The 141710-nt window shown below is 36.9% G+C and overlaps 12 protein-coding genes and 1 long non-coding RNA gene across 31 annotated transcripts; 8 read left to right on the plus strand and 5 right to left on the minus strand.

Moving 5' to 3' along the window:
* The first annotated feature begins 8204 nt into the window (after positions 1 to 8204).
* LOC137726176 (type IV inositol polyphosphate 5-phosphatase 3) lies at positions 8205 to 31250 on the plus strand. 10 transcript variants are annotated; one of them, XR_015963141.1, is made up of 13 exons: positions 8249 to 8485; positions 24017 to 24046; positions 24275 to 24389; positions 24610 to 24684; positions 25105 to 25177; positions 25289 to 25393; positions 25725 to 26589; positions 27672 to 27856; positions 28271 to 28379; positions 28908 to 29050; positions 29918 to 30152; positions 30639 to 30842; positions 30919 to 31250. XR_015963141.1 is itself a non-coding variant. In XM_088694971.1 (12 exons), the coding sequence occupies exons 1-12, from the start codon at positions 8474 to 8476 to the stop codon at positions 30660 to 30662; spliced, it is 1971 nt and encodes a 656-aa protein (XP_088551097.1). In that variant the 5' UTR covers positions 8205 to 8473; the 3' UTR covers positions 30663 to 31250. The 10 variants fall into 10 exon arrangements, 6 of the variants coding, with proteins under 6 accessions (XP_088551097.1, XP_068321159.2, XP_068321158.2 ...); XM_088694971.1 differs by having other exon boundaries at positions 8205 to 8485; positions 30639 to 31250; XR_015963142.1 differs by lacking the exon at positions 8249 to 8485 and having other exon boundaries at positions 23758 to 24046.
* A 698-nt stretch (positions 31251 to 31948) lies between these two features.
* LOC137726178 (putative choline kinase 1) lies at positions 31949 to 36531 on the minus strand. Of its 2 annotated transcripts, XM_088694973.1 has the most exons (9): positions 35431 to 36013; positions 34775 to 35162; positions 34519 to 34558; positions 33764 to 33885; positions 33490 to 33685; positions 32784 to 32901; positions 32581 to 32628; positions 32403 to 32503; positions 31949 to 32285 (listed from the first exon to the last, which is right to left on the minus strand). In XM_088694973.1, the coding sequence occupies exons 2-9, from the start codon at positions 34873 to 34875 to the stop codon at positions 32190 to 32192; spliced, it is 822 nt and encodes a 273-aa protein (XP_088551099.1). In that variant the 5' UTR covers positions 34876 to 35162; positions 35431 to 36013; the 3' UTR covers positions 31949 to 32189. The 2 variants fall into 2 exon arrangements, with proteins under 2 accessions (XP_088551099.1, XP_068321161.2); XM_068465060.2 differs by lacking the exon at positions 34519 to 34558 and having other exon boundaries at positions 35431 to 36531.
* A 141-nt stretch (positions 36532 to 36672) lies between these two features.
* On the minus strand, positions 36673 to 39060 carry LOC137726177 (putative mannitol dehydrogenase). The gene is made up of 5 exons (XM_068465059.2): positions 38888 to 39060; positions 38275 to 38388; positions 37522 to 38035; positions 37274 to 37427; positions 36673 to 37058 (listed from the first exon to the last, which is right to left on the minus strand). The coding sequence occupies exons 1-5, from the start codon at positions 38983 to 38985 to the stop codon at positions 36859 to 36861; spliced, it is 1080 nt and encodes a 359-aa protein (XP_068321160.1). The 5' UTR covers positions 38986 to 39060; the 3' UTR covers positions 36673 to 36858.
* Positions 39061 to 40397: 1337 nt separating this feature from the next.
* Positions 40398 to 42092, minus strand: LOC137725422 (ornithine decarboxylase-like). Its single transcript, XM_068464092.2, has one exon. It carries the CDS (start codon positions 41848 to 41850, stop codon positions 40573 to 40575), a length of 1278 nt encoding a protein of 425 aa, XP_068320193.1. The 5' UTR covers positions 41851 to 42092; the 3' UTR covers positions 40398 to 40572.
* Positions 42093 to 49043: 6951 nt separating this feature from the next.
* Positions 49044 to 50309, plus strand: LOC137725071 (uncharacterized). Its single transcript, XM_068463677.2, has 2 exons — positions 49044 to 49415; positions 49890 to 50309. The coding sequence occupies exons 1-2, from the start codon at positions 49044 to 49046 to the stop codon at positions 50307 to 50309; spliced, it is 792 nt and encodes a 263-aa protein (XP_068319778.2).
* Positions 50310 to 60115: 9806 nt separating this feature from the next.
* Positions 60116 to 66294, plus strand: LOC137725951 (putative S-adenosylmethionine carrier 2, chloroplastic). 3 transcript variants are annotated; one of them, XM_088694974.1, is made up of 12 exons: positions 60116 to 60373; positions 60776 to 60874; positions 61339 to 61421; positions 62083 to 62159; positions 63101 to 63191; positions 63303 to 63356; positions 63437 to 63532; positions 63788 to 63877; positions 64309 to 64360; positions 64929 to 64990; positions 65079 to 65159; positions 65309 to 65641. In XM_088694974.1, the coding sequence occupies exons 1-12, from the start codon at positions 60340 to 60342 to the stop codon at positions 65387 to 65389; spliced, it is 900 nt and encodes a 299-aa protein (XP_088551100.1). In that variant the 5' UTR covers positions 60116 to 60339; the 3' UTR covers positions 65390 to 65641. The 3 variants fall into 3 exon arrangements, with proteins under 3 accessions (XP_088551100.1, XP_068320898.1, XP_068320899.1); XM_068464797.2 differs by lacking the exon at positions 65309 to 65641 and adding an exon at positions 65780 to 66294 and having other exon boundaries at positions 60202 to 60373; XM_068464798.2 differs by lacking the exons at positions 60116 to 60373; positions 65309 to 65641 and adding an exon at positions 65780 to 66294 and having other exon boundaries at positions 61310 to 61421.
* A 1218-nt stretch (positions 66295 to 67512) lies between these two features.
* Positions 67513 to 70739, plus strand: LOC137726357 (tryptophan aminotransferase-related protein 4). Its single transcript, XM_068465275.2, has 5 exons — positions 67513 to 67887; positions 68069 to 68363; positions 68807 to 69096; positions 69786 to 70066; positions 70315 to 70739. Exons 1-5 carry the CDS (start codon positions 67598 to 67600, stop codon positions 70587 to 70589), a joined length of 1431 nt encoding a protein of 476 aa, XP_068321376.2. The 5' UTR covers positions 67513 to 67597; the 3' UTR covers positions 70590 to 70739.
* A 4060-nt stretch (positions 70740 to 74799) lies between these two features.
* Positions 74800 to 83164, minus strand: SOL1 (carboxypeptidase D). Of its 3 annotated transcripts, none has more exons than XM_068465950.2 (15): positions 82910 to 83164; positions 82517 to 82583; positions 82319 to 82414; positions 82074 to 82104; positions 81899 to 81955; positions 80680 to 80775; positions 79718 to 79840; positions 79179 to 79283; positions 78509 to 78555; positions 78026 to 78151; positions 77842 to 77944; positions 76662 to 76724; positions 76388 to 76471; positions 75910 to 75973; positions 74800 to 75366 (listed from the first exon to the last, which is right to left on the minus strand). In XM_068465950.2, exons 1-15 carry the CDS (start codon positions 83007 to 83009, stop codon positions 75074 to 75076), a joined length of 1455 nt encoding a protein of 484 aa, XP_068322051.1. In that variant the 5' UTR covers positions 83010 to 83164; the 3' UTR covers positions 74800 to 75073. The 3 variants fall into 3 exon arrangements, with proteins under 3 accessions (XP_068322051.1, XP_068322052.1, XP_088551101.1); XM_088694975.1 differs by lacking the exon at positions 74800 to 75366 and adding an exon at positions 75464 to 75546 and having other exon boundaries at positions 82910 to 83145; XM_068465951.2 differs by lacking the exon at positions 82517 to 82583 and having other exon boundaries at positions 82910 to 83049.
* A 4095-nt stretch (positions 83165 to 87259) lies between these two features.
* Positions 87260 to 88869, plus strand: LOC148697159 (uncharacterized). Its single transcript, XR_015962100.1, has 2 exons — positions 87260 to 87458; positions 87560 to 88869. It is a non-coding gene; the product is annotated as an uncharacterized LOC148697159 (long non-coding RNA).
* A 6915-nt stretch (positions 88870 to 95784) lies between these two features.
* LOC137725828 (protein GIGANTEA) lies at positions 95785 to 107717 on the plus strand. Its single transcript, XM_068464625.2, has 16 exons — positions 95785 to 96181; positions 96561 to 96655; positions 96786 to 96977; positions 99159 to 99230; positions 99311 to 99365; positions 99477 to 99619; positions 99777 to 100048; positions 101137 to 101192; positions 101466 to 101706; positions 101822 to 101972; positions 103600 to 103809; positions 103975 to 105516; positions 105725 to 105793; positions 106117 to 106335; positions 107047 to 107139; positions 107262 to 107717. Exons 3-16 carry the CDS (start codon positions 96891 to 96893, stop codon positions 107559 to 107561), a joined length of 3510 nt encoding a protein of 1169 aa, XP_068320726.2. The 5' UTR covers positions 95785 to 96181; positions 96561 to 96655; positions 96786 to 96890; the 3' UTR covers positions 107562 to 107717.
* Positions 107718 to 108078: 361 nt separating this feature from the next.
* LOC137725829 (UDP-rhamnose/UDP-galactose transporter 6) lies at positions 108079 to 111992 on the minus strand. Of its 4 annotated transcripts, none has more exons than XM_068464626.2 (6): positions 111814 to 111992; positions 110772 to 111018; positions 109592 to 109776; positions 109303 to 109503; positions 109045 to 109206; positions 108079 to 108648 (listed from the first exon to the last, which is right to left on the minus strand). In XM_068464626.2, exons 2-6 carry the CDS (start codon positions 110896 to 110898, stop codon positions 108319 to 108321), a joined length of 1005 nt encoding a protein of 334 aa, XP_068320727.1. In that variant the 5' UTR covers positions 110899 to 111018; positions 111814 to 111992; the 3' UTR covers positions 108079 to 108318. The 4 variants fall into 4 exon arrangements, with proteins under 4 accessions (XP_068320727.1, XP_068320730.1, XP_068320731.1 ...); XM_068464629.2 differs by having other exon boundaries at positions 110772 to 110997; positions 111814 to 111980; XM_068464630.2 differs by lacking the exon at positions 111814 to 111992 and adding an exon at positions 111559 to 111739 and having other exon boundaries at positions 110772 to 110997.
* An 11891-nt stretch (positions 111993 to 123883) lies between these two features.
* Positions 123884 to 127633, plus strand: LOC137725601 (uncharacterized). Its single transcript, XM_068464342.2, has 3 exons — positions 123884 to 124345; positions 125477 to 125557; positions 126856 to 127633. Exons 1-3 carry the CDS (start codon positions 124187 to 124189, stop codon positions 127261 to 127263), a joined length of 648 nt encoding a protein of 215 aa, XP_068320443.1. The 5' UTR covers positions 123884 to 124186; the 3' UTR covers positions 127264 to 127633.
* Positions 127634 to 134529: 6896 nt separating this feature from the next.
* LOC137726859 (uncharacterized) lies at positions 134530 to 140094 on the plus strand. 2 transcript variants are annotated; one of them, XM_088694976.1, is made up of 4 exons: positions 134540 to 134718; positions 134778 to 134838; positions 136217 to 136860; positions 139694 to 140094. In XM_088694976.1, the coding sequence occupies exons 3-4, from the start codon at positions 136310 to 136312 to the stop codon at positions 139761 to 139763; spliced, it is 621 nt and encodes a 206-aa protein (XP_088551102.1). In that variant the 5' UTR covers positions 134540 to 134718; positions 134778 to 134838; positions 136217 to 136309; the 3' UTR covers positions 139764 to 140094. The 2 variants fall into 2 exon arrangements, with proteins under 2 accessions (XP_068321915.2, XP_088551102.1); XM_068465814.2 differs by lacking the exon at positions 134778 to 134838 and having other exon boundaries at positions 134530 to 134718.
* The last annotated feature ends 1616 nt before the right edge of the window (positions 140095 to 141710 follow it).

Here is a 141710-nt window from a genome sequence, read left to right on the forward strand (position 1 = left end):
AAATCACTTTATGTAGGGTACAAGATGTGAATCTCTACTTGACTATCAAGTTACTGAGAAACCATTGAAGCCAACAATGGCATGGAAGAGCTGAATAAGCCCCCGACATGCTCTTCATTTGAAAACTTATACCCGAAGCATTACAAACGGAAGTACCTCCCTAACAAGGATTCCATAGCTCTTTGGCTCACTCCTACAGACCGTCTGATCATGCGAGACATTGCCTAAAGCACACCATGAATATGTTCATGAATGAGTACAATTCTGAAGTTTATAAATCCGATCGAATTTTGACTGCAAAATACTTTTCTTATCCTTCCAAGTAGTAGTGTAGAGAGCGGAAGTTTACCAAATTCTCATATCTGATTACTACTATAAATGTGAGAAAAAGGTATAGACCTAGCCTCGGCTGGAGTCTACCGAATGGTATAGATCGAACTTCGGCTGGAATCTACCTAATGGCTCGACCCAGTTCGGTCAAGGCCTACCAAATGGTGATTCCCAGTTTCAGTTGGGGCCTACCGAATGGTATTGCTCAGCTTTGGCAATAGCCTACCGAACAAACCCATCTAGCTTCGGCTGGTGTCTACTAAACCCAAGTCTAGGTCTGTCTCTCTCACAATCCAATTTTGAGTTTGTTTTTTACAACATATGGTATAATCAAGGCTTAACAAGGTGTGGCATCACGCCCGAAGCATGATCCTTGGCACCTAAGACCTAAAACTTCAAGAATAAGGGTTATTATTCCCGAACCTCAACCCTGCAAAATCTACTTCCATCTCGATGGAATAGATCATTGGTTATGCACCTGTTCATGCCTCTACCAATGTCGTTGAGGAGTACCATTCTCGTAGTTAATATGTGAAACTAATTTTGCTCCACCGAAGGTCGTTGGAATAGCAGAATTTTGACATGGACGACCTTGTTGGCCGAATCCCCTTAGTAAACCATTTACTTTGTGAACATTTTTCCATGTTCTTGGATTCAAGTTTGGTGTTTATTTTTCGTTATAGATAATCTTATTGATATTGTCCTCGAATATGAGTTAATTGAATTATGTTTCTTGTATACATGTGACCGAATTCAATTAGACATGTGATTAGGTACCAATGTGGGAAAGTTAGTTGTCTCGATGAATGCGATACTACACACACTAAATTTATGCCTAAATCACATTCCTAGCAATGACTTCAGGTCTATCCAACCTGATCAAGAGCATTGGTACGCTCCTCGTTGTATAAATGGTACTAAATTACCATGTCAGAGACCTTATATTCTTCCCATTCCGGAAGAACGTTGTTGAGTCTTAAGGATATTCGAGAGAACAATGATCATGACTGAAACCATTGAAGAAAATAAAGTGAAATATCTTTGCACGACCTCCAAAAATGAGCCTGAAGCTTTACTTTGGGCCCAATAAGCTGTCTCCCAACTAGGAACACACAACATGTGGCCGACCTAGAGCCAGGTGATTCGAGCAATTTACGTGCTTTGGCATAACCTTTTGGGACACTTAGGTTGAACAATGATGCCACGATGCATCTCCTTACCCGAAGTAAGGACTTTGTGCCTATAATCACACGTTACCAAGCTTCCTTATTGGGGAAATTGATTTTCTAAATCATCCCTCGCAAAAGATATGAAATCACCTTTTTTTCACAGTGGACTCAAAGGAATATATGTGGACTAATCCAACCAAAATACGGACCATATAAATACTTATGGTTGTGGTTGATGAATCGACAAACTAGTTACATGTTTGTCTACACACATTGCTGCTAAACCTCTTGGTAGATTTTAAGGGTTCACCACCCTACTTATCCCATAAAGTCTGGAAGATTAGATAATGCTTGAGCGTTTATATTGACAATTTTCTATACGTATTGCATGTCTTTTGGGTTTATAATTGAACATCGAATCCTCATGTTCACCCCAAATAGCCTCACAGAGTGATCATAAAGTGCAATTTCAATGATCAACCAAACCTTGGTAAATGCACCAAGCTTTCGGTTTCTGCCTAGGGCTATGCAATCTTGTATGTAGTTATGTTGGTCTGCCTTGAGGCCTATTGCCACCCAACCATTTCGATGTTACAATTGGTTATTGAGTACGAACCTGATGTTTCGTATTTACGCATTTGGGTAACCATTTCATGTGCCAAGTTACGCCGCTGCAATGTACCAATATAGGCACTCAAAAGAATTACAATGACTGGTTCAAATAGTTCCAAACCACATAACACCCTCTCAACTCGTTTGAGAAGTTCATTTACGGAATGAAGCAATCCAGTGGATGTGGTATACCCATCTAAGTGATTATTTGATTAGTCAAGGATATAAAGTATGCCTTTGAGTGTTAAATTATGAAGTCTTATTTCGAATTACTAAAGTTACAGTTTATGTCGTTGACATGAATCTCACTAAAACTCTAGAAGAGCTTGAGAAAACTGCTTCACACCTGAAGATGAAATTTGAGATTAAGGATCTTGGAAAAACTCGTTTATGCCTTGACCTGAAGTTCAAGTGTTGTTATGATGGTACTTTGGTCTACCAGTCGAATTACACCCCTAAGGTGTTACCTTTGAGTATACATGTGATCTTCCAACATTATATGCAAATGAGACACTTGAAGAGGTTATGGAATCCAAAATTCTATATCTAAGTTCAACTTTATGCTTTGTTGTACTTAGCTCATTACGTTAGATAGGACATCTCCTTTGCTGTTGATTTATTGGTAAAGATGAAGCACAACGCCTACACGTAACCACTGAATTGGTATTAAAGACGTTTTCCACCACCCTAAAGGTACTACGGATTTGGGCAAATCCTAACGCATACAGAGCGGATCTAACCCCCTTGATCCTCAGAATGATGCTTGCCTTGTTTGTTATGTTAACGCTAGTTACTTATCAGACCCGCACAAGGCACATCCCTAAATGGTTATGTCTTTACCGTTAAGGGATATCGCAATATCTTGGAGGTCTATGATATAACCTTAGTTGCGAAACCTTCCAATCATTCCAAGACTCACCTCACTTCATTACACCACACGTGAGACATGGTTAGGAGTTCTTGTTGAGCATATTCAAAGTACTTGTTGTTTTTCATCCATCGTTGAGTCCCAATGACGATCCATAAAGACTATGTCGCATGTATCAACCCGACAAGACATGATACATCAACAAAGTCAATGCTAAGACATATTGCATCTACATCATATCAGCAAAGCATCATGAGATTGAAGTCATGCAAGCCGATCGCAGATGACTTTGTCGACCTCTGCACTACATCACCGCCGAAGTCAACCTCCAGAAGCTTGTCCGAGAAATTGGTATGCCAAACTATTCATATGCAATGATTGTAGTTCTCATTTGGAAATTTTGTCAAACTCAGAGGGAGTATCCAGAAGTATACTTACTTGATCTGAATGTACTATTTTTCCTTACGATTATGAGCTTTTTTCCTACTGGTTTTTGCTACCTAACTAGGTTTTGACGAGGCACCCATCTTGGGTTGATCATACCCTTGTAAGCTCTTCTACTTGCGTCAAGAAGACGTATAGTTTTGACTTAATGCAACTTCTCACTTTTCTCCTTAGCCTATGGGTTTTCTCCCACCTTGGGTTTTACCATAGTGAGGTTTTGTGAGTTTTACCTTTTATGCATTCGTTCATTGATATGAGACTCGCATTCGCTCATTATGCCGTTGACTTCATGAACTGTGCTTCATCGCTGAAGACATGATGCGCCATTTGTTTGAGTATTTACACACTCGAGGGGGAGTGTTGTAGTCCTATTAGATTAGGAATGTGATTGTGTAAATCCTAGTGTATGTAGGGATATCTTGGAATATTCTCTAGGGTTAGATATTATCCTATTAGAGTTGTAATCTTATTAGGGTAAGGATTTAACCTTCCCTACTACTATAAATAAAGACACAATGGGGTGAAATAGAACACACCTCACAAATACACATCTTTCTCTTCTCTCTCTATGTGCCGCACCCCCTCTCTTTCTGGCCTCCCTAATTGTTCAATAAATTATGCCTACAACAGTAATGTATATTTGGGTTGGGTTCATGCTTAAGTACAAAAGAAATTTAGATCAAAATATTCAGTAAAATAAATTAAAATAGAGTTATACAAAAAATTTCAGTCTAATGCAAATTTGAGTCCATTTTCATATAAGAATAGTGAAAAAAGGGGCTATATTTTAGGTTTTTAGCACTTAGCATTTGAGATGGTCTAACAAGACTAACATTGACAAAATATCCGTTGTGTATAAAGCTTCTTGATAACTTGGTAGTACTTAATATATACTGAAAAGTTTTGTGTGTACTAAAAATACCTCTCTAGTGTTACCATTCTATGTATTATAATAAAGGTAGACAACATAATTAATGCCTTACTTTTCGACTATATTAATGAAACCAACTACATGTACTATAATTTGATTAGAATACTCATAATTTGGGCTGGTTTTATAGAATTCGAGCCAAAAATGCCATTTACATTTCTCCACCAATGTTTATTTTATAAGAAAAACTAACTTCTTGCATTACTAATAAAACAAATGCACCGAAACCGAAACTGTAGGGATGGGGTGTCCTGTTTGCTGTAAAAAGAACAATGAGATTTGACAACAAAAAAAAGAACAATGAGATTTAGTAGTTAGTTAGGAAATGTGCTAGTAATAGTGGTGACGCTGACGGTAGATGGTGGTGGAGACAACGATATCTGGTGATGGTAGAGGTGTCGGTGATGATGTTGTGTGTTAGTTGTAGCAACGGTGTTGATGGTGGTGGGTGGCGGTGGTGGTGGTGATGGTAGGTGGTGTTGGTGGTGGTGGTGATGGTAGGTGGTGTAGGCAGCCCTGCTGATGGTGATGTGGTGGTGGAGACTACGGTAGTGATGGTGGGTGGTGGTGATGATGATGGTAGGCGGCGGCAGTGGTGGTGGCCACTCATGGTTGAGGTTTTTTTTTTTTTTTTTTTTTTTTTTACATTTAAACGCTCACTCATGAAAACTTGGAAACAACTATTCACATGAAATTTAAACTTGAAAATTAGAGGTCCCCAAATTCCTTTTTTTTTTTTTTTTTTACCTGAAAGTCCTAAATTTCTATGTTTATGAATCCAAACAAGGAAATTGATTGACACACCTTGACCGAAATCAAGGCATGCTGGCTGTCACGTGACAGTGACGTAACCATGTGCACAGTGCAGAAGCGATAAAGATAAAGAGAAATATGAGTAGATAAAAACCAACTACCAAAGTACTAGCGAGAAAATAAGTGTGGAATGCACAATCAGAGCATAAGTAGCCAAATTTCAATCCAGCTAGATAAGTACTAATTAAATAACACTCAAAGATAATCCTACATTGGTAGTCTGTTAGAACTGCCTTGAAGCCCTCACAAGCCAACAACAAGAATTCCTATCTAGAACCTGGAAAGGCGCAAAACAGAAAGTGTGAGTGGGCAAAAACAAAGCTTTTCAAAATCATTTCATTTCTCAAAAGTTCTAAACCCTCGCTGTAAAACCTGTAACCTTTTCCCAGAAAATAGAATACATAAACATATATCAAATCAGGCTCGAAAGCAGAATGCATCAGTATTATGCCATGCCAAATGTCTCAGTATAGAACATGTAATCCAGGTGCTAAATCACAATGAAAATGCTAAGTCAACCGGAGTCATCTAATGTGACCTATACGGCGGAATCTAAAGATCAACAATATATATATATATATATATATATATATATATATCTCATCAACAATATGCTTGCACACAAGTCGAAACCACCTAAAGTGGTCTGTACAACAAGCTGGGTGTAAATAAATACGCTCTAGTGCTACAATCACGTGAAAGCTGTGTGAAAGTATCGCAAGTCACCTACAAGTCGGAACCACCTAAAGTGATATGTACGACAGGCTGGCACCTGCCTTGGATCTAAGGTGAGCGTGTGTGGTGCGAGAGGTGAACGATCACGTGAAGGCTAAGCCCTCAACTCTGGCGGAGCACTAACACCGGGGTGCAGGTTAATGAGCTCTCTAAACATCTCACATAATCTTCAATTTACATACACATTCGATAACTCACCTGGTACTTACCTGAGCGTCCACAATGTCAACCATAAATATATGCAACTACTAATGCATGTATAAAATATATGAATACTTGGCATGGTACTTCAAAACATACTTTCATTTAAAATGATTTTATGGGAAAAATCAAGTATATAGATATATACTTAAAACCAAAAGCCCACTCACTGATATTTCGAAGGATTGTAGCCCCCGAGCCTTGATTGACTACGCTCATCCTCATGATAGGTCTCACCTATATGCGAAACAACTATATAAACATCAATTTAATGCACATAAACAAAACTAGGTAATAATTTCTCATACAATGCTCAAATGGGGTGTTTGAATATACCACCATGATCTACACAACCTCAGGAACATCCCCATATTTTTAGAAAAATTTTCCAATCACCCACGTGCCTGGCATGCCTAACGAAAAAGTTAATGCCGTAAGGAATATTCCGTTAAAACTAACCTGACACCGTTAGCTGCTATTAGGAATATTTCGTCAATTTTGATAGAATATTCTCATTTCTTCTCCGGTGAACCATCGGCCGCCGTCGCCAGAAATTGGGAAAAACTTCTAAACATTATAAATCGTTCGTTTCTTCACTAAAATTCATGAAATCTAAACTAAAATGAAGCTTATGATGCAAGGAACAAAACCTTACCACTTTCAGGACCTAAATCTCACTAAAACTCGCCGGACAAACTTCGAAACTCCGGCCACCTCTGCAACTCTTCGAACCAGGACTTCCTGACATCCAAAACACTTCGTTTTTCTTCTCCGAGCTTCGTGAAGATGTTCCAAAGCTCCCTAGAAGCTTAAAAATTTCTAAAAACTTCACGATCACGATTGCATGAACAATACCCAAATAGGAGTTCGTGACAAACTAGGGTTTTCGAGGGTTTCATGCCCAACCAAGGGTATGAATCGACTCCTGAGCTTGCAAGGAGTCCAAAAACACCAACAATGATCTCGATCTGCAACTGGAAGGGTTGGTTTGAGGTTTGTCTGTACGGTTGTACAGAAATGGAAGAAAATTCGAGAAAGAGAGTCAACGGGAAAGGTTTGTATGTGTGTGATGTCCAACTGAGTCACCAACCAAAAACAAATAAAATCTTAGTTCCAATTGGGTCCAAACCAAAGAACAAACTAAACAACACCCCCACAACGCCAACTAACGTCCAAGGGCAATTTAGTCTTTTCACATCCTCGATAAAAATAATTCAGGACGGGTTGTCACATTGATGCATGTTAATTTAAAAATTCTAATTTTTGTCCAAATTCCAAGTTTATTTCCCTCACACAAGCATAGTGTTAGTTAATACATACCATTATAGAAAATAGAACTACAATTTTCAGCAAATCCAGAAGGAATAAACTTGCATTCCCCCACCCGGGGAATGTATGTATTCCACCATTTGTGAATAACATATCTTCGTTGTATAATTTTAAAATTGCAACCATTTCCTGATTTTCATTCGAAGACTATCCCCAAAATATATATATATATATATATATATATATATATATATATCATTCAAATCGGATGGTTTAATTATCCAAATGTATCAAATAAATGGACAGTTCATTATAAATAAGTTACTTGGTAGTCACATTATAAATATATTACTTGGTAATAACTTTGTGCTTTGTTTCATCGTTTGGATGCACAAATAATCTCCAATTCAAATGATTTTCAAATGAAAATTAATAAATTAAACGATTTCACTTATAAAATTTATATGGCAATGAAACATGTTATCCAGAAATTATGGAATATGTGCTTTCCTCTCGCTAGGGATGCAAGTTTATTCATTTTGAATTACCCTTATTCATATTTATTGAAAGCTAAATGGCAGTGGATGAGTTTGCTTATATAGGTCATAAGTACAATTACTCTTGTTTCTAGTTTAATAATTTTCCAAATCTACTATTGCCTAGGTTAAAGTTTGATCTGTATTGTTTTAAAGATCGGTCGAGAACCTCCTGTAATGTTATTTTATTCTAGAAAAAATAATAATATATATATATATATATATATATCTATATATAATGTTTTAATCAGAGACATGGTTGGTTGAAAAAGAGGTGTGCTGTTTCTTCCAACATTATAATAGCCAATAGTTATAAGGCTCAACTCTCTCTCTCTCTCTCACTCAAAGAAACACAATTACGCCGAGAAAAAGCCAATGTATCCATCTGCAGAGAAAGAAAGACCTTCCTTTTAGACAAAAGAAGAGCTTTAGCTATCTCTCATAAACACCTACACTCATACTACCAACAGAACAACAGCTGAATTGCCTTCTTTTCTGTGGATATTGGGGAGAAGAGTCTTCTCATCATCTGAAGAGCTGAAGCAGTTGAAAAAGAGTATATATTATGAAACCAAAGGTATGTCTGTATTTTTTATCTCGATCTCTGTGTCTCTATCTTCCTTTCTGTTTCAGATGCATGCATGTTACTTGTTTCAGTACATATACATAGCCATATGTATAGCAGTTCAATCATGTTAATGTAAGTAGAAACATGTATACATTCTGTTTGTGGATTGTGGATTTCTCAACTAGTTCGTGTGTTTTATGGGATTTTTGTAAGTTCAAAGAGCTTTTAGAGCATTTTTTTTTCTTTTGGAAACGGAAGACTTTAATAATTCTGTCGGGAACAAGAAAGGGAAACTTAAAACAAATCAAGCAAAAGAATTTCCTCATCAAGCAAGAAAGGGAAACTTAAATATTCATCTATGTTATGTATATAAATATATATTATGTATTATCTCTTTTTTCTTAGCCAAGGGCTTTTGTTTTCTATCTCACTCACCGCAATTGGTTGATGAATCCAGATCAACCAATGACTTATATATTATTTCCGACTTTATCTTCATTTATACACTCCTTCTTAATTTTTTTTTTTTTTTTTAACTTTGATAATTGAGTAAACAAAGCATAATCAAAGCACAGACCAAATGAATGAGTGCAACCAGTCAAAATGCAGTGGAAAATTTCTTGGACTTTGAAAATCTGCTATTTTTATGGAAAAAAAAAAAGAGAAAAAATTGAAGTGAATCACATAAAAGTTTGTTTTATTATCAGCGGGGGAAGAAAATTTCTAGTTTGTTCCTTTTTTTAGTACAATAATATTTTTACTCTAAGACTTGGTTTCTTTTAATTTGTTTAATTTAGACAACAAGTCTGTTTATAATAGTTTACTAGACCAGATCTCCCAAATTTTGTGAGAATTAGTGAATGTGTGACAACTTAAAATAGTGATTTTTCTTTGAACAAAGACGTAAATAGTTATATATAGATATCGCTTCATTTTCATCACCAAATTTTGATGTATATTTAAGTTTTGAACCAATATTTTACTATTATCCCAACTAAATTTAAGTCCAATGCGCATGATTTCATCACCTAAATTAAAATGCAAGAACTGTAATCTGTCCTCACCATATTATAAAAAGATTAAAGGATCCTAACTCTCCCTCACCCCACACCCACCTTGATAAGCATCAATATAAACCAGTTGAGTTGCATCAATAACCACGGTGCCTTCTTTGACAAAGAAATTATGATTTACTTGTTGCTCTGCTCACTCATGACACATCATGATCATGGACCACTCTCTGAATACAATATGTTTAATTAGTGGATTTTATTTGTCGTCATTTATAATCACCAAACTGTGAATAGTGATCAACTAGATATATATAGCAAAAAGCTATGGTCAATTGGTAGTTAAGAGTATTAGAGGGAGAACAATTTTTTAGACTTGTCAAAAGGGTCATCTTTATCGTGTTCACGTCGATATCACACTTGTTATCTTAACGGATCATGTCGTATTAAACTCATTATTTTAACGAGTTTTTAACAGATGACTCGATAATGATCCGACTCATTAATATGTCATGTCGTTTCGTGTCAGGTTAATAGGTCATGCAAGAAATTGTCATGCCTAATGTGTAGACATGACGAATTGGTCATTTTGTGCCGTTTATGTGTCATACCCATTATCTTAACAGGTGACCTGATTTGTTAACGGGGAATCCAATAACGATCCGACTCGTCAACAAGTTCACCCAAATCCTTCTTTTTTTTTCTATTTTTTTTCTCATGTTAACTTAACAGGTCATGCAAGAAATAGGCCTAACAATTTTGTGAAAAATAAAAAAGAAAGCTTATACATTAGTATGCGATGTTGGTAGGAGAAAAAAAGGGCATAGAAGGTGAAAATTTATAGAATGAGGATCCTCTCCAGATTCTCTTTGTGAGGATCCCGAGAATCCTCCAATCACATCCGTTTATCGTATATTATGCGGTCAAAAATCATTATAAATCTTTTTATTTAAAATTAAATATAAATAATATCTGACGAAAACTGGCCGCACGATGTATGATGAACGAATGTGATTGGAGGATCCTGGGGATCCTCACAAAGAGGATCCGGAGCGGATCCTCTTCCTCACAAAGAGGATCCGGAGCGGATCCTCATTCAAAATTATATTGGGTAAGTGTAGTGGTAAATACTCCACTAAAGCTTAGCATTTTCAATGAGTGTATCTTTTTATTTGGTTCAATGTGCGTCTGTAGGGTAGGTGTTGTATTATTTTTATATTACATTTGTAGGTATGAACTATATTCTTGATCGATGATGTTTCTCATTCTATTTTATTAATGAAATATTTTTTACCTTAAAAAGATGAGCTTCCTAAAGAAAAAATTCTTGTAGTAAAATAAAATTAAAAAAAAATCTAAACTATTATAATTTTTGTATAAAACACTTCGATCTTCTTTTTGTTTTGGGGGTATTTTGATTTAGACCCGAAACAACTTTTGTGCTTTTTATAATTCGGGGTGTCCGAGTCTGAGGAACAGGAAAGAAAAAAAAAAACCACAAAACCAGGGTAGGTCCATGTTGGTTGTTTTAAATTCTGGTTTAGCATGAAACTGTGTTGCCCTTTCCCACGGGAGGATTCATTGATTTTTGATTTCGGACCAGAACTTAGTCTTTACTCCTTGTTCTTATAGTAGGTATTATTAATTATTTTCTTTTATAAAACATTAACTCCAATAAATAAACTGACGAGTAAAAATTACCATGCGATGAACAAAGCTATATATTAACACTGCTTTCCACGGTGATTTAACTGAGTGTGATGTATATATATAAAAATTAGGCACCGTAAATTTGATTTATATTATACTATTGTCACAATAGTGTAAATTTGATAAGACTAAGTTTTATATATTAAATATTTGACATGTCTACTTTTTCTTTTTCTCTAGTCAATATAGATTAGACTACACAATGGGCTAGTCATAAAAAATGAGCATGGAAAGCACCATTGTAATAATTTAGTTGTGAATTTGTCATATACATAAACAAACTTTAAAACCTCCTACTTAGAAGTGAAAAAATATATATATAATTAAACTGTACTACTAATTGAATGCCCTATCAATTCGATACACAACTTAAAACTATACAAACTATGCAATGACGAATTTGATACCAACTATGTTCCCATTTCTTTTGTTCCAGTAACTTACAACATTTGACAAGCTAACGTAATCTTTCTTTTTTCCCTTCATCTCTAGGGTAGCTGGGTAGGTATGGACCTCATGATGGGGTCCCTTCTAATTTTGGCAAAGTGACAAACGACTTTTACCGACTTGTACTTTGTGCTTCACTCATTGGGAACTTTGTGTGTGTCCGGAAATGTAGTTGTGTGGCTCCGCTTGTACATCTGTTTGTTAGGGCAACTAGGTTAAGTTGTCCTTCACCCAAAAGAAAATTCCTTTAATAGTTCACAAAACGGAAGGCGGGTTCAAGGCGGTTGTCAGGGTAGCTGCCCTTTCGACAATTGCAAAGGCAGCTGCACCTTCAACAATTGCAAGGGCTTGCACCCTACTTGAAGCCTAGCAGACAAGGGGCCCCTCAATTGAAGTCCAAATTTGTCCAACCCGTAAGCTATTCAGAGCACTTCTAGTCTAGCCCAACAAATATCCCTAGGGGATAGTTCATTTAATCCCCTCCCTACTCCCCACAAATAAACTAAAAAATAAAAAATAAAAAAAAATAAATAAATAAAAAACCACTCCAGTTCGTCCAATTCACCAACCTCCCCCCACCCCCCCCCCCCCTCCTCCAAAAAAACCAAAAAACCACTCCAGCTCGTCCAATTCACTGGGCTCTACCCCTTCCCCAACCAAAAAACCACTCCAGCCCGTCCAATTCACTGAGCCCAGTTGTTCACCCAATGGATAATTGACTGGTCCAGCCCCCAGGGGCAGTGATGCAAGGCTAACGTCATGGTAACATCCGCCACTATTAAACAATTATAAAAAATAATAAATATTACAAAAGATTAATTAAAATACAAAAACTATAAAAAAAAATTAAAAATATAATAAAAAATTATAATTCTTTTCTATAAATACCTAACTGTGTTCATCCACCTCATACCACATTTCAATAATTTCAAATACTTTCAATGTAACATCCCACATCGCCCAGGGGAGTGATCCTTAAATATATATTCTCATTTCTACCTAGCATGAGGCCTTTTGGGAGCTCACTAGCTTCGGGTTCCGTAGGAACTCCGAAGTTAAGTGAGAAGGGGGCTAGAGCAATCCCATGATGGGTGACCCACTGGGAAGTTGCTCGTGAGTTCCCAAAAACAAAACCGTGAGGGCGTGGTCGGGGCCCAAAGCGGACAATATCGTGCTACGGTGGTGGAGCGGGCCCGGGAAGTGGTCCGCCCCGGGCCGGGATGTGACAAATCGGTATCAGAGCCTAACCCTAGTCGTGGTGTGCCGACGAGGACGTCGGGCCCCTAAGGGGGGTGGATTGTAACATCCCACATCGCCCAGGGGAGTGATCCTTAAATATATATTCCCATTTCTACCTAGCATGAGGCCTTTTGGGAGCTCACTGGCTTCGGGTTCCGTAGGAACTCCGAAGTTAAGTGAGAAGGGGGCTAGAGCAATCCCATGATGGGTGACCTACTGGGAAGTTGCTCGTGAGTTCCCAAAAACAAAACCGTGAGGGCGTGGTCGGGGCCCAAAGCGGACAATATCGTGCTACGGTGGTGGAGCGGGCCCGGGAAGTGGTCCGCCCCGGGCCGGGATGTGACATTCAACCAATCTTTTATTTTTATCCAAAATTAAAAATAAAATTATTTGTTATTATTTTATAAAAATAATATTTTAATACAAATTGCTTGGACCATTTAGTTTAGAAGTAGATATACACTTGGACAATTATTGTTCATTAAAGGCAATTACTATTCACTTGAGGAATTGAATTGCCTATTGCCCAATGGGCTTTTAGGGATGGAAGTGCTCTCACCAAGTCTCCCAGTTCACCACTCACGTGGCTATTTATGAGCCTTTGATTTCAACAAAAAAAATTGAAAATTTAACGACTAGTATTAATCCAACTCTAAAAAGTTAAAAGATTCATAAAACTATCAAAAAGTTAAAAAAAACTTACAAAGTTCACACTTTAAAAATCTTACAAAGTTGAACACACTTGCAAATTAAACGTTTAAAATTACCCAAAAATCTACGTCGATAATGATATGTAGGAATAAGATGAAGAAAAAAAATTAAAAAATTAAAAAAAAAATATGTTTGTGAATAGTAATCGCATTTGCTCTTTCCCTTCCTCCTTCCAAACTGGTGGGCTTGCACAAATGCAATTACTATGTAGAGTGAAAAATAAATTGCCCTTGCCCTTCAATTGACATTGCCTCCACCAACTGGTGGAGATACTCTTAAGGCAATACTTGCTCAAGTGATTGGGCAATAGGCAATTATTACCTTAGAGCAAGTCCACCCCATTCAAATCCCCTAGGGGATAGGCCACAAAATCCCCTTGACCCCCCTCCCACTAAAAAAAAAAAAAAAAAAAGCCTTCAGCCCACACCATTCCACTGCATTCCAGAGGAGCCCAATTTTTGTGATAGGCCCAATGCCTAAGGGCAGTGACACAAGGCTGAAGTAACGATGATATCATCTATTATTAAAAAAAATTATAAAAATTAATTAAATTTTAAAAAATACAAAAAAATATAATAAAAAAAAATTATAATTTTTTTCTTATAAATACATAACATATTATTCCACCTTACACCACATTCCAATATTTTCAAATACTTTCAACCAATTTTTATTATAATCCAAAATTAAAAATAAAATTATTTTTATTATTTTGTAAAAAAATAATATCTTAATACGAATATCTGGGCTATTCAGTTCAAGGGTGGAGTTGCATTTAGGTAGTTACTATTCACTAAAGGCAATTATTGTTCATAAGGGGATTGAGTTGCTAATTGCCCAGGGAAGCTTTTAAGGGTGGAAATGGTCTTAATGAATAGTAATTGCCTAAGCACATCACCACCCCGTAAAAAAGAATTATCTTGATAATTTTTATTAAAACATTATAACTTTTTATTTAGTAAAAGATAATATTAAGTAATTATATTATTTTCTACAACCTTCTTCCTTTCACTCGAAAGAGTCATCTCCCTTTTTTCTCATCCTTCTTCTTCATGCTCTCTTTGAGCTTTATACTAGCTTGGCTTCTTCTTCCTCATCTTCCTCCAAATATTCCGAGCTCTTGGCCCCCACCCTTTCCTATCTTCCTCTTCCTCCCCTTCCGCTCATTTCGCCGCCTTCATTGTTGAAATCAACGAAACCCCTAATTCTGATTCCGATTCCGAGCTCTTGGCCACCACTTTCTCTTGGAATTATACTCCAACTGTTTTCAACTTCTTAGTAGCTTGGATAGCATTGTCGGAATTGCTTTTCTGGTTTTTCTTTTGCTTTGTCACGGCCTCTGCCTTCTCTTTTGTGGTCTCGCTCGTCGGCTTCGATGGATGATGCCATGCTGACATCACCATGACATCAAACCACTTTGGTAAAAGCTCAGGCTAAAATTGCCTAATGGACCAGTCGAGCGGGCTGGGCCCACTTAGTTGCCCGACTAATTGGACTGGGCTAAAGCACTTTCTTCTAGTTTTGGGCAAGAATCACCCATTTGTCCAACTAATCTGTTTGGGGTGGGGTTACGCTTAGAGCAGTTCTACCCCTCAAGGCAATTGTCAGGTAATTGTGCAATAGACAATTATCTCCTTAGAACTACGTCAAATGAACCCAGGCTATTATTATAAAATAATAATTATCTATTACTAATTTTTCTTTTTTACAAATCAGGAACCATCTTTTGTCTCCCCTATCTTTATCTCCCTCATTTCTGTCTTATTCCTCTCATTTCCAACTGTTCTCCGTCGCACTCACCCTCTCGAAACCCAAATCCCCTTCTCCCTTTTGTCCCACTACAATTCTCCAAACTCGATTCTCACTTTAAAACTATCTTTCTCTCATCAACAATGGCAGACTGTCCTCAGCCACACCAAATCCAAGTCATCCCCGTGCAATAGCATTACGGCGAGCACAATTACGGTGAACATGACGGCTTTGCTGGTGGAAAGATGCAAGAACACAGTGGTGGCCCCTCAAACGACCAAGTTCTATTATTAATCGCTTGCGTGGGCTTTTGATGGTGGTTAACATCATGCTGATGTCAACATGGCGCCAAATGGCACAGGCACAGATTGGGCAAGGATAGCCTAGTTGGGCAGTCCGACAGTGTAGGGTCCAGTGGTTGCCCGATTGTCTGTCTTGGGCTGTAACTGGGTTTTCTATCTTTTGGGCAATAATTGCCCCATTTTTCCCAACCAAAGGGAAAGGGTTGGACTTGATTTTATTTAGGACTCTTGTGGAAGATCTTTTCTTATGCTTTTTAAAAATAAATTTTGTGTATATACTATATATCATCATATTAAAAAATTTGTTGGGAAGATTACATTTTTGTACCAAATTGATACATTATCTCATGTGATAAATGATATATGCCTATTATCGTCAATTAATGAATATATTCGATTGGATGTTGATTGTATAACATTACTTGCCACATGAGACAATACAACTAACCATCAAAGACGAGCAAAAAAACACCCACTCACAACTTCTCGCACATCTGACTTCCTCACACATACACTCCTTTCTGGCCTCCCCAACCCAATGCACTTCTTCAACCTCCCTCACCTTTTTCGACAGAGGTGCCAACGCCAAAATTGTAGTGCCTAAGAGATGGAACCTTGGTTCTTAGACTGGTCAGTGGGGATAAAGGTGCGTGTTCTCAAAGTTTCTAATTTTTTAATTGTTTGACACATATCCATTTTCAATTGGGTTTTCAGGGAGGACTTCCTCCTTGTTTCAAGATCCAAGTATCCAAACATTTTCAGTTCAATTTTTTTATCCCAACCGACCAGTTCAGTTTCAAATTTGGTATAGAAAATGTGAATTTTTTGTCCAATTTGAACCGATAATTTTTTATTTAATATTATTTAAATATAATGTAAGATAATTACCTCAAAAATCAGGCTTGAGAAACTTAAATCAATGATCTCCCTTTGAAGATCAAAGGTCTTAACCATCGAGCCAACTTTCAACTTGTGATATTGAAATGTAACTAATATATTTAGAGTGCGTTTGTTGTACCGGACTATTTTGGATTGGACTAGCTTTAGGGACTAAACGAGATTGGCTTGGCATGAACTAAGTAGTATAAGTATAATGGAACGTTTGGTGCAATACCGGACTACCACAAATTAAATTATTTTTAAAATCTAGATATTTTTCACACTTTTTAATTCTCTCTCTCTCTCCATATTTCCTTTCTTCGCAGTTCGCACCAGACATATCTCTCCCCTATCTCCACCTTCCTTTCTTTCTTCGCACCAGACAAAGATAATTTTCAAACTATGACTGTTAGACAGGCTGGACCACCATTTAGCATGAACTGAAAGTGCGGAGGCCACGACCGACAAAGAAAATCAAGGGGACAACGAGTAATGCAGCGCAGCGCAAAGAAAATAAGAATCACAAGAGGGAATCGAGATTCAAAGACTTGGTTTCTGTGGGTATTTGACAACGATTTCACAGAGTTGTCGCTACTCTGCCGGAGACGATGAGATTTTCAGTTTTTTTGTTAAATGGTCCGTTGCTGCTGACACTCTCTCTGTTATGGCTTCCTTCATTGGATTTGAGATTTAGGCAAGGGGCTAGGTATGGGCATAGGTGGGGATCGGAGTTGCAGACGGAAAGCCTTATTTTAAGATTTAGGTGGTGGGTGGGGTTGGGTATAGGTATGGGTATGGGGGGATAGTTGCAAGCGAAGACGCATGCGTGCAGAAGTTGGAGACGGGATTAACAATCACATAGTTTTTTTTTTTTGGGGGGGGGGGGGTGTGGTTTCACTAAAACCACTTAGGTCATCTCTAATCGATTCGGCCAAAGGGCCATAGGGTTAAAAATAGTCTGAAATGACACGAAAACTGTCTCCAACTGAGGGCTAAGACAAAGGACTCGTGGGCCCCACTGGCCAAAATTGTGTAATCAGGCCAACCTACTGGTCTAAACCAGACAGCCAGCCCTAGGCCGGCCCAATGGTTCCAATCCAATGGTAATCTGGCGTCAACATGACACCAGCTAGCAACAGTTAGCTCACGTTATGCTGCCGCTAGGTTACCATTGGATTTGAATTTTTGTTTTTGTTTTTTGGGACAAAATTAAAAAATAAAATATTATAATTTTTTTTCCCATAACTACCTAAGCCATTAAACAACATTAAATAACATTAAACTTAAACGACATTAAAGAACACAATCTCCACCCTAGAACTACTTGGGGAAGATATTCAAACTTAAATAATGTGAAACTTAAACAACATTAAAAAAAAAAACATTTAAAAACATAAAACTTAAACACCTACTCCATGCTTCTTTTGGCCCAAAGATATGTAACAAGATCCTGTTGTAGGTACTTGTTTGTGGCACATGAACGTATTATCCTATGCAGGGCCGGCCCTGAGAATTTGGGGGCCCTAGGCGAGTCTTCAAAATGGGGCCCTAAAGTTCTTGGATCTCCGACTCTTTGTATATTGGTATGTAGTAAAAAGAATTCGCTAATTACATAAAAAATCTATTTCTTCATCGAATATCATTAAAAATTAATATCAAAAGAAAAAAAGATATACTAACATTACTTAATATTACATGTCACATGTCTTTATACGCAAATGTACTAAGTGTTTGCAGTCAAGAGTCTAAATACTGGTTTGGTACTGATGTGCTTTTATAAAAAGTGGGTATAAAAAAAAAAAAGCTAAGCTCAAAAATGTGTTTGGTAAACACTTAAAAACAGCTTATTTTTCACAGTTTTTGGTGAAAATAAGCTGCAAACGTGAAGCAGCAAAAATGAGCTTATTCTCACAGCACAGCAGAATCAATTTTTTTTCAAAGCACAACAATACCAAACCAATGAAGAGCAATAAACTTGATGATCAAGAAAGTAAAAAACAATCAAACTTGATTGACGAATATAATAATTCAACAACACCAAGTGGTTCTATTGTGTTCTTTCTGAAATCAACACACACTAGTGAATCAAATTTTAGAATAACCTATTTAACAATAAATTATTGAAAAAGAAAATTTAAATTCAAAGTTATGGCCACCTCAAATTACAATCTTCAGGACCAAGTGATAGTTTCTTAAACATTAAATAGAAATAAAAAGACTAGGAGGTTGAAAGAAAAATGATTACAAAGTTATGATTATTCTGGTTTTTGTTTTTTTTTAAGGCTATTTTCAAAAGCAAAAGGAAAAAAATGCATTTGGAAAGATTGAGGCCATTAATTTCACTAGCCTCTTGTCACACATGTAGGCGTGTGACAATTGGCCTTTGTACGTTTTTTATTTAAGAAAACTCAAGTTTTTTCTTTTTATAAAATTTTTATTTAAAATATTTTTGAAAATAAATAGGAATTTAAACTTAAACCACCCACTAACATGAGGTTTTGTTATTTTTTTTCTAAAGTTGAAAATTTTAAATTCATTCAAAATTAATATTTGTTGAATTATTTTAACTCCTTTTAATTCTTGTAATTTTAAAATTTTTAAAGAGCAATTTATCTTTAATTTCATAGATTTGAAAAAAGCAAAAACTAATGCCTACAAGGTGTTTCAAACTGCCCACCCCAATGAAAACGGAGTGGATCCATTTCCACTGCACCAACGAGATAATTGTGATGTTTCTATTTTCTTTGTTTATATTTTAAAAATAGGATGTATACAAAAATTTGGGCCCCTCCTCAAATTGGGGGCCTTAGGCGACTGCCTACCTCGGCTACCCTCAGGGCCGGCCCTGATCCTATGGTGCCTCATGTACTCATTTAAAGAGATATTACCAATTCTTGGATCCAAAGGCAAATTAGGCTCATCATATATTTTTGCATGAGCCCTAATTGACCTGTTTGGATCATCTTGGTCGTCATCAGACTCTTCATCAATATAGCCATCTAGCTCATCCTCCACAATCATGTTGTGTAATATGATGCACGACATCATGGTGGAGTTCAATTTATCTTGACTCCACCCTCTTACCGATTCCTTAATTATCTTCCACCGTGCTTGTAGAATACCAAAAGCTCTCTCAACATCTTTCTGGTATGCCTGTTGGTTTAAGGTAAACCACATTTAGGCGTCATCCACAGGGTTTGCAATTACTTAGACAAGGGTCGCCCACTTTGGGTAGATGACTTGTGCCAAGTAATACCTCATATTGTACTGACGCACGTTGATGTAGTAGTCAAGCTAAGATGATTTACCCTCTATCAGGTTATTGAAGAGGGGTGAACGTCCAAGTACTGTAATGTCATTTTGGGATCCTGGGACTCTAAAGAAAGCATGCCAAATCCATGTGTCAAACAAGGCAACTGCCTCTAACACAATAGTTGGCTTTCTCGATCTTCCGCTAAAGCCTCATTGTTATCCAGTGGGACAATTCTTCCACTGCCAATGCATGCAATCTAATGAACCTATCACGCCCGGAAAGCTACGGTATTCAACTTTGCGAATGAGTCGATCTAGATCTGCTTGATTTGGTTCACGAAGGTACTACTCTTTGTAAATTTGAACAACTGTGTGACAGAATTCAGTAAGATTGTCAAGGCATGTAGACTCAAACATATCATATGTATCATCCATCACATCAGCTGGGGAGGCATAAGCCAGCATTCGGAGTGCAATAGTAACCTTTTGATGAGGTGAGAAACCAGGGTGGCCTGCTCTGTCCAGCTTCTGTCGAAAGTATAGATTGACATGTTGGACATCATGAAGTAAACGCTCGAAAACATGACACCTCATTCGGAAGCGACATCTGAAATCCTCTTTTGTGTACACCAAGTTAGGGTTGAAGTAGTTGTTCATCAGAGTCTCATGCACCATCACTCTATTTCGTGGTTTGTAAGAGCAACCAGTACTAGAGCGACCCCATTGAGGTTGTTCTTCAGTTGGCTCACACGCCATGACCCCAACCATTTCTACCATATACGTTGTGTTGCGCCATGCTTTATCTTCTTCATTGGACTCCTCTTCTTCTTGTCTCATCTACGCTCACTTATCTTCCAATTCAGAATTGGATGAGGGCCCCTAGTTGGAATGCGAAGAGGATCCAAAGTTGAAATTCATTACAAACTTGAATTGAAAGATATATTGGAGAGGCAAAAATGAATGTGTGTGAATTATAGCTTAATATCCATCCTATTTATGGACATTGGAAGCTGAAGATAAGAAGTGCCACGAAGATAAAAATCCTATCTTAAATTCGCACAACCAATTACATCTCGACATGTGGCACTTGAAATCCTATCCGAAAAATTATTAAGATTACATATCGACAAGAAATTTTGAGAGTTACTCACTTTAGTGACATGTGTCACTCGAAATCCTATCCGAAAAATTATTGAGATTACATCTCGAAAAATTATTGAGGTAATTTAATTTAAGTAACCATATTAATTCAATTAAAATAATAAATTATGTTTGGCCTATGGCCCTTTAACCCCCTCAGTTGGAGATCGTTTTTTGTCACAAGGCTATGTTTGGCCTATGGCCATTTGGCCCCCTCAGTTGGAGATGGTAAGAAATATGGCTTGACACTATTCATTAAAATATTAATTTCTTGGAGGGCTATAGGGCTAAAGGGAGCCATCTAGCCCTCATTCGGTTGGAGATGGCCTTAGTGAGGCCTTTAGTCCACACGAGTCCAACTTAGTCCTATTAAACTTAGTCCATGCTCGCACCAAACATGGACTAGTAATCCTGGCTAAGCTAGTCCAGTCAGTGAGGCTAAACAAACACGTCCTAATATGTTATTTAATAACTATTAATTATTCAACTTAGCATACCCTTTAAAACCCTAGCCGACATTCACTTCGTTCCATTCATTTCAACCGTCAATCAAGTCTCTTCTCCATCTCTCTCCATCTCCGCCATCCATCTCCATCTTCGCCATCCACCAAGCCACCACACAGCCCACGAGCCCCATGTCCACCATCTCTCTTTCTCTCTCTCTTTCTCTCGTACGACGACCTACAAGCCACCACAATTGCAGATCGAGTCTCTTTTCATCTGTCTTCATCTCTACCCTTTATCTTCATCTCCACCATCCAGCAAACCACCACCACGATCTCACGACCTATATCTTCGCCCTCCATCTCCATCTCTATGTCGCACCACGAGCCACCACAGCACCACGATCTGCTCAATCTCTCATCATCATTTTAATATAAACAATCTAAATTATGCAGATCCTATCTTTCTCTCTTTCTCTCTCTCTCCCCCTTTCTTTCTCAGTTCAGCAAATTCCTCCTTCTATCCCTCCTCTCGCCACCACAACTACAAAGCAATCATTGCCACCACCAAATTTCAGTCATCGCCACCACAACTACAAATCAATCACTATCGTCATCAAATTTCAGTCATCGCCACCAACGCACTTTACCGAACCGACTAGAAACCAAAATAAGTTTCAGTATTTTTCAGGATCTCAAAATTTTCAGTTCGAAATTGGGCCAAAAAAATCTATGACTATTTCAAAAATCCATTTTCACGACGAGTTTCGAATCAAAACCACCCCTAAATAAAGTCAAGAGGTTTCTCAAACCATATCTCGTTGGCAAAGTGTACAACCCAAAAGTAGACAATCGGTTGCTACCTCATCCTCTTTACGGCAAAACATAGGAGAAATTTGAACAATGAAGATTTTGTGCAAGCGCTTTTTGAATCAACACACGAATCATCGAATCATCCTAAGTTTTAAATAAATTTAATGTGTAGAAAAAACGGCACAAGAAAAACTTTATTGGTAATCATTAATAAGAAAATATTTCTTTGCCTTCTTCATCGTTTCATTGTGGAATTCGGGTTAAAGATTGACGGTTGACCTGGCCACCAGAATAGTCTACCATACATGGTACATTGCATAACATAACAAAGTATCGAATAGAAAATTGCGATCTGTTTTCTCGACGACTCCTCAAATTTATAGACAAATAATGACTTTTGCAAAGTGATTTGGCAGAATATTTTATATTTCTTCTACATTGCTGGATATACTTGAACATCCATCAACAGAAATCTAATCATTTCATTAATTTGGTTATGTAAGCCACAAGGACTAGGTCGGCCGGCGGCATGTGCTATTGTGCTGCCAATGCCATCATTTGGTTTGGTGGCACCGCACTACTTAATTGGTCAACACAAGACAATTATTAATAGATTGATAAATTAGAAAAAATATAAAAGAACAAAATTAAATAAAGATATGCACCCAAAAAAAAAAAAAAAAGGAAGCGTGCAAAAATCATTTTCTTGTCTATATTATTATCTTTCAATTTGTGTAGATGGGTAGGGTCTCTTGTCTTTTTTTATTTTTTTGGGAAACATAGGGTCTCTTCTCTTAGTCTAGAAGCTCAAATGTTATTAGTCAATTCAACTAAAAGGGACCAAAATGAAACCAATGGACAGGAACAAACGGAGAAAATTATTATCTTTCAATTTGTGTAGATGCGTAGGGTCTCTTCTCTTTTCCTTTTTTTTTTTTTTTTTTCTTTTTTGGAAACATAGGCTCTCTTCTCTTAGTCTAGAAGCTCAAATGTTAATAGTCAATTCAACTAAAAGGGACCAAAATGAAACCAATGGACAGGAACAAATGGAGAGGCCACAATGAAACCAATGGATTGGATTGGATTGGATTTTGGATTTTGGATTTTGGATTTTGGATTTTGGTTGGAAACAAATGTGATGGGTGGATTTTGGATTTTGGATTTTGGTTGGAAACAAATGTGATGGGTCTTTTATACCATTTGCTCTCTCTCTCTCTCTCTCTCTCTCTCTCAATCCTACTTTGTCCTGTGTTCTTGTTAGAGTCTAGCTAGTGTTGTTTTAGTTTCACTCCACAAAATAACATCACGAGTTATTGAGATTAGTGACATGAAATGAGGTGGCTAAGAACACAATTAGTAGCTAAATAGGTTAATTAGAGATATCGAATCTGATACATCTCGTTTACAACTTAAAAAATATATCACTAAACTACAATATTAAGTTGTAATTATTTTGAACGCATGTAATTATATTGGTTTGGTTACACTTACAAGTTACAAGATAGAGCCACGAGACTTGTTGTACATTTTAATCCCATTAACATTAATGCATGCTTTAAAAAAAGATGGTTGGCGCATGCAGGGCCAGGCAATAGTGCTTGGTAGTTCTGTCTTTCAAATATAAAAACTTGAAAGTCAAATCAGGAAATTTACGAGTCCAACCTCCGAACTGTATATTTTTCCGACTGTTGTGGCGCTGCTTTAGTCTTTGTTCTTCATTTACGATCATCTCTTCTGTTTTCACAATTTTAAGCAATTTTTTTGTTCCTCCAAGCCTGAATACTTCATTCTTCTTCTTCCTCTTGTTAATTGTTATGTTCTCCGACCATGCATTCACATTCTCAGATGAAGCCTAGCTCCAAGAACCCACGGCAGGTACTCTCTCTCTCTCTCTCTCTCTCTGTAGACACACACACATACACATATATTATATAATATATATATATATATATATATATATATATTTATATGGATAGGGTAGGAGGGGACATGTGTTTTTCATTTCGTTTAAGTTGGGTGTTAATTATGGGAAAAAATGAGAGAAATGTGCAGAGGAGTTGGGCTGAAATCATGTGTTGTTTGGATTATTGGTCCTGCATACAGCTCTTCTGGCCAAGAGTCGTCATGCGCAAGTGGCTCAACATCCCCGCCAAAGATTCCGACTACAGCGCCGACACGGAGGACGAAGACGACTGTGACGCCGACTCCGACACCCAAGGTGGCTGTCCTTTCTTCTTCTTCTCTTTCAACCCAGTACAATCAATTTTTATGTTTTCTGATGATGCGTTTGTGTTTAAATTGGAATCTGGAAAATGGATTATTTTTTTGTTTGAATATTATGGGAATTTTACTGTATCTCTTGTGGAATTTGAGCTCAATTTTGTGTTTTTAGAATACCCTTTTGGGGTTTTAGGCTGACTGTAAAAAGGGTTTTGCAGAGTTTTATCAACGGGGAAGAGATTCGAGGTTTAAAGATATCAAAGAAGATGAGACTGAGAGTGATGATGCCATTGGTAATATTATGCTTTAACCAGATTTTATTCTTCATGCTTCTTAAATATCAATTTTTTTACCGTCCTCGAGTTTTTATGCTTTCTTTTTTACTTTTGATGATTACTGATGACTGAAAACACGGTTCTCTGCATCTGTTTGAGTTAAAAAGGATTTCACTATTTTGTACTGAGCTTAAAAGGTTTGCAATGAAGAGGGTAGTGAATAATTTGATTCCGATGTTTTATCAATGTCCGTTAGATCTTTTGTAGCATTGTTTAGTCTCAAAGGTCATATGCATTTCCAGTGTTCTAACTTCTGATTTGAGTCTCCTGTGCCTTATATTATTTTACTTTGTGCTACGGGATATCCCAGTTCCAGTTACTGCTTTTCGCTAATTATTTTCATGATTGTATTTTGCTTCTTGTTTTTTGGTTATGCAGACGATCTTCCAAGGGCACGAAGACGAATGTCAGAGACTTTTAGGACACAGTATATAAACACAAAGGAATTCAGGTTGATTCCCATTGTTTTTTGTGACGTTAAAGTATAATTCACTACAATCACTGCGTGGTTTATGAGGCCTTCCCTTTAACTTCTGATCTTTCTTACTTTTGGTGTTTCCAGAGTATTTGCTACAACATGGAATGTTGGAGGACAAATTCCACCCGATGACCTGGACATTGATTGTTGGTTAGATGTCAATGAGCCAGCTGATTTCTATGTGATTGGGTAAGCGTTTCTCCTTCCATTTTTTCCTTGATTCACTGATTTTTCATTTAGGGGTCTTTGCTGTTTCTGTCACAATCTGTTTATCATGTGAATGATACTGCTACTGAAAATACGATAGTTATAGATAAACAAGTGCTATCAAAATAGAGTTGCATCACTTGTACTGGATTCCGTATCTGTCATTTTTGTGTCTGCTATTAGTTTTTGGTGTAAGATCAAAATTCTGTCCTTTTTAATACCCTCTACCACTTTGATCTGTATTATCTGAATCTATTGTTCATGGTCAAGAGTAAATCTTAGAAGTGTGAACTTTTTTGTTTTTTGTTTTCAGTCTTCAGGAGATTGTACCATTAAATGCTGGGAATATCTTTGGCGCCGAAGATAGCCGCCCAATTACTAAGTGGGAAAACATTATTCGTGAAACACTGGATAGAGTTCGACCTGCGATGAGCAAGGTTAAATCCTTCAGTGATCCTCCATCTCCATCAAAGTTTAAGCCAGCTGATGACATCCCTGATATAGAAGAGGAGATCCTACTTGAAAGTGATAGTGATATTGGTGAAGAAGTCCATCCATTGGATGACGAAACCATAAATTCTGGTGACAGCAAGGGTATATCAGTCACAAATGAAATAGTGAATATTGGTTCTCAAGTTCAAGAATTTACTGATAATAGCAAACCAGGCATGCCAACCGGACAGGATTTACTGAGGCAAAGTTATCCTGCAAAGAGATTGGATAGGTTATATAGCCTTCGGACAGATGATTGTTCATTAGATGATGAAGCAACTTCTGGTGTCCAATTTAATGGCAAGTTAACCAGAATGCTTAGTGGATCTGAAAGGATTGGTTTGAGCTGGCCGGAGCCTCCATTAAACTTGCTATCTCAGCACTTACTAGAAAGACGGAATTCCTTTCGAACAATGAAGTCTTTCAAATCCCCAAAATCTTTGAAAACGTACAATTCTTTCAAGTCAACTGTTAATGATGTGCCATCAGAAATAGCATTGCTTGCACAGGTTGATCTTGAATCTCTCATGAAACGAAAAAGAAGATCATCCTATGTAAGGATTGTAAGCAAGCAGATGGTTGGGGTTTTCCTAACTGTATGGGTTCGTAGGAGGTTGCGTAAACATATTCAGAACGTTAAGGTGTCTACTGTTGGTGTTGGTGTTATGGGATACATTGGTAACAAGGTTTGTTTCTTTTCTACAAATTCCTATCTCCATTTTTCTAAATTCTTTTTTCATCACTATGAGCGTTGTAACTGGTGACAAACGTTAACATGTGCTTCTTGTCTTTGTCAATATCTATTTGATAGTCTCACAGTTTTTTTTCTTTATTTCTGCTAACATAATTCTGTGAACGGATCTTATGACGTATTCATTCACATAGCTGATAACTTGTACAAACCATCGGTAGAAATTAGAGCACTTTTGTTGTTTCCTCACTTTGCTTCCACCTGTAATATCTAATATGCTATTGATGTCTGTCTATATTGTTCAATTATGGATAAGCAATTGAGTGGATCCATTTATCTAATTTGGAAATCAAATGTACATTTTCTGTTGATTAATCATTACTAGGTCTACTTCTAAGGTTTAAGAAATTTTTTTATGTTTCCATATTATGGTGTCACTGCAACACTTTTTTTGCCACTTCACTGGACAATCCTGTCATGTTCCTACACGTTGAAATTTCCAACCCATCTAATGTTGAGGGTCCATTTCTGTAGGTTCTTAATGATATCTTTATTCCATATGATCCATCTCTATTATATCTTCCTTCCTTTAAAATTTTCTTCGTTCATTGAAGCATTACAGTTTGTTAACAGACCTGTTCATATTACATGTGATCAAAACCGTCTCAAGCAATACACTTATTAACAGACTTGTTCATATTACATGTGATCAAAACTATCTTGAACAACTCTCTCCCCGTAGTTTCTACTGTTGCAACCTTTGTCTTAGAATTTATCCCTTAATTATTTATCCTCTCCTCATATTCCTTCTAGTCGAATGCTCCCATTATCTCGACCACCCTTGTTCTATGGCTATGGCATAAACGTTTTTCATCACACACCTGCTTGTTGATTTTGCTCAAATACGGATAAAGTAGTACATATTCTGGAAATAATCCACTGCTAGGTCTTGTTTCTTCATGTTTCATGCCTTCGTATTCTACATTAGAAAGTGCCCTTATGAAGTAATGTTAACAATTGTCGGATTAGTTTTCTTGGCATTTATTTGATTCTTAGACAGTTATTCAATTTTTTCAGGGATCTATATCTGTCAGCATGTCTGTGTATCAGACGCTTTTTTGTTTTGTGTGCACTCACCTGACAGCAGGTGAGAAAGAGGCAGATGAAATAAAAAGAAATGCTGATGTGCAAGAAATACATCGGAGAACTCACTTTCGTACGTTTTCTGGTATTGGGCTTCCCAAAACTATCTATGACCATGAGTAAGTACATTGCAGCTAAACTACAATATGCTTTCTTTGGAGATAATATATGCTCATATTTTTTTCTTTATTTGTCTTCTAAATTGAAATCTTTTCTGGATGAAATTATTGTTCATTAATCATCAAATTATCTTGGAAAAATTATTCAGTTATAACAGTAACATTATTTGAAGTAATAGTCTACAAGAGGTTTTCCTATATCCTACCATCTCATGCCAGAAAAATTATATAACTACGTAAGTTATAAATTAATCTGGTGTAGGAAGTTGCAAATCTTGGCTTCACATCTACTTTAACCGATGTGAAAAATTAGTTTAACTTTCAACTATACTATTACTTCAATTTAATAGTGTTTTAAGGATATATTTACCCCTATTGAAGAAATAACAATAAAAATATTTCCTTTTCCTGCAGAAGAATAATTTGGTTGGGTGATCTAAATTACCGTCTTAATTTGTCATATGAGAAAACACGAGATCTTATCTCCCAAAAGGCATGGTCCACGTTGGTTGAGAAGGACCAGGTATGTTTTTGTAATTTTCTTAAGACAGTTTGCTGTTTTGATTTATTTTTATTTTTATAATGTGTCCCTGAATATCTTGAACTTTCATTTGATTTACTAAGAATTTTTACTGATGTTGTGTAGCCTGCTTTTGTTGCTCGCTAATTCATGCTTACTGATTCTAGGCAGTTGGGTCTTTTAGATAATGTATTTGGATTGTAGATTTTTTTAAGATGCAAGATGTAACAAGATAGAAACACGGAACAAATTCATAAATGTAAAATCGAAATTCTGAAGCCAATAATTTGAGCATCTTAAAACATATAACCCTAATGTGTATGATTGATGGTTTATCCATTCCGTTAAAAGAGTCGTGTGTTGAACTGTACAGCATCTCTGCTTTTAAAAAGTCTATTGACTTGACTGGAACATTTTTGTGAGATTCCTCCAGTGAAATTTTTTTCTTAATTGATCAAACTTTAGCCTTTCAGTGAAGTTAAGTGCGATTCCAAACTTAGCTACTAGTCACATTTATGTTTATCTTGACAGCTTGCAAAACAGCTTAAAAAAGGCCGTGCATTTGATGGATGGTCAGAGGGTGTTTTAAATTTTCCACCAACGTACAAGTATGAGATCAATTCAGAGAAGTACTGTGGGGAGGATGCAAAGACCGGGAGGCGAACTCCAGCATGGTAGGCCTCTGTTCATCTCCATTTCTGGTTTTTTATTTGTTGACTTACTTTTTTGCTTGTTTTGTTTCAATGAGTGCTTTGCACAATACATGTCGACCACTCTTTTGTAAAGGCTGATTTGATTTTTATTTTTTATTTTGGTATGATTATCCAGTTATTGTAATATAGGTGTTAGAATTTATACAATATTTAAGGAACCCTCTTTGTCAACCAAAGAGAGTGAAATGACATTCGACATTTGTGTCCTATTTATATTAAAAAAGTTTCATAATATCTTTAATAATATCTCTAAAGAAGTTTAATGACATTCGACATTCATAAGCTTTGATGACAGTGCCAAAAGACAGTAATCTATTACAACTACAGAAGAACATTGAATACCCTTGAATTATGTATGGAGATTGAGAAATGGATTATGCATCTTTTATATTTGTAGGTTTTCCAATAACCAGCGCGTAACACTTTCATATTTTGTGGATTTCCCCTGTAAATGGTGCTTGATATTATACTAATTAGTTTTATTGCTATGGTAATAGCTAAAAGATCTTCAACTGGTTTGTTCTAAAGATTTTTACCTATGGGTGGTAAGTTTCGTGTTGAATAACTTGTTTCTTCAAATCTAAACAAATATGAGTATTTGTGAGGCCTCACACGGATTCTTATAGTTCTGGAGCTTATTTAAATATGTGAAATTATTACGTAGTTTATTGCCCATGAACATTGGGGGTGAAGTTTCATATCCTCTTTATGAATTTATGTCTTAACAAGCGTCTGAATTATTTTCATGTTCGTTGCAATATAAGGTGTTTCTTCTATTTTTATCGGTTCCTTGAACAGAATTGACCATAGTGTGACTGTATTTCTCAGGTGTGACCGCATTCTTTCATATGGACGAGCAATGAGGTTACTGAGTTACAGAAGGGCTGAACTTAAACTTTCTGATCATCGGCCAGTGACTGCCACATATGCAGTTGAGGTTGAGGTGTTTTCTCCTAGGAGGCTACAACGGGCCCTCACATTCACTGATGCCGAGATTGAAAATGAGGACATCGTAATGGATATGGGAATTGATGTTGGAGCGAACTGCTTAAAATTGGAACAGGTGAGTACTTTCCTAGGCATTTGATTTGATTAATATCTTGTTGGATTTTCTAACTCTACTGTCAACCCCTCACCCTACCTGGCTCCGAACCAACGGCCTTTTTTCCATTATTTGTGTTGATAGATGTGTTTTCTCAATTGAAATTGATCCAAGTTACATTCTTGAAGTTTTTTGTTTAATGCCTTGCATATACTTTGGTACCTCTACTTCTAAGAACTATCAATCCTCATTGTCACTTTTGTTTGTGCACTAGATTGAGCGACAACTATCATTTTGTTTAATGTCGCTAACTCCCAAGTTATGGTACGTCATGTGTACTTACTACATTGTAAAAATACCTCCTTTTTTCGGCCCCGAAGTTTACTCAAATGGTCAATTGTCCGTGCGGCTTGCCCATAAGTCGTCTTGTAATACGGTTTTGTGTAGTGAATAGCTTAAATGATTTGTAATTCCATTCCTACTTCCTAAACATGCTTCCTGATGCAGGATATTTCTGATTGGGAGCGTTAATGGATGCGAAAATTCGGTGCGAGTTGGTAAAACTTGTGAAATTTCTTACGTTTACATATACAGGGAACATTCATTCTTTGGCGAGATTAATTTGTCAGCACTCAACAGTGATGCACGTTGCAGTTAGATGTAAATATTGAAGGGGATTTTGCGCATTCGTCTGAGAGCATATTTAGTCGAGTTGAGTCGGGTCGAGTTGAGTTGAGTTGAGTTGAGTTGAGTTGAGTTGAGTTGAGTTGAGTTGAGTCGGGTCGAGTTGAGTCGTAGAGAGTATATGTTGTACAGTAAAGTTGGATATTTAGGAAAAGGATTCATCCCTGGGATCCGGAGGATCTTGTAATCATGTTCATTTATCGTACATCGTACGGTCAGTTTTCATTAAGTACTATTTATATTTAATTTTAATTTTAAATGATTTCTGACTGCACGATGTACGATGAACGGACATGATTACAAGATCTCTCGGATCGCCAGGTCCTTTTCCGGATATTTATACATGTGTATCTTCAATGACTGGTTTGTATTCAAATTACAAATTCCTCATTAATTAATAAACGGATCCGTATTCGGGTCAACCGTTTAAGGGTACTACTGATCTACGGGACACTTGGCAATAATAATCGGATAGTGTTAATTTTTAGTACATTGATATTTTTACACTAAGAGAATGTAAAGTTCGGTTAAGCCATACAATGGGTAGCCTAATTTGGTATCGAATTCGTCATCCACGAGATTCGAACACAAAACCTCTCACTTCTAAGTGAAGAAGAATACTATCATACCATAGTACCAAGTGACAATCAAATAATATTATTTACACACCTATTTTTATCTTGTTTGATCTTCTTCAAATCATTTGATCCGACGGTCGATAATTGAAAGGGATGTGTGAAAAGTAGAAATTAGCGTGTGGATAACACTACCCTAATAATTAAAGCATTCCAATGTATTAGATCAAATTTATCGGGTGTACGGATAATATAAACACATGATGTGTAAGCCACTCCATTGCAAATGGATTTTGAGCTGGAACCTCAACTTCTTTATACCATCGGAGTTGATTGGCTCGCATATAAAGTTTAACTAGAACGCATACTACATGAGAGTCCATCTTCGCATGTTTAGTTTCCTCTCAGTTCGAAAAGGGTTGAGAAGAGACGACGGAATGAATTGGGCGTAAAACACCCCCTAACTATGCACAATAAAGTTCACAAGGGTACCCAACAACTCTTAGCTAATAAGCACTTGTGCAAGACATTAACAAAACAAAGAAGAAACTAAACATATTTGCGAGCATCATCCCTTTGAGTATTATTATCAGCCGTCAATGCCATTGACAACTACATTTCATATTTATATCTCACACATATCTTTTTCTTTTCTTTTTTTTTTTTTTTTTTTTGGTACAAATCTCTCACACGTCTTTATTTGTACAACTATTTCACATTTCCGATGAAATTTATGAAGCAACATCACTAAGTACGAACGAGTATAAAGTCCTTGTTCGTGTTATTACAGGGACTCGCCTCAAGAACCCAACAACGCAGGCTTTCTCAACCAATACTGCTGAAACCTCTGCCTTGCATACTCAACGTAGTCAAAATCAATTTTGTTCACATAACCCTGCAAACCAGCAGCGAACGTATCTTACGTTATACACACGAAGAAGCGGTCACTCGAACACATATACACACGCAAGCTATTGCGAATAAAAGTGTAATAAAACGTAGAAATTATTACCGAAATGATTCCCCATAAGCCCCAAAAGAGATGGTTAGCCAAAGTGTACTTCTCTGTTATTTCAACTAGCTGCTCCACCTCAGCATCACTGGATTCGTAATCTATATGGAATATTGGAGATGAAGTTTGTTGAGAATCACCAAAGCTTTCAAATCATTCGCAAAATCATTAGACTAACCTGCAGAGCTCAGATATGCACGGACAAATTTCTGGCGCTCCTCCAGACCTGATGCAACGCAGTGGAGAAAACCAAATTATTTATTTTGTAACGAAATAAAACTACAAAATGATTAATTCCATGTTTGCAGCTTGATTGAATGCTCAAGGTTATAGTCGGAGAAAATGCAATGAAGAACGAATCACTAACAGATTAACAGTTACCTGGATAGTTCCTGTAGTCCAAAACGTGAGGTGTGTCAGAGTGGTAGTTCGCAACCATTTCACAGAAATGATTTGCAAGGTCGTAAGCGACAGGATTGTAACTGGCATATTCATAATCCTGAAAACATAACAAAATCTTATTAGAACTTGTATTGCAATTTGCAAAACAGGTTTATAAACGTTGGTTTACACATCCGTTCTTTAGCAAGAACATAACGGAAATCCAACTACAGATAACTCGAATCATGCTTGGTGAATACAATTTGAATATGAGGCTAGACAATTTTCATTAACGTTTACATGCAAGCAAGACATGCCAAGAAAATTACTCTCAGCGATTGCTTCACGGGTTACATTTGGCAAAAGTACTACCTAGAACTGTCGATCAATAAGTATACACATCGACATCATGATTCAAATCGAAAAATGATGGATGTATTGTTATAAAAAGATTCGACAATGTTTTCTACTACTCAAGAAGTTGACACTATTTTAAGTTACTAAAAAAACCCTATGTTAGTGTCCATGTGAAAACGAGAATTCAGGTTGTACGAACTAAGGTGTTCGATTTCAGTAACAATCATAGGTTACAAGTGGAATCACGTGGAAGGAAAGAAAAGTGGTAAAGAAAGTGCAATACTTTTAAAATCACAGAAACAGTTAACGATAATGAAACAGTTTCATTGAAATCGAGTAAGGAACTCACAATTATAGTGATTAATCTGGTCTCTTCGTCCATCATTATGTTACCGTATTGCAGGTCATTGTGACAGAACCCAATTTCTTGATAGTCCTGTGACAGTTCCTTCTCTAACATACTAATTTCCTCTTCCAAAGTGTCCAAGCCAAATTTCTGTATGTCTTTTATCGAACACAAATTTTTCGCCTCATTGAGCCAGTTCCTGGGGAAAATAGGTAAATTGCATAAAAAATCATGAATCCTCGAAAGGGAAACTTTAGCTTTCAAAATATAAAATTACCTCATTCTATCCCAAAGGACTACATTTCTCGGACCAGGCATATCCAAATTGTGGAACTCTCTCAGCTTAGCTGCTATAATTGCAGATATTTCGGGATCACGGAGGTCAGCAGCTGATAGCGTCTGGAAATTCAAAAGACAAATAGCTTATGGAGATGCTAAAAATATCTTCTGCAACAGGCTATTTGAAGAGATTTCACTGAACCTCAAACGTCCCTTTGTTTGTTTTTGGTATGATGTGGATCAAATTCCAAAACAAAAAAGACAGTCCCTTTTGACGACTTATATTTTATGTTGAGAAAATATAAGATCACTGAAATCAATTCAAATTAGATGATGCATAAGCTGTCCAGCTGACACAGTAATTGGAAGGTGAAAATGGAGAGGATCTATTACATATTCATCATCTATCTCGATAGCTAAAAGATCGATTGCCTCTTCTTTTAATTTTTGGATTAACTATAAGATTCTGCAAATCACAGTTCAGTTGTATCCAAAATGCGTTTCAGTAAGTATAATTCTGTAAACTAGGCCTACAAGTAAGGGTTTCAACAGTCTATATTTCCTGGCGTAACGAGTTTAAGCTTTTCTAGTCTTATCACAGTCTTATCAAAAATCGACTCATCAAAAGTGATTTATTAAGTGACTAACGGCTTCTTCCTTTCACAACAATTAAGAAATCAGATACCCTTATCATACAAAAAAAAAAGCTGAAGTACCACTTAAAAGGAATGATCAAGATTACAGTGACCGTACCGCCTGTCCCTGTTTGCTGTCTGCATCATTCAATTTAGTCCTAAGGTGCAAATTGAACCGTTAAACTAAGATGAGTGTGGTGGGGTGGGGAGGGAAAGAGAGGGGCAGAGAGAGAGAGGAATAAAGAAAAGTAGTGACAATTATAGTGGATTAGTGAAAGTAATCGGAAGACATCATTAGCTGAAGACTTGGTTAAACTAACTCGTACTAAAAAATAGAAGATAATATGAAATGGTAAACATAGCAGTTCACATACTCTAGCATGAATGAACTCCTCAACCCGTCCCTCTGCAAATCGTCCAAGGAGGCGCGGCCCCTGGCCGTGCTTGGACATGCACTCAAACGTCTGAACTTCATCCTCCCGGTTAAAAAACACTTCAACTCCTTCGCCGTAAACCCGGACCAGAACTTTTCTGAAAAGGTCAACACCGTTTTTCATAGGCCAACTTATTTGATAGACCTCATTAGTCATGGCCCCCTTCAATGGGATAACCTGCAAGCCATTCATATCATCCACTACATCCCCCCATTCAGAAGCTACAGACAAAAGTACCTTCTTTAACTCCTCCGGAAGACGACCTTTAATAAGACCAATTGTCTTTATGGCCATTTTGTATCAAATTCTCAATTCAAACAGGCTTCACCTGCATATCGATACCACAACCGATGGAATTAGAAAAAAACTGTTGAGCAAGAAGAAATAAACATACCCAAGAATCAAACAGTAAAATTCAAAGCAGAAAAAAGCTCAAAGATGCAATATTTAATTGTAATATCTGACTGAAATGCTCTACTAAGTTCAGCAGTTAGAAGATCATACCAGCAAATGAATTAAAAGAACAAAAGGTATATGAAAATTACAGAACCCAGATGAAAGAAAAGCACAATAAATTGAGAAACAGAGCAACTCACCTAAAGAATTAGAGGACCAAGAAAGCTGCAGGTTGCTTTGATATGCCAAACTGCACTGCTTTTATATATCAATGTCGGAAACAATCTTTCGAAGTTCAAAAGAATAATAATAACCTTTGAAATAAAGAACAGAATCTCCCTTTTGGTCCAAAAGAGAGACAAATTAATATGAGAAGAGAACCCAGAACACTTTTAAGCCAGTTATATGCAGGAGGGGTGGGGTTGTGGAAATCACAAAAAAAGTCCAAAAACTGACTTTTCCCTTTGTTTCTCTGGCAAAAGCAAAAGCAGAGGACCAAAATCTGCAAAGGGTCTTCTCACTTCTGGGTATGTAAAATTAGGATGGAACCTTGTTGTTGCAGATTCTGAGTCGGAATTGACCAAATTCTACGGTGAATGTTAAAAGTCAACAAAGTCTCAGACTTTGGGTCGTAGTATGCAATATGCATGGATTACGCAGAGCACACCTAGAAAATGCGGTGCCTGCGGGACCCAGTTATACGAAAGGAAGGTCGGCAGATGAAAACTTCTCTTCCGCTAGAGACTTGAGCTTTTAGATTTTCTCCTCTGCTCTGCTTTCCTCTTATGAACAAAACGCGTGGAATGCCTTGGTGTGGTGGTGGGAAGTTGGGAACATATTTCGTCGGCAATGGCATCCATGTAATTTAGTACAATTTGATTTTAATTATTTTTTTTATTTTTAACAAACCATCCTATCTACATTATTGGCAACAAAAAAAATACTATTTACATTTTGAATATTTTTATATATTAAAAATAGAATACAATATTAACTGGAGTAATGATAAGATTCTTCCAATTCATACCAATCACCTAGAAAAACTGCGTGTCTAATTAAATGAATTGTTGGAGAATAGATTCGGAAGAAAATTTTCATAAAATTAATTGATAATATTAAAGTAACTCAATTTTTTATAAGTATAATCACAGCAAATGACTCAATGGTAAGGATATGAACTACGGCCCTCAATAAACAAAAAATGTAAGAAATTTTAAGTTCAATACTTCGCGCTGATGAGTTTACTTGATTGTGGTTGCGGACAGAATAAAATTTTTCATAATCTGTTTGATTCCATAAAAAATAAATAATTATAACTTATCACCATCTCATTTTTTAAAATATACAAAACTCTCTAGGCCTTTGATCTTGGATTTGGGTCTGGCCTGTAAAACATTATGGTCCACGACAAGGTGTGAGTGATATTAATATAAAACCATTCCTAATTCAAAAGCCTGCCAGCTTTATATATAAGAATTTATTTATTCAGAATTGGGCTTGTCACATTTTGCTGGTTTCAAGGCACAGTTTTCATAAAACCTAGGTATAGTAGACAATAAAAATGTGCGAAATGATTGATCGGTTTTATTTTTCGAGTGCTTGAACAATTTGGATGCAAAACGTAAGACCTAGACGTGCAATGTGTTCCTAATGTCAATAACGAAACGGTATTTAACGTCTGCTTTGACAAGACGCTTCATAGCGGTGTTTACATAATCAATTGATATAATTTCGATGTTTGCTGTTATGTTGTGCTTAGCTGCGAAATCAATCATCTCTTGGGTCTCCTTCATTCCCCCAATGATACTACCAGCTATTATCTTTCTCCCTAAAAGTACAAAAAAAATCGAATATTAATACTAATTATTTCGTTGATGCAAATGCACATCAGTTAACCATAAAAGGAACTGATTTCAACACACATTCTTTCTCCAGATGCACGTAGTTACACAAGGCATTTAGTTTTTTTTTTAAAAAAAATCATAATTTTCTTTTATCTAAACCCAATTAAGGTTAGAAGTTGGTGTGAATTCATCTGCTTACCCATGAGCAAGGGAAAAACTGGTAGCTCAAGAGGCTTATCTGGTACACCAAGCAAAACAAGCTTTCCATTAGACTTCAGTAGTCCAACCAAAGGCAAGAGAGGGTGTACTGCAGAAACAGTGTCAATGATCCCATCCATTGTGCCCACGGCACCCTACACAATCAAAATAAACACATCTGTATGTCACAGTGCTCACAAATATGATTAAAGTCATAAATTTATTGGATCTTATTATTCATATTATCACCTGCATTTGGCCTTCGTCGTGGCTGACCAAAAAGGAATCGGCACCAAGGTTTTCAATAGCTTCCTCTTTCTTCTTCGGGGAGGTACTGATCATTGTAACCTTGAGCCCCATAGCCTTTGCAAACTTCAAGGCAACGTGACCTAGGCCACCGACGCCAACCACACCCACATGCATACCGGGTTTATCAAGTCCGAAATACCTCAAGGGGCTATAAGCTGTAACCCCAGCACATAGGAGAGGAGCAGCACCATCGAGAGGTAGGCTGTCTGGAATACGGACTACGAAGTGCTCATTGGCCACCATGATATCAGAGTAACCTCCATATGTCGGGGTTCCATCATGGTACTTGTCACCACTAGTCGCTATCATTTTGGGGCAGTAATTCGCAGCATTGGTGGAACAACTATCACAAGATTGGCAAGATCCTGCCATATATCCAACACCGACGTGGTCTCCAACTTTGAATTTCTCTACTTTGGTGCCCACCTCAGTCACTACACCAACAATCTCGTGCCTGCATGCATTGCCCGATTAAATTAATCAAGTTCACATTGACAAGCTAGTTAAATGGTTAGCACATTAATCCAATGCATCATATACGTTCGGCAGTGTTCGCATGTAATAGACAACTCATTGTAGTACGTACAGTAACTAGATCTGTTTATATTACAGATTAATTAATGGAGAGTTAATTTAACTAAAGTCGTTAACTTGTCATAACAAAGTTTCGTGTAGAGTGGTATGTATACGTACCCCGGAATTAGAGGATAGGTAGAATTTCCCCATTCATTCTTAATCATGTGAAGATCTGTATGGCATATTCCACAGTATAGTACTTTGAACCTGACGTCGTTCTTTCCTGTTTGCCTGCAACCAAAATCATAGTAATTTTTGATAAATTGAGTAGGTTGCATTCTGATCTGTTTATATATGCAGAAGAAGAAACAACTTCAGTTGCACCCACTACTAAGACATGAACAACTGAACTCAAATGACTTTTGATTTAAATTCATTAAGTAAATAACTTTTTGTTAGGAAATTAGATAGTTGGGTTAGATTTAGTTTTCATTTTAGTCTTAGGTATATTAATTCGAAAATATATAAGTACACGATTTTAGGTGCACTAATTAGTTCATATTCCGAAGTATGTACAATTTGGAAATGTAAGTATTCAAAACAATTTATCTAATTGCAGGGCTATTTGCAAAGTTCAAGTTGTCAAATACAGTTTCTTCCCTCTTGGATTTTCATTGTTTTTCCTAGGAACTACGTGCAGCACGCAAATTGTAGATGGATGAAAGAAAAACAAAAAGATTAATGAAACACCAATTGGATGGAGAATGTAGACGATAAAATGGAGATAAACCTTCTGGAGAATTTGAAGGGAGAGAGAACACCAGATGAGTCTCTGGCAGCCCATCCAAAGGCTTTCTTGGGGTGCTGTTGTTCTGGAGATTCCACCATTTTCTCTCTTAATTATCTGCTTTCTTCTTTTAGTTGAAAGAATATGAGAGCTTTATAGAGTGCTAGATGCGTGTGTGTGTACACACAGATAAATATTATAGCTAATTATGTGTGGTGGGAAGAAAAACTTCAGTGTGACGGGAACATGAGTCAGTACATCAAGTGTCATAATATAAGCGGTTGAAAAAAAAAATTTATCAAGTATTTAACAACTTGTATTATGACACTTGTTGTACCAAACCGTGTTCTTGGCACATTGAAAAATCTCGTGTGGTGAAAGGGTTTGATACTTGGGGGATTGATATATACCGATTTATTAGCTAAGGAAAGTATATATCAAAATAGTTTTGCTTACTAATCATGTGGAAAATCCAAGTAATTTTTGGCGCCACCCATATCTAAACTATTTATTGTCGAGTAATACTAAGTAGACTAATTTTTTTTATACTACATTTACAAATCATGTGATGTGTCACTGATAGAAAATAAACATATTAATTAACACTTAACAATTGAATCATCAACAACCATGTTATACGATTTAAATAGATAGTCACCATAGTATTATTTCTTTTTTCAACAAAAACAAAACAAAAAGACAATTTAATCTTTTATCACAAAACAAAAGCATGAACTATATATAATTTGGTGGCCTACTGCCCTCGGTTGGTGGCTCATTGGTATTTTCATAATTTGTCCGCATTGCGTGATTCGTCACACTGATGTTGCAATCAATTGATAAAGCAAAAGAAGCTAGTGTTATCTTTTCTTTCTTTTCCTTCTTCGTATTTCTGATCTCTAACCTTCGACATAGACAAGGCAAGGTCCCAAACCATCCACTCTGATTGTGGTGTGACTATTAACTACCTCATTTGTTTTTATTACTTTATTAGTGTTTTGTTTTCTCATGAACGTGACGTCCAAGTTTATTGATCAAATGAATACATGTGACATCTAATTTAACTAGAGTCTCATTAGGTGTAGTGTTTTGTCCTACACGTGATGGCTTTTTATTAGCCAATATGTGGCTCACATGCTACGGAAGATTGGAATGGAAGGGAGACCGTCAACGGCTCTTGCAAGAAATGGATGGTTTGCAATTTGTGATTTGTTTCTTTTCCAAGGAAGCAAATGTGCCACTCTTTTTTTTCCTCAGAGTTTTTATTACTTAAAGGCCACTAATGAAACTTGTAGTGATATAATTTGGATGATCTTAAATAATTTTTTTTAAGTTGTGCCATTATGACTGTATTTCTCTCCAACTTTTTTATACTTTCAACTTTCGGCTAGGATTGTTATTTGTATCTAAACTTGCTCTTTTATTCATCAACTATTAAACAAAAATAGAATCATTCAATGGTTATATGGGTAATTTTAAAAGATTCTAAGCTTTAAAAAAATTGCATACTAAATGCATAAAACCAATAAATATATTTATAACAATAGACAAGAAGGGAAAGATAGATCACATACATTGGTATTTTTTTTTTTTTTCGTTTTTCACTCCCTATTAATTATTAGCACTCAAGAAGGGAAAGATCGATCACATACATTCGTATTATTATTATTTTCGTTTTTCATTCCCTATTAATTATTAGCACTTGTAAATGTTAAGTACGTGGGAATAGCAGAAATGCAGAAGCCATTAAAGTTGGTTCCAATGGAATTTGTGTAAGCCCCCATGTTATGAAACACTAGATAATCATTTAACTTCAGTTCCGGCAGTTTCCAGTCAGCCACCACCGTGTCCAGCGAATCACAGGTTGGTCCAAACACCGTCGACGAATATATGGCTACTGAATGATGATGATGATCAGGAGTGTGAAGGAGGAGGGGTGAAACTGTCAAACAAGATTTATCAAATGCCGGAAGATTAAACGACCCATATATCCCATCAGTAATCCAATACTCTCTTTTCTCTCCTCTCGCTCTCTTCCCCATCACATTTGCAACCATTGTGAAAGCCGTTTCGGCAAAGAACCTTCCTGGCTCAGCCATCACCACCAGATCAGACTCCGATTGATGATCACCAAAGTGTTCTTTAATGGCGTCGTTTACGGTTTCGGCTATTTCATCAAATAACGGGTTTGCCTTGAACCCACCACCAATATCAAGCACATGCATTTTGGGCAGTTCGAGCTCATCTGCCACGTCGAATGCAGCCCTAGCAGCTGCTATTGCTCCACGGTATACTTGAGATTCCGAAGCTTTCGAACCCACGTGAAATGAAACTCCCACCACTCTCAACCCTAGTTTGTGCGCATGTCTAAGGAGAGGCGCGACCTCCTTGGACAATGCACCGAATTTGGTCCCAAATGAACGCCAGGAGCTCGTGTCATTTGGGACTGCAATTCGGAGCAACAAGGAACATTTGGGATGGCATCTTTTTATCTTGTTAAGTTCGTCTATGGAGTCGAAGGTTGCAAGATTGACCCCGACTCCAGCTGCATGCCTTAAATGGTTCTCACCCTTGCATGGATTGGCGTAGACTATCCTTGAGGGGCTTACACCATGAGAAAGGATGGCCTCGATCTCCACCTTGCTAGCGCAGTCAAAGCTCGCACCGAGCGTTGCCAATGCTGCAATGAATGCAGGCTCAGGGTTACACTTGACAGCAAAGAAGGGCTGAACGTTGGGAAGGCAATGGTTCCATTTTTGCATAAGGCTGACAAGAACTCCCAAATCGAGAACGTAAAAGGGTTGTGGTTCGTCTTGTTTGTTGATGATGGATCTGATGAGAGTCGTGAGTTGGTGTCTTGGTATGTCAGTTGGAACATGTTCACCCTTCACTTGGCTTGCTGCCAATTTGACTTGGAGGCTGCTAAAAGTAGTAAGGCTTGGAATACTTGGAAGGATCAATGCCATGGGGAAAAAAAATAATTAATGGGTTTATGTGAAAGCTAGCAAGAATAGTGTAGAGAAATTTCGTAACAAATTAAGTGACTGATCTCTCTACAACTTACTTTGTGGAGGGTTTGCGTAATGTACATCTTTAAATAGAGAATTTAAACGGTCCCCCATCAGAATGGGCTTCACCAACCACGTCTCTCATATTTGTAAAAACCACCCAATTATTTCTCCAATAATGATACATAGTATCTCCATGCCAAGCTATAAAATCATGTCATATGTATTGAAATTAAATATTTTCTAACGCATGCAAAAGGTAGGCATAGTCAAGTTGACTAGAACATACGTGCTCCTTTTTATGTCATTCGAGTTTGAGTACTGGTTTGGTACTGAGATGTTTTTATAAATAAAAAAATTGGGTATCAAAAAAAGCTGAGCTAAAAAAGGTGTTTGGTAAACACTTAAACACAGCTTATTTTCACAGTTTTGGGTGAAAAAAGCTGAAAACATGAAACAGCAAAAATGAGCTTAATCTCGCAACAGAACAGAAGCAATTTTTTTTTTTAAAGCATAGCAATACCAAACTAGCCATCTCTCTACAGTTTATATATATATATATATATATATATATATATATATTAATTTTTTGAGTCGAGCGATAGCTTTAGTAAGTTAGATGTTAGATTAGTCACCAACAAGGTTTGAACCACGTCGTCATGTAAGGGCACAATACCTTTCCACCATTATAGTAAAGGGCCACTTACCCCTGCAATTTATATTAGTTTAAAGTAGAACATCACTTGAACCAAAAATTGAGGAAACAAGAATTCAAACTGGATGCATAGAAGAGCACATATCCTCTAGCCAATTTATCCACATCCAAGTTTTCGAATTATCTTTAATTTAACTTTTTCAACAACATTTTTTATTCTGGTGAAATTAAAAGGAGTTAATTGGATCCACTTATTTTAATTTTATCTTCCTCGTTTCAAATAACATGAGAAAGAATGGTAGAGAAACATGCATTGAGAAAGTTAATTTTAGATTAGGAAGTTCGGAGTTCCAAGTTGTTTTTGGTTTCTTGGGAGGGTAGGTGATGATTGCAAAATGGTCATACAAGATAGATGATAGATGGAGGAGTGAGAGTGCCAAACACCAAGGGTATGTTCTTGCTTTCCCTACATAGCGGCATTTACCATCCCAAACAAAAGAACTGCACTCTTTTTCTTCACGCCAAAATTGGGTTGATTGCCTTTTTCTTCCAGAATAATTCAAGAAGCAATTCACGTCCACGTTTGGTAAGGGATCATATATTTTCTGCCTGATCAGTGACATATATTGATTGTCATGTAATTATAATTATTACTAATTTTGTGTGATTTCGTGAAATGGACTAACATCATGCTATTACCGCTTAGTATTACGATCTAGTGATATTCCTCTTCAGTTGTAAATGAGAGGTATTAGGTTCGATTCTCGCCATTGGTGAATTTGGACCACATTATTGCTAACTCATTGTGAGGCTTATCCCACCCCCAACCCTTTAGTGTAGATAATATCAATTATTCAAAAAAAATATCATGCCATTTTACATATAGGAAATGACTTATGCACTCCTTTTCTTTTTTTTTGTACTCATGTTTATTTATATCTTTATTTTATGTTGATTAATCATTCTAAAGGCCATAAATACACAGAGGTGTGTAAGGAGAAAATGATGAATACATAAATTATGAAATGTGAAGGTAAAAGAGTCTCACATCGGTGAAAGGAAAAACCGTGCAAGGGTTTATAGGAGGTTGGACAATTCCCCATATTGCCAATTAGTTTTATAGTGGAATCCCAACTTTCTCCCCATACGTGCTCCATGTCACCAAATTCGTGTTGTCTATGTGTTTGACTTAAAAATTCACCACAGGTGAGGGAACTTGTGAGTATGTGAAAATAAAAGAGTCCTACATTGGTAAGAGAAGAAACCTTGCAATGGTTCATAAGAGGTTAAGCTACTCCTCATATTGCCTATTGGCCTTACAGTGAAACCCAAACTTACTTCATGATATTAAAGCAGGTTTGTCCACTTTTTAAGTCCAACAGCCACACGTGCTCCACATCACCCAATTCATGTTGTCAACGTGTTTGGCTTGAAAATTCGTTACATGTGATGAGGCATGTGAGGATGTGAAGGTAAAAGAATCCTACATCGGTTAAAAGAGAAGTATTGCAAGAGCTTAAAAGAAGTTGAGTTACTTTCTATATCATCAATTAGTTCTATACTTTCTTTAGAATTCATTTCCCTTCAAATATTTACAGTTTATGCGAAGGTGTTAGGATTTAGGAGGGATGGTATTCGATGTCAAAGTGTTTAGGACAAAGGACCAATGTATCTCGCCTACTATGAGAGTATTTCTCTCATTTCCTGTGAGAGATTTTCTAGCTTGTTTGCTGAGCCATCTTCCGATTTCATCTCCTCTGTCGCCGGCCCTTCTTAAGGCTTGGGTCGGAGGCTCCCAGGTTTAGTTTTTCCTGTAATTTTTCTGTTGATCGTCTCCGATAATGTGTTTTAACTCAGAATCCCATGCATGGTCGGTATCTACACTATTTAAGTTGACTAATTTTTTTAGACTATATTTACAAATCATGTGATGTGTCACTGATAGAAAATAAATACGTCAATCAACCCTTAATAACCAAATCATCAACAACCACATTATATGGTTTTACAAAATACGATTTAAATAGATAGTCACCACAACATTATTTATTTTTTCAACAAAAACAAAACCAAAAAACAATTTAATCTTTTATCACAAAATAAAATCATGAACAATATATAATTTGGCAGTCTATTGCCCCCGGTTGGTGGCTCACTGGTATTTTCATAGTTTGTTCGCATTGTGTGATTCATCAGACTGATGTTGCAATCAATTGATAAAGCAAAAGAAAGCTAGTTATCTTTTCTTTCTTTTCCTTCTTCGTATTTCTGATCTCTAACCTTCGACATAGAAAAGGCAAGGTCCTAAACCATCCACTCTAATTGTGGTGTGACTATTAACTACCTCATTCGTTTTTATTACTTTATTAGTGTTTTGTTTTCTCATGAACGTGACATCTAAGTTTATTGATCGAATGAAAACGTGTGACATCTAATTTAACTAGAGTCTCATTAGTGTAGTGTTTTGTCCTACACATGACGGCTTTTTATTAGCCAATATGTGGCTCACATGCTACGGAAGATTGGAATGGAAGGGACACCGTCAACGGCTCTTGCAAGAAATGGATGGTTTGCCATTTGTGATTTGTTTCTTTTCCGAGGAAGCAAATGTGCCACTCTTTTTTTCCTCAGAGTTTTTATTACTTAAAGGCCACTAATGAAACTTGTAGTGATGTAATTTGGATGATTTTAAATTTTGTATTTGTTTACAATTGCAATGCACTATGAAAAATAATTTTCTCTAAGTTGTGCCATTATGACTGTATTCATCAATTATTAAACTAAAATAGAATCCTTCAGTGGTTATACGTGTACTTTTTTTTTTTTTTTACAAACCAAAATCTCTTGTGTGGTGAAAGGGTTTGATACTTGGGGGATTGACGTATACCGATTTATTAGCTGAGGAAAGTATATATCAAAATAGTTTTGCTTACTAATCATGTGGAAAATCCAAGTAATTTTTTGCACCACCCATATCTAAACTATTTATTATCGAATAATACTAAGTAGACTAATTTTTTTATACTACATTTACAAATCATGTGATGTGTTACTGATAGAAAATAAACATGTTAATTAACACTTAACAATCAAATCATCAACAACCACGTTATACGATTTAAATAGATAGTCACCATAGTATTATTTATTTTTTCAACAAAAATAAAACAAAAAGACAATTTCATCTTTTATCACAAAATAAAATCATGAACTATATATAATTTGGCGGCCTACTGCCCTCGGTTGGTGGCTCACTGGTATTTTCATAATTTGTCCTCATTGCGTGATTCGTCACACTGATGTTGCGATCAATTGATAAAGCAAAAGAAGCTAGTGTTAGCTTTTCTTTCTTTTCCTTTTTTGTATTTTTGATCTCTGACCTTCGACATAGACAAGGCAAGGTCCTAAACCATCCACTCTAATTGTGGTGTGACTACTAACTACCTCATTCGTTTTTATTACTTTATTAGTTTTTGTTTTCTCATGAACGTGACGTCCGAGTTTATTGATCAAATGAATACATGTGGCATCTAATTTAACTAGAGTCTCATTAGGTGTAGTGTTTTGTCCTACACGTGGTGGCTTTTTATTAGCCAATATGTGGCTCGCATGCTACGAAAGATTGGAATGGAAGGGACACCGTTAACGGCTTTTGTAAGAAATGGATGGTTTGCAATTTGTGATTTGTTTCTTTTCCGAGGAAGCAAATGTGCCACTCTTTTTTTTTTCCTCGGAGTTTCTATTACTTAAAGGCCACTAATGAAACTTGTAGTGATGTAATTTGGATGATTTTAAATTTTGTATTTGTTTACATTTGCAACGCACTATGAAAAATAATTTTCTCTAAGTTGTGCCATTATGACTGTATTCATCAATTATTAAACAAAAATAGAATCCTTTAGTGGTTATACATGTACTTTCTTTTTTTTGGTCAAAGCTCCAGGGAGCAACATTTATTACAAACCAAAAGCACAAACTTTACAAACAAAAAAAACAAACACAAGCAAAGGCCCAAAGCTAGCATATGAGCAAGCAAAAAAATGGGCCAAAGAAAAACAAACAAAACCACAGCTCAAGCAACAGTTTGAGCCAAAACAAAAAAAACAGTCCAAGAAATCAATTGCAGCCACTGCTGCAACATTCCAGCACGATCCGTCCAATTCCACTCCTCTAACCTGACGCCGGCTCGCTGATCGTAACATCCAACTCCAAGCACCACCAATTACGCATCCTCGTTCATCCTTACTCCTATCTGCAGTTATACGTGTACTTTTCAAAGATTCCAAGCTTTAAAAAATATTATACCAAACACATAAGACAACAAAAAAAAAAAATCTCTTGTATATACATACATAAAAAATCTCTTAAACATTACAATACAAAACAACTAAAGTAACATATATTTTGAAGCGCATAGCACCCCGTGAGTAAAAAAAAAATTCCTTGCATAAGAGGTTAGTATAACATCATTTAACTTTTTTGTTGTACAAATGGTGTAACATTTCATTACTTAATTTCCCTTTTCCAAAAAGATAATGCTAACGAACCAAATTTCGAAACCAAATTTTATAAACCAAATGATGTGGACATTGATGAATGAATTATTACTTTTTTTTTTTTTTTTTACAGAAACGATAGAATTTCATTACCATAACCAACCACTTGCAAGGATGCAAGATGAGTACATATGCTCCAGTGATCAAAACTCGAGACTTTTTGTACTGTCTAGTTTGTATTTAGATCATTATGTTCCATCTAGTTCTTGATCTACTGATATTTCTCTTTCGAAAAGTGGAAATCCCACTTACAAGTTAGAATGACAAAAGTGGGACGTCGAGACTTTCTGCGTCTTGAGTCGTCGACATAGAGTTGAATGCGCACCTAATTTGAGTCTTATGTTGCTTGGCCACCATGTGTGTATTTGATATAAAGGAAATGGAAAAGGAATATGAAAGTACATGTAAATGTGGAAGTTCTTTGCAAAATCCAAATGATAATGCTCACTTTAGAAATTTATCAGATTCCTATTGAGAATCTCAATATCTGTAATAATCTCGACTTTTGAAACAAAAAATTAAGTTGAGAATTTGTTCACATTCTATAGCTACTTTAGAATGTTTATTTTGTTAATTTATTGAAATTAATTAATTAATTAATCGATATGTAAAGTGAAAGATAAGTGTGTCATTGCCAACCATATGGTATTGACTACTCAAGTAGTAGTCATCAGTAGAGATTAAAGTATAGTAAGATTGATTAATAGATTTTGACACTAATTATCTTCAGATTTTACCAATTAATTAAAAAGAATTCATCTCATACACCAAAATGATAAAGTCTTCATTATATATATATATATATGAGGGATTCGTTACACCATTTTTTTTACACATTTTTTTGTGGGACACATTTCGTAATGTATTTCAACAATCCGCACCGTCTATCTTTTAGGTCTTCCCTCAAAAATCATGCATATATACCAAAAATCATCTAAATATGAAACCATATGACCGCTTGATTAAGGGTTTAGGGTTTTTTTGTAGAATATTATTTGTTTGTTTTCTTCACTACAAGTCTACAAATAAATGTCTTAATGGTTTTAGAGTTGTCTAATTTTTTGTAAGGATGATCTATGAATGTTATTCTAAAAGATAGACTGTTTGAATTGTTAAAATACATTACGGAATGAACCCCACAAAAACGTATTTCTCTCCAACCTTTTTTATATTTACAATTTTCAGCAAGGATTGTCATTTGTATCTAAACTTGCTCTTTTATTTATCAACTATTAAACAAAAATAGAATCATTCAGTGATTATACGTGTACTTTTTAAAGATTTCAAGATTTAAAAAATTGTATACCAAACACAAAAGAAAAAAAAAATCTCCTATATATACATACATAAAAAACCTCTTAAACATTACAATACAAAATAACTAAAGTAACATATCTTTTTAAACGCATAGTGCCCCGTGAATAAATAAAAAAATCAGCTCCTGAGAGATTAGTATAACACCATTTATACTTTTAAAAGAATGAACTTAGGCTAATTTTTAAAGAATGAACTTAGACTAATTTTTTTCTTAAATTAACTTCTTTTTTTTTAAATATGTAGATTATCGTAATTTAATTTTATGAACATTTCAATCTAAAAATATTTAAATTCTGATAAATATTGAAAAATCACTAAATCGACACATGAAACTCACCAAACTTTCAACTTTCGCCAATCGTTCAACTTCCATTAAACTTTCAACCTTCACCAATCTTTCAACTTTCATCAATCATCCTTTATATAAACACAAGTTGAATATCAGTTGATCACACAATCTTTCAACCTTCAATCATCCTCTATGTTCACCAATCTTTCAACTTTCAAAGTGTTTTTGTTTCCTAAAAATCCTCAATATCTCATCAATGGGTGATAGAAAAAGGCGTAGCAAGGCAATGCAAATGGCACAATACCAAGTAAGCCTTGATATTGAGGATACATAAATGATCAACGCAGAAGCTGAACTTGCAAATTCGCTTATGCAATATGAGCACCATGTCGAATCTAGGCATTGTGGTTCTGTCACGGGGCGTTCATTTGTACAGCATGATAGAGAAGAGTGTCATGACCGAATGATGAAAGATTATTTCATCGAGCGTCCGAGATTTCCTGCTCATGATTTTTGGGGACGGTTTTGGATGAGGAGAGAATTTTTTGATAGCATATTGAATGTAGTTGTCAATCATGACCACTACTTTGCAAGGAAGATAGATGTCATTGGCCGACAAAGTTTATCACCTCATCAGAAGTTCACTTCTGCATTTCGGATGCTTGCTAATGGGTGCTCTGCAGACTCAACTGCCGACTTGCGAAGAGTACTACTATTGAGAACTTGAAGCGCTTCTGTCAGGCAATTCAAGCAATATATGGAGCCACATACCTTCGCAAGCCAAATCATGAAGACTTGAAGAGGCATCTATGTAAGGTAGACAAAAGAGGCTTCCCTGGCATGATAGGAAGTCTCGATTGTATGCATTAGGAGTGGAAGAATTGTCCTACTGCTTAGGTTGGCCAATTCAAAGGTCGTCATCACAAGCCAACCATCGTGCTCAAGGGTGTGAACGTCTTTACGACACATGGATTTGGCATGCATTCTTCGACGCTCCTGGATCAAACAATGATATCAACGTTCTTTGGTCTTCACCTCTGCTTGATGATGTTGTCAATGGATGGGCACCAGAATTTTAATACAAGGTAAATGGTAATAGGTATGAGCTAGGTTACTACCTAACTGATGGTATTTATCATATTTGGTCTACCTTTGTCAAAATTTTTTCTCATCCCGATAGTGCAAAGAAGAAATTATTTTGCAGAGGCAAGAGTCTTACAGGAAGGATATGGAAAAAGAGTTCGGGATCTTACAAGCTCGATGGGCCATTGTTAGAGGGCCTGCACGACTTTGGCATATCGAAGACCTCCATTCAATCATGATGACATGCATAATTTTGCACAACATTATTGTAGAAGATGAGTACATCAAAATTAAAGAAGATTCAGACGAAGATGTGGATGATGACCAACCAACACATGCGAGAGCTATTGCAAGAGATATTGAATATCTCACTGAAACCACATATGAGACCCGACAGGATAGGATATCATTGAGTGAGTATATGAGACGTTTAAATAGAATTCAAGCTCCTCAAGATCATGACACGCTCCGCAAGGATTTGGTTGAGCATGTATGGTGCCGAGACCGTGAACATTGATGATGTTGGTTGAACATTTATGTAATAATTTTAAGTGTATTATGTTGGTATTTTCTAGTAATAAATTTAAGTGTCTTCTCGTGCAAAGTATTTTTTGTAGTACGTTGGATAAATTATTGAATGGAAGTTGAATTATTGAAGGCATCTATTCTACATCAAAATGTGGAATAATAATTTAATAATGATATCCACCATCTTAAAAAATCATTAAATCGATACATGAAATAAACTTAAAAAAATAATAATAATTAATAAACTACATAAACTTAATAATGATATCCACCATCTTGATTTGGTGATTGACTTAGTGGTGGAGTTGGGATATAGCCTTGAAATGAATTATCATCTTGAAATATACTCCTTATGGCATCCCTTTGCAAAATTTCCCTTTGCTTACCATGTAAGTACTTCTTCCTTTCTGGAGTGTATTTGTTGAGGTCCTCCATATCAAATTTATTTAAAACCTCTCTTGCTCCTTATCCCCTTCTTTCTTCATTTGCAAACGCATTCGGGCCACTTCTTCTTGGCAAGCGATATGGGTTTTGCTCAAATTTTCAATTCCGGTAGCAATGTGTCAACTCATCGGATTTTGGAACTTCCCTTTTCTCTTTGCTGCCTTTTGCTTATCTCTTCCCGAAGGCCTTGTAAAGGAAGAAGTTGGGGTCATTTGTTCGACACCTTCATTGACACCTTCATCCGCACCTTCATTGAAATCATTTGGGGCCGGGGCTTCACTATGAAATAATCTTCCCCATTATTAGTCCACATCGGTTCCCCACCTCGGACAATCCTTGAGGATGTTCCAAGCATGATGCAACTTAAAAGCTTGATTTTTGGTGTAGTTCTTGTCTTGTAAATTGCCAACAATTAGTTGAAAAATACTATTATGTCCATGAACAATAAAATATCAACAAAAAAAAAACTCACAATTTCTGAGAAGCTCATTCCACTAAGCATGTCAACTGTGGCTCTTTCCAAGCTTTCCTTCCACAAAGTGCACACTTTTTTTATTATCTTCCACCGATCATAAACACCACCAGCTTTGTAACACCCTGAAAAATTTAAAGATATGAATTAGATAATATAATTATGAATATGTGGAGAAAATCGAAAATAAATCGATTTACGGTTATGAAGATAGAATTGGGAAATTATTATAATTCACGTAATTGTATTATTGAGATTTTATATTAATTTTCAAGAAATTATATTAATTTATTTGAGATCAGTTTTAAATTAAACTGGTTACGAAGTTGAGGTTTGGAAGTTAATCATTTAAAATTCGTAGACCATTCGAGGTCACAATTTATATATTTGAATTAAGCTCGATCGCACGAACGCATGGGTGCAAACTGTTCGTGAAACAGAGTTATAACAAAGAAGTTATTTACGATTGAAGTTAGGGATAAAATGGTCATTTAATCAATTTCTGGAAGGCTCCAGATTTGCTGGAGCAAGGATCTGAGAAGCCACGTGTGTGGCTGTGATGGAAAGGGAATGAGAGAAAGGGAGAGTCACGGGCCAATCAGAATGGGGGAAAAATGAGGGAAATGAGGGAGAGAAGAGGGAAGAGGGTGCGGGTGCGGGTGTTTTCCCGACCAGACCCGACGAGAAGGACCGACGTCCTTCGTGGTGTTTCATGGCGAAATTGCCACCACCCATTACTTGGAAACACTTACCCTACTTCCCCTCTCTCAATTCTACTAAAAAACATAAAGGTTTTGGAGGTGGTTTGGGGACGAAACACCAGTGGGTGTTGTGGCCACCCTTGTCTGAATTCCACCAATTGTGAAATGTTTCCCTAATTACCACCATTACTAGACTTCCCTGGAGGCCTAGAACAAAGCCCAGACAACTGTAGGGGCGGCAGAGCACCGAAGGTGATGATTCGAGGTCACACATGTATAAGGTTTCCGGCGGGTTTGGGCCAAATTGAACTTGTCCTCAGGTATAAAGTTTGCTGTACTCTTTGAGATCTTCATTTTTGTAATTTTTGAGAATTTTTAGAAATAGTTAAATTTTCCAGTGAGCCGAGGCGGTCGACCACCACTCGCGGTAGCGGGTGTGGCGGCACACGGCGAGGGAGCCGACATTGTTTTTTTATACAAATTTCGTTATTCTAATTATACTTTTGAGACCTAACTGCTGTGGTTTGAATATTAATACGATTGGGGTATATGTTGGATTAAATGAATATATTTGATTTTGGTTTAATTTTTGGAATTGTGAACTACGAATGGCTTGATCCCTGTTTAGAGTATGTAGACAGTCTAACAAGACGTTAGATGCAGCCATACAATAAGTGAGATTCAATAAACAAGACAAAGCTTTGCTTGAGAAATTGAACTAAGGAGTTTAGAATTTTATTATAAAAGGAAATCTTATGTTTTGTATATATAAATTCTAGTTACAATTTGGAAATAAATCAAACAGGAAAATTGATTTGGTCCTATCATTGGAATTATTTCCCGAAAATAAATATTTCGGGGCCCGGGGCGTGACAAAATGGTATCAAAGCAAATGATCCTATTCTACGAGATGCATTATTCTTGAGTCTTGTTGGTGTGAATTATGACATGCATTGTGGTTGCATTAATTCATAGTTTTAGGAATAAAGTGGCATTCATGTTTTATATGTGAAATGCATATATAAATTGTATGATGTTTGTGGTGCAATTTCCTTGGTAAATATGAAGGTTTCGTTAATAGGAATTGTGATTTGCGGTTATAATGCATTATTTCTAAGTTCTTTGAGTAATGAGAAAGTTATGTGAAATATATATGTGTTGAGAATTATCATGAAGTGAAATGAATTGGATTGACATTATGTTATGTAGTATGAGATATTATTGAATTGTGGGTGTGAATTATGACTTGTATTGACATTGCATGATTTCATAAGTTCTATGAGTATGACGGAAATTACGTGAAATGCATATATTGTGAATTATGATGCTTTGAATTGAATTGAATGGGAGTAGGAAAATTTTAAAATATCATATTCATGTTATAGTTTTGAAGATGAGCATTTGATTAAAGTTTTGGATTAATCTTGAGCTGAATCAATATTAGGCTATGCATTATGAAAATGTTGAATGTTAAGGTGATTGTAAGATGGTGATAAGTAGATGGAGAATTTGTATTATACCTGGCACTTGAGAAATTGAATTGGGTAAAAAGGCCCATGGATATGAAGGTGGATATGTGAGATTGGGCGAGAAAGGCCCGTGAATGTGAAGTGGGGTGAAAAAAAAAAGGCCTGTGAATGTGAACTTGGGTGAGAAAGGCCTGTGAATGTGAAGTTGGGCGGAAAAAACCCTTAGATATGAAAAAAAAAAAAAAAAAAAAAAAAGAAGAAAAGAAAAAGGAAGTGTGATGTGTTTTGGCCAGGTATAATACAATATTTTCCAGCCTACTAGTCACTGATTGAAATAAAAGAAAAGAAAATGATGGCGAAATCATTGTTCTGTCAATGTTAAGTGTGAATAGAAATTTGAAAACCTTATGACCAACGATAATTATGATTGGAAATTTTAAATATTTATGGAAGATATGGTGATTTACTGAATGGGAATAAACTGTGGTTGTGTGTTATCTACTATAATTAGAGTGGTGGGTAGACATGAATGAAACTATGAAATGAAATTTTGAGTTTGTTTAATATAAATGATTTCTCAGTTGAGTTTTTTTTCGTTTAATGACAAGAATTGGCGAGAAAAGTTTATAATTGTAATTTCGATTGGTTTGGGTTGCCATTAATGAATTATGGCGCGTAATTTTGATATTTTGTTAGCCACGATAGTCATGACTCGGAATTTGACATTTGATTTGTCAATGTGAGAGAAAACAATTGGACCACCAGTAGTTTAAAAGAGATTCATTGATGCTTCATTTTCTGCACAATTTGTTGTCTCTTGACATACCAAAGTGTGTTAGGTGGTGTCATGACAAACTTGGGTGTGTTATGTGGTTTCATGACAAATTTGGGTGTATGGAAACCCATAAGCCTTATGTTCATTTACTTCTTTTTATTTTCTTACCAATATAAGAGAAAAGAAAGAAAAGAAAAGATAAGGTTTTTAAAATTTTGCCTTGAGTAATTGAGTAAATTGCTGAAACGAAGGAAATCAAGGAATGAGATTTTGATTTCATACCATGGTAATGAAAATTGCGGATCTTTATTTTAGTGGCAAGTAATCATGGTTGGAATTCCAAAGATTTTGGTTGGAACCTTGCTAATTGATTTGTCAATTTTAGTGGTTTGGTTTGACATTTTGATATTTACTTAGCCACTGACGATCACAGCTAGAATTGATGGGGAAGTCTGTAATTATAATCTCGAAGGGTTTTGTGATAGCCTGTCCTGAACTTTTCGTATCGTAGGGGTGAAATGACGGTTTTGCCCCTAGTATGGTTTTTTTCGTTGTGTGATTGTTTTTGAGTTTTGATTGGTGGAGTTTGGACCACACACACACCCCCACACTCACCCTCATCCTTATCCTTGTCCCGAGTCCCTCTCTCTCTCCCTTTCCTATTTTCTTGTACGGACAACACCCAAAACCCTTGAAATCTTCACAGATCGAGGAAACAAACTACATATTCGTGCTCGTGAGGTCCTTAGAAGTTCAACCATACCCATTTTAGGTAAGGATACCTTCGTTTTCACGTCGAACTCGGGATCCCCCGATTTGGTCAATGTTCATGCACACGTTAATTCTTGTGTTTTTGGGAATTTCAAGCTTGTAGGAAGCTTGGTGAGGTCCTTAGGAGGCTCGGGGTGGTTCGTTTGAAGGTTTTGGACGTCGGGATCATGAGTTGCAGGTTTGGCCGGAGTTGGTGGTGTTTTCCCAGCGAGATTCGGTTGGTTTTGGTGCTTGAAAGTGGTATGGATTTGTTCCTCTTGTTGTAAGCTTTATTTTGGTACCAATTTTGTGAAATTTGGTTGAAAAACGAGTGAGATACAAAGTTTTGAAAATTTCTCGGTTTTCCGACGCCGCCGGAGAAGACGACAGAATATTCCGTCAATTTGGACAGAATATTCCTAACGACGTTAACGGAATATTCGTGACGGCGTTAACTGACGCCGTCAGTGTGCCAGGCACGCGTCTGCGCGTGGGCGACGGGTGGGGGCGCATGCGGCGTCGAAAAATTATTCTAAAAATATGGAGATGTTCGTGAGGTTGAGTAGATCACGTTGGTGTATCCATACACCCCATTTGAGCATTGTATGAGAAGTTATTTCGTATTGTTGGTTATGTGATTTAAAATTTACGTATTTATAGTTGATTCGCATATAGGTGAGACCTATCCCGAGGACGAGCGCGATCACTCGAGGCAAGGGGCTTACGACCCTTCTACATACCAGTGAGTGGGCTTTTGGTTTTCCATATATACCTATATACTTATGTTTTTCCCAGAAAGTGAAATGAAATGTTTATACGTTTATATGCCATGCTTTATGTTTGCATATTTAATTATGCATTATTAGTTTCATATATATGTGTGTGTTGGTGTTGCGGACGCACAGGTAAGTGTCAGGTAAGTTATGGTTTATGTTTGTGTTCAGTAGTGATTTGAGATGCATAGAGACTCATAACTTGCACCTCCAATGTTAGTGCTCCCGCCCAGAGTTGGGCACAGTCCTTCACGTGATGTTCACCTCCCGCACCACACGCTCATCTTAGATCCAAGTTAGGTGCACAGTCCTGTCGTACAGACCACTTTAGGTGGTTCCGACTCGTAGGTGACCCGCAATTATTCGCCCAGCCTTCACGTGATCGTAGCACTTGAGCGTACTTATTATACACCCAGTCCTGTCGTACAGACCACTTTAGGTGGTTCCGACTCGTGTGCAGGTATAGTTAGTGAGTTGGAGATTTGAGCTCTAGATTCAGCCGTACAGGTCACATTAGGTGACTCCGGTTGACCGATTACATGGCATTGTTTGACATTACCTGAGCACTTGCATTCTATTTATAGGCATTTGACATGGCATATTTCTGAGCATGACTTATATATATATATATATATATATATATATATATGTATGTATGTATTCTATTTTCTGGGAAGTATACAGGTTTTATGGCGAGGGGTTAGAACTTTGTTTATGAAATGGTTTTTGAAAAGCTTTGTTTTTGCCCACTCATGCTTTCTGTTTTGCGCCCCTCCAGGTTCTAGTTTGGCTAGCGCTTTTGGTGGCTCCCCAGAGGATTTTCCCGGCTTATCTGACAAATTATCACCAGTGTAGGACCACCTTTGGGTGTGTTTATTTAGTGTTGTTTCTCCCAGACTGCACTAGGTCTTCCGTGCTCTGAACTTTGTTTCTCGCACTTACGCTTGCACATGTATGTTATTTACCTTGTGTAGAGCTAGGTTTTTATTTATTCGTACTTTTATTATTATTTATTAGCTTCTGCATGCACTGTGCACATGATTACGTCACTTCCACGTGACGCCCAACATGCCCTGACCTCAGTCGGGGTGTGTCAGGTTTGGTTACCACAGTTTTGAATTTTCATTGTTGAATTGGTTATTGCGAACCAATTTAATAACGAGCACTTATCCTAGTGGCTATGTGATAAATAAAGTTTAGTATGTTTGGCCAATAGAGTGTAACCTATTTAAAATTTCTCTTTTAATTGATGAAATGTGAATGGTATTTTGAAGGTGCGAGTCACTTATTTATTATATCTGTGGTTGTACTTTGAGAAAAAAAAAAACAATTGAAAGAAAGATTTAAAGGGCTTTAAATTTTTACTATGAGCAATTTAGTTAATCATAGAAATGGAAGGAACTATAGAATGAGAATTTATATTAGTGGTGTTGCAAATTTGGTTTTAATCTTCTTTCCATTAACCAGTGAGTGTGATTGGAAATTTCCAATGAATTTGGTTGAAATTTTTGATGTTTGGTTTGCCAATTATAAAGCTTTGGCTTGAAATTTTGAGATTTTACTAGGTTACTAATGGATGATTTAGAATTTTGATATTTAATTGGCCGAGAATAGTTATGGCTGTAAATTTAGAATAATTATGCTACCAATATCGAGTATTTTCTGATGTTGGTATCGTCAGTGATGGTAGCTAAAAATTTAGAAGAAGGATTGGGGTAACGGCTGTGTATAGCCAATGAAGGCCATGAAAAATTTTGGGTTAATGTGGATATTTATTTTGCCAATGGGTGTGGTTAGGATTTTTTATATGTATTTTGCCAATGAATGTGTTTGGGAATATGAGAATGTGAGTAATAATCACGATTATAATTCGATGTTTCACCTATATTTGTAACTTGAATAAAATTGGAGATGCATGTTATAAGTTTATTTCACTATAAAAGAAATGGTGGAAGTAGTGTTAGTTCCTTCTCGTAACTTGACGGTTGAAATCTCGAAGACGAGATTTATTTTAACAGGGGGTGAATGTAACACCCTGAAAATTTTAAAGATATGAATTAGATAATATAATTATGAATATGTGGAGAAAATCGAAAATAAATCGATTTACAGTTATGAAGATAGAATTGGGAAATTATTATAATTCACGTAATTGTATTATTGAGATTTTATATTAATTTTCAAGAAATTATATTAATTTATTTGAGATCAGTTTTAAATTAAACTGGTTACAAAATTGAGGTTTGGAAGTTAATTATTTAAAATTCGTAGACCATTCGAGGTCACAATTTATATTTTTGAATTGAGCTCGATCTCACGAACGCGTGGGAGCAAACCGTTCGTGAAACGGAGTTATAACAAAGAAGTTATTAACGATTAAAGTTAGGGATAAAATGGTCATTTAATCAATTTCTGGAAGGCTCCAGATTTGCTGGAGCAAGGATCTGAGAAGCCACATGTGTGGCTGTGATGGAAAGGGAAGGAGAGAAAAGGAGAGTCATGGGCCAATCAGAATGGGGGAAAAAAAGAAGGGAAAGAAGGGAGAGAATGGGGAAAGAGGGTGCGAGTGTTTTCCCTACCCGACCCAACGAGAAGAACCGACATCCTTCGTGGTGTTTCACGGCGAAATTGCCACACCCATTACTTGGAAACACACCCTACCTCCCCTCTCTCAATTCTACTAAAAAACATAAAGGTTTTGGAGGTGGTTTGGGGATGAAACACCAGTGGGTGTTGTGGCCACCCTTGTCCGAATTCCACCAATTGTGAAATGTTTCCCTCCAATTACCACCATTACTAGACTTCCTGAAGGCCTAGAACAAAGCCCAAACAACTGTAGGGGCGGCAGAGCATCGAAGGTGATGATTCGAGGTCACACATGTATAGGGTTTTCGGCGGGTTTGGGCCAAATTGGACTTGTCCTTAGGTATAAAGTTTGTTTTACTCTTTGAGATCTTCATTTATGTAATTTTTGAGAATTTTTAGAAATAGTTGAATTTTTCAGCGTGCCTGGGCGGCCGACCGCCACCCGCAGCAGCGGGTACGGCGGCGCACGGCCAGGGAGCCGACATTGTGTTTTTATGCGAATTTCGTTATTCTAATTATGCTTTTGAGACCTAACTAATGTGGTTTGAATATTAATACGATTGTGGTATATGTTGGATTAAATGAATATATTTGGTTTTGGTTTAATTTTTGGAATTGTAAACTACGAATGGCTTGATCCCTGTTTAGAGTACGTAGGCAGTCTAACAAGACGTTAGATGCAGCCATAAAATAAATGAGATTCAATAAACGAGACAAAGCTTTACTTGAGAAATCGAACTAAGTAAGGAGTTTAGAATTTTATTATAAAAGGAAATCTCATGTTTTGTATATATAAATTCTAGTTACAATTTGGAAATAAATCAAACAGAAAAATTGATTTGGGCCTATCATTGGAACTATTTCCCGAAAATAAATATTTCGGGGCCCAAGGCGTGACAAACTTCCCTTCGACCGGTGTTGGAGTTTTCATGGAACTTATCAACAATTTTACCCCACAAAACCTTTCTATTTTGATTTATGCCGACAGCACCACCTTCGTTAATAGAAATTCATGCTAAACATAAAGCAATATCTTCGTCAAAGGTTCAATTATGACCTCTAACATGCTCTTTTGCCATCTTGAAAAATTTGGAAATGAGAAGAAATGGTAGAAAAAAAATTGGAAGAATTGTAGGAGAAATGTGAGTTTTGTGTAGATGTTTAAACAAATATATAGGTATTTATAGAGTTTTTGGGTGAATTTTGAGTTAAATAATTTTTTAAAATTATTTTAGCCGTTGGATTTAAATTTGGACTATAAGATCTTTTTTTTTTTTACCGTTAGATTTGATTATATTCTATCTAAGCCGTTGAATTCAATAATTATATAAATAAATAAAAAATTGAACGTGGACTGTTGGATTAACCAACAACCCTTTTAAAATCAGCCTTTGGATCGAAAACAGTAGCCCAACGGCTACCGACATGATGTGACAGCCAGGGAACACACCCACGTGGGTGGGGTCTCGTTGGGCTGGTGTCTGGCGCGTTGGGGCGAGTTGGGTTGGTGTCTAGGCTTCACAGCCCATGGTGCACTCGCAGCGGTTGGGGTCCACTCCAATTTGTGGGCTAAACTTGGGCTGGTATTTGGGCGTGGGATGAGTTTTAGATTTGAGGTTAGTTTTAGGCCACGGGTTGGGTTTTTTTTTTTTTTTCGTGTTTTTTGAGGGATGGACAAGGATTGTCTGCCCTTTCACTTCCGGTGCCCTCCTATTTTGTGTGGTCACTGTTAAGCCACGTTAATATTTTATATTATTTTTTTATAAAGATAATAAGACAAAAATGAATAGTAATATAAAATGTTAATGTGGGCTTAACCGTGACCACACAAACAGAAGAGCATCAAAAATGGGAGGCAAACAATCCTTGTCCATAGGTTATAGCCGAGGATTGAAGTGAGTCTAGCAGTGACATAGTTTGTAAATTTAGTTTAAAAATTTGATGCTCTAAATTACCCTTTCCAAAATTTCTCTGCTCAGTCGGAATACAAACTGAAAGCCCCGCACAGTTTTGGATTTGGACCTTGCGAAAAATCTTCGAACGGCGACGATGCAAGCCAAAACTTCTCAATCACATTCACCCGGTACTTCTCTTTTGATTGTCTTCTCTCTCGATCTCAATTTCGTTCCATTTACTCTTTTTCCCAGGTCCCCTGTTTGATCGCAGGCACTGAGAATTCTGTACCAAAATATACATGGATGATCTCTTTCCTTTCCCTTTTTTCCCAACTCTATTTTCTCGGCAGCCAAACCGGGGTTAACTTAGTTTTGTAGTTCTGTTTAATTACCCAAAGCTATTGATAATCTTATTAAACATCGTAAATTAACTTTGTAATTTCACTTATGAGTGAGAAAAACTTTGTTTTGGATTTTAATTTTCTAGGGCTTCTTTTAGCTGTAATATGATTTCCATCTTTCTTCCAGTGCAATGTATGTCATATTAGTATGTATTTAATGCTTATAATTGTTCTTTACGAGTGTGGTAGCCGTCAGGATGGGTAGCTCTGAGAAGGTGCCAAATGGCTGCTTGACAACAGCCAGTGCTGGAGATGATACGCCATTCGATCTTTTACGCGATTTTTACGGTAAGCATTACAACTTATTGATTGCTCTTGTGCTAATTTAGATGCATATAGTGAATATTGTTTTTTCGAACTTTCAGTCATGTGTTGGTTATGTGTGAAATGTGGTTCCAATTATTAGTTAATGGTTCTGAGAGGCATTATATCAATCCATCGTTTTCGAAAACAAGTGCCAAGTGGAGTGAACTTTTATGAAATGCGAAAGCAGATGCCTTGCAATGTTGAACCTTGTAAAAAAAACCAACCTCCCTGAAGCTATTGATCAAGTGAAAATGGAAAAGGCGAGCATAAACTGTGGTCTCCTTCGATTTCATCTAACAGAGTTTCTTTATATATTTTTTAACTAATGCTGCACTGGAAAATGATTATTTCTTCCAATTGTGTACCATACTATTGTGAGCAATTATTTGTATGAATATTTACAAGGAGAGAAGTTAGTTTCTTTGGCTTTGTTATGAGCATTGCAGATGGTGTCATAGCTGGCGGTGCTGCTGGTGTTTTTGTAGAAGCAGCTTTATACCCTATTGACACAATAAAAACTCGATTACAGGCATGTAAGCTATACTGAATATCTTTCTTAATTATCTTCTGGGTTCTGTTTGGAATGTCTTGTAGGCGAAAGGAAATATTTATTCATATTATATATTTAGGTTGCTTGTCTTGACAAGTGGAAGAATCATCGCCTTCATTTATGTATTAATAGGGAGTCACTGTTAGGTGCTACCATGCTCATTTTGGCTAAATTGTCTGACATTTAAGTGACTAATTCCCACTACATGATGCCTTCATTTATATATTTATAGGGAGTCACTTCTAGGTGCTACTATGCTGATCTTTATTCGCTAAGTTATCTAACACGGGAGTGACTAATTCCCAACATATGTGGTTACAAAGTCTTGGTCCATGTTCAATGACCTTCACGAGTATTACTTTGTATATGTTCTTAATCAACTGGTTCAGTATTTTTTGGGTCATAGTTATACTTTGCGCAACAAACTCTATATTATTACATATGGTTTCACAAATTTCCATTTGTAGAATGAATAGTGATTTTCTAGAATTGCGTAGTTCGTTATCAAAAAGTGAACTATTGTGGCTTTTCATTAATGTAACTATCTGTGTATTTTTGGTTATGGAATGGTCTTCATTCCTACATAATACTTGCCTATTCTCTAAATCGTTATTTTTTCTTTCCTTGCATTCACTTTTAGGTTGCCCATGCTGGAGGGCAAATTATGTTGAAGGGTCTATATTCAGGATTGGCTGGAAACCTTGCTGGTGTCTTACCGTAAGTACATATTTTTCTTAAAAAGAAGAAAAAAAAACTTGGGTAGGAAGTACAGTTCAATATCAGATAGATAGGCGTTTGCTGAAAATTTACATGCTGATTGCTTACTTTGGTGTTTTTCCTGTTCCATATGCCTTTGTGATCATTTATGTCAAACCTGACTTTTGGGCCTAAGCTGTCTGAAACGTTAACCAAGATATATTACGAAACCTTACATGCATTAGTATAGTGCATCCAATTTTCCCCATTTGAGGATGCATTTGAATTTGGAGACCAGCTGTTTTCGTTTTCTTTTGATACATAATTTATCTGACTTTAAAACCTATTGAAAAGTGTTTTTTTTTTTTTTTTTTTTTTTTTTTAACAAACGATATTATCACCTATTGAAAAGTGTTAAAACCATTCTTTCCTAACTTTAGTGAACAGTTATGATATTGTTTCCCTCTTTGCAGGGTACGTACTTGTATTTTTTATTTTATTTTTGTTTATTTCTCATTTTCAAGCATTTCCCTTTGAGAACTGTCTGTGTCCGGCAAATAGGTAATAAAGGGTTAGTCTAGTTTACATGTTTATGTAGTCCTATACTATAGCATTGCGTTTGGAACACGACTTCTGTCAAGTTTTTCTCAATTGGCACTACATAGGAATAGCATTGTAATTGGAAATGATTAGACATGAGGAGTTGGTGCAACTTCTGTCAAGATACATGATATCATTCTTGTAGTTTGAACAAGATCTCGTAGTTTTATCTGCAAACAAACAAGTATATTCTCCTTATGGGGAAAAGTGCATATGATGAAAGTACAAATATGTAGTTGTCTCTTGTTCCTTTGGAGTAACATGCAGATTTGGTCAATCTGTCATACATTCATAGTTATTTCCATTTCTCAGATTTGTTGAATTGCTTCAAAATTTCTTACTAAGTGTGTGAATCTTCACAGGGCTTCTGCCATATTTGTTGGTGTTTATGAACCTACAAAGCAGAAACTTCTGAACGCATTGCCAGAAAACCTTAGTGCTTTAGCTCATTTGGTATGTTACCCAATTTTGAATGCACATTAACTAACAATCCTTAATGCTAGGAAACATAAATTACTTCACAAAGGCCATTGTTATTTAAATAGGTATTAAGACTTCAATCAGACTGCAGGTGCCATTGCAGGTGCTGCTTCTTCTGTTGTACGAGTTCCAACAGAGGTAGTTAAGTTGTTTTGTTTCTGATTTCCATCAATTAGTTATTTGTTTCTTCCCCTTGTTACCATTTTGACTATTCCTAGGTTGTCAAGCAAAGGATGCAAACCGCACAATTTTCCTCAGCCCCAGATGCTGTCCATCTTATTCTTGCTAAGGAGGGTTTCAAAGGTCTTTACGCGGTATGTCACCCGTAGTGCTCTCCACTCTAAATTTCTCTGAGCCAAGTTTGAGTCTGAGGTTTCTCTTATTTAGTTTAAACTTTAACCTATAACAAATGTCCCATCTTAGTTAACAACAAATCACTTATCTTGAAACAAAGGTCGTATGTTGTGTATACAACTTTTACAATCAACGGATTCGCTCATTATAGTATTTGCTTTTAGCTTGTGAAAAGGCTTTGGTTCTTATGCCTTGATGTCTTTGTGTGATTGCAGGGGTATGGATCATTCCTACTGCGAGATTTACCATTTGATGCTGTTCAGTTTTGCATCTATGAGCAGCTTCGAATAGGATTTAAACTAGCGGTAGGATAAGAGTATATTTATAATTGTTAATGGAGATGTTCAAGGAATTCTTGAACCGAGTTCAAATATGCTATTAGTTAAAAGCTAAACACATTTTCTATACAAAAAATAGTAAGCTTTAGCTATGTTAACTCACCACTAGAAATCATTTGATTGCTACCCATAAAGTTTTTTGCAGCTTCATTTTTTTCCCTCAAAACATTTTGGTAGCTGATCTGCATTGCAATACATGGGTTGTGTCTATGAGTGTGTGATTGAAAAACATGATTCAAGTCTAATTGCATTGTTTGGCCATGTAGTTTGGACTTGATTCCATTCTCGTCCCTAAAGTTTCAGTCTTTGCCATTTTATTTATTTCTTCTGCATTGGAATATACATGGATCTGTCACTGTGTGTCCTGGAAAAATGATTAGAATCTGGCTTCCCTGTAGGCACGAAGAGATCTGAAAGACCCTGAGGTTGCTTTAATTGGTGCTTTTGCTGGTAACATAACATCATACATTTTCTGACTTTAGATTGGGTTCTTTGGACTTTCTGCCCGCTATTCTCTACTCTTCACCATGTAATTCCTATGGGATTTATACTTCTGTGTGTATGCATGAATGTTTGTATGCATTACTTTATACACATATCTATAATGTAGGCCTCACTCACCTTATCTGTTTTCTAGGAAGTCATTTTGGGTAGCTGTAGAGTCGTCCTTCAACTTACATAAAGACTATCTCACACAAACTCCTACCCTGAATGCCATTGTAATGATATGTTCGTCCTCTTAAATTCTGATGTATCATTTAATAAATTTAGTTATATAAACAAGCTTTTGAAGATAGAAAGAACAAGAAAATTCTTAGTTAAGATGATATTTTGCATGCCAACTTGTACTCTGTATTAAGTACACCATAACCAGTCCACTCATGCTTATTGGTACTTATGTAACTTGCATGTGTTTCAACAAATAGAAAAAGTAACTTGCATGTGCTAGGTTAATCATCTCATAATAATGCAGTGTTCAATGAAAAGCCTTTCAGTTTACTCTCTCTCTAACTTGCAGGTGCAATAACTGGAGCTATAACTACTCCCCTTGACGTGATAAAAACGAGATTAATGGTTCAGGTATTAATGTGCATTTCTGTTTTTAGATTGAATTAACTCTGTTTTAACTTTCCTTTCCACCGTGCCCTTTGCTTCTTAACTTTTGCAGGGATCAGGAAACCAGTACCAAGGAATTTGTGATTGTGTTGGGACCATAATGAGAGAAGAAGGAAGTCGTGCTTTTTGGAAGGTATAACAACTGACCATTCCTTGCTACTGAAATTTAACTTGATAATTGTCTTATTTTTTACTTTATTTTAATGAAGAACATCTCCAATTGAGATGTCAAAGTCAAATGTCTAGTTTTTGTTTAAAGGCTTATGTGGCAAATTGACATAGATGCCAAATCAAGCTGGGAATCGGCGTCATTGCTGGAATGCAAGAAACATCTTTTGTGTCTGTTGGGAGTCTCCGCTGTAGAATTGGCTCCTCGGATTGAGAGGCTCTAAGAAATCTAATTTTCTAAGGGCTTTATATTGAAGACTTTTAACCAATGTCTCTCCTTTCAGTTCAGCATCCCCATAGATTTCCTATCTTTAATTCTAGGGTTATATTTGGAGTTTACTCTCCCTTCCCTCTTCTCATTATGCTTTCATTGCTTGTCGGATACATTATGTTTGTTTATTCGTTTCATAATAATTGGAAGACTAATTGATTTCGGACTTCTTGATATTTTCTATGATCTTTGCGCGTTGACAAGTAGACGGTTGGGATCATTGAACTGCGTTGATTGTTGGGCCGGCAAGCAATTCCTTTCGATGAGAAACAAAAGGAACCCGTATTAAGCTTCTCTTGTGGTATTTGATGCAGGGTGTTGGACCACGAGTTTTGTGGATAGGTATTGGGGGTTCAATATTTTTCGGTGTTCTTGAAAGGACAAAGCAAATACTTGAGGGAAGGCGCCCCAGGCATCACAAGTCTTGACTCTTCCGAGCGGAACTGACCGTAGCAGATTCCATACAGAGTAGGGACTGAGTTGATAAGTAAGTCGCAGTTTGATGCCAACATTGGTGCTTGATGAGGGTCCGCATATCAACCCTTCCACCACTATCAACCATTCAACTACCACTATCAAGCTTATCTACCCTATCAACCATTCCACCACCACCATCACAGTTTTTTAATCTTCATTACTTTTTTATTGTTGTGTTAAGCCTGTTTTTTCAGGGATAGTTTGGTATTGTTGCGCTCTTTAAAAAAATGGACAACTGTAAAATAAAGTTGTTAAATGTTTGGTTAACTTTTCTTCTTGTAAAAGTGCATTTAACCAAAAAAAACAATGTCTTGAGTGTTTGGTAAACTATTATAAAAAATCGTTGTGAATATGCTAAATGACTAAAAATAATATAGTATTAAATGTGATATAATAATTGCCAAAGAGAATAATGCAAGAGCTAAGATTTGCGTTTTGTAAAATATGCTGGGTATATATTGTTATTTGAAAATTTCATTAAATGTGCACTATTCACTATGCTTTGAAAAAAAAATACTTTTTGGAGAAGCATGGTAGACTTTGTTTTTGCTTTTTACTATTATTGGCAGCAGTTTCTTTTTTAAAATAAAAAAATTTACCAAACACATGATGTTCCAAAACTTTTTAATAGCTGTTTTTTTTTTAAGCACAATCCCATACTAGCCCTCGATGTTTACACTAAAGGCCGTTGGGCGAAAAAAAACTTTTTAATAGCTGTTTTTTTTTTTAAGCACAATCCCATAATAGCCCTCGATGTTTACACTAAAGGCCGTTGGGCGAAAAAATTGCCATCAATCTCACCATCTACGACATTTGAACTTGAAACTTTTTATTTATATGTGAAAATGAACACCACTAAATCGTAATACTAAGTGACAAAGATAGCGGGTTAGATATAGAAGAAATGTACCCAAACAAAAAAAAGATGCATAAAAAGAAAACAAAAAACTATTTTATGTTGTGCAAGTACTTTTTTCACATCTCAAGCATAAAATATATAAAAATTAAAAATTAAAAACTGAAAACAAAATAATTATAGTAAAAAGGCTCAAAAAGTCTAATCAGGGAATTGAATCCTTGACCTAAAGCTAAGAGCACGACTAGTGGTTAAGAGTTTAATATTTAAATCCTGGAAAATACCAGCTTCAGAGTTAGGTGTATGATTTGATGTGAGATTTAAGAATTGATTACAATATTTATTTGTCATTTGTCAGCCCGAGGGAAATACTTTACTCAACAAGATGATGCCATGAATGTTATTTTATTCTTGTTTTATTTTCCGTGTCGGATTTAACAACCAAATGCGAGGAATATTTTCTGAGGACTTTTCTACTCCTAACTTTCGCTTAAGAAAAGTAGTTTGCGTGTAAAACAGAGGCATCGAAATTTTCTTGGTTCTAGTCAATTACCAACTTGTATCAGACTTTCCAAAATAGTAAAAATACTCAAACCTCAAATCAGTATACATAGGGTTGGTGCTATCCACACGTCAATTTTTACTTTTTACAAACTTCTCTTAATTTTCAATCATCAGATTGAATAAATTAAAAAAAATTAATGAATAAAAACTGACAGAAGTGCGTTAAAGGTAAAATGAACAATATATAAGGCTGCTATGCATGTAATTTAGTAGAGAGCTAGGTGAGTAAGCATATATGGGTAAGGCACAATGCTCCTATGTTGTTATCCTAGCGTGTTCTTTACTTGTTAATCTATTGGTGGTTTTTAAATCACTCTATACGGATGGAGAGTGGGCGCTGAGTTGGACCAAAAGAGCAGCAGAACAAGCTGAGCAGGTGGCAGCCATCTGTTGCTCAGGCCATGGAAGAGCCTACTTGGACGGCTTGGTTCTTGATGGAAAGGAACCTGTTTGTGAGTGCAATTCCTGCTACGGAGGCCCTGACTGCTCTGAGTTTACAACTGATTGTGCAGCAAATGCTGAAAGGTTCTCTCTCTCTCTCTCTCTCTCTCTCTCTCTCTCTCTTCCCCCCCCCCCCCCCCCAACCCCCCAAAAAAATATGGAGCGTGAACTTGAGCTCTGTGATTGTTTTTGTATAAAACATATATTTTCGGGTGTGCCTTTTCTGATTTACCATTATGTTTGATATGTAATGTTGTTTTTGCAGTGGGAATCCATATTTCTTGGAGCCATTTTGGATGCAGCATGCAGCTAAAAGCGCAATTCTAGTAGCTGGGTGGCATAGAATGGGGTATTCCTATCCTGATGACTCTTACATATCAACACAGCTCGAGGCGAGCATCCGTAAATTACATGCCGTTGTTGGAAATGCGGTCACTGAAGGAAAATATTTTGTTTTCGGAGCTGGCTCAACGCAACTTCTCAACGCTGCAGTTCATGCACTCGCTCCTGAGAATTCCTCCTCACCTGCAAGTGTTGTTGCTTCAATTCCTTACTACAAGGTTCGATCTCAATTACTTCTGAATTTGATGCAAGTCTTTAAAATTTTTCATTTCTATGGTACATGGAGGAGAAATATATATAAGAGAAATGAAGAAAACCGAATAGTGGGGAGGAAACATATCCTTTTATTAACGATAAGTTGGACTCGTAGTTTGATCTCGGTTTCAATCTGGTCGCTGTAGCTTTAGTGGTTTCAATCAAACTCTCCTAGTTTCATGTTGGTTAAAAATTTTAAACTTCAGTTATGTTTAGTAACGGTGTAGTCATCTGAAAATCATATGTACAGTTTTACCGTCAAGAAAATTGAACGAACGGGTTGTAACTTTGAACTGAGTTGAAGCTAATAGTAAACTACAAGAACGAACGGGTTGTAAAAGTACAAGAGGATGAAGTTACTGCTAATTAACTTGTATTGTGACAAGTTTGAATTTGATGCATACAGCTTTACGAGACCCAAACGGAACTTTTCAGATCACTGGACTATCTGTTTGAAGGAGATGTATCATCATTGAAGAACATTTCAGATGCCGATCACGTTATTGAGTTTGTAACCTCACCAAACAATCCTGATGGGAAGCTGAATAAGGCAGTTCTTCATGGCCCCAATTTCTCTGCAATCTATGATCGTGTCTATTACTGGCCGCATTTTACAGCGATTCCAACTTCAGTAGATGATGATCTCATGATTTTTTCACTTTCCAAGCTCACTGGCCATGCTGGCTCTCGATTTGGGTACGTACCTAAATTCATATGACATCATAAAATTACTAACAATTTTGTCGACAACTAGGAAGGGGAATATAAAGCCAAATTATCTGGAGACTACTCAATGCTACCGAGTGTTTTAAAAATTGCAAAAAGTTTGGGGACAAAGTGATACATTTTAAAACACAATCATTTTATCGTTAGATTTTTTTTGGGTAAAATACAAAAAGCTACCTCAAATATTGATCTCACGACACTTTCATACCTCATCTTTTTAAAATGACAATGTCATACTTCATCTTACGAATTTGTGCCAATGTCATACCTCCATCAGTTTTTCTGTTAGTTTCTTTGTTAAGTGCTGATGTGGCTTGGTTTAAATAGTGACATGGCTTAAATAAAACCAAATTATCTGGAGACAAACTCAATGCTAGGAGTGTTTTAAAAATTGCAAAAAGTTTGGGGACAATATGACACATTTTAAAACACAATCATTTTATCGTTATATTTTTTTAGTAACACTATTTGCTCAAGGCTGAGAAATTTTCGTATTTCCTGTTTTTCGCTGATCGGAATTTTGACTGAGAAGCCAGATCCACACCAAAGAACCCGTTATTCAAATTTCAGGCTTAGTTAAAAGTTGATGAACCAATTAATTAAAGAAGCTCATTTCAGTAACGACATATTGCTTGGCATGTTTGCACTTGCGCATGCAGATGGGCAGTGATAAAGAATGAGTCTGTGTATCAAAGAATGGCGGAGTATATGAGTACAAGCAGCATGGGTGTTTCTCGGGATGCTCAGCTAAGAGCTTTGAAGCTTATCGATGTAGCTCTTGAAACTGGAGGCAGGGAAATCTTCGAATTCGGATACACCACCATGAAGGACCGCTGGGAAAAATTGACCAACACCCTATCTGTTTCCAACCGATTTTCTCTACAGAAAATTGCACCCCAATATTGCACTTATTTTCAGAAAATTAGAGGACCCTCACCAGGTAACATCTTCACTATTTATTCAGTTTTATACCGTGATTTAACAACAAAGAGTAGAAACTGTCAAGAACTAATGACGCCAGGCAGAAATCTGCAAGCACAAAAACTCCAGGCAGAAATCTGCAAGCACCATAGAATTTTTGTTAGACATATATGAGATATGTACTGTGCAAATGGTGAAAATAAGAGCGCACTAACAAATTGAAAAGGTAGGTTCAAAACTTATACGATTTTCATGTTACATTGGCAGCTTATGCGTGGGTGAAGTGCGAGAGGGAAGAAGATGAAGATTGCTGCAAAGTCCTGGAAGAAGCAAAAGTTAATGGGCGTAGCGGTAGCGAGTTTGCAGCTGAAAACCGCTATGTCCGTCTCAGCCTAATAAGGACCCAAGATGACTTTGATGTATTAATTCAGCGACTAAGCGAGTTGGTCTTGGAAGAAAGACAACAACCGAGCTATGCAAACAATGTGTTAGACCACAATAAGCCATTGGTGAACTCCATAAGGAGGGGTCTTCTCAGTTGATCACTTTTACGTTCCTTCACATTCTCTATGGATCACTTTTGTGCCTCACATTTCACTGCTAATGACACTCAGGTCATTTATTTAAGACACTGATATTATTCGAACTTAATCACATATATAGTTCAACAGGTGTCAAATTTTATCAGAAAAGACCTCAATGTCGTTAGCATTAAAACCATTCATTGAGTTATTCTTTAACGTAATGACCAAGAACAAAACTCAAATAATTTTTAGGGTTTAGGACATTTCCACTGATAGAGAAGTAGACAGATTAGTGGGCAATCTATACAAGTAAACCGATGACGACCTATCACTTCACATGCAGTGGCGGATTTAGAATTTTAACTTAGGATGGTCCCAATATAAAAGCTCCAAAAAAAAAAAATTAGACGAAACATCATTGAACAAATAAATGGCAAACTACAATTTTCATTCATAATTTTTGTGCTAAACAAGATAGAAATACTAAATTTGTCCACGACGGGATATAATACACGTGTCATGATAGTTTCATTGTCAATACAAGAAAAAAAACATCTTTATAAACAACTAAGCTATCTTTCTCAATGTAAACAAATATGTATGTACTAAAAACCCCTGACTGTAAGTAACGAATCAACAATAAATATGTATGAACACTAAAATAAATATGAAAACATCATTTGCAAGATTCACTGTTCGGCCCCTTTGTTTTTAATTAGTGTTCTTTAAAGCAAAAAAAAAAAACCTAATTCTAACAATAAATCTGTATCAACTAATACTAAAAATAAGTAAGAACTTAACACTAAATTAGAAAACTTAAATAAATGTGGGAGCAGAGACAGAAGTTGAACTATTCTATAAAAGATGGTGATTGGCGAGTGAGTCTGACTATTCTATAAAAGATGGTGATTGGTGAATCTGACTATTCTATAAAGAATAAAAGATGGTGACTGGTCAGGCTCTATTACGGGAAGGTGAGGAGTTTTTAAATTTTTTAATAACTTGGCTCAAAACGACATTGTTTTGGCCAAGTTATTTATAAAAAAAAATATATATATATATATATATATATATTTTTTTTTTTCCTTCTTTCTCCTTCTGTTTTGCACAGCGTGCAGCAGCCATTGCTGTTATTCTCCAGCACTGCCCAATTTTGGGTGGTCCTTGAAGATTCTCATAATCATTTATTCATGCCTGCGGGTGATTCTAGGACCATCCTGATTCCTTAATGGATCCGACCCTGCTCACATTCATCTTTTTCAAACTAAATCAATGTGCCGCCGGTCATCCTTAATGGATCCGACCTTGCTCACATGTATCTTTTTCAAACTAAATCAATGTGCCGCCGGTCATCATCACATCAAGGAGGAATCTTTCTTTCGTTTGGTACAAATGAAATCAATTATTGCTGTTCATTCTGTGAGGTATTACGTCAGTTTACAAAAATATTAAGGAGACTTTTTTTTTTAACCATATCAGTGTCACCTTATCGAATATAAACTTGTACAGAAGTCCCTCTTAAACTTGAGAGAGGATTTCGAGGATCCTCCAATCACAACCGTTTATCATATATTATGCGGTCAAAAATTATAGTAAATTTTTTTATTTAAAATTTATAAACAGTAGTACCTGACGAAAACTGACCACACAATGTACGTTAAATGAATATGATTAAAGGATTCTCGAATCCTCACAAAGAGGATTCTCATATTCGTTAAACTTAACAACACCTAAAACAACATCTAATCATCTCTTAGACTATGTCCAATCCTTAGTTTAAACTCACCAAAGTCATTTGCAATCATTGGGCCAAAATGACCCATGCGAAAAATAAATGGTTGGGACCGAGCTTTGCAGCTTTGTACGCCACTCATCATGAGCCAAAGACTCTTTCAGTCATCCAACAACTACAATTAATGGGCAATTGGTTCATCTAAGGTTATCCCCAACCGAAGAGTCCAGATGGCCAGAAGGTCGAAAATAGTTCGAAAATCGTCTACAACAGAGAGCTAGGTCAGAGGGCTCGTGAGCCCCATGGAATCTGAATTGGCCAAAGGGCCAACCGGCTGGCCCAATCCAACCAGCCAGTCAATCCTGGGCTGGTCCATAAATTCTAGCGTTTCTGTCGGATATAACCAACAGGAATATATTTATTAAATATATTCATGTCGGTTATATTCGACAGGAATTCTAGGCCAAATTTCAAATGCAACGGCTAGCTGATGTCAGCTAGCCATTATTTTTGAATTTTTTTTTTTTACACAATTTTTTTCCTATAACTTCTATTTTTTTTTCTATAACTTCCTATAACTTCTAATTTACAAAATTTGTTTTATATTTTTTTTCCTATAACTTCTATTTTACAAAATTTGTTTCATATATTTTTTAAATTCTATTTTTTTCCTATAACTTCCTAAGCCATTATACAACATTAAATTAAATTCAGTAACACGAAACAACATTAAACAATATGAAACAACATTAAATAACATTAACCAACATAAAAATTATACACTATAAAAAAAAAGTATTTAACAACATGAAACTTAAACAGTATTTTTAAAAATTCAAATCCAACGGCTAGCTAACATCACTTAGCCGTTGGATTTGAATTTAAGTTGTAGTTTTTAAATAATAAATTATGTTTGGCCCTTGGTTGGAGACGGTTTTTGTGACAGGAACGAGCCCTATGGCCCTTTAGCCCTCGATTGGAGATGGAGGCAAATATGGTCATGTACTGTTCATTAAAATATTAATATCTTGGAGGGCCAGAGTGCTAAGATGAGCCCTCTAGCCAGCCTTTGGTGTTGGAGATAGCCTAACTGTCCAACTTATAAAAAAAAATATTTATAATGTATTAAATCGAGCTGTTGTGATTGAATATGAGCATATTTGACGGTAAAAAAAAAAAATTGATGACCTGAATTTAAATCTAAAGGCTAGAACAATTAAAAAAATATTTAACTCAAATTTCACCCCAAAAACTCTATAGTATATATGTATTTATTTTCAAACATCCACACAAAATCTAACGGCTAAATGATCATGTTAGAGGACCTAATCGGTCAAGTGATGATGATATTGCTTTGTGCTTGGCATGAACATTCTTAGATTAAAATGTTGATAAAATTAAATTAGGATAGGTCAATTTTCTTTTGTAATCCTCATGGTTAGATCTCACTTTTAATGTGTCACACAAATCATGCAGAAGATCTCCAGTAACACAAATCAAGATAAATTACAAGAAGAAAGACAATCATGTTAATGGGATTTCAGTTATTCGATGACCGTGTCTACTGCATTGGGGCTGATGTATCCAAAGTGGTAATCGGACATAGCCACGGCGGAATCGCCATTAAAACTAGAGTTTACGGCTTGAGAAGGTTTTGAAAACCCTAGCAATAATCAGTGACTTGAAATAAGTTTATTTTTCGTGAATACCGGCCTATTCGTATCATTAGTTTGTGGTTTCTCATTCTCAATGTTGATAAATAAGCTTTGTTCACTGCAACTTCAGCTCACCGAGCTAGTCAATGTCTTGCTGATATCATCTCAATCTCACCAAAATCATATACAAAGACTAACATGGCCACAGAGCTCGGTTAGATTTGAATCAAGGGGTATGAATCTGTGATTTGAATGCACCAACAGCTGCAGTGGAAGACATTGCTTGGGAGTTGGGAGTGGCACAGAAAACTTGGTCACTTGAACTTCCGGAGTCTACAAATGTTGGTGGACAACGAAATGGTAATTGGATTACCAAAGCTGAAACAAGCACATGGAGTATGTGAAGGATGTGCGGTTGAAATCCATCACAGAAAAGCCTTCAGTAGAGAGATGATTCGGAAAGCACGCCATCCATCGGAGTTGATACACTCAAATGTGTGTGGTCCTATGCAGGTCACAACACCAAGTGGAAATAGGCACTTCTTGTCGTTATGAATGATTGTATAAGAATGTGTTGGTTGTTTTTCTTGAAGCATAAGTCAAAGGTGTTTGCTGTCTTCAAAAGATTTAAAGCAATAGTTGAGCTTCGGAGAGGGTACCAGATTTACAAGTTTAAGTAGTGACAGAGTTATAGCCGGTGACCACAACGGCACTTTCTTGAGTGGTGCTTCCCGGTGCTCACCCACCTTTGATGACAAGCACAGCCGGTGCTAACGTGCCTGAAATTTGCTTGAGCCAAGAGCTTCAACTGGACAACAAAAAACACATTGAAAGGAAAAGATGCACAAATTTGATCTGGACCTAAATGATTAAGAAGTTAACTAGTCTTTTTGCTACACGAGGAAATGGAAAATACATCCAAACAATACAAAGTTATCATCCACAGATATCAGTTGATCTGGACCTTGATGTTGCTCAAGTGCTGTACACGTATTCTTTTCCGTCTTCACTGTTGCATTGTTCGTTATCATCCCCGTTCCTTTCTACGTAGGGAATGAGGCTTAATTTTGACTCTCACAGAAAGAAAAACTCCGTATGACAAGTTAAGTCGATCCTTACGCCACAATTGGCCTTTTTGGTCCTACTAACTGCCTTTGTTTTAATCGGCTAAATGTCCTCTTGTATAAAAACAAAAGGAACCCTACAATAACAATCAAAAGCAGGTAGACTTCGAAAGGGGTTCCCCAAATGATGCCCATACTGCCCCAGCTGCAATCACAGGCACTTCGAACTTGAATTCCTCTGGTATTGACTACAGGATCGAGAACAAAATCTACATTCGTCGCACCTGCTTCTTCCAACCAGATACATGTCGTCTTTGATTTATACCCAGGTGCAGTAGCTGTGACTGCACGTAACCAGTAAATCCAACAAAATATTCAGGCATCAAAAGCCATCTAAAGATGAGAAATTGGTAGCATAATAGAATTAGAACTATGAGCATACATCCATAAAGCATTCGTTTCCAAAATTCTTCGACGGATCTATTGTCAAGGACTCAAGATACAGATTGTATCGCATGTTCCCCCTTCATAAGAAACTAAGTTCAATTACCATAAAATCCGGTAGCTGCAATTACACCAGGAATAAGAAGAGCAGAAAAAGAGAACCTTCACGTCACATCCTCTCATTTCATGTCCTCAATAAACAATCCACTACTCTCTAGATCTAGGCCAAGTTTGTTGGAAAGAGAAAGTATTTCATGTTCAATGCCATGATAGATATAACGATTTCCATATGACATACATGAAAAAGTGTACAACCATGGAAATGTGGTCTATATTCTATAAAATGATACCAGTAGTTTTAATTCTCAAATTGCATCATAATTTCTCTTTTTAATATTTAAAGCATCCAGCTCGGTATGAAAACGGATGTAATCTGTAAATACCTTCATATCTTCCAGCGGGGGAAAGCAAGCGATGGTAATCCGCAATTGCTCTGCTAGCTTGAATCTGTCGGTCAAAATAGATAAGCCATTGGTTTACATGTAGTCCCCTTCAGCTTATCAAGTAATGTACAAAAGCTAACTGACCAAAAAAGTATAACAAACTATGACGTAAACCAAAAGGCGTAGCAAAAATAAGCGACATTCCAATGCTTATCCAATTTTCTTTTATTTTGAAATGTACTGATCAAACAGATCATTTTGTTATGTATTTCTATCATTTACTCTACTAATCATACGGCTAGAAAATATCCCAACAACACTTTAGGCTACTCAACAGCTGTTTTGATCTACTACTCAATTCGATTCTAAAACTTCAGTCCAATTTCACATCTCAAATTGAAGCCATATTGTACAATCATAATATGAAAAACAAATTATCCCTCAATTTGAAGAATAAAATGAAAGTTCATCAATATACCGTGGAATTTATCCCTTTGATTGCAATAAATCCAGGCAACGGCCTCCCACCATCTGATGAAAAGATCCTTCCACGTACTCCTATCTAAAGAGTACAAGAGTGTAGTTAACGATATCACACCCATCTAAAATTAAAATTTTGAAAAATCTGAAATGGCTTCATGGGAGAATTTTCGCTCTTATTCTCAAATGTTCCACATAGAGAAAAGCACCATGGAATCAAACAACAGACCACAAGCTAAAATAATAAAAATTCTGTTCCTGTTGTAACATACCTTGACTACGGTTGCAACGAGATTAAGCATGCTCATTTTGTTGTATTCCCAAAGAGTGAGAAGCTGCATGTTTTTATGCATAAAAGACAACACATCAAATGGTTAAATGATAGTAAGTTAAAACGAACGGGAAATAATTTTCCTGGGCAAATAAAAGTCACTTGTGCCAATTAATCATTAAAAAATGAACCCAACATAGAACAGGCTGGCAACAACATCCGTGAATCTTCCTAACTAAATAGATATAAACTACCAAAATTTCGATATAACAAATCAACTAAAACATGTAAACAAGCAAGAAGGCAATAAAACCTACTGTGGACAAGCTTATGTTAATAGGAAAAAAGAAACAAACAGAATATAATGATTAACTAACATTGTGCCTCGTGTATAGGTCAGGAACAAAGAACATAACATGATATTAGAATAGTATCAAAACTTGAAGCAAGGACAAAATCAAAATAATCAGCCATGTTAGGATACTGAGTAACCCAACGTTCTTAACCAATAGAAAAAAGGGCACAACAATCAATTTGGAGATTAGCATGCTTACACTCCAGTAGAGTATTTTTCCTAGGATATTCACAAAGGAGACACTGACACAGTTGATGAAGCTTCTCTTTAAACAGACATCAAAATATATCCCCTGCCTAAAACCCTTCAATGAGGTGAAATTTAGATTGTGAATAGACACTCTCGTGTTTTGAAGGGAGTGATGTGAGGCTATTAACTCTGAAAATGTAAACCCACACTGATAAGATTGCTAGATCCCCTCCAATGATATTTTAAGTCACTTTGAAGTGTCCAGTTCATCAGATATCATGCCTAAGACAAATAAACAAAAAATAAAGGCTCCTGCTCAAGTAATCTGAGCTATGTTTGAGGAGGAGCGTTTCTGTTAATGCATGCTTAATAGATTTGCATTCTATTTTTAATGGAGCATGAACAAGGTTAAAGAATTTGTTCTTACTTATCTTCGACCTCTTGCCCCACGGAAACTTATCTTTTCAGTTCTTAACAAGAACAGCCAGTACCATGCAAAGTTCCATCCCCGCTGCCCTAAGATCCATTGGACCTATGGCTACACCAAGGGTGTAACCATATCCCCATACATGATAAACTTTGCTAAAATAGTATTTTATATCAAGGTTGCAAACACACGCCCTAACTGATGCCTAACCTCATTAGCAGTAGGCCATTTGTTATCACTAATCTCCAACGTTATTTCGAAACAGCCACCATTTATGTAGTTCCAGTCTTGCATGCCTCCATATATGGGGTACCTACAACAGGTGCAAGAAGCAATTGATGAATATCAAACAAAAAGAAAATACATAAAATTGTAATGTTTCAAGCCATCATACCAGAATGCTCCATTTGTAATCCCTCCCTCGAATTCCTTGCTCAATGACATATTGTAGTGAGAGCGACTATACACACTTGCTAAGAACCGGAATGTCTCGTCGTCCGGACATGCAAAATAATCTCTCCTGTAGTTTAATTTAGATCAAAAGACAAGGGCATGTGCAAAATAAAAAGTAAGGCGCTTTAGCATAAATTCTGGGAGAATGCTATTCTAAGTTGCACATTTGTTAGGCATCATTTGAAAATTCATAAATTATATTAGTAGTCGGCAATGTTCATAACATTATAGTAACACTTTAAGATGTTCCAAGAGAGCTAAAGGTTGACAGGTTTTCCCATTAAGAGGACAAGATTTCAAGCTTTTAAAAGACAAAAGGAAAACAAAGAACAGCAAATACACAACAGCATATTAAGAAAGCAAGACCATACTATCAAGATAACAATCAGCAAATGCAGAATTTTAATGCTAGTAAAATGATTACCTTTTATCCTGAGTGCCATCCCATGGATAATTTGCAACAAGGGCACCCTGTGAACAACAAAAGAATTGGTAATGACTAATTGCGCCACATCTGGATCAAAGAATCCATTAGCTAAGATAGAGAACCACCTGTTGGAATTAAACCCTATGAACATTATGTATTTTTTGAATTAACTGATTTGGATGAGCGAAAAAAATGAATGTGGATGAAGGATAAGGAGCTATATTAGATCTGTTAACAAATTTTGGATGGATCAATATACAAATTCCTTTCTTCCTAGAAGTCTTCCAATAACCAACTTTAAAACAAACATTTCATAGGTAGCATGCTCCAAAGTACAAGCTGACAAGCACTAATGCAGCGGCTTTGTGTTTGGTAAATACTATATGTCATATTGATTAAGCTAATGTCTTCCTTGTCTCGGAAGAGAGAAGTAGTTCAGGCATTCTCTGTATCCTTAAATATTCTCCATAAGTTTGACACCAAATGTATTTACCAGCATGCAGATCTCAATTATGGCAAAGAGTTATAACTGATTATTTTTGCAAGCTACTGACAGTAAGCAGGAAATTTTGGTTGGCTGCTCAAACAACTTCATGATAAGGGCACAGCTGTACTTATGGAATAAACTAAAAGAACGGATCATAGCAGGAAAAACACAATGTATTACCCCATGCAAGCTGGCAGATGCAGTAAATTGTATCTCTCTCAACCACTTCATTATTGCTATTGTTTCAGGTTGTCTCCAATCCTCATCATCATTGACCGGAAAGAACTGTCATTCATGTCAATGTCTCTTATTGTTGAAAATTGACCAATGACTTTACTGATCATTGTTAAGGCCATAATATAAACAAATACTAAACAAAAGATGCTTCAGACATCCCACTATATAGAGGTTGTAATTTGGAATCTACAGTGAATATCAATCTCGAGGTTTAAATCCTATTCAACTAACAGGAAGTGGAATCTCATAATAATAATGATAGTACAGCCCATTTGCAAGCATTTATTCAACAAAGATATCCATGAAATTCATATGGCATAAAATTATACCCAAATTAATTATTTCTATTGGCATTTAAGATTTTAACCTTAGGTCTCGCTAACAATATTTTACTTCCATTGCATCTTATTTCTTTCCTTGGCCACAAGTCATTGACTCTTCCTATTGATGATGGAAACTAAATCTTGTCACTCAGAAAGTACCTGGTCTGGAAAATCTCGATTTAGGTCAACATTATTTGCATTACCCCGCCTCCTTAATGAAAACCCATCGGGATTCATAGACGGCAGCAAATGAAGATGCACATTGTCCACAATCGATGTTGCCTGCAGTGACCAGTGGATGTTTGAGAGTACGTTAAATGTTGTACAACTGCAACCATGCAGAACTAATATTTGTGACACGAATAACAAATAACTACTTTAAAATAGGTTTATATGATATTATGATGCAAAAATTGAGTTAACACTGATCACTTTAGTTTTATACTCAAATGAAACTTGGAGAATCAAAAGGGTTCAATAACAAGGACTAGGAAAATATAGAAAGAAAACAAACGACATATATATGCTCCGCAGCATAAAAGATGCAACGTTAATCCAGAAGGTCAGAGGAAGAGATGGATGCACATGTCTCGCAAAAAGGATTTCTTTCTTCCACCTGATTAAGATTTACGCTAATTTGGCATGATATCAATTATTTTTTCATAAGATACTTAGTTAAATGATGGTTCTTCTAAGGGGTTCAACAGATAAAAGTTTAAAACCCCAATGTTGTAAGCTCTAAAGCACAAAAGTGAAGGCAACGTTCATCTTTCCATTTTCTACAGTCCACTAAAAAACACACATCACAATTGAAGTGTAAAAAATTCAGAAATGACCTGCGAATAGAGGAATATAGAAACTTGCAGAAGTTGTCAGAAAATATTTTTTCTTTTTTTCTGTTAGCAAGTCTGAAAATACTTTATTCACGAAGCAGATATGTCAAAACAGGAACATATAGATGAAAATAAGAGCAATGTGGGATAACACTCAACACAGGAAAAGACAAAACGAAAGAATGAAGTAATTTGCCGTAAATTACAAAGACATGTAGGGTATATAACATGAAAGAGTTACAGAACAATAATTAGACAAACACTTGCAATAAAAGGAAGGAAAAATACCAAAGGATCTTTCAAATAGTTGTCACATATCCAATTTGCAAGTAGAATTAGAAGCTCCCGGCCTACAGGTTCATCTCCGTGCACATTTCCAATGTACTGCAGCACCCAGCATATTTATCAAAAAATGTTAAAAAAGCACTTGAAATTGCATAAATGAGTAACAAGCGATTTACATTAAAGAACAAACGAAAGCTTTCAAGTAGCACACCAAATACAAAAATACTACACAGTCACTGTACGAAAACACTCAAAAAACTGAAAACCGGGTAGTGAGTAAAACTTTTTCTACAAAAATTGAATTCAAGATTTCAGTTTTCAACAGTAAACACGAAATGTGGCAGGTGGAAAATGAAAGGGTAACAACAAAAAAATATTAATAATGTATTATTAGTTGCAGTTGAATTCAGAAACATTGAACTTTAAGGAAGAGAAGAGGGAAAACAAATTATCCAATTGCATGTGATCTTTTGGCATGTACTTATAAATTATAATCTGTCCTATTACCGCTTCTCAGATTCATTATAAGTTTCTTGTGGTCGTAAGTGGCTCATAACAGCTTCCTTCATTTGTTTCCATGGAAGATCAGAGAAAAAGTAACAAAAAGTGTGACTAAAACTGCCCTCAAAACACATTCAATTGATAGTCTCTCCTTCCTCGGGGACAAGTAACATAATTCAACTAGTGGAATGAATTTATAAAGAGCTCAGATGGATACCAGAATCAACTCAATTCGGTGGTAAACAGGTACCTAAACCTTCTGGATTCAAAGGTGCAATACCAGAGAGTCAGAGACATAAATATATCGCACTATTTTAACTTCCACCGCTAAGCAATCAATTTAAACTTCCTATTACTGAAGTTTCTGACCCTTATTCAGCATTATTGTTGCAAAAAGATTTCAGGTACTGGTGTCTGCATCCTTATTACACAGCTTTATGGTTAAATTCAGTTCCAAACAGCTGCAAGGACTAATTTTTGCTAATCTTGACAGCATCACAACAAGTTCCTGTTCTTTTGAATGGTAACTTTTTCTGGGTTATGGATAAACACACTATCAACGAGCATTGTTCCAAAAAAAATTGATTGTATGTAGGAAAGAATAAAACTTCAGGATTCAAAAGTTTTTACCAAATAGCACAGCTTGGATAATTTGGATAAATTAATATTCAAAAATAAAAAATTGTTTTGTTTGAGCTTTTGAATGTAACAGAACATTCACCTTAAATGCAGGTTCAGGCTCTTCCTTCCCAGGCTTATCAGAAATTTCTATTGCCCACTACAAGCAATAATAAATCAAACATTACAAACTTCATAAGATGTGAGTCAAGATGTTATTCTAATAAATAAAACCAAAGCGATCGAAAGCAAAGAGGAAACTTCAGTGAAACGATTACCAGAGGAACCCCATTCACACTCTTCCCAATACTGATAATCCATTCGAAAAATCCCTCAACAGGAGAATAGAAAGATAAATCAGCATAATCATCGTGAGCTGCCTAAACAAAAATTCTACAATAAAATCTAGCATTTATCCAACTAAAACTACGACTAACAAATATCATTGTTTTATTCATATACCAAGAAGTGGTAAAATTTTAATCTGGTACATGTTAAAAAATGCACAAGTCCAAGTAATCACCTGTAAACCCTAGAAATGTTACTGCATCTTTGGCCGAACACCTTAATGGCCCGTTCCAGGTCAGAGTTAGTCATGTACCCTTGAGCTACGTCAACACTGTCGCAAATTTTTTTACATTTTCAATAAACACATACGTATATCAAATTAGATTACATAATTCATGTCAAGCTACTAAACTTCAACTTTAGAGATAAATACCGCTTCTGAGACTCCTTATCTTCAAACAATTGCCTTCCAGAACCACCGCGAGGATCAAATTCGATAACTATCAACATTTAACTTACAATTAGCTAAATTCTTAATGCTAAGCTAGTTTCCTTTTTAAGTAACGCCAATCCACCAAAACAGAAAGAAAAAAAATGTATAAAAGCAATAGGCATGATAATCTGTCTTACATAATTAACTACCGTTTGGTTCCTGGGAAATCAAAGGAAAATTTTCCAATTTACTTCTTGTTCTTGTAATCTCAGTTTTTCAACTTCCAAAAACAACCAAAAAATTAAATGTACACAGATGCATATACACATAGACATAAAAATGCATACAGATATATATATATATATATAACACAGATGAGGAGATGGGAGGGACCTGGGGGGTAGGAACTGTGAAGGCCGCCTCTAGCAGTGGCAGTACGAAGAAAAGAGGAGAAGCTGAGAGAGAGGAAGAGGATGGAAAGAGCAAGCTTCATTATGTGATCTTTGGGGTTGACGATGGTGGCGATGGAGCTCCAGCATCGGATTCAGGAAGCGGTTGTTGGAACTCGGAAGGAGTTGAAGAAGAAGAAAATCGTAAAGACGAAGATCGGAGATGCTGGATCTCGCGGGAAAATGGGCTACAAATTCCAATGGAAGCAAAGTAACGGGGACTTCGAGGTATGGGTTGCAAATGGATCTCGGCCCATTTGTCAAACAACTTGTCTTTGGGCCTAAATTAGCCATACAAACCTAGCCAGATCAAACCAAATTTAATAGTTTAATCTTGTTGATATAGTTTGAGTTAAAGTGTAGAGAATGTCACCAAACTATATTACAAAATGACAAAGTTGATATTGGAAATGGTTATCTATTACCTAGGGAATTTACTAGTTGTCGAATGTAATATCTAAATTTTCTCATATGTTTACTAAGACATAAGAAATCCGAAAAAGTGTTAGTTTTTTCTTAAAATTCGTTATCAAATACCTAAAAAACAGGAACCATATCAATTAGGGGGGCTAGTTGATCCGATTTTCTTTCTTTATTTTCCATATTACTATGTTCTCTCAATCCTTCATTTTTCTCATTCTTAATTGAAGTAAACATGAATTAAGAGTTATATGGATCCAATGCTGCATATCATGTTTGTGAATGAACCGTGGTAGGCATCACCAGGGACAGATGTACATTGGAACCAAGGTGGTCCTAGGATCACCCAATCCAAAACATATACATGTGAAGTACTTCCGAAAACTCTCTGAATGCTTGGAATGGATTTTTTTTTTTTTTTGTGCCTACCAAGGGTTTGATATAATGCATGTTAAGCATATCTCGACAGGTTACGTCACAGCACTTGAAAAAAATTTTCGATATCACTCATCGAATTGCTTTGACATATGACGATATCTGTTAACATATGTGCAACATGGATTGGCTGACGACAACAAGCCTATCAAATGTTTGAAGAAAAGGCTCAGTGAATAAATTGAACTTTGTTCTGCGCGTTTCATACTCTATTTTTATCTGAAAAACTTAAACATTAACACTAAACTCCCCTAAAGTTTGAATCTTGAATTCACCATTAAAAGTTACAATCTAATCTTTAACGGAATCGACATGTGGATACTTTGCGATTTGAAAATCTTTAGGTTCAATTTCAACAATTCTAAAAGTTTTGACAAATGTTAAAGTGAATCTAAAGAGTCGATGTGATAAAATATTCGAACACTGAAATATTGTAGCCTCCCCCATGACCTTACCCCAAGCAATGTGTGTATCCATCAGATTTAGTTATTCAAACAATTGGCGTTGGTGGTAAGGAATGAAGTTTATTCGTCAGCAACTGCATCATGCACCTACTTATCTTCAACCGTCCAAACTTTTTAAAATCGCCTCTGATTGGCTGAGCTTGACGTCATCAATATCATGGTCTCAACGCGGACCCCCAAGATGGCCGACCAAGAAATGTCAAAACTTTGGACACGTGTACGACTGTTGTATCAACACCTAATGCATTGCATATCAATAACCATGATCTGGATCGATCTTAATGGTTATTATTCTTTTATTGCATTGTTACAAATAATATTAAATTGTTAGTGCTATGGTGACATATTATATGTCGTAATTAATATATTCCTTACATTAATGGAGCCTCTTTCGTCTTTGTCCTATCGTTCGAAAGTGTTCCCAAGGGCTGGATCAATTCTTTAGGATACACTTGATTATCTTGAATTTAATTAATTTTATGGACTATATTAGATTAGTTTGACTTGAATTAAGCTGAATAAGAATTAAATGAAATAATTATCAAAATAGTTTTCCAATAAAATCAATAGTAATTACTTTGTTAAAAGATATTTATCTGTTATGAAAAATTATGTAAACAGTTCGTACATTGAACTATCATACTACCAATTACGACTTCCTTTTTTTGCTTTTTAGTTGAGAGAATCTCTATTAATTAATGAAACCCTATTTGTCAATTAAAAGATGGTAAAAATACTATTTAGTTTTCTATCACACTAAAAAAATGATGAAAAATAGTGTAATTTCACAGTTCCAAATTTTATTGTTTTTTATCGAAGCCTCATCTAAAGATGATGTTCAAATACCTCCAATATAAAAATAAATAAATAAACCTCCCACTCCCCCACATTCTCTCTCTCCCTCTCTCATTCTCATTTTCTAAAAAAATGTGTTCATACAAACAAAATGTGTAGACAAATGCTAGTATTTATTAAGCCCCCGTCTCTTGAACACGAAAGCCAAAAAAGCCCGTTTCTTGAAGTGATATGGACAAAGAAAATTGGGTAGAGACAACTAGACCTCGTCATTTAACTATTGGAGGGGCATTGGAAATGAATGGTTTCTTCAATGGAAACGTTTTCAATAACTATCTTCTTTTTTTTTGTATGCATGTATATTCATGAAGAAATGCATAACAAATTTCATATTTTGTCCAATTCGAGGGTTATTCATGAAGAAAATATATCCATACTAATCCTCACACAAAGAATAGGATTAAAGACTATTCTTCTTCATGAATAACTTTTAACTTCTACATAAGGAAGTTATCATCCGTTTATTCCTTCAAATTGCTTTCGATATAGTAAATAGTTATACCCAAGTCAATACTCTTTAACAAACAAACGAGATCATAGCATGTGTAGATATAATTATAATATCTTAGTGGATAGGGTGTTGAGTTTTCACTCATGCGTCTCAGTTCAAAACTCTAAATTTCCTAAATTATTGTAATGTTTTGAATTCCTCCCTCTCTTTTTAATAATAATAAGAAAATTTGAAAATCCAATTACAATATAATCATATTATTATTCATAAGAGAAATTTCCATGAAATGGGCATGCACCTAGGTATGGAGTAAATGATATGCAGATGGAATTGGTGGCCTTGCCCTCACTACAAAATAGAAATTTGGGTCATATATACTGCATTAACGTAACCAAAGTTAAGATACTATTTTTCTGGTATATGTTATGGACACATAAAAAATTTAGGTTTAGTCTAACAAGATACCTCCATTGTCGGTTACTCGTTTGGACATATTTATCACTAAAAAAACACAAAGGTAGTCTTTCAAAAATGAAATTCCACATAAATTCTCTGTTATTTCACATTTTAACGTTAATTATTATATTAATATTATAAAATATTGTGTTAGTAATATGTAGGAAAAGAGATCATCTCCGGATCCCTTTCTTTAAATTCACCCAATCAATCAATTCAGACTCTTAAAATTTGATCAAACGACTACAAACAGAAAACCCTTTAAAAGTTATAATAACTTTTAACTGTTAAATCAAATTTCAAGTATCCAAATTTGATGATTGGGTTGATTTAGTGGAAGGGATTCACAACATTTCTCTTGTCCAAACGAGAATTTCGGTCAACGTAGACGTCCACACATCTCCTTTTAACACTGCCAATAGAAGCCCACCACGTATGATGGTACGATGGGATAGCATGCATCATCTGCATTCACCATTATCATATGATTCATTCTTCAATCAGCAGCCCAAAGGGGTAAGGACAAATGGGCCCGGAGGTTGCAACCAATAGCGAGAGGCCGTGTATAAATTACATGTCAGATGGGACCCACAGGGATCACGAGCCAAGTTGGGAGAAGATGGATGGGCATATCTCACCAGTCGAAGAAGGAAGATATATTGCTGGCACACCATTACGCCACGTCGCTTAAACACGATATTCGAGATCCTTATGTACCATTAACTTATGTATAATATCTAGAGCTGGTCGCTTATTGGCTGGCGGCACAAGAAAATATCTTAGAGCACGTGTAACGGCAAGACCATGATCTAAAGACAAAATGCCTTCCAAACTAACATAATTCTGAAATTTCTTTTTTCTTTTTTTGTTCAAGTGATAAGAGAGGCTAAAGGTTAAAAAGTGTTAAATGACTTGATCTCATTGACCACCGACATTGTTCTAAGTTGGTCTAATAAAAGTTCTTAAGCAAGGCCTGAGGCTAATTTGGGCTCACAAAGAGCCTTAAGCTCTAACTAGCCTAGGCTAATTGGGTACGTTAGAAAGCTTTTGTTTGCAATTTGAGCTAAAAAACATTCGTCAGATATGCTCTTAGTGCAATGCTCAGTCACACCCACGATCACAAGATATATTTGTGTGCCTAATAGACCGTCATGCCCTGCTGCCCGCTCGCTCCCACCCACGCATCCCTCCGCATGTCACTTCCTTAAGGACTTGTGGATTCTCCGACGTTTTCCTGTGCAAGTTACAAGGTTTTGGGAGTTTCGGAAGCACCTACGCAACTCCCCGTGGCCACTAGACTAGGGTTGAAGTGGAGCCGATGTGAAAACACACGATTTTGAGATGATAAGTTTGGGTCCGGGATATCAAGTCTATTTTGATCCATTTTCATCCACCTTTTGGACTTTTAAGAGGTATAATCTTGTTCTCCTCTTCCCCAACTTCAGTTATATATAAAGTTTGTCAAAAATGGTTGTGAAATGAAGAAGATATGAAGGTTTGAAATTTTTTCCAGAAATTGGTGAATTTTTCCAGATTCTGACGAACTAGACGGCGGCAAATGGCAGAGGTCAACCGGAAAGAAGGAGAATATTTCGTTAAAGTTAACTGAATATTTTGACGCCGTTAGACTTAATGGAATATTCCGTCAAATCTAATGGAATATTCCTTAGGGATCTGTCAGTTCTACCAGCGTGTGCAGGCGCGTGGCCTGCGCATGGACGTGCGTGTGGTCGCAACCTGGCGGCGCGTGAGGGCGGGTTCGGCCAGTGGCCAGCGTGTGCTTGATGTGTATAGGTCCATGACGTCGTGTAGAATATTTTCGTATATTTAAACCCTCAGTTTGAGCAAATTATGGGGGATTTTCCTAGCCTTTTAGTATATGTCCTATTTAATTAATTAGTTTAGTTATTTCGCATATAGGTGAGAATTACCCCGAGGACAAACAAGGCTAGGAGACTAGGATCCATTGACATATCAGTGAGTAGGCATTTGTTTTCGTGTGTGTGTGTGTGTGTGTGTGTGTGTAGAAACTTTATAGTTTCCACATATGCTTTTGGATTGATTTTACGCCTAACATGGCTTGTTTTATTTAATCTTAAAAATGCCATTATTTAGTGAGATTTATATATATTCATGGCATGCTCATATACATTATACTTGCTCATCATCATACATGCTTGCACCAGTGCAGTACTCGCCCCGGCCAGGGCCAGACTTCACTTTTATGTTCACATCGCACCGCACGCTTACCTTGGATCCATTGTAGGTGCCAGTCATGTCATACAGGTTGCCCTAGGCAACTCCGACTCATATGTGATGCACCTAGCGCCAGTCTTCATATGATTGTAGTACTAGAGCGTATATTATGATTACACTCAGTCCTATTCATGTCATATTTGCTCTGTATAAACTCGTGTGTTAACATAGATTGATGAGCAGCTGATTTTATTATGCTACTGTTGAGATATTGTGATTTGGTGTATTTCTGGATTTATTGTTGATTTACATTTGATCTCATACTTATATGTAGTATGATTTTCTAGAAACTATACATGTTTTACGGTTAGGGGTTAATATATTTAGAAAATAAATGTGTTTTATAAACCTTTGTTTTTGCCCACTCACCCTTCTGTTTTTCACCCCTCCAGGACCTAGATAGCTGAATTCTCTGTGGCATTACGAGGATTCTGTGACGGTTCTGACATATCCATAAATAATGTAAAAGCTTTTTCTTGCTGTGTATTAAGTATTTTGATTAGATTCGACTGCACTACTTATGTCATATATTCTCCAAACATTTGTGTTTATGGGTTCTTCCTGCTATTGCGCACTCTCTACTTTAGATTAAATAAATATTAGCTTTGGTTTAAATTTATCCTTATTTTTATGCTTCACTTTCCTTTTTGGTTACGTGTAACAGCCCATCCCTAAAAATGATGATTTATAACTTTAATACGTGATTTTACAAAAATACCCTTTGAGGCGAGGGTGTTTGACTTCCATTGACCGTTCGAAGTCACAATTAATGTTTCCAATTAGATTTTGAAGCTATGGACATATAGGCAAAATAAGTTTGCGAGTCCGGATTATAACGGTATAACTACGGACAATAGAAATTGTTTCACTAAACTTTAGATTTAAAGGAAAATTAAATCCCACCATGTGGGAATTGTAGCCAAGTAGAAAATTAGGGAGGAAGGAGTGGACCAATCAGACAAAAATGGGAAATGACCAATTAGGAGAAAGGGGTGGACATCCAATCAGGAGAGGGGATTTCCCTCTTCCCGTCAGCCACACCCACGCCCACAACCAAACCGGTTTCGACTTGGTTCTAATTCCGGGTGATTTCCACCAATAATCTGACAAAATTCACCCATTCTCCACCTGGAAATCATCCCTTGACCTCCATTCTTCCATTTTCACCCAAGATTAGGAGGAATTTGGTGGTAAATTGTTCTAAAAACCGACGGTGGGTGCCGTGAGACATTACTCGGGATTCACTAATTGTGAATCAATCTCCTTCATTTACCACTACCAAAACACTTCCCTGGAACCCAGGAACAAAGCCCAGATAGTGGTGGAGGTGTCGGAGCAAGTTTGGAGGTCGAATCGAACACACCTAAGTATAGGGTTTCCAACGGGTTTTAACAAAATTGAAGCTCTTCCTGGCCTAATTGGCCTTGGCCACAAGTATGAAAGTTACTCTACTCATTGACATCTTCATTCCTGTAAATTTTGGTAATTTTTAGAAATAGTTGAATTTTTCGGCGAGTCGGGCGGCCACGCATGGTCAGTGGGCCGCCAATGCCATTTTTGGGCTATATTAAATATCTTGAATTCAATTTTGATATTTGAATGACGTAGGTTGATCATTGGAACCTAAATTCTCTATAATATGTTAATAGGTATTTATGTGAATCGACAATCCGACCGTTGGATTACATTGTAGTACGTAATATTTGAAGAATGTAGGAACTTACGGATTAGGAATCCGACGTACGGATCTTCGCAAATTGGATTTATAAGTTCATAAAATAAAATGTTGACAGTCACTTGGTTGTGGCAATTGGCGGAGATCCGACCGTTGGATCATAATGAAACATTAAGACGTGGTTCTAGGAACATAATGTGAATCTTTGGAAGTAACGGATCGGGAATCCGTGATGCTGATCTTCTGAAGTGAATTACGTAGAGATGTGTTTTATGTAAATTATGTATTCTATCGGTAAGAACTCTGAGACGTGATTTGATAATTGTTCTAGGCGACATTGGTTCGTGATGTCTCGATATGCGTGCTAGGGAGTCGTAGTGCGGACCTCAGGTGAGTGGGTCTTTTCCTGTCTATCGTGTGTGTGTGTATATATATATATATATGATTGATAATTCCACAAACGTTTATAAAACGATTATTGCTTATGATTACTGTGAATGCTTTGAAATAATTATTGTGAACTACGAATGGCTTGATCCCTGTTTAGGGTACGTAGGTAGTCTAACAAGACGTTAGATGCATCCATACAATAAGTGAGATTAAATAATTGAGACAAAAGCTTTGTTTGGGAAAATGAGCAATGCGAAGGAATCTGCTGAAAAACATGAGATTTAACCCTATGTCTTGGTTGTTAAATGTTGGTTATAAATCAATGAATGAAGAATTGAGAAGTTGAAGTAAGGAAACGTAAGTAGTGATAGTTAATTAAACTAGTGTCTAGTTGAGCTTATCACCGATAATTATTCCCAAAACTAAGTAGTTTGGAAGTGGGGCGTTACAGATTATGCATTTCATGCTATGTTATATTATTTATATTTGGAAACACTATGAAATGTTTGGGTTTAGATTGTATCATGGCATATTCATATGTATATTACCTGAATCTAATTATTGTGAATGCTTTGAAGTGCCAAATGACGCTGCGGACGCTCAGGTGAGATTCAGGTAAGTACACTTTGATGATAATGATGGTAGTGAGTACGATTGTGTTGAGATATATTAGAGCTTATAAACCTGCACCTCGATGTTAGTGCTCCTGCCCGTGGCCAGGGCTTAGCCTTCACGTGATCGTTCACTTCCCGTACCACACGCTCACCTTGAATCCAAGGTAGGTGCCAGCCTGTCGTACAGACCATATTAGGTGGTTCCGATTCGTAGATGATTTGCGATACTTCGCACAACCTTCACGTGATCGTAGCATTTGAGCGTATTTATTTACACCAACCTGTTGTACATACCACTATAGGTGGTTCTGACTCGTGTGCAGGGATATGTGATGAGCTATGAGTTCAGCTGTACAGGCCATAAGAGGTGAATATAGCTGACTTATTACTGAGATATGAATAAGTCGTACAGGTCGCTATAGGTGACTCCGACTTATTTGTTAGTCATGATTGATGAGATATGAAAAAGTCGTACATGTCATTATAGGTGACTTCGACTTATATGCTAGCCATGATTGATGAGATATTTGATGAGATATGAATAAGTTGTACATGTCACTATAGGTGACTCTGACTTATACGCTAGCCATGATTGATGAGATATATGATGAGATATGAATAAGTCGTACAGGTCACTATAGGTGACTCCAGCTTGCGTGCTAATATGGTTTTATTAAGCACATGTTTATTTATATTGCTAATGAGATGCTGAGTAGTATTATACTTCTGAGTTTACTGTTAGTATACTTTTGATGTCATACTTCTACGTAGTATGATTTGCTGGAAACTATTTGAGTTTTACTGCAAGGGGTTACTACCTTTGATAATGGAAATAATTTTGAAAATCTTTGTTTTGACCACTCACACTTTCTATTTTTACACCCTTCTAGGTTCTAGTAGCATGGTTCCGTATCGACAAGGACATGTGGCACTCCCAGTTCTGGTGGCATATATTGATGGTATAATTATTATCTTTGTTCACTGTACTTGTTTTATGCTCTGTATCACGTGTGAAATGGGTTCATACCTGCTCAGCGCCTAATTGTGTATATAGGCACTTTTAATTTTAAATTTATTCACACTTTACACATCATCACATTCTATGGATTCGTCACCTTCCGGGTGTCGGCTAGCATAACTCAATTCGAAGTCCTAGTGAACTTTTTGGGTCAAGGTGTATTATTACGTCACCTTCAGGTGACGGCCAACATGCCTTGACTCCGGTTGGAGTGTGTCAAGTAGCACTAAGATTAAAAAACTAGAAGTTGGATTTATCAATTGCTTGCTTTATTCACTTGAGATGCAAATTGCAAAGTGGTTTTCTCCTGTTTATGCTATTTAAACGACAATTGCATGAGTAAAGGATAAAAGGCAAACAACGAGCACCATTTGAGGAGCTTTTTTGGTGTTTCGAGAATATAATCCAGTACACAAAGTGTAATAAAACAATTGATTAGAAACTTAAAAAAAAAAAAAATCAAACCAATTGTATTATGATACTTGATATACAAAACCCAGTTTTCAATACACTGAAAAATTGCTCCACCATTTGATGAGGCATTACTATATAAATATGTAATGAATCGGGTATTGGTCCTACAGGAATTTTGGAACCAAAAAAATGTTGAAGTGGCGCACTAATTTGATAACTGGTTTGCACTTTTCATAAGTCAATCCAAATACTTAGAATCTTATATGTTCTCTCTCACCCCACTACCAAATTTTATGCATTAATATTGACCAAAATTTTCTTTTATGCATACCTAGTCAACTAAATAGTCATTTGATTTGATTTTACTAACACTCTCTAATCTTCATTGAGTAAAGTTGGAAACATGCAACTTTAAATTTGGTCAACCAAATATTTGTTAAAGGTAATAACAGTGTGAGAAAGAACAAATTAACATAAGTAATCAACATGAAACCATTATTTATTTTCTTGCCAAACAAGTTGAACATGAAGTCATTGAATATTTCTTCCCACTACTATAATAGGGTATTCAATGATGCTAGGGTATTCGAAAGACTTGACCCTCTCTCGTACCTTAATGAATTTAACAATCTAGAATATGGACAACAACCAATAGACGCACTCTAGGAGTCAGTACCTTGAGTCTAAGGAAAAGACACATATCCCCAACCAAGCCTCACAATAGGCTAACAATAATGTGGTTCAAATTCGCTTTTGGCGAGAATTGAACCTAAGACCTCTCACTTACAAATGAAGAGAAATACCACTAGACCGTAATATTAAGTTGCTCAATGACATAGTTAGATTCAACATCTTTTACCTCAATATTTGCATCATTCGTGCACTCATTTTGTTGGGGGGTTTGAGTTATGAATATGTGTTTCTCTTTTGCAGGTTGTTTGGTTAAAATTTTGCTATAGTATAGGTTTATTTACTCATTTTTATTCTACTAATGCTATTTTATTAACCTTTTGGCAATGTTCTACAAATTGACCTAGGCGCTAAGCGGTGGAGGACCGATGCAATTTAGGCCGGAATGTGGAGAAAAGTCAGGAAGGGACTAGGTGAGCTAGGCGGGTTAGGCGAGGGTTAGGCGAAGGCTAGAAGATTCCATTGTTTTAATTTCTTTTAATTAAGTTAATGGGTTTTCTAAATAACCTCCTTAATTAGTGAATTTTCAAATTTGGTTTTTGGTTTTTGGTTTTTTTTTTTTTCCTACATTTCTCAGTGATGATGGCAATATGGCTTTAGTTTTAAGTTTTAACTTTCCTAAATTCTCAATACAAGTATATTTTTATTTTTTAGAGTGTACTTATTTATATGTTATATAATAAATTTAATTAAATCCTCCTAATCCGCTTAGGCCCTCGCCTAGGCGCTAAGCCCCAACCCGCTGTTCTACTAGCGTCTAATGTTTTTTAGAATCTTATTTTTTAGTGAATGACTCTTCATTGTATTCAGATTCTCAGGTTTCATAATATTGGGATGAGTGATTTAGTTTTTTAGCAAGTGAGATTGGGAATATTTGAGTTACATTTTTTAGCACCAATATCATTTAAATGTGAACTCGTTTAAATGTCTTTGCTAATCAACCATTTTTAAGTCATTTCCTAACAATTACTAAATATTTCCATTACTAACTTGTTACAAACTAAAGGTCCACAGATTTGTCCAGTGAAATAAATTAGAGATCTAATTTTTAGAAACTGAATCCGCACATTACTCTATACTAAATGCACACAAAAGTTTCTTGTAGCATTCTGTATCGATACCAATTTTTTACTTCGTCTTGTCCCTTGTATTCAGGCCAAACAAAAAATTCTCCATGTTCATTTTGTTGGAAAATATTAACAATCAATGATAAATTTATATATGCTAATAAATGATAAATGCGAAGCTCGTCTGCCGCAATGTTTCGCCCCTACTCAGTGCTTGTAGTTCTACAAACGTTTGCTTCACCAGAATTCAACGATTAAGTCAGAATTCCAGCATCTGAAAACTTAACTTCTGGAGAATTTCTTTGTGGTTCTCTCAGTAAGAATGCTTTTTGGATTGTAGAAGAAGATTTTTTTATTTTTTTTGTTCTAAATGTCATGCAGATTGATGTATATATAATATGATTATGCCTGTTCGCAACAAGTATGAAAAAGGGATGCATCTGTTGGGAGACATCTTTTTAGAGGGGTGTTTGCTCTCTGTGTTCTTTCACCACACTTTAGACTTCATTTGAAAAGATGAGTCTGTTGGTAAAAAATAATTTATTAATTAAATCCAAAATTAATTAAAGAATTTAATTATTAGAGCCCCAAGGCTCAAGACTCATCTTTTGATAATTAATTATATATTAATTATCAGTTAATTAGTACACCCCAAAAGCCCAAACTCAATGTTAAGCCCAATTTTATTCTTCATGGTCCATCACTCCAATCACTTTCTATAAGGGACAAAGCTTTATAAAGTAAGGGGACTTTTTGGTAGTGACCAATGTGGGACAATGAAATTATACTCAAAATTTCCAACACATTCAAATAACAGTAATTCTAATTCAAAAGGGTTGGTCTAGTGCAAAGTGAACACATATTTGAAACCCTCAACCTGAGTAGGAACTCCCATAGATACACTCTTTAGGGCCACTGGCCAAGAGCAAATTTAGAAATAATGTTCAGGGGGGAGGGTCACAACTAAGTAATGGCAGACGCAAGTTCTTATGAATTTCCAAAAATGGTATGCGCATCACCAAATTTTTATTCAATTTTAAGTGAGCAATGTCGTCGAGCACTTGACCAACCTATACCCATTTGTGCTTAGTGAACATCCACACCCTTTGTGCCATTTCGATTATATCTTTAGAGAATATTGTTTTCATGAACAAATAGATAATTATATGTGCATAGGGCTAGGATGTCAAATTTGTTAGACGTATTGGAGGAGGGATCCTTCTTACAACTAAACTTTATGTTAATCTGCCTCATTGTGATTTGAATGAGAAGGGAATGATAGAGTTAGTGGTGGTGAGTTGATTATTATTTACCGTAGTCCGATTCGATATCCTATTAAGCAACTAAATGTAACTACAATTTAAGCAGGATCCTAATTCATGCTCAGGCCACTATTTTTCCAAGACCAAAAACTTGAGGGGGCGCGTGCCCCCTCTGGCCATTTGATTTGGACATGAAAAATATATTGTAGCCTCATGCAGTACCGAGACAATTATTTGTAGGTGAGATTTCTCGTATATTTTAAAAAATATTTCTATATTATTAACTTTGGAAGTATATTTCTATATTTATATTGACAATAAAGTAAAGTTGGCAAGCCTCAGTGCTTGACCTAGTTTGGAGTTTCTCATATTTCTTCTCTTTCCTCGTCATTTGACATATATTTAATATGTATGTGTGTATATGTCATGTGTGCATGATGGGCATCCATGCATGTGACATGACGTGCCATTCGGCCCTAGGCGAGAGATAAATATCATTGCCACGTACGCACAAACCTCGGAGAGCAAGCCTAAGGCCTTGTAAAGATCTCCTCTTTCTCTCTCCTCTCTCTGTCTCTATCTCTCTCTGTAGCTCTCTTACCAAAACTACAGCCCCTTACAATTATTCCAACTACAAAGAAAGATAAAAGGAAAATAAATAACGAAGCTGATTTTTACAGTGAATATTTTCCAGCATACAGATCCGAAGCCAAAACCTTTCAACAGAATAGCTCTCAGAGAAACCCCAGGTATTTATTTTATTTCAGTTATTTTATGGGAAGTTTCGGATTTTTGCAGTTATGGCATGTAATTAGTTTTGATTTTCTGTATTTTGTGATGTGTTTTTGCATTTTAATTGAAAAAGGATATGATTTTGAAGCCAACCCAATTTCTAGAACTTGGTATTTTTCATTCATGTGCCAGATTTTGAGAAGGAAATTAGTTCAGTTGAATGTTTAGGTGCTAGTTCATAACTACCCACATGGGTTTGTTTATTGATTTCCATTAATTTTTCTTATTTTTTTAATTTGATGTTCATGTGAATGATTGGACGGTTGGCAATCTTTTGGAAGTTGTGTTTTTTTCCTATAAGTTTCTAAATTTATGTGCTGTATCTTGCTTTCACAGCAATCAGATTGCAGTAATGTGGCATTAAGTTATCAAGATTTGAAAGTTTTGAAGATTTTGTGAGAGGCAGAGACTTGGATTGTGAAGAACAGAGGGTTGGATTGCCCACTTTTTTTCAGATTAATTATTTGGGTAGCACCAGCTTTATTGTTTAATTGTGGGAGATTGGTGAAGTAATTTTATGCTGGGATGTTAAACTACAAAATTTTGATTATTGATTGGTAGCGGGTGGAAGGGAAAGCGTTGTGGGCTCTCTTGTGTGTTGTTTTGTTTTCGTTGCAAAGTTGGCGTTGACACTGGATTAAAGGTTATCTGGGAGATTAAGCTTCTATGGCTGCTACATCTGAAAGATGGTTTGATCGGCTTCAGTTCTCCTCATTGTTTGGGCCGCCCCCGCAGGACACCCTACCACGGAAGGTGAATACAAATTTTATTCCTAATCTTGTACATAATTATATTATATTTTTCAGTGTCTATATTTGTATTGCTAGCTTGACATGTCTCATGAAATTTAAGGGTCATCCACTATGGTACTGGTTCCTAGAGGTATTGGGTTTGAAACCTCTCATGCTCTGTTGCTATGTGAGCGTCCATGTTGACTACTACTCTGAATTGTCTTCTTAATATATGTCCAGTTTGGTGGCTTTATTTTTGGTGCTAAGGAGGGCCGAAACCCAACAATTGCATAACTTTGGGTATTTAGTGCTTGTTTGGGACTGGTTTTGTAGAAGGAATGCTTTGGCTTGAAGTGCCTTTATTCGAAATATGTTGAAGTCTTTACCAAAAAAGGAAAATGAAGCGCTCCGAAGTGTATCTTCAGAAAGTCCTTGACACTGACACAAACACTTTAAATTTTTCTGCCAAATGCAGAAGTGCTTTTATCCACTCCAAAAGCAATCCCAAACAGGCCCTTAAAACCCACCAGTGTCTTCCAACAAGAGCTTTCCAACCCTTCTTGGTACAGTATCAAAATAATGACAACCTAACTCCAACTTTAAACCAGAGGCAGCAAGACAGTCTGCCACATAGTTCTTCTCCCTATAGATGTGAATAAGCTTGCAGTCATTCATCCCTTGATGTGAAGAAGTTTGGTTTAGTTTGAATTACAAGTTAGTGGGACGGTAGACTTTGAATAAACAGATTTTTCTCCTTGTTCTTTATATCGATCTATTCTAGTTTTCATGCTTTGTGCGGACTTATTCTGTATACATGGGATTTGAGGGAATGAATCTTTATGTTAATTGCAGCTATACGACACAAAAGTTGACATGCTGCTAAAACCAAATTATGTGAAATGCCACAGTAGGTATCCAGCTTCCACTATTAAGTGTGCCAGTTATTTCATTAATTGGACAAAAATCTCGAGTACAAGTACAACCAACCATGCCCTAAGGTTGATTTGAGTGAGGAACTTCCAAATTTCAAGGGATTTAGGCATAGTGATGAAGAAATGGATCACAAAAAGTTAGATAGGAGGGATTAGAAATGCACACATGAGCATTACAAAAGGTACGTGAGAGGGATTTGCAAATGACTACTCTGAAGTAGTCAATTACAAATTCCTTTTACACACCTTTGAAATGCTCATGTGGTGCATTTTCTGATTCCTCCTATGTCCTGTATAACTTTTTGTGATCCATTTCTTATTCATTTTGCCTAAATTCCCTCGAATTTGGAAGTCCATCACTCAAACGTACCCTAAAGGAATTTTAAGTTTAGTGTGATTTCATAGGTAACCTCTGATGCACTTATGATATATATTGCTCAGAACAGTTCTTAAATAGGGGTGAATATTTGAGCTAGGTATTTCAGTTGAAGCCAGAGTTGGGACTACTAGTTTTTGAAGGCTCATATTTGAGTTGATTTAGATAGGAGACCTAGAATCTAAGACCACAGGTGAACCTTTATAATCAGCATCTATTGATTGTACTCCACCCAAAGAGACAATCTGTCTTCTCCCTTACCCTGAAATAATGTCGCTAAGAGTTTAGTTTAGTAATTCATAAACCATTGTCATTATGTATTATCTGGAGGTCTTAGCAATCCAACTCCATTATTTCTTTGATTTATTCTGTAGTAAAAGGTGAAAATATTGTGGATCCGACCCAAACTTGTCATGTGACCTCCTTTTCATGTTGATTTCTGTTGTTGAGAAGCATGAGGTAAATAGCCCACACAATTTGTGTAATAAAAAGTACAATAGGAATGACAAGTCTTTTTTTTTTTTAAATGAAAATTTAAAGACAGTAATGGTTGCCAAAAATTGTACTGTCTCATCCTTTGGGTGACGAACTTTCTGATGAGGTATATATGTGGGAGAGGCAAAATGCCACCAAGTTTGTTAAAGGATGACTTTGCCTCATAATTATGCATAATCCCTTGGAGATGTTCTTAGAAAAACAGATATAGTCTATAACTTACTACAAAATATAAAAGTAATAAAGTCAGCCCTAGGTATAGACCATGACAACTAATCAGCGATTGGAAAAGATCAATTTCTTTCTTTTTCTAGAGATTTTTTTTTTTGCTATATTCTGCCTCTAAACCTCTGACAAGAACTGAAAAAATGCTTTCCTTATCGCTTCTACCTTCCTGTAGGCACAAATTACTGCATATGTGGACTACTTTGGTCAGTTTACATCAGAACAGTTTCCTGAGGATATTGCCGAAGTAAGCTCTTTGTGTTTATGTCATGGTCATTGTCTTTGTGCAGTCCGCCTTGTTTGTACTAATACATTGTCTGCTGACAGCTGATCCGCAACCGTTATCCATCAGAGGTGAAGCGTCTCTTTGATGATGTTCTAGGTATTCATACTCTACCCTGTTAATTATTATATGATTGATTAGAACTTGGAGATTATATTATGCCGTTTTGTGGTTGCATAATGAATGCTTTTCTACTTGGACATATTCCAGCTATGTTTGTTCTTCATCACCCTGAGCATGGACATGCTGTTATCCTTCCAATTATTTCATGCATCATTGATGGTACCCTGGCCTATAAGAGCAGTAGCCCTCCATTTGCTTCGTTCATATCATTGGTCTGCCCAAGCAGTGAGGTGATAACATATCAGATTAAGAGTTTTCATTTTTCAGTTCAATCTAATACCGACACTTTCTTTCTTGATGAAACAGGAATGTTTTCTATGTAGCAGAAAATTCAGAAGTATTGTTAATTTAATTATTTACTTATTTGTATCTTCCCATTTTTCACAGGAGTATTCTGAGCAGTGGGCTTTGGCATGTGGGGAGATTTTGCGAATTTTAACTCATTACAATCGCCCCATATACAAGGCGGAACAACAGAATAATGAAACAGAAAGAAGCAGCAGTGGAAGCCATGCCACAACAAGTGACTCTGGAGATGGTGAATCCAGCCATTTACCTTTGGTACAACAAGAGAAGAAACCCATAAGGCCGTTGTCTCCTTGGATTACTGATATATTGCTTGCTGCACCTCTAGGCATCAGAAGTGATTACTTCCGCTGGTGAGTGCGTAGTTTGATTGAGTATTGTTATTTTTTGTTGAAAGTCAATGTCATAACCATTGTGGTGTTGATTTCGAGTCATGTGTATATGCACAAAGCGGAACCCACTCCAATCAAATTAAAACAGTAAACAACAGAGGTTTGCTCGTACGTATTGCCTATTAAGCAGCACTTCATCCAAAAATGTTTTTTATTGTTCAAATGGTACATTGACCAATGAGATAGTAAACACGTGAACTATTCAAAATCATTTTGTTGCCCCATGGGTTTGGTGGGTGTTTGTAGCAATTTTCATGGTAACGGGTTGTTTTCATCCCTCCAGGAATTTCTTAAATAGATAACTCCACTAAAGAAAAGCTAGGATTTTTAAGCTTCCAAAGTCTGTTAATTTTTTGATTTTCTAACTTAGGTAGACAACACTTATGACTGCCTGACAGTTAGCAATCTGTTTGTCAACAATATGAAACAGTATCTTGTAGCTTAAATTTGAATGTTTTAGATTTAGCTGGAGGACTTTAATCTTCACACTGATCTCATAAAGCTTTTTAGACGAGTACAATTTACGGAAAGGAAATGGGTTATTAGGGTTCGGTGCAATTATGAGATTTAATGTTTGTATTCAGTAAGTTCATCATGTGAACCTCTGTTATTATTGTCTTAGCATTGTATCTACTTTTTAAACCTGAACCATGCGCTTTTGTCACATTCACTAAGGATATATTTGGGTGAGGGACTTTTAAATTCCAAAGGGATTTAGGCAAAGTAAGGAAGACATGGATACCTTATATTTCTCTATTCCATTCTTAATTATTGTATTTCTTAATTCTATGTCCGTGCATGTAAATGATAGAAGGGTAGACCTGTAGAAGATTAAGCTCTGAAGGAGGTTGGAACATTCCTTGTGGCTATTTATGTTTTTATGTTAGAGATAAGTTCTTCATTAGTTCAATAGCAGTTTCGTGCTACTCATTGTTCACAATTTCAAAAGAAAGTTTAAAAGCTATCAAATGTTAAACAAATCATTTCATCTTGCTGCTACTTTTCTTATTCAATCTCATGTAATTTAAAAACCTGTGTGTTCTTTACAGGTGCAGCGGGGTTATGGGAAAATATGCTGCTGGAGAACTCAAGCCACCATCAACTGGTTAGTTAAATCTTCCTTCACTAGTATAGAATGCAATGTTGCTGCTGTATTCATTAGATTGTTTTTGAGCGCCATACGTTAAATGAAATTTTTTTTTTCTGCAAGAATCAGTTAACATGTAACACAGAGTCTGACTGCATGCAGTTTATGCATTCTGGTGGAATGTAAAGGAAAATAGCATTGAGATATCCAAAAAATCCTATCTATTTATATTATATAGAGTCCACCATGAATGACTTTCATTTTCTTTTTCTATTTTCTCCTCTTTCTTAGCTTCTTCTTGCGGATCTGGAAAACATCCACAGCTCATGCCATCAACTCCAAGGTGGGCTGTTGCAAACGGTGCTGGAGTTATATTAAGTGTTTGCGACGAGGAAGTTGCTCGCTATGAGACTGCTACTTTGACAGCAGTCGCTGTCCCTGCACTTCTTCTTCCTCCTCCAACTACAGCGTTGGATGAACACCTAGTGGCGGGGCTACCAGCTCTTGAGCCTTATGCACGTTTATTTCATAGGTAAATCTTCAAAATTCCTTCTCTCGAGCCACTACAAAAGGAAAAGAATCTGAGTTGCTCTGTGTACCTGACTGAGTTTTGCTAATATTTATTCATTTCTTACACCATGCAATAGGTATTATGCCATTGCTACTCCAAGTGCCACCCAAAGACTTCTTCTTGGACTTCTAGAAGCACCACCATCCTGGGCTCCTGATGCACTTGATGCAGCTGTACAGCTTGTGGAACTACTTCGTGCTGCTGAGGATTATGCATCTGGCATAAGGGTAAGCTGGACACTAGTGATTGCAAATATTTGAATATTATCTGATGCTATGCTGGTGATCAATATCAAGCTTGATTTGAAGACATACTATCTTCATTTTTTCAGCAACAACTTTTTTGGCATCTCATGCATGGCATGCTTTATGATGGACAAATTTCTCTCGATCGGAAATAGCAATCAATTAGTAAATGTGAAATTGCCATTGATCAGCAAGAATATCTCTAAAATGGTTTTCTCCTCACATTTGTAACTAATTTCTGCTAGCATTAGATGGTGAGGAACAGAACTATTGATACTTCTGTTATATGAAAGGTCTTTCAGTGGTCTTTCAGCGGTCTTTCAACGATCAATCCCCATTCCAGTATACATATACAATAGTCTTGTTTCTTACCTGATTCTGAAAAGTGGCGATTATGTAAACAGTCCACTTACAATTTAGCCCTGATTTATCATAGTTTGGTTCAAAATCTAAAATCAATTGATGTGTCATTTTTACGCACATGTAAAAAGGATACATTTTTTAAGCTCTGATAAAGAAACAACCTTTCAACCTTATTGACATTTAAGATACTAGAATATCACCTTCAGAAACATTATGCGAAGTCGCGATGTGAAAGGCATCCTTCCTGTTAACTGGTAGATGCTGCAGAAGCAGATCTAGTGAGTTCCCTCTGAGGTTATTTGTTGACTGTTAAAAACCTAATTAAGTGGGAGTATATTGTTTTGATTGACACCACATGCATAACGACAAAAAATAGTGGGAAACCATTTACTACATTGTCTGATAGTACTCTATCAATTTTCATATCGGTTTTGTAGTGTCATGGGCTTTGCTTCTTTCACTCTTTTTATGTGCTTCCTAGCTGGCATGGAAGTTTCAGAAACATATATTCTTTGCGAGTTTGTGGGGTGGCAACTTTGTGCTTGTTTTGGAGTATCTAGTTGGAGTGGGCGATTGGTCTTTTTACTGGTTTTAATCCATCCTTGAAATTTTCATAGTTATGCGTTCATTACATTTGTTAAAAGCTGAAAGCTTCGTTTTTAATTTTGGGTGGTGATTTTCACACACCCCATGATTCTTTACTAATGTTGGGACATGGCTGTCACATTTGCAAAGGTGACATTGATCCTATGATTCACTTTCTTTCTGCTCTATTGCCCGGTTAGACAACTTTAGGATTTTATGCTTCCCTCATTTAGGGTAATTGATACTCTGATGGAATTACTGGTGAGATACTGCTTTGGTGATAATAGGTGCATGACAAGGAAAAGTGCACCTTTGCATATCATTAGCCACTTCTAAACAGCTTAAGATTCTGGGACATGCCGTTTTCCAAATCTTGCACTTTCACATACTTCATGAGATAGATTGATGTACTTGTGTAACATGTACAGTTGAATAAAATAGAGTAATCAATTTTTAATCTTTTAATGCATGCCTTGTTGTGTAGACAAATGTAAATATATCCAAGCTTTTAGAACAGCAGTCCACTAATAAGCTGAAAATTCCATAAGCTGTCCCCCCTCTCTCGTCCTCTTTTAGTGGAAAGTATTTGATTTGTAGCAGCTCTGAAAACTGATGGATGCAGCACTTTTGGCTAATTGCATTTTTTCTTTTATTCATGCAGCTTCCTAGGAACTGGATGCATTTACATTTCTTGCGGGCAATTGGGACTGCAATGTCCATGAGAGCAGGTATAGCAGCTGATGCTGCGGCAGCTTTACTTTTCCGAATACTCTCGCAGCCTGCATTGCTTTTCCCTCCACTAAGACAAGTTGATGGAGTTGAAGTTCAGCATGAGCCTTTGGGTGGTTACATCTCAAGCTACAAGAAACAGGTACCAGTTAATAACTTTTTGTATTCAGGTTTTTATCCTTCAGCTGCTAAAATGCACTTTGATCTAGTTTCTTTTTTGTTGGCGCTCTTTTTAATCATATTTTTTTTGTTCAACGAATAAGTACTAATTGAACCTAAATTCTACCTCAAAAATACTATTGATCAGATCGAACTTCCTGCCGCGGAAGCTACAATTGAAGCTACTGCCCAAGGGATTGCTTCTATGCTCTGTGCCCATGGGCCTGAGGTTGAATGGAGAATTTGTACCATATGGGAAGCTGCCTATGGCCTCATTCCTTTAAGTTCGTCTGCAGTTGACCTTCCTGAGATTATTGTTGCCACTCCATTACAACCTCCGATTTTATCGTGGAATCTGTATATACCCCTCCTCAAGGTCTTGGAGTATCTTCCTCGCGGAAGTCCTTCTGAGGCATGTCTTATGAAGATATTTGTTGCCACTGTTGAAGCGATTCTTCAGAGAACATTTCCGTCTGAGTCCTCTAGAGAGCAAAACCGGAAAACAAGGTACCTTTTTGGTATGGGGCCGGCCTCAAAAAACCTGGCTGTTGCAGAGCTGCGTACAATGGTTCATTCACTATTCTTAGAATCATGTGCCTCAGTAGAGCTGGCTTCACGTCTACTTTTTGTTGTGTTAACTGTATGTGTCAGTCATGAAGCGCAGTCCAATGGTAGCAAGAAAGCAAGAGTTGATGAAAGCTTCCCACCAAATCAGAGCATTGAAGAATCAGATAAGATGTCTGATATGCAGAGAGACAGAACTAAAACGACCAAAAAACAAGGGCCAGTAGCAGCATTTGATTCTTATGTTCTGGCTGCTGTTTGTGCTCTTGCATGTGAGCTTCAGTTGTTCCCTTTGATTTCAAAGGGGATTAATCATAGTCACTCTAAAAATGCAAAAAAGGTAGCAAAGCCTGCGAAAGTAAATGTATGCACTACTGAGTTTCGAAGTAGTGTAGACTCGGCAGTTTGTCACACACGCAGAATATTATCAATCTTGGAAGCACTTTTTTTGCTGAAGCCATCTACAATTGGCACTTCGTGGAGTTACAGTTCAAATGAGATAGTTGCAGCAGCTATGGTTGCCGCTCATGTTTCTGAGTTATTTAGATGGTCGAAAGCTTGCATGCATGCGCTGTCTGTCTTGATGCGCTGTAAGTGGGACACTGAAATTTGCTCCAGGGCATCATCACTATACAACCTTATTGATTTCCACAGCAAGGCTGTTGCATCTATTGTTAACAAGGCTGAACCATTGGAAGCACGCTTAATGCAAGTTCCAATTTGGAGGGATTCCTTTGTGTGTTTTGAAGGCAGAAAACTCAGTCAAGGTGGAAACAGTAGATGCTCCATTGTCGGGCAGCCATCTGCCTTGCATTGTGAGGATTCTTCACATTCAGAATCTAAACGAAAATCTATTGGTGCATCACGTTCAAATGAGGGGTCCGGAAATACCTTTGGTAAAGGTGTTGCAAGTTTCCCATTAGATGCTTCGGATTTGGCCAACTTTCTTACCATGGACAGGCATATAGGATTTAATTGCAGTGCTCAGGTTCTTCTAAGATCAGTACTCGCAGAGAAACAAGAGCTCTGTTTCTCCGTTGTCTCGCTGTTGTGGTACAAGTTAATTGCAGCTCCTGAAACCCAACCTTCTGCAGAAAGTACTTCTGCTCAACAAGGATGGCGGCAGGTAATATTATATTTCTTGTGTCACTTTGCATCACCGTCATGATAAACTTCTCCAATATTATTAGCAGGTTCCGCGTTTCTATATTCTGCTCTGAATCAGTAATTTCATTAGATACATTTGTACTACACTTTATTTGATATATTGTTGCCATTTTTCCGTTATGTATAATGTTTGACATGTAATTTTTATTTCATTTTTCTAACTTTAGGTCGTTGATGCATTATGCAATGTTGTGTCAGCAACACCCAAAAAAGCAGCCACAGCAATCGTTCTTCAGGTCTGAACTTTGTCTCACTTGTACACTACATGATTTTCTATTTATTTTTTCAGGTGAGACCATGTATGAGTTCATTGATATATACTGAAAACTAGATCTTTTATTGCAAAGTAACGAAGTCCAAAAACATTGTTTTCTTGTTAATTCGTTTTCAACACCTGATTTTGTAAGAGTTGTTCTTGGCTGGTGTCAAAACAGTGGCTTTCTTATTTGACATTATTTTCCTGGTATAGTCGTAAATCAGTTGGATTACCATTCTCCATTATTAGTTCTGGGGTGGCTTCATTGGTTTAGTTGGTTTCATGACCTTGTACTCTTTTCAGGCGGAGAGGGAACTGCAACCTTGGATTGCCAAAGATGATGATCAAGGCCAGAAGATGTGGCGAATCAACCAGCGGATTGTGAAATTGATTGTGGAGTTGATGAGAATTCATGATAGCCCAGAGTCATTGGTAATTTTGTCAAGTGCCTCAGATCTACTCTTGCGTGCCACCGATGGGATGCTTGTTGATGGAGAAGCTTGCACCTTACCTCAACTGGAGGTAAACACGCGACTACATTGATGTTTGTGGCCTATGACTTGTGTTAACTAATCTGAGACATGAATTTTAGTATCTTTTTATCTTTTCTTTTTGGAAACTGTATGAACACTGCATATCCGAACTGAAGGTGGATTTCAGCACCCGGCAGTCACGTGATCTCCCATCCTTATATTTCAAAACATAAACCATCCTCAACTAGTGTCCTTATCTCATATAAAGCTTTTTTGAGTTGTATATTCGTTATAAGTAGTTAAGTACACATAAGATTGCTGAAGGCTAAAAACATTAAAAGAGAAACAAATTGATAATCTAAACTTGGTGAAGCTAGACCCAAGATTCCAAAGAAATCGGGTTTGGCAAGTGAATTTCTTTCACCATGTTCTCCCATATATTCTCATTTTCTTCTTTGATAATCATATCTTCTATCAGTTTCAACTCTGGGCAGCCCTCAAGTTTTTGGGTTCATAAACTAGAATCAAATCTCTTTCTTGTACCATGAAAAGCTGACATATTACTGTCATCTTTTGCAACTCTTTTACATTTTAGCTTCATTTGGATCCTCATTTACAACTATATGTGTCTGATACTATCTTCATCAGTTATCTCGTGGTCTTTACCTGTTTTCCACATAGCCTAGAGTGAGTCCGTATAAATTTTCAATTTCATTAACCTTCAATGTCTTAAAGCATCAATCTGTTTATAAATGGGCAGCTACTGGAAGCAACAGCTAGAGCAATTCAGCCTATGCTAGAGTGGGGAGAATCTGGGCTGGCGGTCGCTGATGGCCTTTCAAACCTGTTAAAGGTAAGTGCCCACCCCTAGTTGATACAATCACTGTTATGTTCCTAGGACTTTTGAGAATTATTTCATTCTAATGTTTAAGAGAAACGATTAGTTATGTGATCTATCTGCTTCGATAAATGCAGTGTCGTCTGCCAGCTACCATCCGCTGCCTTTCTCATCCTAGTGCACATGTTCGTGCTCTGAGCACATCAGTTCTCCGTGATATCTTGCAAGCCAGTTCAATAAGACCTAACCCTAATCCGGTGGAGATAAATGGTATCCATGGTCCGTCGTATAAGTATTTTAACTTAGATGTCATTGACTGGCAAGCTGATATTGAAAAGTGCTTGACATGGGAAGCACATAGCAGACTTGCGACTGGAATGCATATTAAATTTCTTGATACCGCCGCAAAAGAACTGGGTTGTAGTATTTCCATATGATATCGATTAGCTTCTTCCAGTGTATAATTTTTTTCATGTGAGACATATACGCAACGGATACTTGCATCTTTGTTCCCTTTAAAGAGATTATGAGTTTGCAGGTAAGTGGATTTACATTTTGTTCTTGTGGATATAAAGGTGTCTATATTGTCAAAATTTTCTTTTCCGACGAGACGTTACAGTCCCTAATGGAAAGAGATTTGTGTAAATGAGAGTTCAGACAAGCTGACTGAGCCCCATCTTGTGTTTGAACTGTTATCCAAGTCTTCATGTCAGATTTTTAATCTCATCCAGGCTTTTAACACGGGACCTCGGATGCAAGGGCGAATGTTTTAACTTTGAGTTCGAAAAAGCCTTTCGCTCGACACAACCATTTTTGTTGAGGGGTGTAGGGGCAACCGCTGATAATCCGAAAAGTTACAGTTCAGTATCTTATACACGCTTACTGACATAGTTAAGAATGAACAATAATCCGACAAGCACTCAAGGTACCTTCTAATTCAAAAGAAAGCCGAAATTATAGAGAGCCAGAAAAATAATTACTATGATTATGATCATGTAAACAAAAAAAAAAATTAAAATTTGGTAGAGTTTTCCCCTATCTTGATGTATCCATTTCCATTCCCCCAATGGGAGTGAATAGGAGGGCAAGAAATAGAAATTACGAGGATAAATAATTAGAAGAAATTTTGGTTTCTAGCCTCAAATCATTTAAGAATTTCCTGAAATCTTCCGTTTCTACTTAAACTGAATGAATTTAAACTTTTCCATCATGTTCAGTAGATTCAGGAAAACCACCGTGTTTTTGTTGCCTGCTCGTAGGGAGAGAGTGGCTCCAACGCTCTTTTCCACCGGGCTTAGACGAGGCATTTCCATACCAAATCATCCCAACCACAGCTATGATCATTCCCAATACAACATGCAGATTCAGACCCTCCTTCCCAAAGAAAAAGAACCCCATGATCAAAACAAGAATTGTCTTCATATGGCCCAGTACTTGGAAGGACACAGCGGTAAATCTTCCAATGCAGATGAACTGGCTGAGATTGGTGCCTACTGCGATTGTGCATGAGAGAATTATAAACATCTGCGGACACAAGGGTTCAGAAAAAACTGTGAACGACCTTTCTGTAAAATCGAAACATCTTAAAACTCGAAGACAAATGAATAAGTTAATCACTTTGAAATTGTACAGATTAAAGTAAGCAAAGCTCTATATTAACAATATCATATGCTAAAAGTTTTTCAAGCTCATGTTACTAATTCAAATATTCCCATCATGACTGAGGTGCAGAAGAAAACATGGAAATGCTACCAATGCCTGTGTAGCTCGATGCTGGATTTCAGCTGTAAAATGCATATTAATGCACTATAAATTATGGTGCTTGTAATGATGCTTGTAAAGCTAAGGTTGAGTCTGGGTACAGTCAGCTTAAGATGATTATGGTAATCACAAAACAATAATAAATTGGATTACACTTACCATAGATCCAAAGTTATAGTCATAGGCATCAACCCTCTTGTTTGTCAGCCAATAGTCAAGGAAGGGGCCGAGTAACAGAAGAGATCCAGCCTGGGCCGGAGCAGTATGTCCCAACAGACTGAAAGAACCGAGTGAATATTTCCGTTGAAGAAAGTGCACATACTGCAATTAAAAATTGATATAACTTTTAGATGAGCAAGTATGAAAATTTAAGAGCTTGACAAAATTGCAGCTTGTGCTGAGGAGTGGAGAACTTACATACTGTTGTAGCGAAGTGCTCCATACAGCTATAAAGGCAGCAATGAAGCCTTTGGCATTGACACTCACATCAGTGACGGTGCAAACACCAACTCCCAAGAGAACAATTCCTATGCTCAACTTTGTATCTCTTGAGTAACGGATCTTGTCGAGAACAACTTCCAGTAAACATGACACGGGGATCATACTCAGCTTTGCTATCTGTCAATTATATTAGAGAAAGGTAACTCCCAAATATATTGCACTATTTAGTAGCTAAACCCAAGGTGCATCAAAACCCTAGCTATACCTGATAAAATCCCACCGAGTTCCACATTAGACTCACGTTCATTCCAACAATAGAGAAGTTAGCAAAGACCATAAATTTTAGAAGCTCAGAGACAGGTAGATGCGAGGGTTGAATGTATCCCAGCCACCTTAGAACAAGCGTCATCAAAGTTGTCGTAGCAAAATGCAAACCAGTTAATGTTGTAGCTGCAAATTGTTTCAATTTAGATTTGTATAAATACAAGTTATAAATAGCATGCTTATGGCTATACAAGTTTTCTAGATTCATATCTCCTATAAACAAGTAAACAGAAAAACAACCAATTGATAAAGAAAGTTTAAGGTTATAGAAGATTTCTAAATGTGTATCAATGAAATAAAAAACAATTATATTAATGAATTCAAAGGTCAAAAATGCAAAAAATGCCATTACTCCCTACTTTTCCCCACAACCATTACTGTCTCAAGGTTAGCCGAAAATTAAATCTAGCTACAGCTTTTCTCCAGGTAAAATATTGGATCTTGTGAGTGATAGTATTCACTACACCTTATGTCATAACAGAATTGACTGGCTACTAACAAAAGAAAATCAAATAGCAGGGTCATTATCTGCCTTGCACATTATATTTCCTATGCTCCCCTTGCCCTTTCTAGTCCTACCACTCAACCCATAACCCTCCCCAATATTCTATCCACTTCCAATGCTCTACTATCATGAGTGTTGACTGTTGACTTATAACTTCGGTCTCAAGATTAACTCATAATTAGTATGAAATCTTAAAAAAAAAAAAAAAAAAATGAAAGCATTTATGACATCACACTTACAAAACATACATCACAAGACTTTTGTATATGCGGTCAAATTTCCTGGAAATTTGATGCACAAAATTACCTTGTATTATAATCTGGCCACCTATTTGTGCAACAAGAAAAGCCATGATAACATGTTTGTCACTTTGCTCTATAACCATCATAGTTTGACGTCCAAAAGGGAACAATGCCGCGTTCATTTTCTTACTAATTTTAATAAAGTTTGCAGAAGAAATGCAAGAAAGGTTTTACTTTAATCCTAAGCTTTTTTACTTTAATCCTAAGCTTTAGTTTTTAAACGATATAGTTGTCCAAAACCTGAACTCATATCAGAAACAACCCAACCCGACTCAAATCAAATCAATCATTAAAAAGAAAGAAGAATAATTTACCAAAACTGAAGCCATATGTAGCCATCAGAGCTTTATTGACAATTATAATCCCAACAGAAGTTACAACATTGAACATCCATGCAGCTACATCTCCTGCCTTCTTATCAGCTTTGCTAGTGGGAGCCATTTGTTTATATACTCCGTTCAACCAGCCACTGTAGAGTCTTTACCCCTCAGCCTCCAAAAAGGCATCCATCTACACCCATATGAAGCCGGACGGTTTCACCTGCTTTAGGAACAAAAAACTCTAAACAGAAAAAATTGAAACAAATAAGAAACTGAAATTCTGCAATAAATTAAAACTGTTTAATTTCAAGTATGATTCAACACATTGATGCCAAAAATAATAAATAATCATTTCCATTATACATATGTTTATAATATAAAACAACTCAACTTAAAAATCACAATCATGCTTGTAAAAGCTCCAAACAAACTAATATAATAACTTTGTCTGCCTTACAAAAAGACTAAACATCTGATCACAGAGATAAGGAGTCAGTTGTTCGAACACATATCGCTTGCCTTTCCTCGAGTTCAAGCTTACCGAGCAGTTAAGTCATTCAATGGAAACACAGAGATGGGTCCTGCTACTATTCGTGCCCGCATTCGAAAATACAATTAAATCATCTAGTGCATTCCCATTTCTCTATTCAGTGAGAGAGAAACTGAAAACCATCAGGACTCACAATTCACTGAACTATGGAACTACCAAAACAGCAATGTATCAATTCTTTTGGGTAAAGCCCATTTTTTCAAAAACATAAATATACAAAAAAGTAGTCACCTTGATTCAAATCCACAACAAAATTGCAAATCAACTACATACAGACCCACTGACATTCCAGATCAACCACACAAAAAGCAATCAAATTCCAAGATGGATCTAATCTAACCCACAATCAGATCCCAGAAAACCCAAGAAAAAAAAAAAGGAGCCCAATTCAACGGATCTGGTCGCAAGAGCCATCGATCACAGAGATGCAGTAGCAGAAAAAAACTATGGAAAAGTAAGCGAGCGGTTCAGAAACAAGAAACGTACCGTGTGGAATTGCAATGGGATTGGTTTCTTTGTGTTTTAGTAAACCCAATGGAGTCCCTCAGATTTGGAGAGAGAGAGAGACAGTCGGTTAGGCAATGAAGAGCTCGTGGAGGTAATGTTGCCGCCAGCTAACTGGAACACGAATTTACGTTTATGCTTTTGCTTTTGCATTTGCAATTACTAATTCTGTGTTTATACACCAAATTTTATACATTAATTTTATTTTTTTTGGCACTTTAAAGAAATACTCTTGACTTATGTGTGAGAGGTGTTAGGTTTAATTCTTGCTAAATGTGAATTTAAATCACATTATTGCTAACTTATTATGAGACTAAACTTGTTCTCTTCCCTTAGTGTAGATGTTATCGTTTGTTAAGAAGAAAAAAAAATATATATATATATATATATATTGTTGTAAACTTTTCTAGTTTAAGTTTGATTGTGTAAATCCCAATTTAGATTTGATTCTAGTTATACTTTCCTATTACAACTTGTATTCCTTGGGGATGAAGGAATTTCTTCTCTCCTTTTACTACTATAAATAAATGCACTATGTAGAAGGGATAACACATACATCCCCTACAATGATACACACACATCTCTCTCACTCTCTCTTCTCCTTGCCGCTGGCCCCCTCACCTTTGTCAAATAAAATATGCTACAACACATTATCAGCACGCTCCCACCTCTGCGCTTAGGAATCTGACGTTGAAGTTTTTTCTGCATTAAACCAATTCATCCATATTATCACGCAATCAGGTTCTATCAAAACAACGGTTTTAATCTCGATATTTTTGCAGCCTTGATAGCATGAACATTCACCATAATGCATGACCCAACTTTACATTTTTTGAATTTTAGATTCTACATAAATTGTGTATGCATTATATTCATAATTGTTGAAATTATGTGAATTTGATATTTGCCATGAATTGCATCAAATATATGTACATGCATTAAAATATTGAATTGCATATGCATGAAATAGAATTATATATGAATTGAATTGAAAAAAAAAAAAGAAAAAAAAATCAAAATCACCACATGGGTTCTTTGAACCCATGACCCTGAGCAAGCATAGAGCATCAAAGCTCATTTGAAACCAGACGCACATAGCGTCCAAACCCAGAAAATCCACATTGCCTGAAGCGAGACCACGACTTTGCTGTGCAATTTTCTGACGAAATCCGACATGGTATCGTAATTTTGATTCGATAGCATTGAAATTCCCGAAGAAATTTCATCAAATTTAGGTGAAATTCTAGTTTGAATTTCTTAGGTTTTGTTTTCCCCGATGTCAAGGTACTCTCTCCATCCCCCAAAACTTGCTCGTTGTCGAACATATGACCTTATTTTTCCCAAAACACGGCCGCCTGCAGCGGCGGCACTGGCCTTCGTCCCCGGTGACTACACCCAGCTTCGGCTGGGGTGGTTTTCTTTTTTGTTTTTGGTTGAAACACTAAGCCCCAAATCTTTGGGCTGACTCTCTCGGCATGCAGAAAAAAAAAAGAAAAAAGAAAAAAGAAAAAAAAGAATTTAAGAACAGGGTTTGCATGATGCGGCCCAATCTTTGGCTCGACCTAACACCAGCTCGAGGGGCCATGGTGTCTCAGTGTTGTGAGCCACACCAGATCCCAGCTCCGTTGGGGCATTTGTGTTCCCTCATATCACATCACACATGATGCGGCCCCCGTTTGGGCTCGACTCCTTTTATGCAGCTGGTCTAAAATATTGGGTATGCAGCCCACTATTAATATTAGGGCCTGATCAGCCTGTGAAAAAAAAAAAACAACACAAAATTCTTGGGCCCACCTGCAGTGGGCCCTGTGGATTTTTTTGGGGGCTAGCCTATTGCGGCCCGTTTAGTCCCTCTCCTCCCCGTGGGCTTGAAGCCTGCACCAGAGAAACCCTAGCCCAATTTTTGGGCATGGGCCACACGGACCAAAATTTGATCAGTCCATCCGTGGGCCTTGGCGTATATTTTTGGGCCCCAAGCTTCAATTGTTTAATATTTTTAAACAATTTGGGTTTTATATTTTTTCACCCACACTTTAAATTTGGCTCGAAGTCCAAATAATTAATTCAATTACAATCTTAGACCTGAAGTTCTATTTGCATATTTTTGTGTATATATTTGTGCTTGCCTGTAGGAATATATGAACCTGAAGTTCATAATTATTTTGAAACTTGAAGTTTCTTAAAAACATGCCTTGTTTGAAAACCTGAAGTTTTCATTTAAAAACATCACCCATGAAAACCTGAAGTTTTTTCATGAAAAATTAAACCAATACATGTCTATTAGAACCTGTATGTTCTACTCATATGTGAATGGATTGATTTTTTCTCCATTACACTAACCACATCTTGTCCATCTATTTTGTGATAGGAACATGTTGAATTTGAACAAACTCGACTTCACCGTTTTGGAGGTCTCTGGAAGGAACTACCTCAAGTGGATCTAAGATGTGAAGCTTCATCTCACTGCAAAGAACTTGCGTCCTGCCATTGAAGAAAAGATGGACAACCCTGTTGCGCGAAGATGAAAAAGACACTGCTATGATCTTCATCCGAAGACATATCCATAACCCCTTGCAAACTGAGTATCTTGCTGAGGAAGATCCACGTGCACTATGAGTCGCTTTGGCTCATCATTTTGATCATCAAAATGACATATTCTTGCCTGAAGCAATACATGATTGGCAGCATTTGCGTTTTTGAGACTTTAAGTTTGTGAGTGAATATAATTCTGAAGTTTGTTGAATCCGATCACATTTTGTAACGAAACTTTGACCGAAGATGATCTCCTAGAGAAGACGTATTCGACATTGTCTGCTTCTAATATTGTCTTGCAGCAACAATATAGAGCTTAGAAGTTAACTAAGTTCTTGGATTTGATCTCTGTTTTACTTCTCGCTGAAAAGCAGCACCAGCTGTTGATGAAGAATCATCAAGCTCGACCTAATGGGGCGACTGTTGTGCCTGAAGCACATTATAGCACAAATCAACTCCCAAAAGGCCAAAAGAGGTGTGGTAGGGGCAGCATAAGTCATCCCACCAAGGTCAACAGAGTCAAGGCCCATCCAAGGGAGGAAACAAAGCCCAGAAGTGCTCAAACCTTGCTCCTAAGGCCCCAAACTTCAAGAATAAGGGCAAAGCACCTAAAACCATGGATGCGGACATGTGCTATCACTGTGGTTCAAATGACCATTGGTCCTGTGTTAGCTGAGCTCCCAAGAAAGTTGTAGATGAATATTATTCTTGTCGTAAGAAGTTTGAATCAAATTTTGTGCCAGTGGACGAACCAAAGACTACAAAGATGGAGGTTTCTAAGTTTCAAGAGGATACCACCCCTATGGAAGATTAGAATCTTAGATATAAACAATTTTAGTTAGTTAAAATTGGATAATGGGGCCGAATTCCACCTAGCGGCCGAAACCCCTCCCCCCCCCCCCCCCCCAATTTTTTTTTTTTTTTTGGTTGATTTTTGAACAATTTTCCTTTATGTTTGGATTATTTGTTGGTAATTTGTTTTTGGATATTAAGTTGTCATTAATTACCATCCTTGAATAAATGAAATTATTTTGAATTGATATTCGCTTTTAAAACTTTTATGGATGTGACTGATTCGATTTAATTTTTCATTCTAGGTATGACTAGTGGGGAAGTTAGTTGTCTGGCAAAAAGTGCAACCATGCACGCTGTTTTGCGTGAACACATCTATTTCACTAACTTTATACCTAAAAATGCACCTCTGATAACCCTCTCAAGCCCATCCAACCTGATAGAAGGATACGGTAAGGCACGTATAATGTTGTCCAATGGTACAATCTTAACCATTGTTGAGGCACTCTATTCTCCACATTTCGGAAGAACGTTGTTAAGTTTCAAGGACATTAAAGATAACAATTACCACACTGAAACCCACGTAGAAAACAGAGTTGAATTTATGTGCATAACTTCCTATGAATATGGCCAGAAGCGTATTCTATAGAAGATGAAGCGTATCCCGAGTGGTTTGTATACTATGACCATACGCCCCATAGAATGCCACTATGTGACCGGCCCCACTACTGGGATCGCGCACGAAATTACACTTTGGCATGATCATTTGGGACATCCTGGACGAATAGCGATGCGCCGAATCCTCAAATCATCACATGGGCATCCGCTAACCTGAAGTTTAGGTTCGATCTAAGGAATCTCATGTCAAACATGTTCCATAGGAAAACTTATTACTAAGCCTTTTAATGACAAGATTCGTTCGAATCCTCCCATTTTTCTACAATGGATTCAGGGGGACATTTGTGGACCGATTCACCTTCCATGCGGACCAGTTAGATACTTTATGGTTTTGGTTGTTTCTTCCACACATTGGTCACATGTGTGTTTGTTGTCCACAAGGAATGTTGCATTCTCCAAATTGTTAGCTTAGGTTATCAAGCTCAGGGTTCACCCCCTGATTATCCGATCAAATCTATTCGATTGGATAATGCTAGAGAATTCACATCTAAAACTTTTGATGACTATTGCATGTCGGTTGAGGTTAAAGTTGAACATCTCGTAGCCCATGTTCACACCTAGAACGACCTAATAGATGCTTTCATTAAGCACTTACAAATGATTGCTCGATCGTTGGTCATACGTACCAAGCTCCCGATCGCTGCTTGGGGCCATGCAATATTACATGCAGCAAAGTCTGTCTGAAACAGAAGTGCAACGCATATTAGATCTCCATAGCATATTTCAAAGCATGCCATATGTTTTCATCGATCTAGCGCGTGTGACAAGATCACATATTTCAGCTGCGAATACGCCTGCAGAGATAGATGTACCAAGTGTACGACGGACCTCTCTCCTGGAGGTCCAGGATGCCAATCTTGGTGATCCACATACATTAATGGCTAGCCAATCATCTGCCTTTACACAAAAGCATGACAGACCCCTTGGTTCAAAGGATTCACACCTCTGAAAAAGGAAATCCACGGCACAAGGTCCCGAAGAGCCTACCGTGAATCCGATTGTCGCTTACTCATTTTATCCAACTCATGAAGAAATTCTAGATTATAGAAGCGTCCTTGAATAAACGAATCCTCCCCCTGAGAATCGTGAGATTTCGGTCTATTATACTAGCTTAGATGATGTGTGGCATAGAAATGAGATGATTGTCGATAATGCATTAGCATTTGCAGTAGCTACTGAGATCATGTTGCGTGATGACATTGAATCGCGTTCCGTTGATGAATGTTGACATTGAACTGATTAGTCAAACTGGAAACAGGCAATCCAAGTCTAACTTGATTCACTTGTGAAACATAATGTGTTTGGACCTGTAGCTCCTATTCCTCCACATGTGAAGCCCGTTGGCTACAAGTGGGTTTTCGTTCGGAAGTGTAATGAGAAGAACGAAATTGTGCATTATAAAGCTCGTCTTATTGCACAAGGTTTCTCACAACACCCCGAGATTGACGATGACAAAACTTATTGACTCGTTATGGATGTGATTACTTTTCGTTACCTTATCAGTTTGGTAGTTTTCGAAAAACTGAGTATGCAGCTGATGGACGTAGTAACTGCGTATTTTTATAGAGATTTTGATATGGAAATTTACATAAAAGTTCCCGAAGGATTTACATTAAGTGGTTCAAATATTTCCAAACCCCGGAACACACTCTCGATTCGGCTGAGGCGTTCACTCTACGATTTGAAATAATCTGGAAGAATGTGGTATAACCATCCGAGTGAGTATTTGACTAGGCAGGGATATGTGAGCAACGAACTTTACCCTTGTGTGTACATTAAGAAGTCACATTCCAGATTTGCGAATGTTGAATTATATGTTGATGACATGCCTTATCAGAACTCTTGAAGAGCTCGCAAGAACTGCCTAGCACCTGAAGTCGGAATTTGAGATGAAAGATCTAGGTAAGACTTGATATTGTCTCAGTCTTGAGATAGAGCATTGTTCGGATGGAATCTTAGTGCATCAATCGAACTACATCGAGAAGGTGTTGCGCCATTTTAAGGAGGATAAAGCGAAGCTTTCGAGTACTCCTATGGTCATTCGATCGCTAGATGCAAAACGAGATCCCTTTTGTCCGAAGGAGGATGATGAAGAGATTTTGGAGCTTGAAGTTCCCTATCTAAGTGTCATAGGCGCTTTATTATTCTTAGCTCAATGCACTAGACCCGACATCTCATTCGCTGTTAATCTTTTGGCAAGATACAGTAATGCACCTACATTCAGACATTGGACTGGCATGAAAGACATCTTTCATTACCTTAAGGGTACTATGGATTTTGGCTTGTTCTATCCCTATGGATCATCGAGTGATGCCGCACCCCTTGCTTATCGAGTCGATTCTCGCCTTATTGGTTATGCCGACGCATGATACGTATCTGATCAGCACAAGGCACGTTCTCAAACGGGTTATGTCTTTACCGTTGGAGGCACCCGCAATCTCTTGGAGGTCAACTAAACTGACCTTAGTTGCCATTTCTTCTAACCATGCTAAAATTCTTGCATTACATGAAGTAACTCAGGAATGCTTTTGGTTAAGAGCAGTAGTGGGCCATATTCGAAGCTCATGCGATATTTATCCCACCATTGATGTCTCGACGACGATCTTTAAAGACAACGCAACATGCATCGAATAACTCAAGAAGGGTTACATCAAATGAGACAACACCAAGCACATTGAGCCGAAGTTCTTCTTTTCACATCAACAATAAGAGCATCAGAAAAATGAAGTCACGTAAATCCGTTCACAAGACAATTTGGCCGACCTCTTCACCAAATCACTGCCGAAAACGAGTTTAAGAAACTTGTTCATGGAATTGGTATGAGTAAACTTTCCGAGTTATAACATTGCTATTTATCTTTGGAATTATGTCAAACTCAGGGGGAGTATCCTGAAGAATACTTGTTTGATCTTAATGTACTCTTTTTCCTTACGATTATGAGCATTTTTCCCACTGGGTTTTTGCTACCTAACTAGGTTTTAACGAGGCACCCACCTTGGGCTGGTCATATCCCTGATGACGTCTCGTAGACGTTCTTTTGACTTTGCATTTCTCACACATTTTTCCTTAGACTATGGATTTTGTCCCTCCTCGGGTTTTTGCCATAGCCTTAGGGTTTTTAGCGAGACTCATTTACTTATGCAAGTTCCTACCTTATTGAGAATAAGCGTTGTTCCTTAGAATCAGTGTCGACGAGTCGACTTCCTCAACTTCTGCATTATGCTAAATCTACCTTGAGTATTTTGTAAACTTTCCTAGTTTAAGTGTGATTGTGTAAATCCTAGATTAGATTTGATTCTAGTTATCATTTCCTATTACAACTTGTATTCCTTGGGGATGAAGGAATTTATTCTCTCCTTTTACTACTATAAATAAAGGCACTATGTAGGAGGGATAACACACACATTCCCGACACACATCTCTCTCACTCTCTCTTCTTCTTGCCGTCGGCCCCCTCACCTTTGTCAGATAAAATAGGCTACAACATACACACACACACACACACACACACACACACACATATATATATATATATTTAAGAGCATCACACATGATTTATTTTTGGGTGTTTCTGCAAAAAAGGATTAAAACCTATTTTGGTAGGGCTTGTCATTCTTATGTATTTAGTTTGTTTGATTCAAATTTCATTATTTTCCTTAAAGATGTAACAACTTCTCTGTGTTAGTTGTTGCAAAATTAAGTGAGTGAATGAGGTTGAGTAAAGCTTGACAAAATAAAAAAATGAGGTGTGTAAAGAGTTGGGAGATTAGGGTCGAGGCTATGGGCACATACAAGGGGAAGTGGTAGTGGAGAGAGAATGAATGAGTCTTGAAGTTTTAGACGAAAACTTAGCAAGGATGTCCACGGGATGTTGCAAGTTTTAAAGCTATATAAAACATGTAAAAGTTTAAAATATGTATATATATATTGTATATGGAAATTTGCATATACTGAAATCTATTTACATAGTATTTACAACCTTATATACGATAAGGAACAAAATAGATGTTCAAGCGTGGGGTACTATTTACATAGATTTGAAAATTTATTTACAGCTTTATTTTCAATAGAGAACATAATAGTCCAAGGGTAGGGTAATATTTACTTACATGAGGAACCAAATAGGTATTAAAGGGTGGGGTTATTGTCTAAAGCATATCTTAGAGTATTCTTCTTCTCGTTGAGTGTAATGATCACACCTGTCGTACACGCACATGCCTCTATGAATAAGTCCAAGACTCCAACAATGCGTGCAACAAATCAAAGGATTATGATGCATCATTAAATGATAAAAAAAACGTATCCATAAGACAAATATGGTGCCCTAGGTCTAAGGACGATTGCATTATTATAACCATAAAGTTTCTTATTTGTCTTGTAAGTAAAAACTTCCATATGAGCATTGGCGAAGCCAAGAACAAGGTTATAGTATGGGGAGAGAGTTTTGGTTCTTTAAGCTTAAAAATATTAATCTTTTGAGTTTTTGTTTTTTTTTGAACAAATAATATTATTTACACTAAGGGAAAAGGGTGGGCTTAGTCTCACAATGAGCTAGTAATAATGTGGTTCAAATTCACCTTTTGCAATAATTGAACATAAGACCTCTCATTTACAATTGAAGAGGAATTCCACTAGACATATTCCACTTAGTAAATGAAAATTTTGAATCTTAAAGGTGCTTTTGAGGAAAATTGTAACATCCCGTCCCAAATTTCATTTTAACGTACGTGTGAATTTACGATTTTACCCCCTAATTCGTTTTTATCACATTAGTTTTGTATTGAGTGGTGTTGTGGGATCACACACACTCATACACTCTCTTTTCTCCCGGGATTCCCTCCCTCTTTCCCTCACTTTCTGTCACTCTGTCTCTCAGTCTCTCTCTCTCTCTCTCCCCGAGTCCATCTTCTTCTTCTTCCTTTTGCAAACACACGGACACACATACAAACATACCCAAACCTTCACCAATCAAGAAACCAATTACACCATTTAACTCGTGAGGTTGTGAGGAGCACAACCATACCAATTCCAGGTAAGAATTCGAACGTTTTCACGTCGTTTCAACAATGGCCGAATTATGTACTGTTCATGCAACCCTTAAACTAGCTTGTTTTTGCAATTTTGAAGCTTCTAGTTGTGTTTGTGAGGTCCCAAGGAGCCTCGGAGTGGTTCGTTGGGTGAGTTTAGACGTCGGGATCGTCCTGTTCAAAGTTGGCCGAACTTGAATCGTTGTTGCAGGTATGATCGTGTGATTTTTAGGCCTTAAAACTAGTCTAATGTTGTTCTACTAGTCCTAAGCTTCATTTTGGTATAAAGATCGTGAAAAATGGTTGAAAAACGAAGGAGAAAACACGGTTGGAAGTTTTCCCAGTTTTCCGGCGCCGTCGCCGGCGCCGGAGTCTCGCCGGAGAAGACAGGGGAATATTCCGTTAAGTTTAACGGAATATTCCTAACGGCAGTGGACGGCGTCAGTCAAGTCTAACGGAATATTCCGTCAGTTTAACTGAATATTCCTGACGGCGTCAGTTGATGCCGTCAGTGTGCATGGCACGTAGCCGCGCGTGGGGGCGCGTAGGTCCGTGCCTAGGACGGCGCGTGGGGGCGCGTGCGTGGTCCAAAAATTATTTTAAAAATATGAGTGTGATCCTGAGGTTGTGTAGAGCACGTTGGTATATTCAATTGTCCAAATTGAGCAATGTATGAGAAGTTATTACGAGAAGTTGGTTATGTGCTTTTAAATTAACGTTTTCGTAGCTTTTTCGCGTATAGGTGATTCGTTTTCCGAGGACGAGCGTTCACACTCGAGGCAAGGGGGCTACGACCCTTCCACTTATCAGTGAGTGGGCTTTTGTTTTCCGTATATACCTATATACATATTAATTCCCAGAAATTAAATAGAAAAGGTTATTTGTTTTATGCCATGCATCATATGAATGTTGTTTACGCATCATCGCATGTATTAGTAGTGACATACATATATATATATGTGTATTGGTGTTGTGGACGCACAGGTAAGTGCCAGGTAAGTGGTATTCATGTTTGTATGCAATAGTAGTTTGAGATGCTTAGAGAGCTCATAATCTGCACCCCGGTGTTAGTGCTCCCGCCCAGGGCCAGGGCATAGTCCTTCACGTGATGTTCACCCGCACCACACGCTCGCCTTGGATCCAAGTTAGGTGCAAGCCTTGTCGTGCAGACCACATTAGGTGGTTCCAACTCGTAGGTGACCCACGATTATTCGCACAGTCTTCACGTGATCGTAGCACTAGAGCGTATATATTACACCCAGTCCTGTCGTACAGACCACGTTAGGTGGTTCCGACTCGTGTGCAGATTCAGATATTGAGTTGAGATTGGAGCTCTATCTGCAGCCGTACAGGTCACGTTAGGTGACTCTCGGCTGCCAGATTATATGTTATTGATGTGAATTACGCTTGAGCATTTATATTTGATTATGAGATTCTGTTGTGGCATATTCTCGAGCATAAATGGCATATTGTGAGCATGAATGGCATATGGTGAAGCATGATTGGCATACCTATATATACGCATATATGTTCATTTTCTGGGAAGTATACAGGTTTTACGGCGAGGGGTTAGAATGTATTTTGCTAAAGAGTTTTCAAAGAACTTTGTTTTTGCCCACTCACGCTTTTGTTTTTGCGCCCCTCCAGGTTCTAGTGGTTTAGAAGGTTCGGTGGTTTTTTCCCAGAGGGCGTCCCGGCATTTCTGACAGACACTCACCATTGTAGGGTCACCTTCGGGTGTATTTATGTCGTATCTTTTCCTTTTGGACTGTTGTAGACTTGCTCTGAGTTGTGTCTCACATACACTAGTACTTTGTATGCTAGTTAGTTTTTAATTATTCGTACTTTTATATTACTATCTTCTTAGCTTCCGCACGCGCACATGGCTACGTCACCTTCGTGTGACGGCCAGCACGCCCTGATCTCGGTCGGGGTGTGTCAAAAATAAGAGCTAATAAATTTTAAATAGACTCATCACCTTAACCAATATTATAATTTAATATTAACAAATTAAAACTCCTATAGTACAAATATCTTGCTTCAAGTTATTACTTTAGTAGTAATTTTAGCTTAGCTCACCCATCGATTAATTTCTAACTACGCCATTGCATATAAGAACTCTTGTTTGGTCGTGTTTAATGAATTCACCCGACATATTTGTGTTGGTCTCCTTCACACCAACGACTCAAAGACCAATCATTCTATCAAGCGAGAAAATATAATAGGCATTGATCTTCGAGGATTGTAAATACCTAGCTAGTTGAAAATCAGAGGATATGACGGACAAACAAAACATAAAACTTTATTAATTTAAACGAAAGAGAAACTAATCTTAATAAGCAAGGAAACAAAAGCCTAATTGTAATGGGTTGGGCCTAAAACCCAAACAATAAAAATAAACAACTAATATTCCAACATAGCTAGTATTCCTATGATCAGGATTATAAACATTTATAATATCTGTATGAGAGAAAAAAAACTTGAGATTCTAACTTATTGATACTACAATTTTCTATTATATATTTCTTGGACTTATTATTTAGGGACATTACAAATTGACTAGGTCTTTGTGTAATTTCAACAACAAGAAAGATATCCTTACAATTCAACTAAATCTTAAGAAATCTCTTATAAATCATTGATTTAGAAGAAGAAATTAGAGTATAGTGTGACTAGATCTTTGTGTAATTTCAATAGCGAGAGAGATATCCTTACAATTCAACTAAACCTTAAGAAACCTCTTATAAATCATTGATTTAGAAGAAGAAATAAGAGTCAGTGTGAGACTCTTTTTTAATTTTTTTGCTAAAAAAAAAAGAAGGTCTAGTGTGAGACTTAGTCCATCCTTGACTCCATAAGTATAAATAATATCGTTTGTTCAAAAAAAAAAAAAATCAGAAATAAAAGAGTGATCGGAAATAAAATAAGATTAGAGTGCAAGTAACTGTTGGGATATGGAAGCAATGTTCACGTGGGGCGAATTGCCAAGATAGTAAAGCATGTGTCCTTCCCTCTTCTGAAACGGTGAAAACCCCTCTTGTGCTCCATGTCGACGTGATAATTGTTGCAAAAGGAAAACCAAACAAAAAAAGCCCAAACCAAAAGACACCCACACCCATTTGGATTTCCATCCAAGTCCCCCAAATCCCCAAAAATCCCAAATTCCCATATAAATTCGATTCACTCTTCTTCCTCCTCTCTCAATCGATCAATTTCGATTTTCAGAGGACCAGTTTGGCCTCACACGCAAAACCCACAACCTGGTTTCTTCTGATAAGATCATATCAGAAGAAGAAGCAGATTGTTGGAGACAGAAACTGCCTGCCATGGGGAAGAAGAGAAAGTCGGTGGCCACCAGCCTCGACGAGGTTGATCGAAGCATGTATACCTCCTTCTGCAGCGCCGCTAATTCCCTCTCTCAGCTCTACACTCAGGCCATGAACCACCAAAAACTCTCCTTTCAAGCCGGTGAACGCCACGCCCTTGTATGTCTCTTTCTCTCTCTACCTTCTTTATTTGTTGATTGTTTATCTAATCGCTGATTCCCTCATTGGGTTTTTGGTTCTACATCAGGATCAAATCAAAGTCACAATTTTTTGTTTCCAATTATTGATAGAAATTGGGGTTTCGTGGTTAATTGGTGTATTTCGTTTGGTTGTGAATTGGGTGAATGGTAGTTTTGAGTGAGCATGTCATGTCATTGCCAATAAGGTTGGATGAGAAAGACACCAACTTTTTCTGTATCTGTAGGAATTGTAATGAATATTAATGTTAAACTTGTCGAAAGTGCTTAAGATAATTGGTGGGGATTTCCAATTGTGAAAGGAATTTTTTGTTTGTAATTGGATATTATATTTACATGTTAATAAACCCTAAACATTAGATAACATGAATGATTTTTATCCCTATGTTGACAAAATGATTTTTCTTTTACCCTCCAAACACGGCAGTCGGACTTAAAGTCAGTAAATTTGCATGATTCTTGCTGCTGTTCTGATGTTGTTTGGCATAAAACTTCGAGTGGGATATGTTTTTGAAAAGTTGGTTTTGCAAAGGGTTTTGTATTCAACGCTCATTACACGAACATATGTACCATTTCCTTTCTCCAACTGATTGATTTGCCGTTCTCTTGCAAATTATGGTGCAAGTCTCTACTCTCTGTTGAGTTGGGCTCCACCATTTTTTGGAGTAAGCGGTTTTTATGTTCCTTCTTCCTTTCTCCCGTAGCCATATTTTTTGTACATTGTTTTGGCTTTTCACATTTTCTTCCTGCGATATACAGGGTTCTTGTGAACTGGCTAAACCAGCCGGATGATGTGTGACTTTTTTATGAATTTAAAATTTTGTTAAATATATTGTTTCCTTTTAGTTGATGGAATGTGCGAGGTCTCAAATGTTGCTTTATGCTTCCATGTTCAAAATGACATGCAATTTTTGTTGCTGGTAGCCAATAGTGCAATTGGTCTACAATGTTTATTAATATCTGTGCATATTCATTCTTGTATAAATTTTTTGCACACATAATTGCCCTATTAATGTGTAAATTTGCTTTAAAGATGGGCTGCATATCTGTTTTCTACATTTCATTGATGAAACTGCGCCGGATGTTTTTTCAGGATAAAATTTATCAGTGGATCTGTAGACAACAAGACGGAGGCTCACGAGTTACAACAGTCGATATAGTAAATTATCTTCAGGTTTGTTTACTATTTTCTATGTTTGATTTTGTAAAGGATATATTGTTCCATCTTGTTTGTCTCATAGTGTGATAACCTATCCAGAGGGCAAAAAACCACAGGGATGTTGCGCGCAGAGACATACACACGAAGTTGCTTCTTTGACATTCAAACTTTGTGTAAAACAAAACGGTTCTATCAAACTTAAGTGTGTCTTTCGTTCAGGGATGTTATATATTAGTGACGGCGTTAATTTTTTTAGCAGAGTCCATTAAGCACACACCCTTTGTATCAACTAACTTTTTACGGGTTTATTATATATTTTAAAAAATATTTGCAGTTTATTTGGATGATGTCACTTCCTCTCTTCTGTACATTCTATCCATCCCTCATGTAACATGTTACTAATGCATTTCTTGAATCTCATGTTGATTACTTGACATTTGCTCTTTCTAGACTTGATGTACATGCTAAGTATATATCTCGTATATGTTTGTATTTGCCTTCTAGAGAGCATAGGGTTAGGTGTTGCTAGATTAAGACCTTTTATAAGTGCAACATTGTGACCAATGGTTTCATTTCAGATTACCATTGCTGTGGTTCAGCTGAACTTTTGTGAGGGTTTATTTCCATATTTTTCCCAGTTGAAGAATTCCAACCTTCTTTTTTTGCCCAACGGAAGGAATTAATTTCATGGTTGGCATATTCTGTGGAATTGGGCCTGTATCCAGAATTTAACTTTCAAACCTGTTTGAAACTTTAAACATTGCACAGCTTAATGATTCTCCTTTTTTCAAGGGAATACTTTTATACCCTTTGTTAACTAGAAACTAAGGGCTTGTTTGGTAACCATTTGATTTTTAGTTTTTACATTTTGTGCTTGAGATATGGGGAAAGTATAAGGAGGAAGGAGGGGTGATGAAGGGTGGAGGAATGATGGTGGGTGAGATGTAGAGAAATGTATAAGAAACAAAAGTATACAGTCCTCTACTCTTCTTCATGTCTTCTTTCTACTGTATACTTCCCCCATATCTCAAGCACAAAAAATAAAATTAAAATTAAAAACCAAAATGGTTATGAAACAGGCCCTAAGAGTCTGGTTTTCTTAGGTGGTTCTTACCAATCAACATCCATGGAGGAATGTTTCTAAACCTTGGTTTTGTACTGATAAGTTTATTTCTTGTGTGTATGGATCATGCCTGTTTTTTAATAAAGAAATTCATGATGTGTAGCAACGGATGTGCTCTTACAATATGTAAAATTTAATAATCTAAACCTCATTTGTACAGCTTACAAATATCCTTCTTATCTCCATGCAGAATGAGTTGGACTATTGTGGGGAGGAGCCATCAATGTCCCCCAGGTTGCCACTCCAACATCAGCATCTGCAGCCCACTGCTCATTTTTCAAACTCAGGTTTCCCAGTTACTTCTGGGTCATCTGGTCCAACAAATACTGGGCAGGGAATTCGTTCTGAACAATGCGATCACCAATCTAAGAATTCAGTCTTCTCAAATGCTTTGTCGAGCCCTGTTCGCCAGAGTCTTCAGCACTATCACATTTCTCAAGATGGATATTATCCAGGAGCAGGTCTGCCGTCTGGAAATGGAGCCCGAAACAGTGAACCTAGCTTTCTCCACCCAAACCGGGATGCTAATCCTCCAAGTTCTAATGATACCTCGATGGACATGCATGCGGATAGTCCTGGTCATGATTCTACCTACTGAATGTTCAGTTGGTTCATCCAAGTATTTCCCATGGGACGGTGTCAGAAGTCTTTGGAAGAACCCTGACAATACAAAGCTCCTCTCTGGTGCAATTCCATAGGGAAGACGGCACATGGAAGCGGTAATGCAATCAATTTAATTTACTTTTGCTGTCTTGTTTGAGAATGGCTTGGTCTTCTCCATCTTCTGTAAGCATCTTTTTTGTATTGCTTTTTGTTTCGTTTTGTTTTACCAAAAACCGTTGTGTTTCTATTAGGCATTGCTTTTAATGTTGAAAGATTATCTCTGTAAATGTATTGATTCTGCTTTACATGACAATTGAAGATTTCAGTCATTAATTTATAAATTAAGATCATGAACGCATGAAAAATCCTTGTATTCGAACCCGATTCTTCGCTTGCCTCTGTCGAGTGTTATGCAATTGATCCCACCAAGCAGCGACAATTGCTTTGTGATGGAAGGCAATCATCGTCAACATTTTTGTCTCGGGAATTTCCATGACGGCGAATAATCTATCTTCTTCCACCGGCCAATCTCAGAAAACTGACTGTCTGCTTTTATTCATTACCCTTTGCGGAAACTCTATCGTTGTCGGCGAATAGTGAATAAGAGGCATGTCTCCTATTGTAAAATGAATGGCATTCGAGAAGCTCTCATTCAAACAAGGACTTTGTCTGCTCAACCATTTATGGAATCCATTAGTTTGATAGAAATCCCAAAGGATTATTTGATTAAAGATTGAATTGAGGATTACAATGGAAGCAGCCAATGGCTTAAATAATCTGATTACAACTCCTTGGGACAACTCAAAGGTCATAGGTAATTAAAAATGAACGCAAAAGACATTAATCAGACGACAAACGGAAAGTCCGATTTTTATTATAGAACTTGAAATGTAGCTTGGAAGCGTAAACGGCCTTTGGCAAAAATTCATTATATATCACGACAAAGCTATGAGTTTGAATCATGACGTCGTTCCTTTTCTGAAAATATATCATGGGCACAAATTGGAGCTCAAACGCCAAATTTGCAAATTCGCTGCATCCCTTTGTCTTATGTTGGTCTATTTTCTCTTCTAAGCTATTTGTTCTACATAATGCTCGCTTTGAACGCAGAAACCACATCTTTTAAGGCAACAATTGGAAAGTGCTTTTAAATTACTGAAATCGCTCTTAGAGAAAATGTTTTTAAAATCAATCCTTAGTAAAAATGTTAGTTTATCCTAAAAAAAGCACTTCAATTGTTTCCTGCTAGAAGCACATAACTAGTGTTTCTTGCAGGATGCACTTCTTTGATCTTCGTTTCCTTGAATAAAGTGGAATGAGTCATAGTGAACTTGCTAGGTGGATTTGTTCGCTATCTTTTCCTTGAATGGTGACCTACTCATGTTCGTCATGTTCATTTGGAGTGCTTCATCTATAGGTACCATGCATTGGAAATTGCGTAGTTGCTCAGTTAAAAGCCTTCTACTTCCTTTTGGATTTGCCTTTGGTGCTGCTGCCTCAGACGGTGATTTGTAGATCTGTGCAGCTCTTCTCGTAAGTTTGCTCGTCTGTGTCGTGGTTGCAGTACATGTTGTTCGTCTTTAGTTGGTGAGTGTGCTGCTCATGTTTGCCCTTAGCATTGCATGCCAGTTGGACTTGAGCTTGAGTGTCCTTGAGTTTCTTCTTGTTCCCTGTGTTCCATGTTCTAGTGTGAGATAGGAGAAGCTCCATACGAGCCAAGTTGTGGGTAGACATTGCACCTGGGTTTGGGTCTTGAATGTTTCTTGTCAAAGTGTGGACCCAACCATGAGTGTACACTGGCTCGTTGGCCAATCAAGGAATGCACACTTCTTTGCACACTAAGGAGGGAGAAAATGTTTTCGTAGGGGCTAAGGCGGAAGTGCACACTGCTTGAGCACTTAATTAGTGGCTGCTTGAATGGCTATTTGTCGGGACACATCAAGAAAGAAATATTGTCATAAACTCTCGTCCTGCTTCAGGATACCTCGTCAGGAGTGTGCTGCATTTCAATGTGCTCGAGGAATTAAATCACCAAGGTGGTATACGCGAGTACGTTTGTTAAGTCTATAACCTGCTAGGATAGTTTTGTATTGCCATTTGGAGTAGAGGAGCTCGATTGACATTTCAATGAATGGTAAAAGTGGAGTGGACGTGGGACACGAAATTTGAGCCAGGACGGGTTAACTCTAAGAGAACATAGGGTGAAAAAATTTGTGGTTTAGTCGCCAGTTTGCCGGTCAAGTCAGCTAGTCAGGTTTTAGCTGGCTAACCAACGACATGTTTTCTTTGTGATGGAAGGCAATCATCTTCAACATTTTTGTCTCGGGAACTTCCATGACGGCGAATAATCTATCTACTTCCACTAGCCAATCTCAGAAAACTAACTTTCTGCTTTTATTTGGTACCCTTTGCAAAAACTTTGTCGTTGTCGGCGAATAAGGACTTTGTCTGCTCAACCAATTATGGAATCCACCAGTTTGATAGAAATCCCAAAGGGTTGTTTGATTAAAGATTGAATTGATGATGAAGCAGCCAATTGCTTAAATAATTTGATTACAACTCCTTGGGACAACTCAAAGGTCATAGGTAATTAAAAATGAACTCAAAAGACATTAATCAGACGACAAACGAAAAGTCCGATTTTTATTTTAGAACTTGAAATGTAGCCTGGAAGCCTAAACGGCCTCAGATGGAAAAATTTCATTGTATATCACGACAAACGCTATGAGTTTAAACCATGGCGTCATTCCTTTGCTGAAAAGATATCATGGGCATAAATCGGAGCTTGAACGCCAAATTTGCAAATTCACTGCATCCCTTTGTCTTCTGTCGGTTTATTTTCTCTTCTATCCACTAAGCTATTTGTTCTACATAATGCCCGCTTTGAACGCATAAACCACATCCTTTGAGGCAACAATTGGAAAGTGCTTTTAAATTAATGAAATCGCTTTTAGAGAAAATATTTTTAAAATCAATCCTTAGACCAATTCCAACCCTTGAAGTAAGTCTAAAATTTTTCCTTCTATTCCCCTTGCATTTCTCTCCAACCCTTGTTTTAAAATTGGGTTAAGTGTTAAAATCTAAAAAAAACTCAAATTCCCCCCAAGATTTAGCCCAAAAAACTTGGTGGAGCCCAGAGAATATGGCCCACCCACATAGGGCTGTCTGCCCTAATGTCTGATGTGTAAATGAGCCTAACGACTCTTTTAAGATTTGGCGGCCATAATCAGTTGGGCTGTTGGTTCATCCAACGGTCAACATTCAAATTTTATTTTTTTAGTTTTATATTTATATATTTATTGAATCTAAAGGTTAAAAAAAAAAAAAAAAAAAAAAAAAAAAAAAAAAAATCTAACCACCCAAATTTAAATCCAACAGCTAAAATAATTAAAAAAAATTATTTAACTCAAAATTCACCAAAAAACTCTATAAATACATATGTATTTGTTCAAACATCCATACAAAACTCATTTTTCTCCTATAATTTTTCCAATTTTTCTTTCTACCATATTCCAAAACCATTTATTCCCATTTAGATTCTTCCAATCTCTATCATGTGTTTCATATTTTTCCATAGTGTTTCATGAGTTTCATGTGTTGATTTAGTGATTTTTCAATATTTATCGGAATTTAAATATTTTTAGGTCAAAATGTTCATAAAATTAATTTAGGATAGTCTACATAATTTTTTTTTCTTTAAAAAGTTAAGTTAAAAAAAAAATATCCTAAATTCATTCTTGAATAATCTGGAGCTAAAATTTAGGCTAGAAGGGTTGGAGCAAAAAAGCTGTTTTTGGGTTAAAACCTAAATTTTCTAGGCTAAAAATTTTAGGTTTTACTCCAAGGGTTGGAGATCGTCTTAGTAAAAATGCTAGTTTATCCTAAAAAAGCATTTCAATTGTTTCTTGCTGGAAGCATATAACTAGTGTTTCTTGCCGGATGCACTTCTTTGAATCCTCGTTTCCTTGAATAAAGTGGAGTGAGTTATAGTGAACTTGCGAGGTGTATTTGTTCATCATTTCCTTGAATGGTGACCTACTCATGTTCATCATGTCCGTTTGGAGTGCTTCATCTGTGGGTACCATGCACTGTAAATTGCGCACTTGCTCAGTTAAGAAACTTTCTACTTCTTTCTGGATTTGCCTTTAGTGGGCATAATGGTGCTCTCCGCTGCCTCAGACAGTGATCTGTAGGTCTGCGCTGCTTTTCTCAGAGGTCTGCTCGTCTATGTCGTGGTTGCAGTACACGTTATTCGTCTCCAGCTGGCGAGCGTGCTACTCGTGTTTGCATTTACTGTTGCATGCCAGTTTGACTTAAGCTTGAGTATCTTTGAGTATCTTTTTGTTCCCTTTGTTGCCTGTTCTAGTGTGACATAGGAAGAGCTTCATGCAAGCCAAGTTGTGAGTGGACATTACACCTGGGTTTAGGTATTGAGTGTTCCTTGTCAAAGTGTGGACCCAACCAGGAGTGTACACTAGCTCGCTGGGCAATCAAGGAATGCATACGTCTCTGCACACTAAGGAGAGAGAAAAAGTTTACGTGGGGGCTAAGGTGGAAATGCACACTGCTTGAACACTCAATTAGTGGCTGGTTAAGTGGCTATATGTCGGGACAGATTAAGAAAGAAAAATTGTCATCAACTCTTGTCCTACTCGGGGATACGTCATTAGGAGCGTGCTACATCTCGATGTGCTTGAGAAGTTAACTCACCAAGGTGGTCTGCTGCACGAGTGTGTTTATTAGGTCTATAACCTACCGGGATAGTTTTGGATTGCCATTTGGAGTAGAGGAGCTCGATTGACATTTCAATGAGTGGTGAAAGTGGACTGGACATGGGACACAAAATTTGAGCCGGGACGGGTTAACTCTACGAGAAAATGGGGTGAAAAATTTTGTGGTTTAGTTGCTAGTTCTCAGGTCAAGTCGTCTGGTCCAGTTTTAACTGGGGAACCAACGACCGATTTGGTTGAACGGGTCTGAAGCTGCAATTAGGTTATGCGCATGAGCTTGGTTCGGGCGTTGGGCTTACGTCTGAACTTGCTGCATGTAACATCCTACATCAACCAATAGATAGGGGTTGATGTGCCTTATATGTACATGCTTACCTCCATATAGCAAGAGGCCTTTTGGGAACTCACTAGCTTTGGGTTCCATCAGAACTCTGAAGTTAAACGAGTTTAGGCGTGAGCAATCCTAGGACGGGTGACCCACTGGGAAGTTCTCGTCTGAGTTCCCATAAACAAAATCGTAAGGGCGTGGCCGGGGCCCAAAGCGAACAATATCGTGTTACGGCGGAACCGAGACTGGGATGTGATAAAATGGTATCAGAGCCACTCTGCCGTGTGGTGCGAGTGTGCCGATGAGGACATCGGGCCCTTAAGGGGGGTGGATTGTAACATCCCACATCGATCAACAGAGAGGGGGTGATGTTCCTTATATGTACATGCTCACCTCCTATAGCACGAGGTCTTTTGGGAACTCACTGGCTTTGGATTCCTTCGGAACTCTGAACTTAAGCTAGTTCGGGCGAGAGCAATCTCAGGATGGGTAACCCACTGGGAAGTTCTCATTTGAGTTCCCAGAAACAAAATCGTGAGGGTGTGGCTGGGGCCCAAAACGGACAATATCGTGCTACGGCAAAGCCGAGACTAGGATGTGACACGGCAGCTCGGGCTTGGACCTATTAGACTGCAACAGCAGCTGCAAATCTGCTTCGTAGGCTAGTTGCACTGTGTATTAGGCTTGCATGAATTAGGCTAGTTTGAGGCTGCTATTATAGCTGTTGTTGCTATAGTTTGGGCCTCCATGGCTTGAACATTAGTTATGGCTATTGTTGTAGCGGTTGCATCTAAGCCTGCGGGAGGAGGTAGCTGTTGAGACTTTAAGGTCCGCCGTGCAGAGCGGCCAACGGGGTTGTAACCAGGGCCTCCCTATTTTCTCCATTCTTCAGTCCATCTTCAGGCATGTAAGGAGTGTCATTCGTCGTGGTTTTGGAATTTCTAACCATATTTTTCTTTCTTTAGGGCACACGAATCAAGGAATTAAAAATTTAGAGATTGCGTGTGTTGGAGAAATTCGGAAAGAATTGCAGTTTCTTTGAGAATTAAATCAAGTTGTCAATCAAAACACCAATTAGTGGTAGCAAAAATCCGCAGTTTTCAGTCTTGATGAAATTGTATCTTCAAAACGATTAAACACCTTTGATCAAAGACCAAAGCCATGCGCCTAAAGACTTGGGAGGAGTTTTGGCCAATAGATCTAAAGAGATAGAGTTTCGGACTCGATGGCTTAATAAAAGTTCACCAAAAAATTGGTATAGAATGAAGTATTTATAGAGAATAGAGTTGACCACCGGGTGATGGATCTTGCACCATGCATCGACTCCCAATTGGTCAAGGTGTGTCATTCGTTGGATGTAGTTAGAAAGTATCATTAAGATGTTGAGATATCTTAACGATGTTTGAGAATAATTCTTAATGATATATTAAATTAATAATAATATCTAAGACTTATCTTTGGAGAGTTCTTGGTTGGATGTTACATGTACATCTTTGAATAAAGGAATATATCTTTTGGTGTGGAAAACTTAAAAGTAGGAATGATTATTAATTCTATGTTAATTCTCTTGTCCTATCTCCTTGTCATGGGCAAATGAACTTGAAGAAAATGTCGTCAATAGCTCAGGTCTTTTGGTGTGAAACGAACTTGGACTTCACCAATATAATAAAGGGAGTTTTAATGAAAAATCTACGGTACTGTTCATTTTAACGAAAAATTATATTTTTACACTAAAAAGTCAATCCTGGTACTATTCACTTTACCCTTTATTTTGTCCTTATCATTAAAACTCAAAGTTTTTAAACCCTTTTCATTAGTTTTCCTTATAATAAAAGATAATTCTCGTCAATAGTAAATAAAAATTTACTAGTCAGCTTCAAAATTTTTAAAATTAATTTGAACTCCTCATAATTTGACATACCCTAAAAGTAATTTTCAGTTCAAGCAGTCTGAAAATATATTCTATATTTAACATTACTCAGTAAGATACTTACAAATTTCGAGATCAAAATAGCAACGTGCCGACGGATCATAATTCATATACTTTACCAGAAGACAAAAGTGAGTGAAGCAAAATAGTAGAAAAAATAAAAAGAAAAAAGAAAAAAAAGAGAAACAAAGTAATGAATGAGGGCCCGTCGCTATCATAGTGGGAGTCGCTATCCCTATCCACCTTTAAATAATACCAACCATAAATAATCCCACGCCTTTTCCTTTTTCCTTTTTTCATCCTTTTCTTTTTTATTCCTCTCTCTCTCTCTCTCTCTCTCTCTCTCCGATTGATAACCGGTTTTTTAGCAACCAGCCGCGATCGAAGAAGTCAGAGCCGCCGATTCGCTGGCCGCCGAACATCTGGAAATCTCTCTGCTTCTTGGATTTCCAACTTCCTCAGGTATTGCTGCTGACTCTCCTCTCCCTTTCTCTTTGATCTGATTTTCTGTTTGTTTCCAGAGAAAATTATGGAACTGAAAAGAAATAAAGTTGTACTCCCTCTGGATTCTTGAAGGAAAAGGTCAAATTTCACTTCAATTGCGCCAATACGTTACATTCTACTCAGTTGCATGGGAAAATTCGGATTCAGAATTTAAATTTCGTTTGAGGAAATTATACGAAATTTTAATTCCGAATCAAATTGTTGCTTTTTTTATTCTTTTCAAATTTTCAAAAATAGGAACTATAAAATCATCTGACTATTTATAAATATGATACTATTTAGATAAGAGTATTAGTTACTGTTGGTTTAATTTAATGATCGACAGTTAGTAGAGAAAAAAAATTAAATGAAATGCTGTGATGGGTAATGTATAACTTTTCTTGCAGAGCTGAAATATTTTTAGTAATTCTGTACTTTACTAGGAACTGCACTGTATGTATGCGATTCTGGGTATCAGTAATTCTCTACTTTCGGGTCAAATGAACATGTTACGGAAGCCTTGTTAACCTTGGTTTATCGAAATTTGGTTTATATTAAGGTTCTATATATGTTGTGAATCTGAAAACTGGTAAAGCTTTGACATTATATGATCGTGAGCAATTGCGTGTTACTTGGTACTTAATCATACTAATTTACATCTTTCTAAGATTTTTGAATGCCTTACAAGCCTTTAGTTTTGATGAGTTTTGTGCTCACAAACATGCATATGTGCATATATCTAGCTATGATCTCTTTCCGGATATTGGTATCTTATACTATCAAGTCGTTAATCAAGAACATGCATTCAAACATGATTCCATGTCATCAACAGTTCGAATTCATAATCCTGTGTGTGCGTCTGTGTATTTTGTTGGATCATATTATCAGATTGTCAATTAGAATGGCATTTAGATATGAGTGTTTTTTATAGATGGTCTTGATCTTTAGTGTGGCAAGAAAACATGTTAGCATACTTACATGACAACATTACCACGCATATGGTCTCTCTTTAATAAGGATGTCCTCATTTTTAGAGAAGTAAGGAGCATCTATAGCAATGTGCTCTATTGATTTTAAATTTTGAACCATATAATCGTTTAGCCGTTTGATTACCATCATGATTACTTCAGTATTTATCTAGAAGATACTGTTCTTCTATTTGTTTGGCCATAGTTGGATAACTCAATGGTTTCCGAAATGACCTGAAAAATGAGTGGTACAGATCATTGAACCACATTGCATGTCAGGCCCACATGACATCCATATAAATGGGAATCCTTTCTTTGGAAAGGCATTATATATGTGTGCGCGCGCTTGTTGAACACGATCAAGTGCGGAATTCCACCCCTGATCTAGCCTGATATATGCACTTTCTATTAAAAAAAAAAAAAAAATTTGGGAACTGGATTAGTTTCTGTTGGTAAATTGGTAGAATTGCAATGATGCAAATACTGATTATGTTTTACTTTTCTTACAGTGAGTTATTGGTGGATGAAAGTCAGGATTTGGTTCTTCTGAGCAGAGCCACCTGTATAGGAAACACATCTTGGTGGCCAAATGAGCAGAACTGATGTTATTTGCAGTAGAAGGAGGAGGGTTCTTCTCATCTTCAGCTGCTGGGTATAGCAAGGGCCTAGCCGTTCTTCTCTTGGGTCAGAAGAAAGAAGATAAACCCATGAGAGTTTCGCCGTGGAATCAGTACCGGTTGGTGGATCAAGAATCTGACACTGACCTCCAGCTGGCTTCCACAAAGAACCGACTTTCCCGCGGCTGCGCTTCCTTTGTCTGCTTTGGTCGCGCTTCCGCCGGGCTCGACACTCCATCTCCTCTTAAAGTGGGCCCTGCCCAACAGCAGGATATCTTGCCTGGATCTCTTGTTTCTGACGAAGGCAAGGATCATACTGCTGATGCTGATGATGACCATATTGCAAGAAAGGTTGTTGTTAAAAGTAGCCTGAAGAATTCATCCAAAAGAAATCCAGCTTCTGTTGAGAGTGCTAATGAACGTGAAGCATCGAGTGAACTAGGTAGTGATATTCCTGGTCATGCGGAAACGAGGAAAGTGCAGTGGACAGATGTTTGCGGGAGTGAGCTTGTTGAAATCAGGGAATTTGAGCCCAGGTATTTTAAATTTTATATTTAAGTATTATGAATCACAATATTACTAAACACATTTATCTAGCCCATTAGTTGAACTTAGAGTAAACTAGCTGCAGGCTCTCCAGAAACTAAGCCTCATTTCTGGGGTTTTAATTTGGTGTTTTCTCCCTAGTACTGGAATATAAGAGTAGAATCACTCTTCATGGACTTTTACATTTCTATTGTTCATTGACATTTCACCTGTATTAAAGTGAGGATACACATATATGAGATGGTGAAATTTAAGGTAGGTTTCCAATTAGTGAGGAGAAATATAGATGGTTGCATTATCAGAAGGATGGACGGAATGTGTTTGATTGTGGTAGGGATGTACCTCTAGGGTGTTTGGGTGGGGGACTTCCAAATTCCAAGGCATTTACCCAAAACGAAGAAGAAATGGCTCTGAAAAAGTTGGATAAGATAAAAGGAATTAGAAAATGCACTTCATGTGCGTTGCAAGGGCATGTGACAGAATTGTAAATGACTCCTCCAAGTAGTAATTTTCAAATCCCTCAATAATAGTTTTGTAATGCTCATGCGGTACATTTCTAGTCCCTCCCTTCCAACTTTTTGTCATCCATTTTTTCATCAGTATGCCTAACTCCCTTGTAAATTGGAAATTCCTCGTCCAAACAGACCCTAGTGTTGGATAGGTTTTCAATTATAGTTTTGTTGTATAGTTCGGAAGGCTAGGTGGATTTATGACTAGGAGCTACCTGCTTGTTGGGTTGTTAATGCTTGGACTTAGGCTACAACTATTTTTTTTTTTTTTCATCACCATGAACGTCCAACTTGGCAAGTTGGGGCTTACCAACCCCCCAACCCATAAATTTGGTTACAAACCTGTACAGGAATTCAACCAAGGTGTTTAAATTGAGATTTTGTTCAGCTATTTTCCCATTTACTTTTTAAGGTAGGCCGAAGGATGAACTTAGAGCTTTGAGCCCATGATGAGTTGTAGTTAGTCTATTAGGAATTATAGTCTTTAAGAGGATTAATTGTTTTCCCAATTGAAGTTGTTTTTCCAATTGGAGTTGGTTTCTCAATTGGAGAAGGATTGATAACTAGATTCCAATTAGGATTAGCGTTCCTTATTGAAGAAGACCTTTATTATGTCTATATAAAGGTTGCAATAGCATTGAAGTAGAGCAATAATAAGTTGTATACCACTCAAGGAGTTAGAGTGAGAGAATAATGTAAGGGGCAAAGTGTGTGCGAGAGAAAAGAAAAGAGATAAGAGTGTATTTCTTGTTCGTTCAGGTTTTTCGTCAAGTCTTTGTCCATGAGGCTTGGCAAGATACTTAGTACTCATTATTGATATTGCGAAAAATTGTTGTTGCTGCCCCGTGGACGTAGCCACATAGTCGAACCATGTAAATTCTTGGTGTTATTTGTTTTCGGTGTTAGAGTTTGTTTTTCCCATTCTTAAACGTGATTTTCACAACACTAGGTTGGTAGAGTGGACTGTTTCCCTGTAACGGGATGGAGGGATTTATTTTATCAGAAGGGGCTACCCAAATATCTATTTGCAGTTTGTGGATGTATCTCTTGTACTTTGAGGGAGGACAATAGGTTTTCTGAATTTGGTTTAGATTATTGAATCATAATGCTTGTTATTGTGGTAGGTGTTAAAGTTGGTTTTGGGAAAAGAGTTAGTACAGTGAATCATCTTTTCCAATTTCTCCATATGTACAGGAATGTGCTATTGTCTTCTCTTGCTTCCTTTTGACCTTCTCGTTTAATCTAGTTGATCCTGAAAAAAAAAATGGATATTCATGCTTTTGGAGCTTCACTTGTAAATTAGTTTTTCATTTTGTTAACACTTTTTTGACCCATGCTTAGCTTTAATTTGGAACCTTAGTGCACCTATTCAAGTGAATATTTTTGCATGGTTGGTGCCCCATAGGAAACTTAGCACATGCGATTTGCTCCAAAGGAAAAAGTTGTATGGTTGTTATCTCCCCGTTTGTGCACTTTGCTCAAAGGCGAGTTGAGTGTATTGATCATACCTTTTGCCATTGTCCATTTACTTTGCAAGTTTGCCAAGAGATTTCAGTTCCTTGATATTGGTGACTTGGGCTTAGGTTTATATGAGAAGGCAGTTACGCTTAGGAGAACTGTGGTTTAACAACTTGACCTTTACAGTTGGCTTGATATGGTCCTTCTTTAACAACTTGACCTTTAGAGTTATAGTGGTTGCCTAATATGGTATCAGAGCTCTTGTTGTAAGAGCTTCTATGATCAGACCCTTTAATCCTTCATCCCCATTTTTATGTCAATTTGCAACGTTCAGGGTGGTGGTCTTTACGTATATGTTGATAATCATTTCGGTTTTAGTTATCAAATTTCACTATTTGTGCTTGAGATATGAGAGGGATGAGGGAGAGAGGGGCTAAAGGAAAGACGAATGAATGAAAATAGAATCATTCTATTCTCGAGCTGATTTTTAGCATCTCAGCATTTTAGGGCCCTTTGGTTCTGCTCGTCCGGTCTAAAAGCAAAATTAAAAAAAACCAGCACTCAACTGCTGGGAAGAAATGACAAAGAAAACAAGCAGCAAGGATCGACTGTCATCAATATGTTCTTGATTATACTTGTTGAATACTTCTATATTAGTTTTTGTCGGATATTTGAGGGTTAATTTTACAATTTGTCGTATGTTCTCTGCAAGATGTTTTTCTTGCATTCCGTGCAATCCGGGAAGTATATATTTTTCTGTTTCCTTTTTGTTTCACCTTATTTTGCGTTGTTTCATTTCTTTTTTTTCTTACTACATTTAATTTTTGCTGAGATGGAAACGGTGTCATATTGGCAGTGAAATGGACGGATCAGATGATGAGTTCGACAATGGGAATGAAAGAAGTTGTGCATGTGTGGTTATGTAGTTTGGTTTTTACCTGACGATGATTTGGGCTTCTCCTCTCTCTAGATGCAAACATTTCTTCAGGTAACTTACCGCTAACAGAGCTTGTTTGGTTGATACTTATTTCCGGAAGAAGAAAACGGTTTTTGAGTCCATGCAAAACACCACCATAGCAAGGAGTATTATTTGTCACCATGTCCGTCGGAATGAACATTCATGTGTATATCAGGTTGCTGTGGGTTTCAATTTTGTCCCTTTGGGTTTGGAGACATAGTTTCGTTTGTTATTCTTCCTCCTGTGTGACTGCACTGTTCATTATTTTGTCGTAATTAATGTATTATTTTTTGTCCTTCTGATTTGGGTTAATGAATTTTCAGTATTTTCCTATTCTCTGAAAACTAAAACCTTTGAAGAATGACTGATGTTATGCTCTATAGTCCAAGGCACTTTGTTGGATTTTAACCGAGCATTCGTCCCCGTTGCGTATGTTGAGCTAGTAACCTGAGCTAGGAGCATAATTGAAAGAGATTTATTGGTACTCAACAGACTGCTGGGCGTCTCGCAGAGTGACCCTAACGGGGAACTTTGTTTTTTTTTTTTTTTTTTTTCGGGCTTAATCTGTCTTTACCAAAGATCAAGAAGTACACTTCTACTCTGGCTGATAAGGGAAGGCTGCTTTTTTTATTTATTTTTTATTTTTTATTTATTTTTTATTTATTCCGAATCCAGGTTTGACGCTGACTAGATCCTTAGCGAAAGCGCTAAGCAAGCTACCTTATGTAATAAAAACCTAGGAAAAATAACGTCAAATTACAACTCCTGTGTTTGTGTGACGAGAGCAAATCAGAGCGACGTAGAGGATTCATTTGCGGGTTCAGTTGTGGTGGCTTAGCTTGTGAAGAAAATCATATAGGTTTGTGGGCGTGCGTGTGTTGTTCACGGGTGACAAGATCTACGATTCAAAATGTTTTCATATTAATAAAAAGAATGTTAGGTGAGAATCGTTCATTCACGTTAATTACTAAATTCTTATAGCATTGTCGGGTCTCGGTATTCAAACTCAAAATGCATTGTAAGCCTCATATGCATCTAGGTTGGAGTTTGGCCCCTGCTGTTTAATTGTATGTGCGAAGGGTTATTATTGATGGAACATGAAGGAGTGGCTAGAGAGGCCAAGGTGCTCTGGATTGCTGCTAGCGTGATCTTGATCTTCAGTTGAGGGAGCAAGAGAAACTTCTTCTTAAATCATACTCTGATGCGATTCTTGCTGAAGAAAGTTTCTTCAGATAGAAAGCTCGTGTGCAATGGCTTAAATCTGGGGGACAGAAACTCGTCCTACTTCTTCAAGGTCATGACTAAGAGGAGGAACATAAACAAGATTGTTTCTAATTCAAGAAGTGATGGCACCATTGCTAATCCTTGTTGGGTCAGTCCATTAAGGGTAATCACCATCGGTTAGAGGTTCTGAATAATCTTATCAAGAATCTGCTTTCTTGTGAAATGGCGAATCCCTTATGCTGTGAGGTTACTAGAGATGAAATAAAAGATGTGTGCTTCTCTATGAATCCCAACAAGGCTCCTGGTCCTAATGGTTTTAATGGAATGTTTTTAAGAAAAACTTGGTTGTGATTAGTGGAGACATTATACATGTTATTCAAGAATTTTTTTTCTTCCGGAAAGCTTCTCAAGGAGTTCAACACAACCATCATCATTTTAGTTCCCAACCTATCTACCATGGGTGATTTCAGGCCTATTTCTTGTTGCAATACTATGTACAATATCATATCCATGGTTCTTGCTAATCGGCTCAAATATGTTCTTCCTCATATTATCAACAAGTCCCAAACAACTTTTGTTCATGTTAGGAGGATCATAGACAATATTATTTTAGTCCAAGAGTTACTTAGAAATTATCATAGGGATAAGGGGTCTCCTAGGTGCGCTCTCAAAGTTGATCTTATGAAAGCTT

Source organism: Pyrus communis, chromosome 5, assembly GCF_041283825.1.
Source record: "Pyrus communis isolate YQ-2024b chromosome 5, ASM4128382v1, whole genome shotgun sequence".
NCBI classification, from domain to species: Eukaryota; Viridiplantae; Streptophyta; class Magnoliopsida; order Rosales; family Rosaceae; genus Pyrus; species Pyrus communis.

What these genes read in the sequence shown, in the direction of transcription:
- LOC137726176 (XM_068465056.2), top strand. Translation starts at nt 24,161, where the DNA reads ATGTGTTTTTCATTTCGTTTAAGTTGGGTGTTAATTATGGGAAAAAAT. An exon ending in TGAGAGTGATGATGCCATTG is followed by an intron (nt 24,685 to 25,104) that starts GTAATATTATGC and finishes TTGGTTATGCAG; the next exon opens with ACGATCTTCCAAGGGCACGA. An exon ending in GCTGATTTCTATGTGATTGG is followed by an intron (nt 25,394 to 25,724) that starts GTAAGCGTTTCT and finishes TTTTGTTTTCAG; the next exon opens with TCTTCAGGAGATTGTACCAT.
- LOC137726178 (XM_068465060.2), bottom strand. Translation starts at nt 35,128, where the DNA reads ATGGCCATAAAGACAATTGGTCTTATTAAAGGTCGTCTTCCGGAGGAG. An exon ending in AGGAGTTCATTCATGCTAGA is followed by an intron (nt 33,886 to 34,774) that starts GTATGTGAACTG and finishes TTGAATTTCCAG; the next exon opens with ACGCTATCAGCTGCTGACCT. An exon ending in TGCATATCTGAGCTCTGCAG is followed by an intron (nt 32,504 to 32,580) that starts GTTAGTCTAATG and finishes TATTCCATATAG; the next exon opens with ATTACGAATCCAGTGATGCT.
- LOC137726177 (XM_068465059.2), bottom strand. Translation starts at nt 38,985, where the DNA reads ATGGTGGAATCTCCAGAACAACAGCACCCCAAGAAAGCCTTTGGATGG. An exon ending in CCCTTCAAATTCTCCAGAAG is followed by an intron (nt 38,389 to 38,887) that starts GTTTATCTCCAT and finishes TTTTGGTTGCAG; the next exon opens with GCAAACAGGAAAGAACGACG. An exon ending in ACGACGAAGGCCAAATGCAG is followed by an intron (nt 37,428 to 37,521) that starts GTGATAATATGA and finishes TTGATTGTGTAG; the next exon opens with GGTGCCGTGGGCACAATGGA.
- LOC137725422 (XM_068464092.2), bottom strand. Translation starts at nt 41,850, where the DNA reads ATGGCATTGATCCTTCCAAGTATTCCAAGCCTTACTACTTTTAGCAGC.
- LOC137725071 (XM_068463677.2), top strand. Translation starts at nt 49,044, where the DNA reads ATGATCAACGCAGAAGCTGAACTTGCAAATTCGCTTATGCAATATGAG. An exon ending in CAACTGCCGACTTGCGAAGA is followed by an intron (nt 49,416 to 49,889) that starts GTACTACTATTG and finishes TCATCCCGATAG; the next exon opens with TGCAAAGAAGAAATTATTTT.
- LOC137725951 (XM_068464797.2), top strand. Translation starts at nt 60,340, where the DNA reads ATGCAAGCCAAAACTTCTCAATCACATTCACCCG. An exon ending in TTCTCAATCACATTCACCCG is followed by an intron (nt 60,374 to 60,775) that starts GTACTTCTCTTT and finishes CGAGTGTGGTAG; the next exon opens with CCGTCAGGATGGGTAGCTCT. An exon ending in AACCTTGCTGGTGTCTTACC is followed by an intron (nt 62,160 to 63,100) that starts GTAAGTACATAT and finishes GAATCTTCACAG; the next exon opens with GGCTTCTGCCATATTTGTTG.
- LOC137726357 (XM_068465275.2), top strand. Translation starts at nt 67,598, where the DNA reads ATGGGTAAGGCACAATGCTCCTATGTTGTTATCCTAGCGTGTTCTTTA. An exon ending in CTTCAATTCCTTACTACAAG is followed by an intron (nt 68,364 to 68,806) that starts GTTCGATCTCAA and finishes TGATGCATACAG; the next exon opens with CTTTACGAGACCCAAACGGA. An exon ending in CATGCTGGCTCTCGATTTGG is followed by an intron (nt 69,097 to 69,785) that starts GTACGTACCTAA and finishes TTGCGCATGCAG; the next exon opens with ATGGGCAGTGATAAAGAATG.
- SOL1 (XM_068465950.2), bottom strand. Translation starts at nt 83,009, where the DNA reads ATGAAGCTTGCTCTTTCCATCCTCTTCCTCTCTCTCAGCTTCTCCTCT. An exon ending in TCACAGTTCCTACCCCCCAG is followed by an intron (nt 82,584 to 82,909) that starts GTCCCTCCCATC and finishes AAATGTTGATAG; the next exon opens with TTATCGAATTTGATCCTCGC. An exon ending in ATCGAGATTTTCCAGACCAG is followed by an intron (nt 79,284 to 79,717) that starts GTACTTTCTGAG and finishes CATGAATGACAG; the next exon opens with TTCTTTCCGGTCAATGATGA.
- LOC137725828 (XM_068464625.2), top strand. Translation starts at nt 96,891, where the DNA reads ATGGCTGCTACATCTGAAAGATGGTTTGATCGGCTTCAGTTCTCCTCA. An exon ending in TTCCTGAGGATATTGCCGAA is followed by an intron (nt 99,231 to 99,310) that starts GTAAGCTCTTTG and finishes GTCTGCTGACAG; the next exon opens with CTGATCCGCAACCGTTATCC. An exon ending in CTCAACAAGGATGGCGGCAG is followed by an intron (nt 105,517 to 105,724) that starts GTAATATTATAT and finishes TTCTAACTTTAG; the next exon opens with GTCGTTGATGCATTATGCAA.
- LOC137725829 (XM_068464626.2), bottom strand. Translation starts at nt 110,898, where the DNA reads ATGGCTCCCACTAGCAAAGCTGATAAGAAGGCAGGAGATGTAGCTGCA. An exon ending in ACTCGGTGGGATTTTATCAG is followed by an intron (nt 109,504 to 109,591) that starts GTATAGCTAGGG and finishes TATAATTGACAG; the next exon opens with ATAGCAAAGCTGAGTATGAT. An exon ending in ACTATAACTTTGGATCTATG is followed by an intron (nt 108,649 to 109,044) that starts GTAAGTGTAATC and finishes TTGTGTCCGCAG; the next exon opens with ATGTTTATAATTCTCTCATG.
- LOC137725601 (XM_068464342.2), top strand. Translation starts at nt 124,187, where the DNA reads ATGGGGAAGAAGAGAAAGTCGGTGGCCACCAGCCTCGACGAGGTTGAT. An exon ending in CCGGTGAACGCCACGCCCTT is followed by an intron (nt 124,346 to 125,476) that starts GTATGTCTCTTT and finishes ATGTTTTTTCAG; the next exon opens with GATAAAATTTATCAGTGGAT. An exon ending in ATATAGTAAATTATCTTCAG is followed by an intron (nt 125,558 to 126,855) that starts GTTTGTTTACTA and finishes ATCTCCATGCAG; the next exon opens with AATGAGTTGGACTATTGTGG.
- LOC137726859 (XM_068465814.2), top strand. Translation starts at nt 136,310, where the DNA reads ATGTTATTTGCAGTAGAAGGAGGAGGGTTCTTCTCATCTTCAGCTGCT. An exon ending in ATCAGGGAATTTGAGCCCAG is followed by an intron (nt 136,861 to 139,693) that starts GTATTTTAAATT and finishes TCATATTGGCAG; the next exon opens with TGAAATGGACGGATCAGATG.